This window comes from Citrus sinensis, chromosome 3 (genome assembly GCF_022201045.2).
Source record: "Citrus sinensis cultivar Valencia sweet orange chromosome 3, DVS_A1.0, whole genome shotgun sequence".
Classification (NCBI taxonomy): Eukaryota; Viridiplantae; Streptophyta; class Magnoliopsida; order Sapindales; family Rutaceae; genus Citrus; species Citrus sinensis.
In genome coordinates this window covers 7,014,564-7,155,268 of record NC_068558.1, presented here as the reverse complement: position 1 = coordinate 7,155,268, position 140,705 = coordinate 7,014,564, and the positions used below count along the sequence as shown (strand labels likewise).

General features: G+C 33.9%; 15 protein-coding genes across 38 annotated transcripts in view; 7 read left to right on the top strand and 8 right to left on the bottom strand.

Annotated features, from left to right (window-relative positions):
- LOC102622567 (uncharacterized) overlaps positions 1–3,150 on the bottom strand; it is a 3,684-nt gene extending 534 nt beyond the window's left edge. The window contains exons 1-6 of one of the 4 annotated variants that reach the window (XM_006477375.3): positions 2,801–2,815; positions 2,556–2,694; positions 2,075–2,335; positions 1,242–1,373; positions 991–1,107; positions 1–280 (exon numbers count right to left, since the gene is read on the bottom strand). The exon at positions 1–280 is cut by the window's left edge and continues 534 nt beyond it. In XM_006477375.3, coding sequence (XP_006477438.1) covers positions 1–280; positions 991–1,107; positions 1,242–1,373; positions 2,075–2,335 — 790 coding nt within the window. In that variant the 5' untranslated portion in view covers positions 2,556–2,694; positions 2,801–2,815. Of the gene's footprint in view, positions 281–990; positions 1,108–1,241; positions 1,374–2,074; positions 2,336–2,555; positions 2,695–2,800; positions 2,824–2,903; positions 2,927–2,958 lie in introns of those variants that run through there. The other 3 variants (XM_006477374.3, XM_006477376.4, XM_006477377.3) reach the window with 3 other exon arrangements.
- Positions 3,151–5,566: 2,416 nt separating this feature from the next.
- LOC102622266 (uncharacterized) lies at positions 5,567–14,034 on the top strand. 3 transcript variants are annotated; one of them, XM_052437097.1, is made up of 11 exons: positions 5,567–5,834; positions 7,169–7,312; positions 7,402–7,470; positions 7,703–7,771; positions 7,855–7,956; positions 8,381–8,560; positions 8,773–8,868; positions 8,972–9,118; positions 11,110–11,173; positions 11,257–13,046; positions 13,110–14,034. In XM_052437097.1, exons 1-11 carry the CDS (start codon positions 5,754–5,756, stop codon positions 13,653–13,655), a joined length of 3,288 nt encoding a protein of 1,095 aa, XP_052293057.1. In that variant the 5' UTR covers positions 5,567–5,753; the 3' UTR covers positions 13,656–14,034. The 3 variants fall into 3 exon arrangements, with proteins under 3 accessions (XP_052293057.1, XP_052293058.1, XP_052293056.1); XM_052437098.1 differs by adding an exon at positions 6,206–6,287 and having other exon boundaries at positions 11,257–14,034; XM_052437096.1 differs by having other exon boundaries at positions 11,257–14,034.
- Positions 14,035–14,307: 273 nt separating this feature from the next.
- Positions 14,308–15,628, bottom strand: LOC102624406 (16 kDa phloem protein 2-like). Its single transcript, XM_006477531.2, has 5 exons — positions 15,521–15,628; positions 15,147–15,212; positions 14,909–15,035; positions 14,625–14,739; positions 14,308–14,418 (listed from the first exon to the last, which is right to left on the bottom strand). Exons 1-5 carry the CDS (start codon positions 15,585–15,587, stop codon positions 14,308–14,310), a joined length of 486 nt encoding a protein of 161 aa, XP_006477594.2. The 5' UTR covers positions 15,588–15,628.
- An 11,078-nt stretch (positions 15,629–26,706) lies between these two features.
- On the bottom strand, positions 26,707–41,830 carry LOC102624118 (uncharacterized). Its single transcript, XM_015529681.3, has 2 exons — positions 41,032–41,830; positions 26,707–27,538 (listed from the first exon to the last, which is right to left on the bottom strand). Exons 1-2 carry the CDS (start codon positions 41,825–41,827, stop codon positions 26,937–26,939), a joined length of 1,398 nt encoding a protein of 465 aa, XP_015385167.2. The 5' UTR covers positions 41,828–41,830; the 3' UTR covers positions 26,707–26,936.
- A 24,546-nt stretch (positions 41,831–66,376) lies between these two features.
- On the bottom strand, positions 66,377–67,242 carry LOC102621968 (protein P21-like). Its single transcript, XM_006477372.4, has one exon. The coding sequence runs from the start codon at positions 67,115–67,117 to the stop codon at positions 66,416–66,418; it is 702 nt and encodes a 233-aa protein (XP_006477435.3). The 5' UTR covers positions 67,118–67,242; the 3' UTR covers positions 66,377–66,415.
- A 2,296-nt stretch (positions 67,243–69,538) lies between these two features.
- On the bottom strand, positions 69,539–77,511 carry LOC102578041 (thaumatin-like protein). Its single transcript, XM_052437660.1, has 2 exons — positions 76,822–77,511; positions 69,539–70,347 (listed from the first exon to the last, which is right to left on the bottom strand). The coding sequence occupies exons 1-2, from the start codon at positions 77,489–77,491 to the stop codon at positions 69,740–69,742; spliced, it is 1,278 nt and encodes a 425-aa protein (XP_052293620.1). The 5' UTR covers positions 77,492–77,511; the 3' UTR covers positions 69,539–69,739.
- An 11,981-nt stretch (positions 77,512–89,492) lies between these two features.
- On the top strand, positions 89,493–92,298 carry LOC102621116 (bifunctional UDP-glucose 4-epimerase and UDP-xylose 4-epimerase 1-like). The gene is made up of 9 exons (XM_006477369.4): positions 89,493–89,844; positions 89,939–89,988; positions 90,201–90,336; positions 90,578–90,679; positions 90,774–91,001; positions 91,095–91,176; positions 91,377–91,459; positions 91,550–91,641; positions 91,967–92,298. Exons 1-9 carry the CDS (start codon positions 89,653–89,655, stop codon positions 92,052–92,054), a joined length of 1,053 nt encoding a protein of 350 aa, XP_006477432.2. The 5' UTR covers positions 89,493–89,652; the 3' UTR covers positions 92,055–92,298.
- A 146-nt stretch (positions 92,299–92,444) lies between these two features.
- Positions 92,445–93,996, top strand: LOC102620357 (CASP-like protein 4A4). Its single transcript, XM_006477366.4, has 3 exons — positions 92,445–93,340; positions 93,464–93,599; positions 93,708–93,996. Exons 1-3 carry the CDS (start codon positions 93,021–93,023, stop codon positions 93,891–93,893), a joined length of 642 nt encoding a protein of 213 aa, XP_006477429.1. The 5' UTR covers positions 92,445–93,020; the 3' UTR covers positions 93,894–93,996.
- Positions 93,997–94,259: 263 nt separating this feature from the next.
- LOC102620822 (DEAD-box ATP-dependent RNA helicase 47A) lies at positions 94,260–97,330 on the bottom strand. Of its 3 annotated transcripts, XM_052437074.1 has the most exons (3): positions 96,904–97,146; positions 96,197–96,284; positions 94,260–96,081 (listed from the first exon to the last, which is right to left on the bottom strand). In XM_052437074.1, the coding sequence occupies exon 3, from the start codon at positions 96,078–96,080 to the stop codon at positions 94,476–94,478; it is 1,605 nt and encodes a 534-aa protein (XP_052293034.1). In that variant the 5' UTR covers position 96,081; positions 96,197–96,284; positions 96,904–97,146; the 3' UTR covers positions 94,260–94,475. The 3 variants fall into 3 exon arrangements, with proteins under 3 accessions (XP_052293034.1, XP_052293033.1, XP_006477431.2); XM_052437073.1 differs by lacking the exon at positions 96,904–97,146 and adding an exon at positions 97,308–97,330 and having other exon boundaries at positions 94,260–96,284; XM_006477368.4 differs by having other exon boundaries at positions 94,260–96,284; positions 96,904–97,144.
- On the top strand, positions 97,327–99,613 carry LOC102619887 (protein phosphatase inhibitor 2-like). Of its 3 annotated transcripts, none has more exons than XM_025098543.2 (6): positions 97,327–97,463; positions 97,558–97,575; positions 97,664–97,773; positions 98,685–98,797; positions 98,900–99,061; positions 99,141–99,613. In XM_025098543.2, the coding sequence occupies exons 3-6, from the start codon at positions 97,766–97,768 to the stop codon at positions 99,380–99,382; spliced, it is 525 nt and encodes a 174-aa protein (XP_024954311.2). In that variant the 5' UTR covers positions 97,327–97,463; positions 97,558–97,575; positions 97,664–97,765; the 3' UTR covers positions 99,383–99,613. The 3 variants fall into 3 exon arrangements, with proteins under 3 accessions (XP_024954311.2, XP_024954312.2, XP_024954313.2); XM_025098545.2 differs by having other exon boundaries at positions 97,364–97,463; positions 97,653–97,773; XM_025098544.2 differs by having other exon boundaries at positions 97,342–97,575; positions 97,653–97,773.
- A 1,450-nt stretch (positions 99,614–101,063) lies between these two features.
- Positions 101,064–103,160, top strand: LOC102619398 (heat stress transcription factor B-2b). Of its 2 annotated transcripts, none has more exons than XM_006477362.4 (3): positions 101,064–101,374; positions 101,592–101,916; positions 102,016–103,160. In XM_006477362.4, exons 2-3 carry the CDS (start codon positions 101,668–101,670, stop codon positions 102,694–102,696), a joined length of 930 nt encoding a protein of 309 aa, XP_006477425.2. In that variant the 5' UTR covers positions 101,064–101,374; positions 101,592–101,667; the 3' UTR covers positions 102,697–103,160. The 2 variants fall into 2 exon arrangements, with proteins under 2 accessions (XP_006477425.2, XP_006477426.2); XM_006477363.4 differs by having other exon boundaries at positions 101,069–101,368.
- A 7,231-nt stretch (positions 103,161–110,391) lies between these two features.
- Positions 110,392–125,169, bottom strand: LOC102618709 (protein unc-13 homolog). 7 transcript variants are annotated; one of them, XM_006477360.4, is made up of 26 exons: positions 124,686–125,163; positions 124,324–124,388; positions 123,584–123,854; positions 123,325–123,391; positions 122,989–123,139; positions 122,005–122,172; positions 121,819–121,917; positions 121,526–121,735; positions 121,318–121,419; positions 120,770–121,000; positions 120,095–120,175; positions 119,483–119,569; positions 119,112–119,297; positions 118,837–118,992; positions 118,006–118,098; positions 117,438–117,509; positions 116,949–117,066; positions 115,773–115,945; positions 114,162–114,246; positions 113,201–113,338; positions 112,616–112,722; positions 112,428–112,505; positions 112,253–112,348; positions 111,765–111,860; positions 111,501–111,684; positions 110,392–110,787 (listed from the first exon to the last, which is right to left on the bottom strand). In XM_006477360.4, the coding sequence occupies exons 1-26, from the start codon at positions 124,867–124,869 to the stop codon at positions 110,618–110,620; spliced, it is 3,468 nt and encodes a 1,155-aa protein (XP_006477423.2). In that variant the 5' UTR covers positions 124,870–125,163; the 3' UTR covers positions 110,392–110,617. The 7 variants fall into 7 exon arrangements, 1 of the variants encoding a protein (XP_006477423.2); XR_008052831.1 differs by lacking the exon at positions 110,392–110,787 and having other exon boundaries at positions 111,668–111,684; positions 112,168–112,348; positions 124,686–125,168; XR_003065172.2 differs by lacking the exons at positions 110,392–110,787; positions 111,501–111,684; positions 111,765–111,860 and having other exon boundaries at positions 112,428–112,514; positions 112,616–112,661; positions 124,686–125,169.
- Positions 125,170–125,785: 616 nt separating this feature from the next.
- Positions 125,786–130,088, bottom strand: LOC102617680 (E3 ubiquitin-protein ligase At1g12760-like). 8 transcript variants are annotated; one of them, XM_015529886.3, is made up of 6 exons: positions 129,326–130,081; positions 129,124–129,138; positions 128,507–128,626; positions 128,286–128,418; positions 126,630–126,797; positions 125,786–126,377 (listed from the first exon to the last, which is right to left on the bottom strand). In XM_015529886.3, the coding sequence occupies exons 1-6, from the start codon at positions 129,871–129,873 to the stop codon at positions 126,201–126,203; spliced, it is 1,161 nt and encodes a 386-aa protein (XP_015385372.2). In that variant the 5' UTR covers positions 129,874–130,081; the 3' UTR covers positions 125,786–126,200. The 8 variants fall into 8 exon arrangements, with proteins under 8 accessions (XP_015385372.2, XP_006477418.2, XP_006477419.2 ...); XM_006477355.4 differs by having other exon boundaries at positions 128,507–128,629; positions 129,326–130,080; XM_006477356.4 differs by having other exon boundaries at positions 126,630–126,794; positions 128,507–128,629; positions 129,326–130,075.
- Positions 130,089–130,571: 483 nt separating this feature from the next.
- LOC102617383 (replication factor C subunit 2) lies at positions 130,572–133,657 on the top strand. Its single transcript, XM_006477354.4, has 7 exons — positions 130,572–130,864; positions 131,410–131,516; positions 131,616–131,717; positions 131,998–132,193; positions 132,750–132,878; positions 132,960–133,154; positions 133,251–133,657. Exons 1-7 carry the CDS (start codon positions 130,709–130,711, stop codon positions 133,359–133,361), a joined length of 996 nt encoding a protein of 331 aa, XP_006477417.2. The 5' UTR covers positions 130,572–130,708; the 3' UTR covers positions 133,362–133,657.
- A 2,803-nt stretch (positions 133,658–136,460) lies between these two features.
- LOC102617082 (60S ribosomal protein L24) lies at positions 136,461–138,255 on the top strand. The gene is made up of 5 exons (XM_006477353.4): positions 136,461–136,612; positions 137,018–137,093; positions 137,252–137,353; positions 137,548–137,696; positions 137,790–138,255. The coding sequence occupies exons 1-5, from the start codon at positions 136,602–136,604 to the stop codon at positions 137,941–137,943; spliced, it is 492 nt and encodes a 163-aa protein (XP_006477416.1). The 5' UTR covers positions 136,461–136,601; the 3' UTR covers positions 137,944–138,255.
- The last annotated feature ends 2,450 nt before the right edge of the window (positions 138,256–140,705 follow it).

The window sequence follows — 140,705 nt, the reverse complement described above, 5'->3', positions numbered from 1 at the left end:
TGCTGATCTCATGCTTCTTCTTCTTTGGCTTGTTCTTAGAGGAAATACCCTGAATCTGTGCCGCAGCCCTCCTCTTTTGAGTATTGGTAGCAGGCTTCATGCCGTTCTTCTGAAGATCCTTCTCAATGTCCAGCATGTCAGAAGGTAATGCAATGTCTCGGAAAAGAAGTTTAAGGTCATCATCCGCCTTAATAGGTACCCTGGGGTCATTAGGGTAGGCAATGTCTTCCTGTGAATCGAAGTTTGACAACAACCAAATCTGACCCGCAGCTTTTAAAGCCTATAATAAAGAATGATCTTGTAACAAACAGTTGCATATATGAACAACATAAACCAAGAACCAGGATTTAGGCTACCATTCCAGTATTACCATACAAAATAAGGGACCCGTTGCTTTATTGAAGGAAGGAATAAGCTAAAAGACAAGAATATATTAATCCACACATATTATATATTAATAGCACAATGGCAGGTAGCTGCTCTCTCTGTAAGGAAATCCAAGATTTTAAAATTGCTGACATCAAACAAAAATGAATCCAAAAAACTTCACTTTTGACATCTTTATGGCTCATGAAGATAAACTTTTACGCATTTTAACAATTACAAAACTATCAAATTTATCCAACAAGATGTATGGCTCACCAAAGCTAACCTTAATGCATTTAGTCAAAAACGAAAATTATGCATTTTATCAAACCAAAATTTCTTCTTTCATAATGACACACACACTTTAGCACCCACAATCTGTCAAGATGAGCTCACAATTCAAGCCTATTCACCTCGTAACCAGAAAAGGCTCATTACTGGAACTTCTAGAGATATCAACCACCACTGGACTTTGGTGGCAAAATACACTCAGGTTCACAAACTTGACGCAATTAAAGGTTCATCAATGTTCTCACCAGAAGAAATAATTCTTCTTAGAGGTTTCTATGCACATACTTAAGTGTTCATAAATGTTTACAATTTGAATTCTCCAATGTGGCATACCTGTAAGTCCTCCATCACAGTTGGATATGAATCTTTCAGGTCAATCACAGCAATTCCTTCTGGAAACTTACGCACTAAGACTAGTAGTTGACTCTTGTCCTTCAAATCATGCTTCGACTGCAATAAAACATTATATTAGATATTTTAGGGGAGAGAAAGAAAGCCAATAATTAGCCATTAATAACCATTTGACTAATGATTCTAAGATTCCTAAACCACAAAGTTCGGATGTAAACAGATTTGAATATTACCTTGTAAGAAAAACGCTTCCCATCATAGTGCACTTTTGGGTTATTTCTCAAGCTGTCAAAAACAGCTTTATTAGCATTCACATCAACGTAACAATCTCTATTTATTTCTTCCGGTGTAAAGGCTTGCCTTGTCTGCAAAAACACACACAATAACTCATAAGGTTGTTATTAATGACTGTTGCTTCTTTACTGCCATGATAAAGTCTGCACATTTTCCTTGAAAACAAAAATCCCATAAGAACAGGATGAAAAGACGAAATACTAAGAAAATAGAGGAGGGTGCATTGAATACCGTACTCAACCACAGTTTCAGCGGACTTTTGAACCTAAATTAAGTAATTGAAGATATAAAGCAATGCTCTATATCATCAAGAAGCAGAATTTCTCAAGTGAAAGATCAATAATCTGCAATCTTGATAAACGAGTGTTGCTATAGTCATACAACATCAGCCATCACCCTAAATTATTTTATGATTCCAAATGTCTATTGATTGCTTATGCTGCTCTTTAAAGGCCCAATCACATCAAATAAAGACATGCATCATCCAAATTTGCCTCAAATTCACCTGACAAAAGATATATGAATTGTATCAGCCCCTTCCTCCTCCTCTAGCCATGTGACCGTACTAAAATGTTTTCCCTCTAAATAGTGTTAAAATCTCCAGCAACAAATTGAAGCAAACATAATTAAGTATCAGACTGTGTAGACCAGCCAATTATTCAAATCATAATATATGAATTTTCAGTTTTATGCTATTGGAAACATTGCAAACATGCTATAAGTTTAAGTATTAATATCATGAAGAAACTACAAACAAAGATTAAGTTAAAACCTCCAGCAGCCGGTCTATGACACGCTTGATCTGAGCACCCACAGGAGATTTACGGATGCTATTGATATGCTGAAGTCTCTCGGTATCATTTGAAAATTTAACAGGAGGAGAAGATCTTGCAGCAGTTGATGCTGCAGCAGGTGTAGGCCTTGAAGTTGTTGTGGCCCTTGAAGCTCCTGATTTGGCTGCAATGTTGCTGAGGGTTTCCTGGCACTTCTCTTGCTGCTTCTTGAATCTATCCAACTTTTCTTGCAACGCCATCTGCACATAAATATGTTTAGTGACAACAGAATGACTTCAAAAGGTGAATCTACCATTCTATCCACCAATAAATACAGAAGAAAGTTCTGAACACTTGATCAAAATCTCAATCAGTCAACAGGAAGCAAAATACGGCACGCTGCCAATCAAACTCACCAATCATGCCAAAGTGGATAAACTTAACAATCAAAACCAACAAGATAGAAGATAACGCACATACAAGGTATAACAAAACGCAATGGTGGGTAAAGAAACACTACGAGTTCCGCCAAAGGGACAAACAAAAAATTGCCCATCATCATATTGTTCAAGTCACTAATGCACAATCACCACGAGGAATTCGTCGAACATATATACTGCTAAAAGAGACAAAAAAGATTTTTAGTAAAAACCCTAATTAAACTAATGCTCGCAACCAAGGGCAATACAGAAAACTAATCGAAAATTGCTCAAGAAGATTCATACATACAACCAATACACGTCCAGAAATGAAGCTTAATTGATCCTCAAAATCTAGCAGAAAGCAATTTTCCGGATTCAATTGATTTGATAAACAAACCGCCCGTACTTGAAAAAAAAAAAAACAATGAAATCTTGATGAATGTTTTGGCTGGCGGGGGCACCTGTAATTGTAATTCCTGCCGCCGCAGGTGGTGACTGCTGACGATGAGAAAGGAGGAAGATAAAGGAAGCAGTTACTTCACAATTTCTTTCTTTTAACAGAGATAACCAAACGAGTTTATTTGTCTGACATGATGAAAATATAATTAAGATGACAACGCATTCACTTGTTAATAAGGGGAAAATGTCTGATACACCCACCGTTTGAGGAAAAGAATAAAATAATTTACTGATGCTTCTATAAAAGATATTTAGACTTAGGGATGATAAAGTCCGGGTCAGTCTAAATTTATTTGGGCCCAATTCAGGCTCGCGGGCTTAGGCCCGACCCTCACCCATGAGAGCTTGGATAATGGCCTAAGAAAAAAAAGTCCGGATAAAGTCTAAGTCCATTATTTTAAAAAAAAAATAATTTTATAAATTAAAATAATATAATTAAAATTAAAAAGTAATTTTAAAAAAAACTTAAATTCTTAACTTATAAATCAATTATGATTCAAAAAAATTAAAATTATGATGCTAAATTCTTTTTTTTTGTTAATTAATTAAGAGAGTGGTTGAATTAGAAAATTCAGTATTAAAGAAAATTAAAATTATGAGTTTTTATTTGTTTTATTTATTATTTTAATTTAAAATATTCATTATTTTAATTTATTTATGATTATAATAACTTATTGATCATTAATTTATTTCAAATTTACAATAAATTAACAAATTTAAAATAAATAAATAAAGCTCAAGCCCGGCCCGACCCAAGCCCGGCCCGAGCCCGGCCCGAGCCCGGCCCGACCCAAGCCCGTACATTTAGATAACAAAGGACATGGACATGGGCTTGAAAAATAGTTGCTGGTTATCCAATATTATGAACATACCCTAATAAGAATTTTGGTTTAGAGATTCAATTTAATTTATTATTTATCCTAATTTACTCATTGATTGTTAATTAAATTATAAGAATATCCTTATTTATAATGGTTAAAATCACTAACTTTTATTTCCAACGCTGTTTAATATTTCGTTTGGCCTAATTTTATTCTAAAATCAAATAAATTTAGTTCATTATTCAATGATAAACCATAATCTTTATAATATTAAGGAGTGTTTCGTCCCTTTTTCATAAACGTTGGCTCGTATTAGTCATTTTTCCTTTAATAAATAATTAAGGAACGATAATATGGAATGCTAAATAATAGGGACAGCTACATGGAAGTACAAAAATGCCCTCTGATGTTGTAAGTAAATTTCCTTTGAGGATTAACGAATTAACGCTGACGAATTTTTGGTTTATTTATATTTTTCGTGTAAATTTGAAAAAAAAATGATAGTTGATTCTCTCCCATTACTCTGATTTAAAAAAGAAGTGTTAATTATGGGTGGGCTATTTGCACTCTAAAAAATACTTAGAACACTCATCTACTTTGGACACTCATTCATTATATTTAAAACAATTAACTTTTATTCTGTACACTCTTAAAATTCCAAGCATACCCTTAAAGCTTCCTCTTTGTTTCTTTTTCATACATTCATATCATCAAAACACCCAAGTCAAGAATTTCTTATATGCTTTCAGTATTAGTTTATCTACGATTTCATAAAAGCTCAACCCATTATACAATAATTTTGTTTGTACTGCAAATTATTTATATTATTATTTTCAGATCTTGAACAACAAATAAGCCATTTTTTTCTTTTCAGATTCAAAAGATTAAGCAATTCATGCCAGGCCTTTAGCAAACAATAACCAATAACCGGGTTTAATAATTGATTTAATATAAATATGCCAATCTAATAAGTAATTAAGTGGCAAAATTTTATTGAGTTTGAGAGAAAATTTGATTAGTATAATTTATACCACATCATAAAAGTGGAGAACTTGCGAGTCATGATTTTCTTGACAAGAGTGGTGAATGATTTGATTGAGTTTTAAGGATTAACACTAGTTAAAAATTAATAAATTTATGCGATGGAATGCGTTTGTTGCGAATAAAAAATAGGATTTAAAATATTATAGTTACATTACATATTGTATGGGTGCACATGTGCATTATATGTTTGTCTCGATTAATTTTTTATTTATTTATACTAAATTGTCTTTATTAGTAAATACCATTATGGGTATATTTATAATATAAAATTTGTATAAAATTATGAGTGTCCAAAGTATTTTTTAGAGTGCATATAGTCCCATACTTTATTAAAACTATTATGTGTCATTTTTTTATTAGATAAGAAATAATTTTTTATTAGTTGTGAATTGTCACTCATTTAATCAAGTAGAACTCTATTTCTTTTCGTTCTATTTATCTAATAATAATAGTTTTCATATGCTTTCAATTTTTTTTTCCAAAGTTAAGATAATATAAATTGCTATGTTATCACTGTTATTCCATCAACTTCATAGATAATTTTTTTTAAATTAACTATATTAAAATCTAACAAATCTAGCACATCAAAATGAGTTTTTATATATTTTCCAACCAAAAAAATGAATTGATATGAAAAGACAAAATGGGACAGAACACGTGGCTGTAATTTAGCGTCCGTACACTTTTTTGTCCTTGTTCTTGTTTTGTTTTTGTTTTTTTTTTAATAAATATTAGCACACACGTGACACGGCTGAGGTGGTGTGGCTGAGTGTTCTTTTCTTTGGATCACCGTTTCGTTCTAGCAAACGGACCAAACTCCGTTCAGCTCAAACCCTACATAGAGAGAGAAAGTGGAGACTTAAGACTTTGACCGCCGGCGATCACGGCCGATTCCGGCAATCTAGCTGCTGAAGCTTTGGATCCTTGCGAAAATGGCGGTGAAAAGCGAGGAACGGCTTCCTACTGACTGGACTGCGAAATTCAAAGTGGAAAAGAACGGTCGAAAAACTAAGGTAAAATTCAGCTTTTTATTGAAGCTATTAGTTCTCATAATTTCTCTATTATTTGGTTTATTTAATGAAAGGATGCGTGGTAGTTGTATGGACATTACTATATGAAATTTTAGTGTTTCGTTGGTTGCATGTGGAAATTGGAAAAATTTTCTCTTTTTATGTAAGTTGATCACTCGTTTAGTTGATGTGTAAAAGTTTATACCGATATAAAGGTATACTAATTTGACTAAGTTTTAAGATTAAGTTACAAATATCCCATTAGTGGAAAGTGACAATGCTTTTGAATTTGGCAATTATGTTGCAAATCTCTTTTGAACATTCAGTAGTTTTTTATCATTTAAATGATGATGAGCATTTTTGTTTGTTACAAGAATTGTGGAAGTGATGGAGTGAAGAAATGATGTTTTGCCGCAGTTCAAGGATTCATGTCTGGTGAAAGCTGTCAGAGAAGCTGTGTGTTTTATTTTTCTTTTAACTCCATGTGCCAGTATCTTTGGATAGTGGTTTATTTGTGTGTCGAAAATCATCTTTTGTTTACTTTGGGGAATCGAAAATCATCTTTCCCTTTTATGTGAACGAAAATGATGCGTGCTTGCAACTGTCTATAAACTGGAAGCTTTGCGAGCTGGATTAAGTGGTCCTGGTGTTGATGAATGGCAGAAAGTTGAATAAATAATATCGCAATGTTTTTTGTTTTTGTATATTGAGATGGATTGATCGTCGCAAATTGTAGACAAATTAGTAGTCTTAAATTATTTAGCGCGAAGGTGACATTATCTATGCGTATTATATGCTACATAATAAGTGATCTGTAATTTTCACATAGTGAAATTTGAAAAATACATTGGTTATTGTAGCTATCTAAATCAGTGACAGTTCTTATGGAAGTCTTAAAGCACTTGCAATAGTCATAGAACCTTTCTTGGACATCTTGTGTGGTTATCCGCCTGATTGATTTATGAGTTTTGCTTCCATTTTGGGTTAAGAGTTTGTTTCCTAGTACGGATACAAAGTTTGTGAATGCTAATGCATGTAATTGCCAGGCAACAGGAGTTTGGCTAGGTGCAAGCAGTATTTTATATGCCTTGATATTGTGACATCAATTGCTCTTTTACCTAATAGAAGATAATGAAAACTTAAGGTTAATTAACATATTAGTTTTTCCATTGTTGCTCTATGTAAGGAAGAAACATCATCTTATCTGTTTTCTTAAGTTTATTGTCGTCTTGATAAGTTGTACTCTTCTTTTGGGTTGCTGAGAGGATGTCCATTATGTAAATTATCATGCAATTAAAAAGCAGCCACCATGCTTATTATTTCTCTGGCTTTTGTAGTACTACATGAATGTTAGAACGGGTCAAAAATTCTTCTCCAAAGAGGATCTTCTTCGATATGTTAAGATGAAAAGAACCCAACTGGATGAGCCTTCTCCAACTAGTAGCCACGGAAAGAGGCACTTGGAAAATAGTAGCTCGAAAGTGAGAGTTTAGAACCTCCTACCTAATCTTTCGTTATTTGTTTAATTTTTTTCTTTTGTTATTTAATTTTCCACTTTATGATTTTACAGCTTGTAGCAAAAGAGAACAAACAGGAAAATAGTCGTAGCAAAAGGCACTCAGAAAATAGGAGCATGAAAGTGAGAGTTCAGAACCTCCTTCTTAATCTTTTGTCATTTGTTTGATAATTTTTTTAAAAATTTAATTCTCCATAATTTACTTTGTATAGCTTATAGCAAAAGAAAATAACCATGAAAGTAGCTGTGGCAGTAGGCACTCAGAAAATAGTATTATGAAAGTGAGAGTCCATAGTAACCTCAGACTCCTTTTTCTCATTTATTTTGTGTTTTTTTGTTCATATATTGTGTACAGCCTGTAGCAGAAGAAAACAGCCATGACAATGGCCATGGCAAAAGGCACTCAGAAAATAGTAGCACGAAAGTAGAGCCCAGAACCTCATCCTTGTTCCTTTGCTCGTCTGTTTTGTTTTGTCTGTTTAATTGTCCTGAATTTAATTTGTACAGCCTGTAGTAGATGAAAATAACCGTCCTGATTGGTTGCCTGATGGCTGGGTTGTGGAGTTGAAAACCCGCAAGAGTGGTTCAGCTGTGGGACGACAATACAAGGTATTGCATGCATTTGCTTAAAATTCTGTTTGGATCATATGAAGAAAAAGATGTACTACCACGGAATTTTCTGTGTATCGCTCTTTCTCTTTTACATTTCTATTGGCCAGACTTGTTTCTTCATTTATCTTCTTGTTCATTCCAGTCATGAAGTCTCATTCTGGTGCTGGTTATTGATTAGCTGCAACTTTAGAATGCCAATTGGCATGTCACAGAACATTACTATGCACATGAGATCTGTATGTATTGCACATTTTTCTCTGTGGTAATCATGTGATTGTGAGATCTGACCCTACATATTTTAATTGTGTTAAATAATTTGATTGTATGTGACACTGTTGGTAGTTATGTGTTGGGCAATTTCTCAGTATATTTCATAGCTGGAAACTCCTTAAATTCTTATGTAACTGCATCTTTCTTGCAGGTTTACATTGAGCCAATTACTGGATGTAAATTCTTCTCAATGCCAGAGGTTCTTCGTCATCTGGAATCTGTGAAGAACAGAAATTCTGAGTGTGAAAGGAAGACAACACCCACTGAAACATCAAAGTATGAGGGTACACGAAAGGTTTCAACCAAAAGAGAGAGAGAAACAACAGAAAGAGTATGTATGGCTTTAAATAAGAGTTGCAGCTGTATCTCGAAACTAAATGCACAATATTGCCATGATTCTATAAAGCCAAAATGCCACCTGTTAGGATACTAAAGATACCTGTTTTCTGAAAGATTTAAGTCACAGGATCATTACATTCTCATTTTGTGAGCTTTTTTTTTTTTAATTTTTTGTTTGGTGCTGCTTATACATGTAAAATCTAGGTGGTGGTTGAGAAATCTACTGTGGTTGATTTGCCGCCCAGCTGGACTAAGGAAACCAAAATTAAAAAGACTGCACGTGGAATTAGAAAAGACCGGGTATGGAGCTCTTCTCTCACTTTGGCAGCATGTTCAACTAAATGATGTTTGTTTTTTACTGGTAAACTGCCGTGTATAAATTTTGATCAATACTTTGCTGCAGTATTTCACCGATCCAGTTAGTGGATATGTATTCTGTTCAAAAAAGGATGTATTCCGCTACCTAGAAACTGGAGAGATCAGTAAATATGCATTTAAACCAAGAAAAAGGGGTGCTGATGCTTCAGAGCTGGTTACTGAGGAAGCTTTGGTACGTGTGCACCCATCTTGATACCTTTGTATAATGCATTGTTGTCAGAATCTTTGGTTGTTAATATTCGATTTATTACAGGGTACAGATACATGTTGATTATAGCACTGTTGTTCTGTATCATTTTAATCACTCAAACTTCTTGGTTGGTCAAATTGGGTTTATTCAAGATAAAAAATATTAACATAGTTTTTGGTTTGGTTAAGTTTGCGTCATATGTATATATTCATGTTTTCTAATGACAATTACTATGAAATATGTTGGTATCCCCTCTTGTGAAAGGGTTAATTGGAAACTATCCACAAGAGGGATTGAGGTTATAGAAAACTGTGAAAACTCTCAAATTACAAATTTTTGTAGATTTATAACAATTATAGTTATGCATAAGGAGTCAGAATGTCTAAAAAATAATTTTTATATGTCAAGTGCTACTGTGTAGGCTTAGTTGGTGCAAATGTGCTTAGCACGTTAAAATTCAATCAAACATTGATAACAATAATGCATTAGAATATCACGCTGGTATGGCTCAATGCCTATGGATATTCTGATTCAGTAAGAGTTTCATAGCAATTCTCTTAGGGTAAAGCTTTTCTTGCTACTGGTGACAGTGCATGGCTTGACAGTTACATTTCATAAAGTTGAACACATGCAAAGTCTTTATCCACTAGTCTTTACATCGAAGTCCTGAATATTCATATGTCTATCAAACTTTTTACATTCCCTTGATTGTTAAATCTTCCCAGTTTTTTGTCTCCTTGGGGATAGAATAAGCCTATAGGACTTGGCTTAAAATGATGCCCAACCTTTCTTTACCACTATGATATTCAGGAAAAGCATGTTAGAATGTCTCACCAGTCGAGGCAAGAACCTTTCTTCATTAACTCTTTTTTTTTTTTTCGTTTTTGATTTTTTGGGGGGCCGTGGCGGCCGGGGGGGGGGGGGGGGTGGACCGGGCACTTGGACGCAGTTTCTAATTCTCAACTGTTAATTTTTGAATACTGAATGGACTATTTAAATGTTAACATCAAAAATATCTTTACACAATTGATCTATTTAAATTACATATAAGCTTAAGAGACTTATCATCAAAATTTTAAAGAAAATCACATTTCTTATTCTCAAAGAAATTTATATTTTATTTATGTAAGATAATTTATATATATTATAGATAGATATATATAGATAGATAGATTAGATAGGTAGATGCACGGACACAGAGGATTTCGATCAGGTAGTGGTTATTCACAGAGGATTTCGATCACGTAGTGGTTATTTACCATTGGTGGAGCTGTGTTTTGGGGCCCACAGCTCCACCAGTGAGCACCCGCCACGTGTGCAGTAGGTGTGCATAGTCGTGCACTAGATTAGGTGTCTATATATACATATATTAATGTGTATGTGTGTGTGTATTAATGTATAATATTGTATTTGTTTTAAATAAATTTTATAGCTAATTATTATTTTTTAAATAGGAAATATATATTTTTATGTAACTCAATAAACTCTATTTATTTTGTCAAACTTTAACTTGAAAATATTATTTTGTCAAATTTTTATACTTTAAAATTATTTCTAGCATGTAAGTACTAGTTATCTAACGACAAGTTTAAAGGACTCAACTGTCAAATTGATAATCATACATTAAAAAATGAAAATAAACATCTTTTCGACATATGCATTAACATTAATTCTGACTTAATCCAAATTCTTACCTATTCAGTCTTCAACCGGAAAGAGAAATAAAGGGTTTCCTCAGTATGGTTCGTGTTCAAGTTTTAAATCTTCTCATATCCAACTCCCAAGTCTAGAACGTTGCTTCACACTGCAATTCTAGTTTTATGGATGTGGCTGTCTCTTTCAGCTGAAAGAAGTAGTAGTAGTTGTTTTTTTTAGCCCAAAGCATTTAATTTCCTATATATTGCTGTTGGGCAATTAACAAAAATTTTCTTGTATCTAACCAAATTTTTCTTGCTTTGCCTTCTGTCTATTAGCCATTTCCCTATGCTAAAAGGCTGAAATTGGATCACACTGCTACCAGGAGACAACTGTTTCCAGGTGAGATGTTAAAATGTAACTGTCTCAAAGCAATCAGAGAACAACTGCAGGAAAAGTGATGAGCTAAAACTTTGCTGATGCAGTTAAGGAGAGTTCTGATATATGCAGCCCTGAAGTTATGAAGGCTGAGGTCTTGAATAAAAGGCGGGGCAAGGAGGTATCTCGTCTTGCTGGAGCTCCCACAGCTGAGATTCCCCCAGAGCCAATGGCTAAAATGGTGATTGATAAGGGTGCTGAAACCAAGGTAATCTCTAATTTGAGCAGTTCAGCGCTGCCAAAATTAAGGCGTTCAAAGAGAAATCAAGGCAAAATGGTTTTTGCTGATAATGGGCCCGTATCAACTCCTGTTATTGATAGTCTTCAAGAACAAAGATTACTTGATAGTCACATTGAGTGCAGCAATGGAAAAACTCTGAATGATATGACCAAATCTGCAAAAAGGAAAAAGCTTAACTTCCCTCTTCGGTCTTCAAAACGTCTTGTTGGGCTTGAACCTGAGCTGGTGTCCAACTGCATGTCCATTGAACAAGCTCCCAAAAAGGTAACTACAGAATCATGTAAAAATATGGTCATTTCATCTGCAGTTTTGACTTCTACGGGCTTGGTGAATAAAGTATCTCATCTCAAGGCTGGCTCAGTACCAGAACTTGCAAATGTGTCGTCTGACGTAACCATTCTATCAAGTGGAGAGCCATTAAACAAGGTCAAATCTTCAAGGAGCCGGACCACTCCTGGAGAGCAATTGCAAAAGTTGAAATCTGCTGAAACCAGTGGTGACATGTCTGAACAACGTGTATCCTTATTCTTTGGGAATTCTTATTTAGATCCATGCCTGGGACCTGCATTCAAGGCTCTGATTGGTGAACTACCGGTGAATTCTAATCTTGCTAGTGGGCCTGTTTTAAATCCTGCAGCTGATATCCTGCAGGAGACGAGCATGCAGACGACCGATGGGGAAAAGAGAAGCAGCAGAAAAACTCATATAAACTCAATGCAATCAAAGAACAAGCAAGAGCTTAGTTTGCCTCGTCGGTCTTCGAAACGTCTTGCCGGGCTTGAACCTGAGATGATGGCCAATTGTGAGTCCCTTGAACGAGTACGAGCTCCTAAGAACATAATTACTGAATCTTGTAAAAGTAAAGGCATGACTGCATGTTTGACTTCGAGTAGTTTGGTGGATGAAGTTTCTCAGCAGCTCAAGGCTGGCCCAGTGCTGGGACTTCCAAATCGTGCATCTGTGGTACTGGGACTTACAAAATGTGTGTCATCAAGTAGAAAGCCCTTGAACAAAATTAAATCTTCTGGGAACCTGGCTATTATTGGGGGGCAATCTGCTGAAGCCAATGATGACAAGTCAGAACCACATTTGTCCTTAACCTTTGGGGGTACTAATTTAAATCCATGCAAGACTATGATGGGTGAAACTCTGGTGGATTCTTTACCTGATAGTGATCCTGTTTCAACTACAGCCGATATTCTGACAGAGAAGAAACTGCAGGAGACTAAGGTAGAAAAGAGCAACAATAAAAAAACACGGATAAACTTGAAGAAATCCAAGAACAAGCAGCAGCTTAACTTGTCTCGTCGGTCTTCAAAACGTCTTGCTGGGCTTGAACCTGAGCTGGTGTCCAACTCAATTTCTGGTGAACAAGCTTGGGGAAATGCAACTGTAGAGTCTTGCAAGAGTGAAGCCCCCACATGTGAAAAAACAGATCCACATGGGCTGCCAGATGGTGTATCTCAGCAGTCTGAGGCTGGACATGAAACAATGCTTGCACAGCACGATCTGCCAAACGGTGTATCTCAGCAGGTTGAGGCTGGACATGAAACAATGCTTGCACAACATGATCTGCCAAACGGTGTATCTCAGCAGGTTGAGGCTGGACATGAAACAATGCTTGCACAACATGATCTGCCAAACGGTGTATCTCAGCAGGTTGAGGCTGGACATGAAACAATGCTTGCACAGCATGATCCTACTGATATTGTCACTCCATTACTTGAGTCATCAGACAAGAGCGGCAAGCCTCTTGAAGCACAAACTGTTCCTGAAGAGCCATCTCAAAAGTTGGAAAATGAGAAGCCAGAAGAACAGCCTCAAAAGCTGGAAAGTGAGAGAATGGATATTGAAAATCCAGATTCACAGGTCCTCCTTCCATACGGGGATTCTTGGTCGGATCCATGCCTGGAATTCGCATTCAAGACTCTTACGGGTGCAATACCAGTAGATGAGAATTTGGCAATTCAGGATTACTTCCAGCATCAACTTGACCCTTCTGACACACAGAAGGACAATAGCTTGGCCATGCCAGAGTTTGGCCCTATCAAGTCTTTCCAAACTGATGTTCCACATCAGCTTGATACACCAGAAAAGCAACCTGCTTCTGCTCCCCAGCAGCAGTTGCCCGCAAACCCCTTGCCACACCCGGGAAATGCAAGCACACCAAGTTCAAGTAGCATTGATCTCAACAACCTAGCATAGTCGGGAAAAAGTAATTGCCATGAAAGGTGATGTCCTAATTAAGGTCACTAGCTTTATAACTTGAGCTAGTAAATAATTTACTCTTTGTAATGGACGTCTTTACATGGATTGGTAGAGATTTCTCTCATTGCCGTCTGCAACTAATTTTTAAAGTTGCAATCTGTAATTGGTAAGGTAGTCAAAACTTTAATCCTTTTGTATGGATTGTTCAGAAGATGCAGAGGGCAGAAACCTGAACTTCCAGTGTGGGCATCCTATTGTTTCCTCGCCATCGTTTTCGTCAATTGCTGGTGCAGTACTGCTGTGCAGTGTGTGATGCACATTATTTTTCTTGTCCTAATTGAAGGGTTACGTACAATGAAGTTGGTATTTCAATCGATCTAAACTAGCAACCGTTAGCTCGCCATCCAGTATGGATTTGTTAACGAAAATTAGATATACAAGGATCTAAATTTATACTAAAAATGTTTAGCAATCGGGGCCACGTTAACATGCCAGTTGAATATATTACATTCAAGCAATAATAAAATCTTTGTTATTGAAACATTTCGTTATAATCCCATCGACTGTAATGCCTCAGCGAAATTGCCCGGTTATTTTCGTTCCAGAACCAAACACCGAGTCTTGTACAATTGATCACTAGAACTTGGTTTCAGTATGAAGACTCTTTCCATCCTCCATAGCTTTCTCCACCATAACCACGATCACCCCCTGAATGGCTTTCCCCGGCAGCACGACCATGACTGTGGTGTCCGTGGCCTCCCTACAGCGAACCAGCGAAAGCTTTAATCAGTTGGAATGATATTTTAAGACCTTTTCGTAAATGTTGTATTTTGGCTTCACTTTCAAAAAATTTTATTATTTGGTTAGCAGACTCTTTCAGGAACCGTTAAACCCAAAATCTTATAGCCGTTGGTAAAACTCCAATTTTGGAATTGAAGTGACAAAGGACGAACCGTATATTATTACCTCAGGCTTAAAAGTGAGGCCGACTCGAACCTCTCCCTGAAATTTTTTGTCCTTAACAACGTTGTAGGCTTGTTGTGGGACGTTTCCCGCCTCAAACACCGAATGCAGCGGAATGCTGATAGGAATAAAAAATACAACAAAATCAAACACACAGTCAACTTTACTGTAAATAATCGATACGGTTTGCTCTCATCGCCTTCGTTCTTTTCAGATTCACTTCAGCTTGCATCATGTGACGTAAATTAATTAAATTCTAATATATATATATGTGTTAATTCACTAACATTGCTTCTCCGACAAAATCATCTTGAGAAACTGTATCGCTGTCCATTATTTTCAATTTGAGGGCTGTAGTGCCCTCAGAGATTGTGAATACAAAATTCTCGTTCCAGTTTGGTGTCGTTCCTTGTCCTGCATCATCGATCCATAACAAAGTTCCACAAACCCTAATTAATACTACAATTTTAATAGACATTTTAACTAAAGGAAACCTGTTAAAGAAATTTTTAATGTCAAGATTACCTGATGCAACGCTGCTTCTCTTCTCTTGGGTACGACAAGAGAGGACGACATACGGATCCATGTTACCTGTTCCTCCATGGCATTTTATGATCATTTTCAAGGAGTTATGCATTCATTAGAATTAAAGAAATAAATAGCATTAATTAATCCCATAGAATTAAATCCTTAGACAACTTCTGGTTCATTTTGCATGGATCGTGTTTGCATGCGTGCCATTGTAATAATTTATTTCAAAATCCTTAATTAGACATTAATATATCATTTATAAACACGTACATTTGCTTTACATGTAAGTATACATTTTGTGATCCAAAACAAGTCATTCAGAAACCGAAAAGAAAATAAATTAAAAAGGAATGAAGAGAAGTTACTACTGAGAAAATCGGTATCTTGAAGCCCTTTGGCACAAACAAGAAGAACTTCAAGGGTTCCCTTTGGCATTTTTGGAGCAAATTATGAAGAGCGACGGCCGATCCTCAATAGAAAAACGAGACCCTTCTGCTGCTGCCGCCTTTAATAGTATGGCATCTGTTTAATTTTAATTTATATATAATCTTTCAATTTCTTATCAAGAAATTATAGCAAATTGCACCTATCACCTTTTATTATATTTTCCTAGTATAGTAAAAACAAGATTGTTATTTTTTTATCAGTGCAATTTACTATAATTTCTTAACAAAAAAATAAAATTAGAAAGACAAAAGAAACTGTGATGGTGGTGTGCCCGCTCCCCCGCTTTTGAAGGAGAGGAAAACTAGCAAGCACGAGCCTATTATTTGAATGATTCAAACCCGTTCATGCGAACTTCTTAGTTTTTTGTTATCTTTGAAACCCTGGCATTACGAATAATAGCATCAAAATTTAGAAATATTCTAAATTCATTTTGGGCATTGGGGTATAGACTTGTAATATTAATGCTGAAAAAAGAATGCATTATTTCTTCATGATTGTTTGGATGAGATGTCGACCATTAATGGTGGTGTTTCTGCCTGACAGTATAAATGTCTGTAGAGTATCTCCAAAAGAATCTATTATTTTTACTCTTTAATTATCTATTTGTTTCCCTATGTGGTAAAAAAGAGAGTGAAAAAAATATATTATTTTTCAAAAAACACTTCAAATAGAAATAAGCTAATGTTATTTTAATCAAATAAATATTTTTTCAAAGGAAAAATAAATGGTAATTAAAGTATTTCTCCCTCTCTCTCTAATAAAAAAGTAATAAAATTTAAATTAAAGAGAAATAATTATTTTTTATTTGAAGAATCTTAATTGGAGTGCCTTTTGGAGTCTTAAATGCTGATGTGACTCTTCAAATAAAAAATAAAATCTTATTTAAAGAGACTTTTAGAGATGTTCTTAGTCCACATGAGATAAATATAATCTCCTAATTTTGTTTGGAGACCATTAATGGTGTGTCGGTCTAACACTATAAATATCTACGGTGTTAACCAAAAATGAAAAATAAAATAAAATAAAATAAAAACTCTTTTGTTTTAGGATTTGCATTTACTTTTTAATTTCACGTGAGACTCCAGTTAAATTGGAATAATTCCCAAAACTTTGGGCCCCGATTAGAATAGCTTTTCGGAGTATTAAAAATAAATTTAAAAAATGAAAGTTGATTTTGGTATTTAATCAAATTTTTTTTTTTATGTTAACAACAATATCAACTGATCATAATTATTTAGAGTTTTCATTATTGTACTGAATTTGTGGTGCCAATTTTTTGAATTAATAAAATCTTTTGTAATGGTATGAAAAATATGGGGTTGATTCACTTCAGTGGAAAGAGACTTATCATCACAAACATCTGAAAAAGGAAATTACTATTTTGCTTATTAAGAATTTTTATTTTAAAAAATATGTTTCTATATTATCATACGTCTTGATAGCACAGTTGTGATCATTACAACAAAATTGTGTTTCTATTTTTGGAAAACTAAAAAGAAAATAATTAGTTTACATTTTCTACAATAACCCCCAAAAGATAATCGATGCCAGCGTAATATATATAAGAAAATTCTGGCAATGTTAGCAAGTTGGCAGTGTTAGCAAAATTACCTAATTGTACAATAGATTTTGAAAAGAAGAAAATGAATAATTTTTTAAAATCTGATTGTAAGAACTAGATTTATACTTAATGCAATTCTTTATATATCCTCAATTATATTGTAAAAATTTTAAATTATCTTTATTCAATTAGGAAATAAAATCATTAAATTTAAAGAAATGATTATTATTACCCATTATATTGAGTTAATAAAATAAAAAAAATAAATTTAATAAAATAAAAATATTTATTTTAGTTGTCCGTCATTATAGATACACAATAGAAAATATTATTTATACATCTTTATAAATATATAAATAAATTTTATTGAATATTATATTTATTTTAGTCATTAGCATTCTAATAGCAAAATTTACCAAGTACTTAAGGTTGTTTTTAAAATTCATAACTAACAACAAAAATAAACTGATAACACTTTTAAAAATAAATTTTACCATATGTTTAATTTATGAGTAATGATACAGCCACAAACTCTTGTACAAATTTATTTTGTACAAACTGATGTGGCATTAATTCATTGGTTGAATGAAAATATAAATTAATAAAAACAAATCATGTGGGCCAAGTGATATTTAATTCAACCAATCTTATCATGCCACATCAGTTTGTACAAAATAAGTTTGTACAATAGTTTGTGGCTGTATCATTACTCTTAATTTATTATCTTACAATTAATTATTTTTACGGTATAACTAATAATTATTATTTTAAAAACTACAATATTACTAAAGTCACCTATATTTATGCTCGTCTTCACTGGCAACGCGTGCTAATTGGGATGTCACTTGATTGGAGGATTTCTCCTACACATCATCAAAGACTGAAAGTAAAACTTACCTAAACCGACCAACCGACGAGAGACAATGGGTCTAACCTGATTACATTTTTTAGATTGACAAATTTGATTGTCACTTGGCCATCAATAGAAAAGAACGAAGAGGCTTAATATGTTCAAATGAAAAAGAAGAAATTCTACTTCTCTTTTTTTTTTTCTTGGTGCATGTGTCATGTTTCTATTAGCTTTCTGGAGCAATGATAAAAAGTCGACGATACAACTGAAAGAAACAATAGCCAAACCAAAAAAAAAAAGGGGTAAAAAATGAAAGAATGAAAAATCGCATCAAAATTTAGAAACCCTAGCATCACAAATAATCGCATCAAGCAAATTTAGAAGTACATTTTGGGCAGTGGGGTATATACTTGTAATATTAATGCTAGAAAAGAATGTATCATTTCTTCATCATTGTTTGAATAGATGTAGACCATTAATGGTGTGTCGTTCTAACACTATAAATGTCTGTAAATTTATTCTTAGTAGATATGGAATAATTCCCTAAATAGTTAAGAAAATGAAAAAGAAAATACTCATTTATTTTAGTCCCTGCATTTATTTTTTAGCTTCACGTGCAGTTTTTCACCCACAATGTCTCCTTAAATTGGGTACTCTTCAAAGCTTACTTATACTCACTTTTGCTGGGAACCTGTGGGAATTGGGATGTATTAGAGGATTTATCTAGACACACCATCAAAGACGAAGATAGCATTTACCTAAACAGACCAACAGACAAGAGACAACAGGTCTAACATGACTGTCATTTTCAGATTGATAAATTTGATTCTCATTTGGCCGTCAAAATGACCAATTATTGAAGTTCTTTTTTCTCTTATATGTTCAGATTTAAACATTAAAGAAAAAAAGAACAAAGAGGCTCGATATGTTCAAATAAAAAAGACTTCTGTATTTTTGCGACAAAGGTACCATGTTTCTACTAGCTAATGGAGCACTGATAAATAGTTGACGATACAGTTGAAAGAAAGAATAGGACAACCCCACCACCTCCACCCCCCCAAAAAAAGGACGAAAGAAAGAGTAGAAAAGGGAAAAAGAAAAATACAGATGGTTCAAGGATCAAGGGCAAAACACAACCTTATAGTCGATGCCACTAGGGCAAGTGAATAAGCTCAGTTGCATCATCGAAAGGGTAAGAGTAAGCATCTGAGCACAGATCGTCGAAAATTTTGGAGTAGGATGTAAGGCGACAACTACTCGCAGTAGAATCAATACTACAACAAAGCTGGCCATTTTTTAAAACTGAACATGGAAGGTTACACCCACGGGCGTACCTCAACTCAGTCGGGCACATTACTGGATCACTTTATTGCATCCGCTAGACCCTCCCTTAAGTTCAGTAGGAACATTGAATCCAATAACCACGGGGATATCATAAAAGTCCATGTTGATTGATCCTTTAAATAAATTCACCAAACCACCATGCCGCCACCGCCTACACATCAGCCCATCCAAACAGCGGCCACATGCCCTAACCCGACAACTATTCCACACTCTAAACCGCCGCTACCATCCAATAAAAATCACCACCACGTAGCCACCACACTGTCACCACACCAACTGGCCCCATAAAACCGAACCGCCATCCCTCCCCATCAAGCCGATCTCGCCAATCCCACCCTTGATGGTGGCGCTGTGAACAAGAGGAAACATATAAAAACCCCCTCGAAATGGAGTTTAATTAAAAAAAATGGTAAATAGTGGGATTTACTCGAATAAACATTGTTATTTTTTATTTATGGAGGTGTTAAAATAATTTTATGTTATTTTAAATATTTTAATAATTTAACAATGAAAATAAATTTTAAGAGGTATTTGGAAAGGTGCCCCTATTCCCACTCGTTATAAATACTGTTCTAAAATTCAATACACACAACTAAGTCATCAAATATCTCTTAACAGCCCCCGATAATTAATTTTATTTTAGTTCCTATATTGTCCTTAAATAAAATTACTAAAATAGATATATCTCTTTTTTAATCTTTTGTCTCTATAAACTTCCAATCCCTCACTTAGTTGATCTTTAGCAATTGGTAGCGATAGTGCAATCACATTGGTAAAGGTTAACGGGTCAGCCATTATTCCAACCATTAAAAGAAGTGCCACATTGGTTGCTTGAAACTAAAACAGGCAAATTTGTGAAGGTCAACGGGTCAGCCATTATTCCAACTAGAGGTGGCTAACGGACCGGACAGCACGAGACATGACACGGGCAGGAGCCGAGCATATTTTGGTAGAGTACCCACCGTGCCGAGCTTAGATTTTAGGCACGTGGGCCTTAAAAGTACCGGCACGATTAGAGATGAGACAAAACACAGCACATGAAAAAGCACGCGAAAAAGCGCAATAAGCATGTTTCATTTTTTAATGAAAGTAAACTTAAAGTTTTATGGTTTTATAAATAACTTAAAATTGAATCTTTTAATATATTTTATTGGCTCAAGTTTTTTAAATTTATTTAATTCTTAGTTTCAAAAAATTATAATTGATTTATGTTTATAATTTATTAAATAAATAATTGATATCATGATTTTAATAAATAAAATTATAAATATCATGATTTTATACATATGTATTAATATTATTATAAACTATGATATATGACTTTACGTAATTCCAAGTTAACAATTAAGTTAACCCTTAAAAAAATTATTACTATTGTTCTTGTTAAGTACTAAAAAAGAATTCTAATACCATAGAGTCAAACTTAACAACTAATATTACATTCTCTTATTATTATTAATTTTTTATTATTGAATATGGACTTAAATTTTAAATTTTTTATTCAATTAAATTTAAATAAAGGCACATGGATAAAAAAAAAAGTACATAAACTTAAAAAAAATAAGACAACTTGGCATGCGCTCTTAAAAAAATAAAAAAAAGTTTAGTGGGTTATTTTTCCTAGGCATGACATGGCACGGCCCACGACATGGCACGTGTGGGCACGACATGAGTGGGCACGGCAAGTGTGCCGGACTGACATGGCACATGTGCCAAACTAGCATGGCACGACACGAGTGGGCACGGCAAGTGTGCCGGACTGACATGGCACATGTGCCAAACTAGCATGGCACGACACGAGTGGGCACGGCAAGTGTGCCGGACTGACATGGCACATGTGCCAAACTAGCATGGCACGACACGAAATGTATAGTGCACACGGCACGACACGACACGACACGAGCACGAGCACGCGTGGGCTTCCTTTGATTTGCCTGGGCCGGCACGGCACAGCCCTTTGACCATCTCTAATTCCAACCATTAAAAGAAGGGAAAAATATCCACCGTCCACCCGTTTTTTTCAACTTTTTTAAAAATACACAATTCTTTTTTTTTTTTTTTTGCTGAAATCCACCTAAAGTTACATTTTGTTTCACTTTTCCACTTCCGTTTGGAATCCGTTAAGAAAATTAACATAAATTTTAAAAAATGACCAGTTTACCCCCCAAAATGAAAATAACAATTTCACCCTAAAAATTACCAAAAATAATCAAATTAAATCTAAATATTTTCCCCATCGGTTAATAAAGAAAGTAAAATTATCATTAAATCTGATTCTTTTTAGCATTTTTTAAGGTGAAATTGTAATTTTCATTTTGGGGGTAAAATGATCATTTTTTTAAGTTTCCGTTAGTTTTCTTAACGGATTCCAAACGGAAGTGGAAAAGTGAAACAAAATGTAACTTTAGGTGGATTCCAGCAAAAAAAAAAAAAAGAATTGTGTATTTTTGAAAAAGTTGAAAAAAATGGGTGGACGGTGGATATTTCCCCTTAAAAGAAGTGCCACTTTGGTTGCTTGAAATTAAAATAGGCAAATCTTATACTAAGCTGACAATGTACATTTATTAATTAGTCTTGCCACTACCATGAATAATGCCGTCGCTCGACATGAGGAACTCCAAACTAATCAACTTTGAACCCTTTTTTGTTGATGGCGAACACCAAGCACTTAAAGAAATACTATGCTTGGATTAGATTCTAGTTAATGAACAGAGTTTTGGAGTTCAATCAGGTAGTGTTTATTTTTTGGATTGGAGTGAGAATCCTGAGGAGTGAGAATCCTAGGATTAAGAGTGTGGAGTATGAGTGGGAGTAGGTTATTTACTTACATTGAAATGGAAGCATGGAATGGAGATCAGAATTCAATTTATGTGTTTACTTTGTCTTGGATTTAGAGTAAATATTTTCAAATTATAATTTTATCCTTATTTAAAGAATTATAGTTTTTAATTACAAAGTTAATAAAAAATATATTTAATGAATAAACATTTATTTTATTATATTTGTAAATTTATAATAAATTATTAATATTCTTAATTATGAACATCACAATTTTTTTATTAATTTTAATTTTAATTATATAAATTAAAAATTATTGATAAGGGCAATATAAATGAAATATTTTTACTATTAACATAGTATGAAATTAATATTTTCTTAGAATAAACTATTTATTAGTATTAATTATTAATATTAAAAAAATATAATACTAATATTTTTAAATAAATATAATAATATTATATTTTCAAATAAAGATGGTATATAGTAATATTATTAATTCTCTATTAATATGATATTATTATTTTTAAGTAATTTAGACTTAGAATCAAACCAAATTATTATTTAGTTAAATATAATAATAATATTTAAATAAATATAATATTATTTAAATATTTATTAAATATAATTATAGTAAATTTAATAAAAAAAGGCTAAAAAAGAAGGGTACATATAAAATGAAACATTATTTTATTTTATTTAATATAATTATATTAAATTTATTATTATATAAAATAATAATATAATATTATTTAGTACAAAATTAATATTTTCTTAGAATAAACTATTTATTATTATTTATTATTAATATTAAATAAATATAGTACTATTATTTTTAAAATAAATATAATAATATTAATCAAATAAATATAATATTATTTATTTTATTAAATATTAAATATTAAATGAAATTAAATTAAAAAGTGTAGAAAATGGAGAGGTGGGAGTGGATTCCCACTCCCACTCCCACTCCCCACTCCAAAAATGGGTGGGGCCCACAGAGTGAGATTTTCCATCTGGAGGCAATTCGTTGAAGTAAACACTGGAATAGGAGGAATCCACACTTCTCACTCCTCACTCCCACTCCAGAAAGTAAACACAGTATCAGTGAAGTGTGTGAAAAATAATAGCAAGGGTAAATTAGGGATTATATGGGGTATATTGAGAGAAATTTTTTTTTTTTCAAAATTATGGATGGGGTCAATTGATAAATGGGGATTGGTGAGATTTTTTTAAGGGGATAAATATTACCACGCGAAAATGAAATTATATCAAGCGCAACTATGTTGCACATTCTTTAAAGATTTGGACTATTAGAACCCCTTTATTAATCTCATAAAACTCTTGTTGTATTATAATAACATTTAAGGACAAATACTAACAGAATTGACTCCATTTATATAAAACTCATTTTTGATTTTTTTAAACCCTTGTTGAATCTTTTTTTATTTAATTCATCTAGACGTTCTCAATTCTTTTGTACTCAAATGATTTTTTTTTTATTCTTTAAATCTACTAAATTTGATGGTGGAGGGTCATTGTAGAGTTTTAAGGTTGGCTAGCAGCCAACGACCTGGAGATAAAGAGTGTTGTTCAGTGCATAAATTTAATTTTTTTATTCCCTAAGCAACTCTTTTTTTTTTTTAAATTTATTTGTGATTGAAGAAGAAACGAGGAGGATAAAAGGTAGCAAGTTAGCCATAAGAAGTTGCAATAGCAGACACGAACTTGACTGTGGCATGACGTGTTAAGAAATTGAGTTTCCTCCCAAGATCACTCTAAACAATTTGCGAAGCAACAAATTAACAGAAAAATTAAATGGAGAATACATCAGTCATACAATACAGGATTTATGTGGAAAATTCTAAATCCGGAGAAAAAACACGGTCATTGTAAAAAAACAACTAGAGAAAAATATTCACTATGTAGAAAATTTTTACAACCACTTTCTCAAAAATAAATTTCTCTCACCCAACTTCAAATACATAATCCCGAGAAATATCCCTTAACAAAGCAAATCCGTAATACCCATATTGAGGAGCTAAATGCTCCTTCAATACATTTACACACTTAAGAACATTTTTCTTCTAAATTGGAAGCTCTTAATGCTTCTTTTACATTATTGCTTCTCAAATTTGGGATGATACAAACTTACGAAAGTCTCTCCTATTTATAACCAAACGGATAGTACTGTTCAAACCACGTTTCTATTCATATCGCGTTACTGTTTAAACCGTATGGTCAAACCGTGTTACTGTTCACCATGTGGTCAAATTGTTTTACTGTTCATCACCTTTTTTTCTTTTTTTAATCAATTTTCAACATGTCGATCACTTTTGCCAATCTAAAAGCACCAACATGAGCTTCAAACTTGTCATTGAGAAGTATATTATTGAAATTTATATCATAGTGAAACTAAAAAAAAAAACAATCTTTTTTTTCCCCCTTATTTATTGAGATTAATATATTTTTGAAAAGTTAGTGTTTTTGAGTTTTGTAGGGAGATTGAAAGATGTCAAATGAAAAGTGTGTTTATTTAGGAAAAAAATTGGTATTTTTAAAATTAGTTGAAGTATAATTAAAAGAGGGTTTTAAGAGGACTTTAGAAGGGTGCTAATAGTTCCACTTATCTTAAAAAGACCATGTTAACATAAATATTTCTTTAATATTGATTTTGATGATAACAAACTTAATTAAGATTGTTTTAAAGGCTCAAATTATTTTTCATATTATAAAGGTATTATATCCAATGAAAAGTGTTTTTATGATATAAGTTATTTTCATGTTAATGTTTTGAGAACTTTCAAATTAGCAAATATTGCTTAAAATTTTGAAAATGGGCTTATTGGATAAGTTTTACAAAGTTTTGGGTCATAATGTAATTTTATAAAGTTTTAGGACCAAACTGTAATTTTGCAAAATAATTTACTGTAGCGGTCACTGTAGCAACGGCTAACCGACATCTTGATAACAGCTAGCCGACATCGAACAGAATTGAAAACCAGTCAAAATGGCGATCCGACATCTAGTTAACGGCGATCCGATAGTTTGCAGAAAGTCAATAACGACTAATTTTCAGCTCCAACTATAAATAAGCTCAATCAAATTCAAACTTCAACGATTTCAACAATTACTATTGAGTAAATTATTGAGCATACAACATTCATTGAGCCTTAAAGTATTGTATTCATCTCTTTTACTCACACGTTGGATTTTCATTTGTAATCAAACTCATTGTGTGAGAGAAATTTATTTTGTAATATTTTTTAAAATCAAATTGAGAGATTGTAAGTGTTGGGATACACTTGTGTTAAGAGATTGGGGATAATCTCTTATTGTAAAGGTTTATTGACACCTTGAAAGTCAATTGTGAGAGCGGTTGAAGTCTTGGAGGCTTACTTAGTGGAATTCTCAAGTCTGGTGAGCTTGGAGGTGTGGACGTAAGTACGGTTAGCCGAACTACGTAAAAATCACGTGTTTGATTTCTCTTTCCTTACTCTTTTATTATCTTGCTTGATTAAATTTATAAGTTTTGTTCTTATTAAGGCATTAGATTTAAATTGTTGTGAGGTTTGTTTTGTATAAATTTTGATAACCCAATTCACCCCCCCCCTCTTGGGTTGCTTAGATAGTATTTTAGACCAGTCATATTTTTTATTATTGGCTTTGGATTTGAATTATTGGCACCCCTCTAAAATCCTCTTGAAATTCTCTTTTCAATTATATTCTATTTAATACCAAAAATACATTTTTTCCTTAAATAAACCTCTTTTTCAAATCTTCTCTCTCTACAAAACTCAAAAACACTAACTTGGAAAAAACAAAAATAATAAGTATGAAATAATAAAGAAAAAATACTAATGTTTTAAGTTTGTTCAAATCAATTATATAGATGAGAATTAAAAAAAAATGTAAAACACATAGAGAGAAACGAATGGGACTCAATTGGTTGTAGGTCACGAGGGAAATAGAATTGAGCTTTATTGATTTATATTTGAACTACAACAAATAATTCAACTTGGGTAAGATTTCGAGTTCGATAATTATAGGAGGGTTTAATTATTGTTGGAAGACGTTTCACGTATTACAAGATGTTATCATTATTCATTGAGTTTTGGTTATACATGCAAATTTCATTTGAAAACAAAAAAGATTAAAGAGAGAGAGAGAAAATAAATATAATTAATTTTGTTTGTATTTGTTCTTAAATGTAATTGTAAAAGAGTAGATTTTTTTTTTTTGGTTGTAAATCATCCGGTGTCCGGCGACCGCATTGGGTCTCGACAAATCTGGATTCGGGGTGTAGTCACAGTTAAGGCTCTTTACCCCTCCCAAATGGTGTGTTTAGTGGAGATCGAACCCAAGAGCTCTTCCCACAAACTCAACATGCGCTGCCAACTGAGGCACAACCATTTAGTAAAAGAGTAGAGATTTTAAAAGGACTGGAGAGTTGCCAATAATTCCATTCTTGGTCTTGCTATATATATAACTTATACATTTATGCAATCTAAGTTATAAACTTTTAATGAATGTGCAGCGATAGTATTGTTACTAAAAATGAAAAATAATTAATAATAAAATGAACCGTGAAGCTTATTGCCCATAACATTTGACGAGAGAATGACAATCACCCTAAAATATAAATTGTCCAAGATACAATTCAAAGAAAGAATAAATGCTAAAGAAAATTAGGTAGCTATACAATCCGCAAACAGTCTTGCACAAAAACTGCAACCAATAATCTAATGCCTTTTTTATTGGCGAGCAAATTAAAAAAAAAAAAAGTAATTAGTAAGCAGAGGCCTCACGGACAGAACACAACCTTATAGCCAGTGCCAGTTGGGCAAGCTAATGTGCTAGCTGGATCATCCATGGGATAAGTGTAAACATTCGGGCACAAATTCTTGAAAAATTTGGAGTAAGCTGTAGCACCACAACTCCGACGATCAACGTTGCAACAAAACTGGTCATTTTTAAAAAGTGTACACGGATTGTTACACCCACCAGGATGCCTCAACTCATTCGGGCACAACCCGTTTATGTCACCTGCACATTTGATCACTTGGGTGCACATACTACTAGTTCCTTTAAATTCCATAGGAATATTAAATCCGTTCATCAGAGAGAGGTTGAACAAATCAAAGTTCTTGGATACGTTTAACGAGTATTCTGCTAAGGTGACTGGGGGTGAGGAATCGGATGCGCAGTTGAGGACTCCATCACAGTCACCGCTCTCGCAGTTTCCGGTCCCGTCAGCGCTAAAGTTGCAGTTGGTTCGAGCCCATATGCTGCCTGCGTCGGTTAAGTTGATGTGCCATGATTGGTGCTGATGCAGCTCCTTGCCGCCTCCAGGATTGGCTGCTGCCCAAACCGTGTAGATGCAGTTGTTTTGTATCTCGAAAGCGGCTGCATGGATGCCGGTGACCGTTAGGACAATGAAGCAGAACAAAGAGACAGAGAGGAGTTTATTTGAAGAAGCTCATCTTGTTGTCTTTTATTAAACACTTAACAGAGCTGCACGTTGTTGCTTGGAAATTACTAATAAGATGATGGTATTATTGTACTTTTGCAAGGCTCTAGTAATCAAAGTCAAAGACAACCACGACTAGAGACTAGAGACTAGAGACTAGAGAGAGATTCGGGTCAAAATAATTGGATTAGTGGGGGAAAATTAAAGCATTTTCGTAGACTTCTGTTACTCTGGTTCATGGAGTAGCAAGAAATTCTAAAGAAAATTAAATGAGGAATAATGATATTTGTATAAAAAAATCTGAGTAATGATAGGTATCTCAAAATTTTTTCATCTTAAATTTCATTTTAAATAATGTGTTATATTTGGCGATTCTCACATCCCAACTCATCCCTATTCACTAACATGATTTAAATAATTTTTTTTTTCAAAAATTAGTGTAAGGAACAATCAATATTTGAATGGTCGATAAACTAAATAATATAAAAAAAATCTCCAGACTCTTCTACTACCAAAGTCAAATCAATTAAACTTAATTTGCAGTGAGAATTTCTTGGACATTATTGTCCATTTTATTATCCAAATACGAACAATCAGCATCCAAATTACAAAGCTCTTTCAAATTTTGAGAATGAGAAATCCATGGAAAGAGAAATGGATAATGGATGTTCATTACATCTCAATTCAAAGATTGTCATGCCTAGCTAGACTATCCCTTGGGGTTGATAGAGTGATGTACCTCTATTCACTTTTTATTTTTTATTTTTTCCTTTTTTTCCAAAACAATGTTTATTTTATTTTAAAATTAGGATTTTTTAGTATTAAAGTATTGTACCTTAAAAGTTATAGTTGTTATAAAAAATTATAATTATAAAGTAAAAATTAATATTGTACAATAAATATGACTTTTAAATAATATTTTTGACTAAAAATAAAAATAATAAATTTTTTATTATACAATTGTGGGATAAAATTTACATAATTTCTAAAATAATAACAGTAAATATTTACCAAATATCTCAATACTGTAAAGTTACAACAGCCACCAGCTAAAAACAAGATCAAGGGCCTTAAACTTAATAGGCAAATTTTAAAACTGGGCACTAATTAGAATATTAATTATGCTAGTGGAAATGTAACAGGCTAACAGTAGTTTAGTCAATACATTATTTGTTTGTGCATTTGTGATTCATTATTTTGTTGAGGACCAGAAGGTCCAAGACATCTTATTAGCTTTCTATTTTGGTATATTTCTTTTCCCTCTCTCTTTTTTTTTTTTTCCTCCACGCTAATGCTCACAAGTCTCACAACCTACTTTATTGACTAAAGAGAAACTATCTCTACAATAATTTTTTTTAACACATTTCTCTAACCGTCACAAAATTTTGACTCTAAACCACCTTTATTTATAAACTTGATCAATCAACCGCTTTTATACTAACAAAATTAGGGTCCGTTAAATAATTTTAATAAAATAACTATTTTACTCCTAAAAAAAATTAAAAGACCATTTTATCTTATAAAATTTTTTAAAATAAAAATTATAATTATAAGAATACCCTTGAATTTATAAGAGATAATAAATCTCAAAATTAAAAATGTTAATTTTTGTAATTATAATTTTTAAATGATAATTTTTGTAATTATAATTTTTAAATGATAATTTTTGTAATTATAATTTTTTAGAGAGTGTGCGTGCCGACCTTTGCTTAAGCAAATCTTAATTAGAGCCTCAAAAATAAGCAAAGAGTTTACACAATGCAAATTAAATTAACATTTAAAGTTTTCTTTCAATTTTGGAAAATAAAAAAATTATAATTACAGAATTAACATCTTGGATTTTAAGATTTATCTATTTAATTAAATTTAAGGGTATTCTTATAATTATAATTTTTTATGTTACAAAATTTTGTAAGATAAAATAGTATTTTAATTCATTTAGAGGTAAAATGATCATTTTATTAAAATTATTTAATGGATTCTAACTTTATTAGCCTCAAAGTGGTAGATTGATAAAAGTTTAGAAATAAAAATGGTATAGAGAACATGTCCAAATTTTGTGGCGGTTAGATGTATATTTGACAAAAGAGAGATGGTGCAAAGATAATTTTTCTTTTACTAAAAGTTTTAGTAACTAGTGGTGGTGAAAGTAAAGTCTTTTCAATTTGAAAATTTGAATTAGACAAAAGTAAGCTCATTACTCTTATGGTCTATTTACTAAAAGAAAATTATAATAGGATTAGAATATGAATTGAATTGGAATCAGAATGAGATAGAATCATAATAAGGAATTGGAATCAGAATAACTTGTTTTCTTAAACTGTAAGAATTAGAATCGGAATAAATTATATTTGCCTTCATGTGTTTACTTTATCTTGGAATTAGAGTGGATTGTTGCAAGTTACTAAAGTGGCCTTTATTAATTGTAGAGATGGCAATAGTCCGGGATGGTCTGGGATTTGACAATCCCAGTCCTATCCCGAATGGTAAAATGAGATTTTAATGTGGACCGAATCTCATTCCAAATAGTTAAATGGGAGAAAAAATTGGACCAATCCGGGACCGTTCAAAATCCCATCCTGGACCAAATGTCCCAAATATCCTGAAACAATCATCTTTCAGTAAAGCAAGCAATAAACGATCAACTTAATTTATGAATCAAATACAATCTATTTGAGAAAATAATAAAAAATCTAAAACAATTATATTCAAACATAAAAAAAGAGAAGTCAAATGCAAACTTACCGAAATGCTAAACGAGGTGGCCGAAGGCAAGCAAAAATTGGGGATGAGCAACAAGCGACTGTATTTTAGTTTTAGGTTCAAATACTTTTAGGTTTCTAGTTTAATATTTTCGCTTTAGATTTATTTAATTAAACTAAAAATAATGCAACAAAAGGGCTTGTATTTGTTACTTGGGCCTAGAGTATATTGCTATAATGTTATTTGAATCACTATTCGTTAACCATTAGTTTAATTTTACTTACTTTTAATTTTATTAATATAATATTTCTTCCAAAAATTAAACGGGACAAACGAGATCCCAACTTAGATCCTAATCCCATCCCACGCAATAAATTGGGATTTTTTTTAGTCCCAAATCCTATTCGCTTTTAAAATGCGATCCTAAAATACAGATCAATATTGTCCTAAATAGTTCGAGATCCCAAATCCCTAGTTAATCGTTGTCCCTATTATTATTTGTATATATTAAAATAATAGCACTAATAAGAATGAAAATAATAACAAAACTAAAAATAGTAATAATAATGACAATAATATTAAATATAATAATAATGAAGTTAATAATAATAATAATAATAATAATAATAAGAAAAGATGAATATTGATCATTATAATGATATTATTATTATTATTAACAAAGGACTTATTTGCAAATAATATAAAATTTTTAGGTATTTTCATAAATTTTGGAAGGACCAAACTATAAAATGACGGAACTTGATTTGAGGCATTTTGGGAATTATGAAAATTCAATGGGGGGAACTTATAGTTTTGGGAATCGGAGATTGATTCCCAATTCCCTTACGAGAATCAAATCTATGGGAATGATTATCAAATTTGTGGACTTCGCACGATTATAGTTTTAATTTTCACTCTTATTTTGTGAAGTAAATTATGTCAATGATTCCGATTCTAGATTGTGGTTCCCCAATTTAAGCGGTAAACACACCCTTAAGTCTTAACCTATCTCCTATTGATGCATTAACCACAACTGCCAGCTCTCTGACTTCAGCAGCTTGCGCTGCTGCTACTATTACGCATTGAGTAGGCAAGTGGTCTTCTCTCACAGCAACCATATTACTCTTAACTTCTGGCTAGTAGTAAGAATATCAAATCTCGGGGTGAAATTTTTTATCAATATAAAATACAAGCAAAGAATAAAATACACACACTTTAACTTAGGTCTAGTTAGGCTTCGCAAAAGTTTTTACAACCCATTAACCCAACATGAACCCATATGATAAAAATAATTATCGGATCGACTTTTATCAAGTCGAATTGTTAGTGAGTCAACCCATTAAAACTAATTTAATAAGTGGTAGAGTTAAATTTTAAGATCAAAAACTGATTTCACTCATTACCATTAACAATTAATATTAATAATTTAATAAATTTTATAACTTAAATTATAAATTTTTGAAAAACAAATTGACTACTTATGTAAAATTATGAAAAATCCTAAAATTCTTAAGTATTTATTGTAAAATTTGTATCTTGTACATTTACAGTCTTATGTAACGTAATTCTCTTTCTAAAATATTTTTTTTCCCTAAGATTTTAATCAATGATATTGGTGTCTAGAAACTCAATAGTTATTTTTTTTTTGTTACACAATCAAATTATGTTAAACATGAAAGATGTTATTTATTTTTGTTTGGTATTATATTCTTAAAGAGCTTTGCTTTTATAAATTATTGTTTTAATTTTAAACCAAAAGATATAATACCAAAAATAGCAAAAGCAACTGTAATTTCACCAATACTATTACCAAATCACCATCACAATCAATTAAAAATAAAAAGAGTTGTGACAGTTAACTTTTAACTTATTCAATTGTCACAGGTCATCTCTAGGAAAGACCAAAAGCAATATTGGACCAAGACCAAAAGCGATATCTAAATTGAATGAAAAGATTAAAAAAAATAACTCAACAAATAAATTAACAGGGAAAACCCTGTTTAAATTTGCATTGTTTCTTGTCAGAATTAGTTCGAAGACGAAATTTTGAACACAAATTTAAATGAACAATGCCGCCCACTAAGCAGTAAGAAAGCTAGATGGAAAAAGAAAATTTCCCTTTTTGTTATTTGAAGGCAACAAAAAAACATACATAACTATAAAGCTGTGGCTGATGGCGAAAAAATGTTGCCTTTACTCTTTTGTTATTTGAAGGCAACAAAAAAACGTAGGCGGATTTTTAAATATCTGAATCCGCATAATAAATTCAAATATAATTTAAAATTCAAAAAATCTATATAAAAAATCAAATAAAATACAATCATAATTCAACAATCAATCATTCAACGCCTAAAATAACGTACAACAACACTATAAATCCACAAATAAGAATACCACAACATAAATTAAACAAAAAAATAACATAAATTTAAGTCTAACAACACTACAAATTAAGAAAGCTAGTCAGCGGATGCTCTTTTTCTTACTTTTCACTGTAATGAGAAAAGGCGGAATGGTAGCTACACTCGGCCTTTATGGCCCTGAACATCACTTGTAAGGAGTGTTAGGGATTTTTCTTTCCTTTGATTTATTTCTTTAAGGGGTTGGTGAGGGTTTTCAAACACAAACTGAGAGTCTTTCTTCGTAGGAAAAAGTGAGAGGTTGGTGAGTGTCTTTAAAGCAGGGTCTCAAAATACTGCAATAAATGGTGGGTGCCTATGTTTTGGAAAAATAGAAACAGAAGAGTTAATACGAAAATGTCAAGCTATAACACTTGAAGGAGAGGAAGCAGACCAATTTATCTTTGAAGGCCTAATGAAGGAAAAAGGATATCGAGTTGTAGCTGGTTGTCTAGCGGGAAAGATTCTTCTAGCAAGAGAGGTTAATCGTGAAGGACTCAAAATAGCTTTGTATTAAACTTGGCATACTGTACATGATTTTAATGTTGAAAGTCTAGGGTGCAATATATTCGTGTTTAAGTTCCTCACAGAAGCTGATAAAAAAAGAGTTTGAAATGGAGGATCGTGGCATTTTGATAGAGCTCCAATTGTACTCCAAGAACCAAGGGGTGTTAGTAGTATAAAAAAATAATCTTTTTCTCATACGTCATTCTAGATCTAGATCCATAATATGCCACTGATGTGTATGGATACAATATAATCCGGGAGTTAGGGTCAAGAGTTGGAAAAGTGGAAGATATAGGAATTGATGCTCAAGGTGAATGCTTTGGGGAGTTTATGTGCATCCAAGTCTCGGTGAATATCATAAAACCTTTGAAGAAACTTATAATCTTGAAGCAAGAAGGCGAAGAGGATATTCCAATGCTGGTTGCATATGAACGACTACCAGACTTCTGTTTTTGTTATGGATGCATTGGGCACCAGTTTAGAGAATGCCGGACTTTTGTTTTTGTTATGGATGCATTGGGCACCGGTTTAGAGAATGTATGGATTATAAAGGTCAACAAAAAAAAGATTTACCATTTAGACCATGGCTAAAAGCAGTGTCATTAGCAGACAGAACAAAGTTGAATAGAGCTAAGGAGAAATGGAGTAAGGAGCAGGAGAAAGCCAGAGAGGAGGCATTAGAATTAGAAATTGCAGAGATTCCAAATCTGGGTTCACCCACACTAAACTTAGGTCATGAATTCAGATCTACACCAAACCATGAAAGTATGGAAGCTAAAATAGCGCTAATATAAGGGAGAAACATGGAAAGGGATGTTGAAAACGTTGACAAAATCGAAGGAAGCAAATCAAGGTTTCTGCAAACCAATGACCAAAAGTTGTATTGTACAGCTGAAAATTCTAATGCAACTGGAATTAGAGAAATAAAGGTGGGGAAAATTGTCAGAAAATAAAAAGTTGGAGGGAAATGGGAAAGGTAAGGACATTTTTGGTGGGTCAAGAATCAAAACAGGCCAACGCAACACCTACAGACCAGATGATCTCAGAGGAAGAAGTTGTAGATAACGAGCTAGAGTTAAAAAAATCGAAGCCCAAATGGAAAAGATAGAAAGTTAAGCCCGTGATATGAACAAAAAATCTAGTAATAAAACTAGGCTATTGGCTTCAAAACGTTTGATTAGCGAGGTGAAATGGGCTAGTCTAGAAAAGAAAAAAGCCAAAACAACAAGCCCAGTGAAAGAAGTTTCTACTATTAGCCCAACCAAGTCCCTCTCAGTAACTTTCAAGCTCAGCTGAGAAGTAATAGCCATAGAACTCATGAAGGTGTCTGAATTAGTAATGGAGGAATTATCGACGGAGGCTGGTGGCTAGCCCCGCCAAAAGCAATAAATAACATAAGTTGGAATATTCAGGGTTTAGGGAATACCCAAACATTTCATGAATTAAAAGACATTCTCTAAAAATACAAGCCTCAAATTCTTTTTCTTTGTGAAATAAAATTGATGCTTGGTCAAATAATGAGTATTGGGAAGAGCCTAGGGTTGGATAACTGTCTCGCATTGGGTAAAAGTGGCATGAGGGTGGCTTGGTAATGCTATGGAATGAAGATTTGGATTTAGAGATAGCCTAGTACAGTAACCACCATATTGATGTTATTGTCAGAGGAGTATATAGAAAACAATTGAGGTGTACGAGAATCTATGGGCACCCTGAGGTGGGGAAGAAAAGACATACGTGGACACTTTTAAAAAGACTTGTAGGTTTGTTCACTTACCGGTGGATTTGTTTTGGAGATGTTAATGAAATCTTAAACTTAAATGAAAAAATGGATGGGAATGATAGAAACCTAAGTATGGTGGCTTAGTACAGAGAAACAGTGAGAGAATATAATTTGACTGATCTTGAGTGTAGAGGGTACCCTTTCACATGGTCAAATAGACGGTTTTGACCACAATTTGTTGAAGAAAAACTAGATAGATTTTTGGGATAAAGGATTGGGAAGCTGGGTGGACAAAGCTGGTTGTATATAACTTAGACACATGGTGCTCTGATCACAACCCAATTATGCTAAAAATGCAAGTTAGAACCAGGGCAGTGAATTATCAACAAAAAATAAGATGTATGTTACATTACGAGGATATGTGGAGCCCTTGTGATGAGTGCAAACGTATTGTGCAAGAGATATGAGACAAGAAGAATTGTTGGGGTAAAATTGATCCGGTCCAATGTTTTAAAAAAAGCAACAAAAAATTCAATGGCGCGGCTATTAATCTAGAGTAAACAACAATTTGAGGATAAAAAGAAAAAATTGGAGTAGCTGAAGAAAATGCTTGTGGAGATTAAGTTCAACCAAGTGCAGTATGAAGAAGATAATGAAATTATAAGCATAGAGAAACACATTGAGAATCTGCGGATGGATGAGGAGATTTACTGGAGACAAAAATCAAGAGTCGAATGACTTAAGCAAGGGGATAAAAAAACTAAATTCTTTCAGACAAAAGCTTATTTAAGGAAGAAAAAAACAGAATTTGGGGAGTGATGAATAAGCAAAACAGTTGAATTGAAAATGAAAAAGAGGTGGATAAACAGTTTTGTGACTATTTTACAGAGCTGTTTACCACTTTCAGTCCTACCTCATACCACATCTCAGCTGCCCTTGGTGATTCAGCCTAAACAGTCACAAAAGAAATGAATCAACAGTTGGACAACCCCTTCTTAGCTAAGGAAATCTACACAACCTTGTCTCAAATGAGTCCTATAAAGGCATCGGGACCAGATCAACTACATGTGGCTTTCTATTAGAAGCACTAGCAATCGGTCAGGTATGAAGTCATAAATACATGTTTTCATATCCTAAATGATAGAGGCACTATAGCCCCTTTAAATCACGCACATATTGCATTGATACCTAAGGTGCCAAAACCTTTAAGAGTAATTAATTTCAGACCCATAAGCCTTTACAATGTTATTTACTGAATTGTTGCCAAAATAATTGTGAACATACTTAAACACATCACTCATCATGTTATATCCCCAACCCAAAGTGCATTCATCCCGAATAGATTAATCTTTGATAATACTATTATAGGCTATGAATGCTTGTATAAAATAAGACATAGGAAGGGAAAAAAATGGGCTGGTAGCTCTTAAATTAGATGTTAGCAAAGCCAATGGCCTTTTCTTGAACAAATTATACTGAGAATGAGGTTTTAGAGGAGATGGGTTAACCTGATTATGAACTACATCACTACAGTTTCTTTCTCTATTATTGTGAATGAGGTGGCAAAAGGGTTGTTCTATCCATAAAGAGGGCTTTGACAAGGCTGTCCACTGTCACCATACCTTTTTATTATGTGTGCTGAAGCTTTTTTTAATTTGATTAGACCGACTGAGCATCAAAAGCTTATCCATTGCCTCAAATTTGGCAAAGACTTGTCTATCTCCCACTTACTATTTGCTGATGATAGTCTAATTCCACTAAAGCAACTGTTGAAGACTGTAGAAATCTAAAAAGAATTTTTGAATGTTATGAAAAGGCCTCTTGATAGATCTTTAACATGGAAAAATCATTCATGTTTTTTGACAGTAACACAAAGGCGGAGTATGTAGCAGCAATCAAGCATATTTTTCAGCTCAATGTTGTCTCTAAGTATAAAAAATATCTCAGCCTTCCATCAATGATAGGGAAGAGGACAAAATGTTTTTTTAAATGAGATTAAGCTCAGGGTTTTAAGCAAGATTTCGGGCTAGCAGCAAAAATTTTTCTCATGCAGAGGTAAAGAGATCCTTTTTCAAAGCAGTAGCACAAGTTGTCCCTACTTATGCTATGAGTGTTTTCAAGCTTCCTCAGGGGGTGTGTGATGATATGCAAAGGGCGATAGTTAAGTTTTGGTGGGGTTTAGGTGTGAAAAATTGTGTCAAGCTAAAGCTAGATGAGGGTTGGGTTTCAAAGATCTCTCGTGTTTCAACCAAGCCCTCGTTGCCAAACAAGGTTAGAGGATCATTCAAGCTCCAGATTCCCTAGTGGCTAGAATTTTGAAAGCGAGGTATTTTAAGCATTCATCTTTCTTGGAGGGAAATTTGGGCTCTAAACCGTCTTACATCTGGAGAAGCATCCTATGAGGGAGAGTAGTACCAATAAAGAGCTGTAGGTGGAGAATTGGTAAAGGGTAGCAAATAAATGTTTTTAATGGCAGCTGGTTACCTAGGCCAATAACCTTTAAACCCAGCACACCTCCAAATTTGCCAAAGGAAACCTCTGTTGCTGAGCTTATAAATGAAAAATAACTACTGGAAGGAAAAGCTGGTCTATTAACATTTTAGTAAAGATGATACTGACATTATTATGCATATTCCGCTCTTAAGAAGGCAGAGTAAAGACATTTTGATTTGGGATTATGATAAGAGAGAGAATTAATTAGTCAAGAGTGGCTATCAATTAACATTAAAGCAAAAGCATTATAACATTCCTAGCTGTTCAAACCAAAATCCAAGCCAGTGGAATATCATTTGGAAGCTGATAGTCCTTGAAAAAAGTTAAGATTTTCCTTTGGAGAGCAGCAAAAGAACTCTTTCCTATAGCTGAAAACTTATAGAAGAAAATGGTGATGCAGGAGGCAACTTGTCTAGTATGTAGGAATGAGATGTAGAACGCAACTCAGGCTTTATTGTACTATAAATTTGCGAGAAACGTTTGGAGATACTCCTCCCTAGGAATTGATTTTCAAGAAGGAAATTTCCCAGATGTCATTACATTGCTTCATTACTCACATCAACAACACAGTAAACTAAATGGTGACTTAGTTGCATCTGTTTTTTGGGTCATTTGGAATGTTATGAATAATATGCTATTTAAAAGGAAACACGAAGATCCAATGAGATTGGTGGCCAAAGCAGTGTTAGTTGTTGATTCTGTCAAAAGAATTAAGCAATCGGAACATGATTTCTCAGTAGAATTGACTAACACACAACAAAACCAATGGAATCTAGAAGAAGAATGGTTCAAAGTCAATGTGGATGCCGCAATGGATAAGCATCATAATTTAGCTGGATTGGGGCTGTGATCATAAACCATAAAGGAGAAGTTGTTGTTGCAGTGGTTAACACTGTCAAGAGCTATGATGATGTGGAGATGAATAAAGCAAAAGTTGTTCTGTGGGGAATGCAAGCAACTATCAAGGCAGGGGCATCTTCAGTAATCTTAGAGTCTGACTCAAAGGGAGTGATAGAGCTAATCAACAACAAGCGGGGCTCCTTGACAGAAATTTTTTTATTGATCTTCGACATTCTAGAAATCAAGAAGAGTTTCCAGAATTTCAAAGCTCAGCATGGTATTAGGACTTGCAATACCTTAGCTCACAATATGACCAAATTAGCTCTTAGAAAATTAGAATCAAGTATAGGGTTGGATGAATTTCCAGTTGACATTTTGTATTTGTTCTCTTTATGAGACAATGAAAAATGTACTTTCTTTTCAAAAAAAAAAAACACCACTACAAATCCATAAACAAAAACATCATAAATCCACACAAATTTTATTTAAACAATCACAAATAAAGACATCACCACAAATTCACGCAGATTTGATTTTTTTCATTTAACTTATATACTTTTAATTTAATTTTAATTTAATAGATAATTTAATTAAAAATAATTCGGATCTAAATATCTAATTTTCGGATGCACTTGCATTTGGATTCGGATCTGCATGGATCATCAATTTTAGCATCTACTTCTGGATCTTTCAGATCTTTGCAGATTCGGGCCAGACTTATATTTTTTTGCTATCTTTATTTTACGTAACTGCTTTGATACCAATTGATGCGACAAGATAGTGGAAGCTAATTGATAAGGTAGATAAATGAACACTAAATATCATTCTAGTATTGAATTAAGTCATTGCGATTAGATTATACTCTAAGGGTGGGGCTATTTGAACTCTAAAGGTGTGTTTACTTACTAAGTAGGAGTGAGAAGTGTGGAGTCATCTTACTTCAGTATTTACATGTTTATTCAAGGGTGGGAGTAGGATTCTCACTCTATGGCTACCCACTTTTAGAGTGAGTAGTGAGATTCTCACTCCCATGATTTCCACTCCCACATTTTCCTTTTAAACTCTTCCCTTTAAATATAATTGTATTTATTAAAATAAAATAATATTACATTTAAAAATAATAAAATAACATTTATTTAAAAAAATATTATTATATTCACAAAGAATTAATAATATTACTATAGAATATCTTTATATTTATTTAATTTTAATAGTATTATATTTACTTAATTATTATTAATAATTAATAATATTAAATAGTTTCTAAGAAAATATTAATTTTGTACTATATTATTATTAATAGTGTTCCATTTGTGTTGCTCTTATCAATAATTTTAATTTACATAATTAAAATAAAAATTAATAAAAAGGTTATGATTTACATAATTAACAATATTAATAATTATTATTAACTTATGTGATTAAAATTAATAATAAAATAAATAGCTTATTTTAGAAATATATTTTTTTATTCACTTTGTAATTAAAAACAATCTTTAAATAAGGTTAAAACCGTAATTTGAAATAATTCACTCTTAATTTAAGACAAAATAAACCACGCTCTCATTCCAGTGTAAGTAAACAATCTACTCAAGTGCAAATATCAATCGGGTTTGTGTATTGCGCCTTTTAGGCTCATTGTCATAGTGAGCCCTTAAATTTTAGCAAACATGCTACTGGTATTAAGTTGATGTGAACAATATTTTAATACCTTATAATACTATGTTCCAAACACTCTTAAGGAATTATAAAAATTTTTTTTTAATAATTTATCAAAAGGTTCTCTTAAAAATAATGACAAAACATTCATGTTTAAATAGGATAAAACCTACTTCCCAAATTAACTCAAATAGAGAAACAAAATTAAAGTTAAACTAGAAATAAAAGACCTAAATAAATACCAAAATTGACTTAAATTAAAATAAAAATATAAAAAAATTCCAAAATAATTAAAATCCTAAAATTTCCAATAACGTCCTACATCATAGAAAGGCAGTAAAATGCTCTAATCATGAAAATTTAAAATATGATTTAAGATATTTATTTTATTTTGGTTTTTTAATATTGACTTTCAATGGATTCCATTCAATTGAACATTCACGCTTAATTTAAATTTTACAATAGGGCTAAAAATTATAAATAGATGAGACATTTTTTAAAAATTGAACTTAAATTAATAAAATAATTAATTCAACGAGAAAAAGTTTGCAATTCCAACTGAACAAAACAAATCTCAATCTTCTGAAATTTTTAACCATCCTATTTTGTACGCTGCGTTTAATTCAAAAATTTTCTTTCTAGTATAATGCATTGGCCTATCGCATGAGTGATCCCAGGAGTGGGATCTCCTGTATTATTTAACATTTTCAGAATTCGAACCAGAGCTTCATAATTAAGCCTATGATATATTGTTAGGAAGGTATTGAAAAGAGCATTCTAATGGCACCAATGTCACAGAAAACCTGTCGTAAAATTAATGAGTAAAAGAAGCATTTGGGTTCATGATTTTATCGAAACATAGACCATATTAGATAATACAAAATTTCAGATTTAATCAACACATATCAATGTGATCATTTTTCCAATATCATCCATGGCCTCAAAGCCAGTGATCAAGCATGTATATTAAATTGTGTTCTAGGTGCAAGAAATTAGACATGCCATATCTTCAAGCAAATACAACAAAACGGATCATAACCTAACTCAGGCGCTGATTCCAATTTTGATTTTCTTGTATTAATGAATATGAGGAGGTCAAAAATCGTACCTTTTGATCGTCGAGTGAGTGGAGGGCAGAAAACAACCTCGTAGTTGGTCCCACTCGGGCAAGTAAACGTGCTAGTAGGGTCATCCTTAGGGTAACTGTAAACATCCGGGCACCTATCCTTGAAAAACTTGGATAAATCTGTAGGTCCGCAGTTGCCTGAATTGCAACAGTACTCGTTGGTCTTGAACACGGGGCACGGCCCGTTACATCCTCCAGGAACCTTCAATTCAGTAGGGCACTCGCCAAGAATGTTAGCATTGCACTTGATCGTGCGGTTGCATGAGGGAGAGACAGAGCTAAATTCCATGGGAACATTGAATCCGTCAATGTTGGACATGTCAATGAAATCCAGGTCATCGAATTGCTTCAACGCGTACTCGGCCAAGGTGTGAGGTGCTGCACCGTCGCCTTGGCACTCGAGGAGTCCGTTACAGTCACCGGTCTCGCATTTGCCTTTGCCGGAAGCATCAAACTGGCAGTTGGTTCGAGCCCAAATGCGGGCTCTAGTTGTGCCTGGCTCGGCTGTGATGGTCCATGTTTGACCGTTGTCGAGTTTTATGCCGCCTCCGGGCACGGCGGCGGCCCAAACGGTGTAGGGGCAATTGTTTATGATATTGAATTTGGCTGCATGAGCCCAGGTGATAGAAAGGGTAACAAGAAAGAAAGAATAAATGGAGACCATTTTGGAGAAAAATGAATAATGGGTGTGCCTATAAAGAACAATAATAATTATAATAACGGGTGTGGCAAAGTTAATGATCCAAGAGAGTTTAACAACTAAAGAACACTTAAACATATATATCTATATCTATCTATATCTATATATATATATAAAGTTAGGACTTGAAGAGGTGATGTGTCATCACCATTTCTCATCTTTGTATATTCTCTATTATCTAATAAATAGAAAATTTTTCTTTTAGATTTGGCTTTTCATCTTCTCATAATTAATTTAATTGTTATTATACAATAACAATTATGTAAAGATTTTAATGAGGCATATTCTTTGTAATGAACATCCAAGGGGGAGTGTTATGAATTTATTAAAATAAATGTAAATGTTCATAACATATATCTCTTAGTCTCCCTACTATCTCTCATTAGCAACCTTTAGTTTTCCTATAACTCCCACTATTTCACAAGAAATTATGATCCATAATTTTTTATTAATTTCATGGAGTGATTATGTAACTATAAAAGGAGAGCTCATCTTTTTATTTTGTACACACACACTTGGAATGAATAAAATCACTCTATAATATATTCTCTCATTTTATTCTTTATCTTGCGTTGTTTCTTTATTTGTATTGCTGGCTAATAATTTTTTTTTTATTTTTTATAAGGCTGCTTCATCTTAAAAAAAATCAATTCATATTTTTTATAAGTTTCATCAAATATAAAGTAAAAAAAAATGATAATACTAATTTTTTTTTTAAAACCGCATGAAATGCGGTTCTATTTTCTAGTTTAGGTATAAGTCTAAGGTTGATGTAATGTTGGATAATGGTTCATAAATAATCTATATGTAATTATTTTAGTATGTGCTCATCATGAGGGTCTACATAGAAGTGGCCAAGGGTGGCTCTGACTGTGGAAATTTTGCATTACCTACGTCCCACGGCATTATTGGAAATTTCGATGATGTTTTGTTATACTTTCACTAAGTCAAGTCAAGAAAATTGACTATTATTCCTTATGGGACAGGCCAAGGTGGCCTATTTACTCTATTGGACTTTAGCTGCAGAGACTCAACTACGTAAGGCACAAGCTGATAGAAGTAACGATATGAACTTCTATTTACAAATTGATACGACTTGATATGAAATTACTCGTGGCGTCGGTCTACCATTACAAATACCAAAGAAAAGAATTATGGTTTTTATATATGCAAGCTGGATTCTAGTTGGAGTTGATCTATCCGGTTCTTTACCGAGCTCAATCCTGGTTGAATTGCCTGATGATGGCTCATTACTCCCAATTTTATCTATTTCTAGAGAAAATTTTACATTTTCAATTTCACTGAATTTTGATCAAACGGCTCATGATGTGGAGGTCCCGCCATTGATACACGTTTTGTTTCTTAATTCGACCGTATCGGGGAAAGACAGAGGAAATATCTTGAGAGGTCCCGCCGTTGATAAACACTTTGTTTCGTGGTTCGACCTTATTAGGAAAGATAGAGGAAATAACTTGAGAAACGTATACCAGAATTAAAGAGACAATATTCTTAGCATGAACTATCATCAATTTTACATATTAATTATAATCTTCATGTAATTAATTACGTTGGAAATTTTCTTAGACCCTACTCAGATATATGTAGCTCTGCAGTGGCGATATTTATATGTTCGGACTCTAGCTACTTCCAACTAACTGGACAAAAATCTTCCCTCATATATGCAAAATTGCACAAATATGGACTAGGGTCAATATAGAATTGATATATTCTTAGTAAGTTCTTGAGTCAGCAAATTTTATTTATGTATTTCCATTTAAATTCAGACAACCGTCTTTTAATATTATAAAAAATGCAACCAAAGACGTGATTGGTTGATTCAAGTGAACCATATCTATCGGGAAACAAATGCAGCAGCAGATTTCGTTGCTACTTATAGCTTATCTTTTCCTTTAGGTTTACATTGCTTTCAGTCTCTTTCTTTAAATATGCTTAGCATATTAAACAATGATACTCTGGAGTTGCACACTCTAGTTTAGTGTTGCCTTAGCTCTTTTCATAGCCCTTTATTAATAAAAAAAAATGCAATCAAAGTCCAACGTACAACCAAAGTCTATTAAACTTTAAACAGTCATACTCGAATCTTTCATTTTAAAATAAAGGGAAGAAAATGCCAACTAACTCAACTAAATGATTGTTCATATATTTAAACAACTTCGCATCGAGTAATTTTAAATTTCAAATGATTTTTATGTCTCAAAGTACTAGAAAAAACCTACTACGTTACTATTTCCAACTTATAATTGATCTTTTTTTTTTTTATGTTTTTAACAGGTAGTTACGTCAAGTAGGATTTTTTTTTTTAATTCACGCGCTAACTAAAACTCAAAATCAAAGAAATCATATTACAACATCAAGTAGATAAATTATGCATAGATAATGTGATATAACAATTAAAATGGGGAAATTATTAGGCTTCCACCCGATGTGCTTAATGCCAAAGTTCAAAAATACCCTAAACTTTTATAAATTATCCACAGTCCACTTAAGGATATGAGGGCAGGGTTGGGCATGAATTGGATTGGATTGGATTGAGTTTATGAAAATCCAACTCAACCTATTATTAATTGGGTTAAGAAAAAATTAGCCCACCCCAACCTAACCAAATAAACATATCCAACTCAAACTACTCCAACCTTTAAATCATTGTGTTGGATTGGGTTTGGTTGATTGGGTTGATTAACATTAAAAATAAAAAAAATCATAAATATAAAACAATAATTTAAAAACTATTTGGTACTTAAAATTGATTCAAATAGAAAAAAAAACACATTAATTCTCATTGTACCTAACATATATTAATAAACAAAGCAACAAAAATAAATATTGTATAAAAAACTATATGACATAATGTTTGAAAATCTGTCAACTAACTTTTAGTGAAATTCGAGTTTGATTACTGAATTTTGAATTTAGAGAATTAATCAATATCAACTTTAACTAAGAGAAATTAAAAAGAGTCTATTTTATAAAAGAATAAAAAGGGTTAGTTGACATTTGACATTAGTTATGCTGTAATTTTTATGGTTCTTGGGTTAAAACAAATTGACCCAATCAACCCCTTATAACCTAATCAACCCATTTAAATTTAATTAGGCTGGATACGATTGGATTGAGGTTGCCCATCCCAATATATGAGAGTATGAGATTCTCAAGCTTTGCGGCTTAAGCTTTAAAAATTAAGGCCAATTCCGAGCCACGCTGGGGAGCCAAAATATTATTGTAATAGATTAACCAACTATGCTTAGACCATTACGCCAATAACTAATAATTACTTAAAAATCTTTGATTTATAATTTTTGTATTGATGGAGCGGCATAATGGAAGCAGAATTAATTGGATAGAAAACACTAGATATCGTTTTAGTACTAGACCAAGCTAATGCGATTAGATTACGCTCTAATCGATGTATGATTAGATCTCATTCTAACTCAAACGACCTAATGAGATTTTTAAAAACGCATAAAGTGAGATTAAAAAAGGCTCTAATCTAAGAGACTTTATAAAAGAGATTTTGATAGATAATCCCATAGGAAATTATAAAGAGGATTGAATAATTAAATCTGAAGTTATGAAAACAATAACAATATCTCTCTATTTATAATAGAGTAAACCCAATTTTTTAAGTTAACTTAAAAAGGGAAAATAAATTACAATTATAATAGAAATAAAAAAATTAGACACATACTATAATAGACTCCAATTAAAATAAAAAGTCCTAGAATAATAAAAAATCTTAAATCTTAAATTAACATAAATTAACGTCCTACATCATATATTCATTACATTAATGACTAATTAGAAGTAACATAATTAAATCTTAAAAAGGAAAAAGGGTGGTGATATTTGAACCCCCTTGATTTCTCTTATCAACCTCTATTTCTTAATTAGGGCTCATTTGGGATCCTTGTAAGAGGCTTAAAGTGATTTTTGAAAACCAAAAGCTAATTTTGGTATTTGATAAATTTTTCTAAAAATTACTTTTCGCAAAATCACCTTATCCTAAAGCAGATTTTGAAAAAACAAGAATAAGAGTAACTTCTCAAAATTATCCTAAAGCAGATTTTGAAAAAACAAGAATAAGAGTAACTTTTCAAAATCTGATTTTGAGAATCACTTTTATATTTAATATGATTCCATATATACTCTCATACATATTATAAAAATCTAAAATTATATCCCTATTAATTATGAAATAAAATCATTAATTTTAAAGAGATTATTATAATTACTAATTATATTGAAAATAAAAATAAAATTAATAATCTAAAATATTTATTTTAGTTATTAATTATTATATGTACACAATAAAAAATAATTATATATATATGTGTGTGTGTGTGTGTGTGTGTGTGTGTGTGTGTGTGTGTGTGTGTGTGTGTTTATGAATGTTTAAATAAATTTTATTTAATATTATACTAAGCCAGTCATTTATATTTTTACAAAAGTTTAACAGTAAAATTTACCAACTACATACAGCTGCTTTTAAAACTCTCAAAATTCTTTAAAATGAAATTTACCAAGCACTAGTTGATTCTCTTCACAGCAGCACAATTAACATCAATAATTTTAAAAGGTACAATATTACCAAACTGGCCATTAATCTCATCCTAAACTTATAAATAAATTCTCTCTCCCAATATAATCAATATAATCCTTAATTTATCCTTCTTATCAGTTTTATTTTAACTTATTTATCCTTCTTATCAATTTTGTTTTAACTTATGTTTAAAAATTAAAAACATCTTCCATTTATAGGGAATTTAAAAATGGCTTGTTTGGTAGGCTTGGGCTTTGTTAAAATAAAATATATGGTGCAATCTTCTTTTATAAATGGATGACTAAACCTTAACCATTTTAAAATTACTTTATGAATTTCGTTTATTATATTGTAAAGATAAAAATGACAGCATCTTTTTATTTATTTACCTTTTTTAAGGTGTATTAAGAATTTATTATAAGTTTATGATAGGGTTAAATAAGAAATGCGGGGCTCCTGAGGGTCAAATATTTTAGTTCTTATTTAAACTATATTAAAATCCTTTAGGTTTTTCAAATTTCATCCAATATTTATGATTTATTAAATGGGTGGAACTATTAAGCTCCAATTTTATATCTCATCCAGCCTCAGCAAAAAATAAATACTATTAACAAATTTTAACAAATTTTTGTTTATATATATTTTTTAATATCAATTAATTTCAGTCCATTCACTCTCATTGAGGCTCAAACTCAAGATATTGGCTCTAAGAAAGCAATGCTCTTAGCACTTGAGCTAAGCCTTCACCTCACATTATCTAAACAAATAATTTTTATCTCTAATTCCTCTATGTTAATCATTATTTAGATCCATTTATGTTAACGTCTCTCATTTCCTTAAAAGTTTAATATTATTATATTTATAGAAACTAAACAAATATGGTCAACTAGCCACTAGGTTTTAGCCTAGTGCTCAGAACACAAACTTTGCAATTGTGAGGTCATGGGTTTAAGCCCCCACAATGTATTATGAGAGTTTAATTTCCTTCCTCAATTTGAATGAAGACAATCTTCTCCCTTTCGAAATATGAGTGGAGTAGACGCCCCTCGAATATTAGAGAGGGTAAAAATCTAGGCTATACTTCACAAAAATTGATGTAAACTAGTCACAGTAACAATAGTGGCTCAACCTATAGGCAATTTAGGCAGTTGCTTAAGGCTCCACTTTACACGAAAGCCCCACGAGATGATTATTTTGTATATAAAAGGAGAAAGTAAATTTAAAAGTCATTATTATTCATTTAATTTATTATTATTTTGTAATTATATTTTCCTAAATAAACTATTAAATTCCTATAAAGTTTATTTAATGTAGTACTTAGTAGTTTTAATTTCTACAAAACCGATAAATTAATAGTTCAAATCCTACAAATTCTCTATTTCATTGTTAGAATTAATATATTATATTTCAAAAGTTTTAAATTTTTCCTCCAATAATCAAGACATGATATGTTCTTGGTGTTTGAGAGAAAGAAAGAGGGAGAAGGAAAAAAATCATGCTTCCTCTACTTTCCACTAAAGAAGAAAAAGAAAAAATCTAATAGTTTTCTATATTCTCTATAGCTATTGGTCATTACTTAAACCCTCAAACAATTAATATAAACATAAGTTAATGTATGATTTCATCTCAAATTGCAGATTTTATCTTTTCATTACTCTCTTAATTAGTTTTGTTATTTATTTGTTCTTATTTCTTTTTAATATATTCTTTTATTCATTTACTTTTTGTGTGTGCTTGTTTTATCTATTTTGAAATAAAACTATATCAAAAAACTTTAGAGAATAGAAGAATATAAAAGTTAGTTTAGTCTAGAAAAAGGGGTAGTAAAAAAGATATAATTTAAGTTTAAAAAAATAAGTGGAACTAATTAAAATCATTTGCCTAAGGCTCCAAATATGGTTGAGCCGGCCCCGTCCAGTAATAGTCTAATTTGTAAATATCAGTTGTAATCTCATATGGGTGTTCAGAATCCGATCTGATCCGTTCAATCCGTAAAAATTCGATCATTGGATTGGTGGATTGGATTGGATTGAAATTTTAAAAATTTGCAGTCGGTGGATTGGATATGGATTTACTTCTGTGAATCCGCAAAAATCTGTGAATCCGCAAAAAAAATATTTATTTATTTATTTTAAAAAATATTATAAATGTGACATTACATAGTTACATAAGCACCATAACATAACTTAGCCATTATCTAATAAAAATATAAAATAAAAAATGATTAAATAATCAAAAATACAAATATAACTTATAAAAATTATAAAAACAAAATCACACGCACTAGCAAAAAGTAAAGTAATCAAGTCACCAACAATTTGCAAAGTCACCCAAAAGTAAAGTAACATAACGCTTTTGTCAAAAAAAATAAAAAAAAGAAGTAACATAACCCAAAAGTAAAGTAGCATAACGCCAAAAGTAAAGTAGCATAACGCAAGTCAGTGGCCACTAACAATTTGTAAACAAAAAACCCTAAGCTTTCTGCTTCCCTGCCGTCACACGCACTAGCAACATCTAGTTCGATACACTCTGGACACCAATTTGAAGGACGTCGGCCACGTGATTCCGGTGAGATCAAGCCATCTTCTTCCCCGAGTCCATCAAGCCACTTCACAATCACTGGTTCCAGTCGAAAAATTTCACCATCACAGCCTTCTCATTCCTCGAACACTCGCGGCTCTTTTGGGTTTTTGTGTGTTTGTGCAAAGACCTCACCAATTGAGGTAATTAAAGTTAAATTCTTACTTTCTTTTCAAGCTTAATGATATGACTAAATAAAATAACAAAAGGATGCGTTGTTGGGATAAAATTCGTTAGAGACAGGGGCAAGATAAGTATGGGTTGTTAAGTTAAGTTTGTTAGGGAAATAGTTTAGATTTTATTTTGTGTAGGAGTGTGTAATAAGGCTGGCTGTACAACAACTTTTTATTATTTATATGTATTGGCTTGAAGTAGACGGGTGTGGAAGAATTCTCTTAACATTTTGATTTTAATAAAGAGGAATTCCCCCTGGAAGTGGATGCTAGTTTAACTTTCTTGTGTTTTTTTCTTCCAATACTTATCACTTAATTTGTTCCTATTATTTTTCATAATTAATTTTAATGATTTTTGCTATTATTAAACAAGAATGTTGTGTTTATGCAAAGACCTCACTGATTGAATTAATTAAACTTAAATTATTACTTTCTTTTTAAGCTTAATTTGTTCCTGTCATTTTTCGTAATTAATTTTAATGATTTTTCATATTGGTGGTGTAGATGACTTCTAAACTTGATAAAGGAAAACGCGTAGCTGTAGATTCAGTTCCCTTAAGTTCTAAATCATCCAGTAATGCTAAAGGTACGCACAATAAATCCACTACTTCAGAAGTTTGGGAGCATTTTATCCAATTAAGTCCTTATCCATTACATCCTATATCCAAATGTTGATATTGTGGAAAAGAATATAAATATGGTTTTAACAAAGGAACATCTAATCTATTAAGTCATATAAGAGAGAGATGTCCAAAATATCCCGGTCGAGCTCGAGTGGACAAAAAACAAAAAAAATGGTCTTACCAACCAGTGAAAAATGGAGAGCCATGTAGCCTTGTATCAACAACCTATAGTGTTAAGGCTTGTAGGAAAGCAATTGCTAAGTTTATTATAAAAGATGAGTTGTCATTTAGAGTTGTAGAGGAAAATGTTGGGAGTTTTTGAAAATAGATTTAAAGTACCATCTCGCACTACTATTGCTCGTGATATTTTCCAACTTTACAAAAAAACAAAGAAATGTTTGACTGATTTTTTTGTGAGTAGTCATCAAAGAGTTTGCCTCACTATAAACACAAGGACTTCAGCTCAAAATCTTTGTTATATGTGTCTTACAGCTCACTTTATTGATGATAATTGGACATTGCACAAAAAAATATTGAATTTTTGTCAAGCTACTGACCATAAAGGTGAAACAATTGGTAGGCAAATTGAAACATGCCTATTAGATTTGGGCATTGAGAGAGTTTTTACAGTAACGGTTGATAATGCTTCTTCTAACGATAGAGCTGTTTTTTATTTGTCAAAAGTTGTGAACAATTGAAATGGTGCAATCTTAGGGGGTCAAAAGTTGCTACTGACCATAAAGGTGAAACAATTGGTAGGCAAATTGAAACATGCCTATTAGATTTGGGCATTGAGAGAGTTTTTACAGTAACAGTTGATAATGCTTCTTCTAATGATAGTGCTGTTTTTTATTTGTCAAAAGTTGTGAACAATTGAAATGGTGCAATCTTAGGGGGTCAAAATATGCATTTGAGGTGTAGTGCACATATATTAAATCTCATTGTTGCAGAGGGGTTAAAAGAGTATCATCAGTCGATTTCGAGAATTCGCAATGTTGTAAGATTTGTTAGATCTTCACCTTTTAGGACACAAAAGTTTAAAACATATGCAGAGCGAGAGAAAATTTCTTCAAATAAGTTGTTGTGTCTAGATGAAATTCCATTTTTTTCATGTTAGAGGCTGCTGAAAAGTATGAAAAAGTATTTGATCGGTTAGGGCTTCATGATGCACAAAACATTCGTGAGTTTTGTTTAAGCGAGCAAAAAACGTGTCCTTCTTCAATTGATTGGGAATATGCTCGTTGTTTTATTAAATTCTTGAAGATTTTTCATGATGCCACTTTGACATTTTCGGGTTCTTTATATGTGGCATCCAATACTTTTTTGCACCAATTATGTTTGATTCATACACAACTGCAAGCTTGGAGGGATGGTAAGGATTTATTTTTTAAGATAATGGCTGAAAATATGAAAACGAAGTATGATAAGTATTGGGGAAATTATGAAACAATCAACCCTTATTTGTTTGTTTCTATTTTGCTTGATCCTCGACATAAAGAACGGTTTTTGAGATATTGTTTTGTAGTGTTGTTTGGTGAATTTAAAGCTAGTGAGTTGGTTGTTAAAGTGCGGAATAATTTACATAGTTTATATGAGGAATACAAATTGCTTTATGGTGATGATGTGGAAGTAATGAATGATGTAAATAATGAAAAAGAATTAGAGGTTGATACTGAAGTTGATGGTAGGCAAGTTAAATTTATGTATTGGATTTGTGGAAGATTAATTCTTCCAAATATCGAATTTTGTCTTATGTTGCTTGAGATATTTTGGTCATGCATGTTTCCATTGTGGCATATGAGTCAGCATTTAGCACTTGTGGGCGTGTTCTTGATCTACATCGGTGCTCACTATCTACAAGGATGGTGGAGGCACTAATTTGCACACAAAATTGGCTACGTTTAACTCCGATAAATCTTGATGAAGCAATAGATGAGATTGAGCATATTGAGACAGGTAAAATGTAACAATTTAACTTTAATTTTATTTATTGATTATTATTATTTGACTTTATATTGTTATTCTATTTTAAAAATTGACATTTTTCTTGTCTTATACGTGCAGAGATTTTGGGAGCTGACAAGAACATATTTGATGAAGCTTGATGGCATTTGATGGGATATGAGGGTAAATATTTATTAAGTTGTTCATTAAATAATTTTTTTTACTTGTTATTTATATCAATTATGTTTATTTTATTTAGGTTAAAGTACGAAACACAAATTGGAGATGGATGTTTTTCCTTTTGGTGTGTTTTATTTTGAGACTTTCAATGTATTATTGTGACTTTATTTGAACAATTAATTTTGGTTTTATATTAATGTATTTTTATAACTTTATTTGAACAATTAATTTTGGTATGTTATATTTTAAAACTTTGAACGTATTATTGTAGTTTTATTTGAACAATTAATCTCGATGTGTTATATTTTAAAATTTTAAATGTATTATTAAAACAAACAATTAATTTGTTTAAATTTTATTTAATTTTAAATTTAATTGGTAGTAAAACTATTTTTATATTAGATTTTTTTTTAATTTCATTAGTTTATGGATTGGAGAGAACTAAAATTTTTAATTCTTAAATCAATTCGCAAAATAATGGATTTGGATATGGATTGAGTTAAATCTGCATCCGATCCGCAGACGTATGGATTGGATATGGATTGAGTCACATCCGTATCCGATCCGCAGATGTATGAATTGGATTTGGATTGAATTTAATCAATCCGTGGATTGGATTGGATTGGATTGAAAAATTATAATCCGCAAAATCATGGATCGGATATGGATTGATGTCCAATCCATAAAATCCGATCCATGAACACTGCTATAATCCCATATCATATGAGTTGTACTCTTGAGCAATAGTCTCATGCAATCAATATATATATATATATATATGTGTGGCCAACTTGCAGACAAACAAACAAAGACAAAATCCAACTTGCTCAGAATTCACAACTAAGAAGACAGATGGCAACAAGAAGCGTAGACCATGGAATCCTCAATCAAATAAAACATAATGTTATATGCGGAAGCAATTCAACATTTCAAATCTAAGGAGCAAGTGCAACCTACTTGTTATGATTCGGAGCATTAAATCCAGCAACCGGCATTGTTTCAAAAGATATAAGAGTAAACGAAACTTGTGAAATCGAATATACTGGTCATATTCTCACGTTACCTTCTAACATGTCAGATCGTTGAGAGACTGTTTGTAAACAACAGAACCAGTTGATCAATTAAAAGAATGGAATACAGTAGCACGTTGCTACAACCTTAGTACCCGAGAAATTAAAAAAAAAAAATTCTGTAGCGAGTTACATTAGTAAACTAGTCTCAATCTGAAGAGGAAATAAGCTTGACAATAATATGAGCCAGATTTAATTAGATTTGCAGATGAAAAACGAGCTTGACATAAAGCATATGCATTGATATGGAAAATTATGCCTCTACCTTTTTTCCTCATTATCTTTTATCACTAAGAAAGAAAATTTTTCGCTAATTCTATAGTTTGATCATGAATAAAAAAACTTTGGGTTTCCATGTAAAATAACCCTAAGCTCCTGATCCCTAATAGACCTCGATGCCACTGCTATCGACGTGCCGCCATAGTTCTTGGCTTTTTCCATCATTACTTAAAAAAAATTTAATTGCATTCATATTAAGCCCCCTCTAGATTAAATTAATGGGACCACTACCAGGTTTTATTGATAACATATGCTATGTTGTATTAAGCACATGCTATGTTGGATCTATTTCTAAATAAGATTAGTCTTTTTTTTTATTGATAACAAAATTTATGTTGTATGTGCAATTTATAAATTTTACAATATGAGTTATAAAATTTTAGCAATGTGTAATGACAATGTTGTTTCCAGTAATAAAAAATTATTAGCAACAAAATAAGCTGTAAAAAATTGCATTATAGTAGGGAATTATGATCCTCTTCTATAGTAGGACCCCAAGCAATAGTATTGAAATATTCTAAATTTTCAGGGCAAATAACTTCATCCTTCAAACGATTAACTTGCGGTGCTGATGACGGTATCAAAATAGTGATAGAAATTAGCAATATGTTGGGACCCCTTATTTATCTTATCGAAATGGTGATGTCATCAAGTACCATTTCAACAAATTAATCCCCTAGAATTTGGAACAAAATTATAATTTCATTGTGCATCATTGCATTATATTTTTTTGGTTGTAAACCAACCGGTGTCCCGCGACCGCATTGGGCCTCGACTAATCCGAATTCAGGGTGTAGTCACAATTAAGGCTCTTTACCCCTCTCAAATAGTGTGTTTAGTGGGAATCGAATTCGATAACTCTTCCCACAAACTCAGCATGCGATGCCAACTAAGCCACAACCATTTGGTTGCATTATATTAATTATGAGCAAAATAATTCAAATTTATTACACTTTAAATAACCGGGGCTTAAAATTCTGGCTCAACCCGGCCCGAATGAGCAAATCAGGACCTAAAAAATATAACCCCGGCCCAACAGTAATGGCATCTCAAAGATCATCAAACCAATTGTTTGGCATGATTTGGATAATATCGATGCCAAAAATATTTGATAGGAAAGACAAATGAAGGTACTATTGTTTGTCAACAGCAGTTATGGCCCAACCCGACCCGAGTGACCAAATGAGGACCTCTAAAATATAAGCCCGCCCCAGAAGTTATGGCATCTCATTGGCTTAATTCTGGCCCAACCTTGTCCGAGTGAGCAAATCAGGACCTCAAAAGCATAAGCCCGGGCCAGAAGTTATGGCATCTCAAAAATCATCAGATCAATTGTTTGGCATGATTTAGATAATATCGTTGCCAAAAATACTTGATAGGAAAGACAAATGAAGGAAATGTTGTTTGTCAACAGCACTATCGAAATTAATGATCATTTTTTTTTATAGTACAATCAATTAATTTGTTGACCTGATCTTTATATTAATCAAGTCCATGAGGTTTATTTAAAAGTATTATTACCACTTTACCTGTTAGCTAGCTTTCTATAACAGTACTATACATAAAATATTTTGATCCAGACTAGATCATGCATTCGTTTAGAGCTCTATTTGGTTTTGTTGTCTGGCATCTGTGACCGTTTCAACTATAGCTTTAAAATAATTCATAAACACTTGCAACTACAATTAGTATAAAAGTTAATTAAGGTGATTGTTGCAAGAGTTGGACTATTGGCACCCCTCCAAAATTCTTCTAAAACTCTTTTTTCAATAATACTAAGCTTAATGCCAAAAATACCCTTATTTCTAAATAAACACATTTAATTTGTGAATCTTTTAATTTTCTATTATTTTCTTACTCCTCACAAACAAACGTTTATGTGTGATAAACTTCTTGATAAAAATCAATGAATTAAATAAAATAGTTGTAAGATTATGATGTAAAAAGTTTTATTATGAACCTTAAAAAGAGGTAGATAATTTTATCAGAATGTGTTTTGTTTATTATCAATAGATTGTCTTAGTAATTGAAGAAAAATTTATAGAGAATTTGAGAAAAAAATTACATGTGTGAGTTTGATAGCAAAGAAAATACAAGAGTTTTTTTTTTTTTAAGAAAGAAAATACAAAAATTTGAAGTGAGATAAAATAAATGTGAGATATATTAGAGTACTTGTCTTTAAATGTAATTATAATATAAGAGGGGTTTTAAAAGATTTTAGAGGGGTGTCAATAGTCCAACTCTTGTTGCAATTAGAACCCTTGATGGGCTGGATCGACCCAATATAAAAAATAACTCAAAAACTTCTTTTTGATAAAGTTCCATAAGGCTATTATAAGTTTAATTAGACCATAAGAGTTATGAAGTCTTTTGATTGACTTCTATCATTCTCATGAGTTTCTATATAAATATACCTATTGTATCTAAAATATAGATGTGAAAAGCATGAAAACATGTAGAACATATTAGAAAATACAGAGAGTAAAAAAGAAAGAAAAAGACAATAAATTCTTGAAAGGTGATCTATCAAATTAATAGTGATATAACTTTGTTTTGATCTGTTTTCACATTCGAGGATCAAAAGGTACGCATTTCGATCTCTAATTGATTGTATAATGAATATGGGTGAATATCAACATTGATAAGCCAGTTATGTCCTGTTTTGAATTTATATTCATGAGACATGGCACATTCTTTAATGTTTTATGTGTGTTCACATCTAGATCACATTTTAATGGTATGTGATGAATTAGTCACTGTTAGGCCTTGATTTTTGGTGTAAAATCAATGCACCAAAGGCAAAAATAAATCTATAGATTGTTGTGGCCGGGGGGGGGGGGGGGGGGGGGGGGGGGGGGGGGGACAATAGAAGAAACGAAACTTTGCAAAGAAAATCTCCCTTGCACACAAGTACAACCAGGCAATAATAATAAAACATGTTCTTTTTTTTTATTTTGACCCAATGCATATTTTTATTTGGTATAATTAACTATCAATCTTTATGGCAGTTGTTCAATATAAATATATACGTGCATAGGTTTTTTTTGAGTTATATCATATGTATATACGTGCATAAGTTATCTATGATTCCTATTTCTTTCACCTACTATTATCTTTTGGTATTGGGTAAGTTACATCAAATTCAAAGGTAGTTATCCATGATCTCTCATTTCTTTCACGTACTATTACTTTTGTGTTGTTGCTGTATGTTACATTAAGCACCTTAAGTCTATGTATTTTGACTTAATTATTTGTTTAGTCCCTATATTTTTAAAAACATCTCAAAACACCCATGTAATTAAATATTTACTTTTGCTTTTCTTTTTTAATAATATCATTCCAACAATAGTCTTGATATTAATTAATTTATCTATAAAAAATTGATTAACAAATTAACCAATAATTATTTATTAGTAAACTAACCAATAAATGCCAGCGTCAAAGATCTAGTATTTTTTGTGCGTGTGCAACAATCTTACTAATAATTATTTTATAAAAAATTAATCTTAAAAGTAAAATCACAATGTAAAAGTTTTTATAAATTTGTATCTTATTTTTAAGGTTAATTTGATAAATTATTTTTTTTCTTTTATTAATATCCACAAGAAATCTTTTACATCGGTATTATTGTAAAAGGAAAGAGAACGTGAGAGTAGGAGTATAACATATTTTAATAGGTGTCTTGAAATATTTTTTTTTAAATATAGGTGTCTTACAATCATTAATTTTATATTGGATTGTTGTATGCTAATGCGTACCTCTCACGCATGGAAAACTAATAAAAACTCAGCATACAAAGAAGCTTATAATTTTCATTTATTCCCCTTTTAAATATTTAACTCAAAAAGAGAAATTTGGAGAAGCTCATCCTGTACTTACAGATCTTTAACAAGTCTAGTGTTTTTGTCTTTGATTTAATTGAGCTTTGTTTTGTTGTTGCAGGCTTGCAGCTAGCTGGTGCCTGGTGGAAAAAATTTCAGGAACCTTTGTTGGAAATTTCCAAGTCAAGATGATGATGAGATATTTATTATTATTAATTACCATTATCGTCATAGGGCTCCAACTCCATACGCCAGTTAAGTCAAAAGTCAACAGAGACCAAACAGGGGCTAGAGCGAGTCGGGTCAAACCAATTCATTGAGCTAATGCCATTATATAATAGTCAAACCAAACACATCATTTTTTTATTAACATGTCATTTAAATCTTTATATTGTTCCTTTTTTTTCCTTTTTCCTTTTTTTTCTTACTTCTCAATTGTTTGTTCTCCTCTATTTCTTGTTCATCGAAACAAGATTTGATAATTAATCGGGCATCTCTCTCTGTCTGTTTTAATTTTTATTATCAACTGTCAATTTAAGGACCAAAATCAAATTGCAAATGAGAAAAGAGGATTAATATTTATGTAGTAAAATAAATTGCAGACAAGCAGTATAAGGAGTTAAATGTAGACTAGCGATAATAATAATAGATCCAATAGCAGGCAAATTATCTTCAAGTGTCTCCAATTGTTATTGCTAGTCTGCAATAACAGCGATAACAACAACGCATTCAGTTCCCGTCTAATTCCATGACATTAAAAATTGTTAACGAATTTGTGCCAATATTTCTTATCTGCTCAAGTTTATACACAGATGTTTGAAGTTTGTGAGAAAAGAAAGTAAAGAAAGAAAACGCAATTTGATTAAAAAGGGGCTCACGCTTTAGGCTAAATAACAAAACCATGTGTTTTGCTGTTTTATAGAGCAAGTATAATATTGAATTAGATCCTAGCCGTAGAAAGACTTACATGACGCCTGCTGTTATCGTGAGAGCATTATGATTCCAATGTTTCTCTAATAATAAAATTGACTATTGGGAGAGGTGGAGATGAAAAATTGTTTTGATCTTTATGCATTTCTCTACCTTAAAAAAAGATTAAAAATAAAAAAAAATAAAAGTGACGAGGTTAATGCACCGTTAGCTAGCTTTCTATTAAAGCACTTTTTACACGCAAGTACAAATAGGCAATGATAATATAATTAACATATACACTTTATATTTTTATTTTGACATAATAATACATTTTTATTTAGTATAACTATCAGTTTGTTCGGTAGTTGATCAACGTAAATATATACATACAGTGAATCGTTATTGTTGGGTTGTTGTTTGCTAATTAATTAATGCGTAACCTCTCCCGTATAGAAATCTATTAAAACTCAGCATGTAAAGAAACCCTATAAAATTTCATTTATTCTCCTTTTAATTCCAGTACCCATACACGCACATAACTACATGTGCCTGCGCAATGACTGTGAAGACCACACGGTCCTTATTCCAATGTTCTAACAGATACAGAAGACTATGGATGCGTTTGGGATTGAGGTGCTGTAGCTTTTAAGCTACAGCTGCTGTGAAAAAAAAGCTGTAATTATGAAACAAAAGTTAATAATATATAGTAAATATAAATTTTAAATAATAATTTTGATAAAATTATTAAAGATATAATAAATTTTGTATTATACAAGTGAAAAATCATATCAATATAGCTTAAAAGCTACAGCGGTTAGTGTTTACCAAACACTTTAGTGCTGTAGCTTTTAAGCTACAGCTGCCCAACCTCAATCCCAAACGCACCCTATGTCGTATAGTTTTCTATTCCCATGGGGCAGAATACAACCTTATAGTCAATAATACCACTAACAACTATTATTTTAAAAGCTGTAACATTACTAAACTTGCCTTATTTATACTTATTTTTATTGATAACATGTGGGAATTGGGATGCGATTTGATTAAAGGATTTTTCTCAGCACACCATCATAAGACTGAAAATAACACTTATCCAAACTGACCAACAGACAAGAGACAACAGGTCTAATGTGATTGTCATTAGGCAATAAAAAAATGACCAATTATTGTTGTTCTTTTTTCTCTTATATGTTCAAAAAAAAAATTAAAGAAAAAAGAACAAGAGGCTCAATACGTTCAAATAGAAAACATCTACTTCGTATTTTATTTTGGGAAATTTACGAAAATAACCATAAATATTTTGTTATTTTCACAACTAACCCTCTCAATTTTTTTCTATCAACATTAGCCAAACACAAGTCTTTCTCCCCAAATTACCCTTCTTTACAGACCAAAAGCAACAATCTTTCTCCCATATCGTCAAACCAAACGCAGCTTAATCATCAACCAACGTCGACGGCAAAAGACAACAGTAAAGGTGAAATCCGATCATAATCTATCCGAATCCAACACTAATCGGCATCACTTAGTGGTATGAGTTATTTTCTGAACTTGCTGAACTGAGTCGTGGGTGAATCTGGCGACAGGGTGCCTGTCGCACCAAGCCTTGGAGATTCATTAAAACTGTATTAATTTGATCCGGATCCAATTAATTTTTTTTTTATAATTTCAGGCTTAATGGATTCAGTTGTACTTGAATTGTGTTACGATGGTTGGTGGGAGACATTAGAGGATGGTCGTATGGAGTATGTGAATGGTAAAAATCGAGCTTTTTTTGTTGGGAAAAATTGTCTGTTTGATCAGTTATTGACAAGAGTATACGAGGTGTTACAAATAAACCCTAATGAATATAGTATTACAATGAAGACAACTTTGAGGTCTAGTAACACATTATATCGTATATGTGCACTGCCCATAGATATATTTGATGATGAAATGGTGAGGGTTGTGTTGCATATGGCATCCGACATAGCCAATTTTGGATGCATTCCTATATTCGTGACCACATCACCTCGAGTTCCGAGCGAAGGTATTGAGCCACATGTCGATACAGAAACTTCGTTTAGAGCAAATATGTCTGGCCCCGATAATGATGAAGAGGTGTTGCCAAGGACAATATCGCTGCAGCAATATTACTCTCCAATCCACGACAATTATGACAACATTGATGATAACGGTATTTCCAATAACGACGTCGTTGGAGCAACAGTATTCTCCGTATCACAACAATGATTTTCGGGACAATGATGATTTTCATCATGAGACAGAGGGGGATAATGTTTGTGCAGAACCTTCTAATAATACCAGGGGCACTCATTTCAATAATGATGGTGATGATGGAGGAGCCGGTCCTTCGAATGTTTCGTCGTTTCAGCACGACGATGAGTGTGAAGACAATACTCCTGTGAATAACAAAGGCAATAGACATAGTCCTTCTATGGTGCGATTGAGAAGGCGAATTGACCCCCTTACAAGTCTTGCTCCAACTTTGCCTTCGAACATGGTTGCTCCAAGCTTTGTTAGCAGTTGTGATTCAGATGATATCAGTGTGGGTAAGCTATTTGCTGAGAAGAATGAGTTTATATTACAACTACGCAAGGTTGCCTTTAGAGATAAGTTTGATTTCAAGATTGCACGGTCTACTACGACACGTTTCGAGGCTCACTGTTGTTCAGAATCATGTAAATGGCGTATTCGAGCAACTAGATGTTCGAACGAGCAAAATGTTCCTTGGGTGGTGAAGAGAATTGACAATGTACACACTTGTCATAATGAGGTATTGGTTTATGGACGTCATCAAGTAAGGAGCCGGGTTGTCGGTCATATTATCGCAGAAAAATATATTCAAGACAAGAGGATTTATACTCCGAATGATATAAGAGCAGATATGCAATAGGAATACGGTGTTCAGTTAACATACCAGTAGGCATATCGGGTGAGAGAAGTTGGTCTTGAAATAGTTCGAGACAACCCTACAGAGTCATACAACTTGCTCCCTAAATACTCTCACGTACTAACTACAGCTAATGAGGGTACAATCACTCACCTCGAGCAGGATGGAGATTGTAATTTCTTGTACTATTTTGTAGCACTCGGATCTTCCATCAAGAGTTTTATGCAGTACATTCGGCCTGTCATTGCTGTAGATGGTACTCATCTGAAGGGACTATATCATGGAAGCATGTTCGTGGCAACATGTCTTGATGGTAACAATCAATTGTATCCGTTAGCCATTGGGATCATGGATTCAGAAAACAATGATGCTTGGGAATGGTTTATGATGAAGTTACACGGAGTGATTGGCGATAGACCTGAGTTGGTAATTATCTCTGATCGATGCACTGCCATAAGGAAAGCCGTTCTTAAAGTATTTCACAATGCAACTCATGGCGTTTGTTTTTACCACGTCAAAGGTAACATTAAGTCTCAATTTAGAATGTCCAAAGCTCTTTGGGATCAATTTGAGCCTGTCTTTATTAATGCAGCAAAAGCATATGGCCACGAGGAATTTAAGAGACAACTTGAAGGGTTGTGGATAATCCACTCTGGTGCGGCTGATTACCTAGAAAATAATGTCGGTACGTGTAATTGGGCAAGGTCTCAGTTTGAAGGTAGGAGGTACAGCATACTTACCACCAACATCGCGGAGAGTGTTAATTCTTTCATGCGGGAACCTCGAAAATTTCCTGTTACTAATCTTGTTGATCATTTTAGGAAAACAATGCAGCAATGGTTCTATGATAGAAAAATTGTGGCTGAATCAATGACTACTCGGCTAACAACATGGGCGGATGAAATAGTCACCGAGAGGAGAACTATAGCTCAAAGAATGATAGCTCGGCCGGTGTCTCCGCATCGATTTCAAGTGGTAGGCGGTGGGCTTAAGGAAGGTTTGGTTGACTTGCAACAGAGAACTTGCACATGCAGAGTGTTTTAGCTTGATCAGCTTGTATGTGCTCATGCAATTGCGGCGTGTCTAACACACCGGGTGGATTTTATTAACCTATGCTCGGACTTTTACACTACAGAATCATTGGCGATGGCTTATGCACGACCAGTAGAGCCAGTTGGTGATGTGGCTGATTGGGAAATTCCAGATGAAATTCAGGAAATGCAAGTATACCCACTAGTTGAGGCACCACCACCTGGCCGTCGTAAAGAGCTCAGAATACCCTCGGCTGGCGAGGACGTTAACAGGCGAACTGTAAGATGCGGGCGGTGTCATGAACTGAGCCATAATCGTAAGCGATGTAAGAATCTAATTGCGTCGACTCGAAGTTAGTTGTTATTGTGTTTTGTGTATTGTACACTTATATGTCATAAAACTTTCTTTTATTTTAAAATATTAAAATGTGAGCATTAAAATTATATAAACTTAAGTGCGCAAATTAAAAAAAAATTCAAGTTTAAAAATTTAAATTACTACAACGGTTTACAATACAATATCGTCATTAAATATGTCAACCACAATCTTCTTTCTAAAGTATTCGACATGACTAGCGTTAAACTCCAATCCAAGCCCGAACATTAAATACATCGTAACCATCAATACAAAAACACCGCAATCGCCAGTTCCGGGCTCCTGTTGTGGCGCGCTCCTAACTGCGATAACTTTCCAGGGGTCGGCACTCCGCAACTTAGGTCGGATGTTGTAGAACCCAACATATTCCAACCATCGAGGGAAGATAACTTCAAGTGGCTTGAATTTCAACCTGTATCTTTTGTCGTCGCGGCATGTGAGTAATGAGTCATAAATCCAGACTTTGTTTTTCCAAAAGTCTACTCGTGCCAGTACCCAATGCTCGCCGTCCAAGTTAACAGGGATGAGTAACTGTATATAAAAATACAAAAACATGTTCGTTATATATGAAATTGATAAACAACTAAGAAAAATCGACAACTTGTATATAAAATGCAATAAAATACATACCATATCAACATCCGTCATTGATTTGGACATTGTGTGCTGTCGCCCACAAAGATAACTATTCACGCGGTCGTCGAATACTAATGAATCGACCGCACAATCCATGTTGTTCCATAACTGATTCAAGAACACTTAGTACATAGATAACCAAGAAATGCATAAATAAACAAAACTTAAAGGCAATAATTAAAAAAAATTAAATAGTATTTATAAGTTTTGTCGGCACGTTACCCAAAAAAATGTGTCAGTATGTGTGACACGTTGGAGTAAGGCATTTGGGTACTGCCGTTGTTTCTCGCTAATCAAGCGGAGATACTCGTGATTATGCTGTTGAGAAATAGAAATATAACGATTAAAAAGAAAAATTTTGGTGAAACAAAGCCACAACAGTATACATAACTTTGAAAATAAAAATACCTCATCGCCTAGCCATCCCATCGAAGCTGTACCCAAAATTATTTCAAAGAATGACCGCGGGTGCTGGACTCTCCGGCGGCCTCTGCTATCACCAGTGAACCATCGATCAAACTCAGCAAACAGACTAGAGTCCTCTAATTCTCTAAGTGGATTTACATTCACACTCGTACTCATGTCAATCGCATGCTCCATGATTTGGGGTCGAGGTAAAGGCCGGACGTGCTGTCCTCGCCTGACCGGAGGAATCATGTAAGGACTGTTATAAACATACGACGGTATGTACGCGCAGCCAAACTTACTAACGCCCGGAGGCACCTCAGTGAACACCTGCACGCTCTCCCCACTAACATCCCCGTAGAAACTATACAATGACGTGGGCGTAGACAAATTTTCATTGCCCACGTCAGTATACACTCCATAGTCATCCGGGGCTTGTCCATTCGCCAAGAAGAACATATTAAACAACTATTAAATTAAAAGTTAAACGAACATAATTATTAAATTTAAATTTGCTCACCGTATACGAGCGTGCAGCGGGAGAATCCTTATTTAGACGTTTAGAAAATGTTTCGATGAAGCCAACAACGGTTTCTTTAAAATCTTTTAATTCTGACTTTATTTCATACACGTTACAATCAATCTTATCCAGCCGTCGTTGTATGTAATCATTAAACTGCTTTGTCCTCGACTATTACAAAAGAAAAAAATAAAACTTTAGAATAACAATAAAAAATTAATAATTTATAAAGGAAAAATATCGTATATTATTTATAACCTCATAATCTCGTGCGTCATCAGAGTTGTCTGTTTGATGCTGGTGGTCATCAACAGCCACCTCATCCTCAGAAGTGTCATGACGCTGCTCTGGTATTGGGTTTGGTATGTTGTCATGATCGTCATGCTCGTCTGATTGCCTTGTAACCGACGGCATCGCGTTGATTGAGGATTGGTGCTGTATAAAGTATCATTTAAAATTAGTAAATGAAAAGTCAAATATTTCGATTAAAAAATTGTTAGTACTTAGAGTATACCGACCTTATGAACCCAGTCTGGAATGCTTGGCACGTAATCCTTCACAGAGAGCCAATATTTTCTGCTACTCTCCTTTGAATTTGGCTCAAGAGTTTGTAAAACGTCCCCCTGCCATAAATTCAATTGAGTAAGTATACATAACTTAAATTTAGTAAAGTTAAAAAAATAAGTAATACATATTACTTACAAGACGAGATTCGTCGTTGAAGAACGAATAAACCTCCGCAAAGTTGATTCTCGAAGACGCCATGTGGTTCCATTGCAGAATGCGGGGAATCTTATTCTTCGTTTTGACGACCCATGTTGATGGGAACCCTCCGATTGCTTCGTAAATCCAAGCCTACAACAACCAAAGTGAAAAATCAAATAAAACAACTATCAAATATTTAATACTATAAAACTTATTAATATCGCAGAAAAAAAACGCACCTGAACCCCAGACGTAAAGCCGTAAAGATTGTATTTTTCAATATTATGATCTGGATTTTTCAACCGAGTCTTCTTAAATTTCTCGTCTTTCTCGAACAGTGCATTGTCAAGACTCTCTTAAATCATTTCCCACGACAATAGACCCCATGGACGCTTTCGAAAGTACTGTATATCATCAACTTGGTCAAGCCACTCGAAATTGACTTGACAGTGATTTTTTCTTGCATTTAGTACTCTGTCCGCAAAATAAAACAGCGCAATCTTTAATGCGTCCATTTCCTCGAATTTCAACTCCTTAAATACTGCATCGAATTGCTTCACATTAATCTTACGATGCACACCACCAAAATACGTATTCCGTAGCCTCTGCTCCATTTCATCATTTTTTTTATTGGTATCAACACCAAATGAAAGTCCAGTAACCAAGCACCATTCGACAATTGACAAGCGAATCAAATGCTTACCAATTTGAAACCATAACTGATCTTCACGACTATCTTCTTCATGGGCCACTTGCCGCAGTAAAAGATTGTGCAAAATCACCCCACTAAATGGAAAACTTCGACACTCCAAGAAATGCCCAAATATATCCTTTTTGAACATGAATAACTGCCGCTTCGTTAATTTTTCCTCGATGGCTTTTACGACCGAAGATAACATACACATGCTCGAAATTCGACCAGGAAAGTGATCGGCATAACGAAAATACATCTTGCCTACTTCGATATCCGGTGATTCTAATTTCGCCATGTATCTGTAATATTTATAAAATTATTACATTACATTTACAGAAAAAAAAAATTGACTCGTAAAAAAAAAAGAGTAATGATACAGCTACAAACTCTTATACAAATTTATTTTGTACAAACTGATGTGGCATGATAAGATTGGTTGAATTAAATATCACTTGGCCCACATGATTTGTTTTTATTAATTTATATTTTCATTCAACCAATGAATTAATGCCACGTCAGTTTGTACAAAATAAGTTTGTACAAGAGTTTGTGGTTGTATCATTACTCAAAAAAAAATACTAATTTTTTGTGCGACAGCAGGCCGCGCATGGCCGCGCGCTGCTGCCTAGCGATGGGCGCGCGCGCGCGCCCTGCCCCCCTCCCTCCCCACCCCCAAAATTAAGCGCAATCACTCCAAAATCGAAAACAATACTCCCAAACACCACCAACCACCACAAACATCATCACCACCACTATTATTCTCAAGCTATAACTATTATTATTCTAAAATCTCATTTTAAATTAATGAAAATTAGAAAAATGACTAACCTAGGTTTTGTTGAAGGTTGTAGATCGTAGATCGGATGCCGGTGAGAGATGGAGCCGCTGCCGACGAGGGTTGATGTCAACGCCGATGATGGGAGTTGGATCGGTTTGGGAGAGATGAGTGAAACAGAGTGTTGGGGGAGAGATGAGGGAGGGGTATTTTGGTCTCAAAGGTTGTTTAATGGCTAATGTTGATAGAAATATTTGTGGGGGGTTAAAATGAAAAAAAGCAAATTTTTTTTTATTATTACTGTAAATTTCCCTTTTATTTTCGGTATGTGTGTCATGTTTCTATTAGCTCATAGAGCAATGATAAATAGTCGGCGATCCAATTGAAAGAAAGAATAGTTAAACATTAAAGAAATAAAAAATTAAAAAAAAAAGAAAGCAAGAAAGCACGGGCAGTAAGGGGAAAAAGAAAAAGCAGAGATGGTTCAAGGATCAAGGACAAAACACGACCTTATAGTCGGTGCCAGTCGGGCAAGTGAATGTGCTAGTGGCATCATCCAAGGCGTAAGAGTAAGCATCTGGGCACAGATCCTTGAAAATTTTGAAGTAGGCCGTGGTAGGGCCACAATTAGTCGCAGTAGAATTAGAACAAGTGCAACAAAACTGGTCATTTTTTAAGACTGAACATGGATGGTTGCATCCACCGGGGTGCCTCAACTCAGTGGGGCACAATCCATTAATGTCACCTCTACATTTGATCACTTTATTGCATCCGCTAGACGTTCCTTTAAATTCAATAGGAACATTGAATCCATCAACCACGGAGACATCAAAGAAACCCATGTTGTTGACTCCTTGAAATGAATATTCTGCTAAGATGACTGGGGGTGCACCGTCTGATACGCAGTAAAGAACCCCGTTACAGTCACCACTCTCACATTTTCCGGTGCCATTGCTCACATTAAAGCGGCAATTGATTCGAGCCCAGATGCGGCCTATGTCGTTAAAATTGGGGTCGGTGTTGACTATCCATGATTGGCCTTGGTATAGTTCCCTGCCGCCGCTAGGATTTGCTGCTGCCCAGACCGTGTAGCTGCAGTTGTTCTGGACTTCGAAAACGGTTGCATCGATGCTAGTCGACCACAGGATAAAACTGGATAAAGCAGACAAAAAGAGGAAATTGGAGAAGCTCATCTTGTACTTGTAGATATTTAACAACTCTAATGTACTCGTCTTTGATTTAATTGAGCTCTGTTTTGTTGTTGCAGGCTTGCAGCTAGCTGGGTAGAAAATTTTACAGGAACCCTCGTTGGAAATTTCCATATTAAGATGATGATGAGATATTTATTATTATTAATTACTACTATAACTATCGTCGTGGGGCTCCAAACTCCACATCCAGTTAAGTCAAAAGTCAACAGAGACTAAACACGGGGTGGAGAGTCGGGTCAAACCAAGTTATCGAGTTAATACAAGGAGGCATTTGGAATGCCTTACGGCGAAAACGAGCAAAGGTGAGTACCTAGGGGTGGGAAAAAAAACTGTGGTCTTAAAAATACTGAATCGAACCTACAGTTTTTTTTAATTCGGATCGGTTTTTATTTAAAAAAATCGAAATATATTATTTATAAAAAAAATCGAAATGTCGGTTTGGTATTCAGTTCACTCAACTGAACCGAAAAATCGAACCGAAAAACTAAATTAATTTTAAATTTTATTCAAATCAACATGTGTTAAATTTTTTTTTTATAAATCTAAATATTGAGTTGGAAAATGCCTAAAGTTAATGTTGATATTGATGAAAATGGGAGAATGTTGTTGCCGTTTATTTGTAATTTTTTTTTTTTGGTGAAGATGAGAGAATATTGTTGGCGTTTGTTTTTAAATTTTCTTTTTATTTTGTGTTGTAAGTTGTAATTGTTGTTATTTTTATTTGTCTTTACAACATTATGATTATGTTTATGTAGATGGAGTATTGAAGTTTGGTTATGTATTTTAAAATTTTAATATTTCATATTTTGTGAATACCTTATTAGTAGTTAGTAAGATATTAGTGTTTTGAATACTTTGTATTTATTGTTAATATTTGTAATGAAATTAGAATGAACTAATTGTTGAAAAAAATTATTACATTCATGAGGCCCAATGGGCTAAAAATTTCAAATTTCAAAATAGGCCCAATAGGTTCAGAATCGAAAAAACCGAACCGATCTATTTGAGTTCGGTTCTTTTTATAAAATAACCGATTTAAATCGGTTCTACTTAATTTCGAAGTGAAGCGAACCGTACCCACCCCTATGAGTACTTGGTCTTTCTTTGTAGGTTATAGCACAAATTCTGGTCCAAAAAATTCGTTATCAAGTCAGGCCCAATATCCTTTTAAATTGGGCCTTCGGAAAGGATGGACTGTGTTGGATCAATCTGAATAAGATGATGTCATATTTTTAAATTGGTGACACTGTTTTTGTTGTATGTATAAATTACAAATTTGCGCGAATTTGTATAATGTGTAACTCTCTATGTAGATCTTCTCTTAATTTAATATTTTTTAAGTTTTTCTTGAGATAATGATACATATTATTTAAGTCTTTCTACAGTTAAGATTTAATTTATTTTAAATTTTTTTCTCAATAAATACAAAAACACATTATTTTGTTGATTAACTGAAAACTCTGAAATCAACAAACGTCTAGTAAACGTTAACTGCACTTCTTTACAAGGGTCTTTTCCTTTTTTTTTTAATCTTTTTTTTTTCTTCTCAGTCGTTTGTTCTTCTCTATTTCATGTGCATCGAAACAAGATTTGATAATTAATGGGCATGTTTTTCTCTCTTCCCTCCCCCCTTCCTCCCTTTTTAATTTTTATTATCAACCATCAATTTAAGGACCAAAATCAACTTGCAAATGAGAGAAGAGGATCAATATATGTAGTAAAATAGGAATAGCGATCACAATAGGAGGATCCAATATCAGACAAAATCAATAACTTCAAGTGTCTCCAGTTATTATTGCGGACTAGCAGTAACAGCGATAACAACGATGCAATTCAATTCTCGTCTAATTCCATTACATTCAAAATTGTTAACGAATTCACGCCAATATTTCTGCTTTGCTCCAGTTTACAGGCAAAAATTTGAAGTTTGTGAGAAAAGAAAGTAAAGAAAGAGAACGCAATTTGATTAAAACAGGGCTCGCGGTTTTAGCTAAATAACAAAACCACGTGTTTTGCTGTTTTATAAAGCAAGCGTAAGATAGATCAAATCCTGTAGAAAGACTTAAATGACACGTGTTGTTATTTTAAGAAAAGTTTAGGAAATATTAGACTAGGAGAGCACCCGGACTCTAATATTTTTCTAATAATAAAATTGACTTTTGGGAGGGGTAAAGATGAAAAATTGATTTGATCTCTATAATAACACCTTTTTACACGCAAGTACAATTAGGCAATGATAATATAATTAAACAGATACATTTTTATTTAGTTTTAACTATCAATTTGGCCGGTAGTTGTTCAACGCAAATATATACATACAGTGAATCGTTATTATTGGGTTGTTGTTGTTTGCTAATTAATGTGTAACCTCTCACGTATAGAAATGTGTTAAAACTCAGCATGTAAAGAAGCCCCATAAAATTTCAGTTATTCTCCTTTTAATTCACGAACAAATTATAGTTCATACACGCACATAACTACATGTGCCTGCTCCAGCTCTATGGCAGTGAAGACCACACGGTCCTTATTCCAATATTATAACAGATATAGAAGGCTATGTCGTATAGTTTTCTATTTCCATTTCTACCCCTGAAAAAAAATGCTTCAGGGGCAGAATACAACCTTGTAGTCTGTCCCAGTCGGGCAAGTAAATGTGCTGGTAGCGTCATCCTTAGGGTAACTGTAAACATCCGGGCACCTATCCTTGAAAAACTTGGAGAAACCTGTAGGTCCGCAGTTGCCTGAATTGCAACAGTACTCGTCGGTCTTGAACACGGGGCACGGCCCGTTACATCCTCCAGGAACCTTCAATTCATTCGGGCACTCGCCAAGAATGTTAGCAGTGCACTTGATCACGCGGTTGCATGAGGGAGAGACAGAGCTAAATTCCATGGGAACATTGAATCCGTCAATGTTGGACATGTCAATGAAATCCATGTCATTGAATTGCTTCAACGCGTACTCGGCCAAGGTGTTAGGTGCTGCACCGTAGCCTTGGCACTCGAGGAGTCCGTTACAGTCACCGGTCTCGCATTTGCCTTTGCCGGAAGCATCAAACTGGCATTTGGTTCGAGCCCAAATGCGGGCTGCTTTTGTGCCTGGCTCGGCGGTGATGGTCCATGTTTGACCCTTGTCGAGTTGCCTGCCGCCTCCGGGCACAGCGGCGGCCCAGACGGTGTCGGGGCAATTGTTTGTGATATCGAATTTGGCAGCATGAGTCAGGGTGATGGAAATGATAATAAGAAGAGCAGAAGAAATGGGAAGAGCTTTAACGAACTTCATTTTGGAGAGGATAATGAATATGAAAATAGATAAGTTTGGTTTATGTGTGATGCTTCTGAGGCTTTATATAGAAGCGGGCAGTGGCCGGGGGTGGCTCTGGTATTACGTATTATATTATTAAAAATTTTGTATGATTGATGACGTTTTGGTTTAATTACATGAATCATAGTCAAGGAAATCGACTATTCCTCGTAGGACAGGCCAACGTGGCCTAATTATAGTCGAGGAAATCGACTATTAATATTCCTCGTGGGAAAGGCCAAGGTGGCCTAATTACTCTATTTTTGTTTTGCTGCAATGACTCGACTACATCGGGGGCCGGCTAGTCTTGATCTTCGATGCTTTTTTAGATATGGAGAAGTAATAATTAAATTTCAATTATCTACTTTTACAGTACTAATGCTACGACAATCCCACCTTCAGTCCTGAGAATAAATTTTGAACTAAGTATATAAACTTCAAACAATCATCAATTATTGATCTTACTTTTTGAGTATAAGTTAGTTTGTGAGCAAAATGACATGATAAGGTTAATTACATGAACCATAAACTAATAATAAGGTAAATAAACCAAACTTAACTAATTTCATAAGCCAATGAAAGTCTTTTGAGTATAAGTTAGTTCGTGAGCAAATGAACTAAAAATGAACTAATAAAACTACATGAACCATAAGCAGGTTACATTAAGAAATGAAAAGTTTATCAATAGTGACAAAGTTAAACTCATGAGTCATGATATGAGTGTTAAGGTGAATCCCACACATTGGCTGAAAAATAAAAATCCTATTTCTAGTTGCAAGTAATTTTGGACTAAGTAAATAAATTAAGTTCTAGATGAGATAGCTTATAAATTAAGTTCTAGATGAGATAGCTTTTAGTATAAGTTTCATCTCATTGACTTCTATAATGCTAGACACGTAGTACAAAATCCTTAAAAATTGATGGGAACTAAAATCAAAAGGCAATTCAAATTCAAGAAGTAAATGCCTCCAATTTAATGTCTTTTTTGTTGAGGCCTAACTAAGGATGATACATGCACGGAAGTCTCGTTCCACAGGCTGGGTCAAGCAATAGTTATCAAGAAGCGCAGCTTGAGGCGGATTATGCGCTGTATATGACTATGAGAACTCGGAAAATATAAATTGCACATACATTTAGAGAAATTTGTACGGTTCTGATGTCACTGAACTTTGATCACACATGGCACATGATGTTGAGGCCCGACAGCATTGATAGACTTTTCATTTGTTAGTGCAACCATTCATTAAAGACAGTGAAGAAAAGTCTTGATGAGAAATAATTACCAATTACCAGAAATGATAAGACTGCTTGAACTATTATTATTATTATTTTTTAACTACCTATTATAACCTACTGATAATTAATTACATAACGAATTTGCAGCCACTTTTGATATAAGAAAAAATTAAAATATTTTCCCACGCATACAGGTGGAGGGACTATCTCAATTTAGAATGATAAATATTCTACCACGTATAAAATTTAAGTCAGCACATTTTTAATTAATAATATATTCTATAGTCTTAGAAGGACCGCTATCGAAGAGTTTAGGTTGTTATAAAATCTTGATTAAGCTTTGATCTTAATACTCCCGTAATCTAGAAGAATAGACTAGAAGCAGACGAAAAGTCCTCGGTAATAAATATCTCAAATAAATAATTCTTAGCATCACCAGAAATCGCCTTCTGTTCGTGGCATCTTCAGGATTCGTTATTTATTTTTTTGCTTTCACTTCTGAATTTGAACTTGGCTTTAACTTCTTCACAATATGCTATGACAAAGCCCCCACGTTTCAATTGGGTTCCAAGTTTTGATTTGAACAATAATAATAATCATAAGATAATCAAGTCCCAAAAAAATTATAAATTAATATGAGATCATCTTCCTTTCCAACACTACTAGAAAAATGAGTTTTACTGACACTAATTTAGCGTCAGTAATTACTTTTATTGACACTTGTTAATTGTGTCAGTGTTGCTCAAGCCAGAACACATTGACACTAATTTTTGGTGTCAGTAATTTTTGTGTCAGTAATTTATTTCACTATAGTATCACTAAAATAATGACATGATGATGTTGGTATTTAATGATACTATTTACACGTCAGTGATTTATGTGACTATAGTATCAATAATAAGCTAGCTCGATAATATAAAAAATTATTAATGTCAATTTAAATATTTAGTGTCAGTATTTAATAATGTTATGCAAGATTGGTTAATAAATTTTTTTTATTCTAATTATATTTTTCCTGAATGTTTTACAACCAAAAGAAAGCTCAAAATATATTAAATATATAAAATGTCACAATATAATTCACATAATAAACATCCCAAATACATCACTCAAATTCACATGATTCAACTACAACACTATCTGGAAAAGAAAAATATAAGTACTAAATTAAGTTTTCAACAACCACAAAGTACGAATTTAGTTTCCACCAAAAAGAAGCACAAGAACATCACTCAACATCCATCTACAGCTTCATTTTTTTCCCACCTACAACAACATAAAATCAATTAGTATGGAAATAGATTATCGAAAACAAATTGATTGTGAGTAGTTAAACAGAGCAATTGAAGGACGTTTCAACAACTAATAAAACAATAAGAAATAAGATTACAATAATACTGAAAGTTATAGAAATAAAGAACCTTAGCTTAAGTTGTCTGAAGAAACCATGTTGGATAACCTGCTACAAGTCACAGAAAACAAAACATCTAAGTCAATCTAATTAAAAACTTCTTATTTTTTATAATCAAACAACAGAAATCTGCAATCAAAACATCCATTTGCCCACTCAAACTTTCAGCCTTAGCATAAACTTCTTTCACTTTAATCTCATAAAACTTGTCAAATTTATGAAACTCTCATCAAGCCTTCTAAAAAACTACCGCTCTCATTCCCCTCCTTCCTCAACAATCCTCAAAAGTATTTCCATTGCAAAATAGCCCAAAAAAATTATAGGAGTTGTTTTGACTTTAGAATAGCAACAAAACAGCCCCGGGAAATCTGTAGGGGCTGTTGTGCAGTGAAAACAGCCACTAGAAATTTACAGGGACCGTCTTGTTGCTGTTCTATAGTAGAAACAGCCCCTGCAAATTAACACTTTCAAATGAATTAGAAAAGAAAATAATGTTACCTATGATAGTCATCATTGTTGAAGTCATAACAGATAGCCTGCAAATTAACAATAATAACAGCATTTACATCAGTTTATGAAACTGCTTTTATTGGTTTTTTTTTTGCAAGGATATGTATATAAATAATAGTGCATTTAAACTTACATATATAATGCATCTTAGACCAGCCATTAATGTGGTATAGTTTTTGTAAAGTACCCTATTTACCTCAGAAACTTCACTTTCCTCTATGCCAAGATTTTGAATTATCTATTATACACAAAGTAAATTTGTAGAAACTAGTTATACATTTGTTAAACAAATAAACAACTTAAATGACAAAAGTTTACTAACTGAATAGAAATGCACCAAGGTCATTATAAATTGGCACTACTTACTGAAATGATCAACAACATTGACACTAACACCTCATACATAAATTCAGATTTTAAGCGTATAAAGAGAGTTCAAATGAATGATTGCTTATACATTTTATAACAAATTTTACAACAATAAAGTAGATAAATGGCAACTCTACTAGAGGTATGTTTCTAGTATAAGGAATCAAGCATAAGTAAAGGAGCAAGGTAGTATCTTATCATCCGCATAATCAACACACCATGATAGAAATCGAATCAAATAAATACTACGAGTGCCGAATGGAAGAAAGAAATTAAAACATTTTCTGTAAAATATTATTATTAATGAATAACATGTCTTAATATAAAGCGAAAAGTTTCCGATGATAATATAAATATCCAAAAATATATAGTCAAATACTCAAAAGCTGAAACCAAAATATCAGAAAAAAATTTATAAAAGCAATAACATAAACCTAAGCAGTAAACACAACAGACCCACCAGCTTTTTTAATTTTCTTCTTGGCTGTTTTGGAAACGCTTCACCACAACGAGTTGATTCTCAAGCAAAAGGCCCTTACCCAAAACCTTAAAGTAGCCAAACTGAGTCACATCGATCGTGGGAACAATGTCTTTGGAAGCCTTGGCTTTGACCTCCTGAGGTACCATTGGCCAAAGCCTTTTTTTTTTTTTTTGATCCATGACAATGAAAACTGATCTTTTATATATTCAAGCAAATGAAGTGAAACCCCTGCTCAAAGATACCATAAAAACTAGATGACAATTTTGAACACTAGTGTCTAAAGCCCAGAGGCCTATGTATTTGATAAAACAACTGACAGAACACTAAACACATAATGTTGAAATTCAAAAGTTAAAAGGGTCAAACAGAGAATTGAAACATAATATGATTCGCCCTTAAGATAAATTCTTGGCCCTCAAATCACATGCAGAAGCAAGCTACAGTGAAGAGAGATTCGGAAGAAGCACTGAAAATGCCAAAAGATCGAAGTTGCCCTTCTTGAGAAAACCGACCTTATGATTACTAAGGCGATTCAGGCAAGACAACTACTACACGAACCCTAAAAATGGAGTTGCTTACCTTCTTTAGGGGATGCGGGGCAAATTAAATTATTACAGTATTACTCACAACTCAATTAATTTGAGTATTTGACTAATCTAATTTAGACAAAAAATTAATGAAAAAATTAAAAAGTGGAATCTCAACTCACTGTCTCAGGCGGCCGGCGCAATGGCGACGGCTGAACGCGGCTGCAAAAGCAATAATTTAGACTGGAGGGTGAGATGGTGACCAGAGACGGAGAAAGTGAGAGCGACTAAACGAGCGTGAAAGAGAGGGGTTGTTGCTGCTGTGTGTGCCTTCAGAGAGAGAGTGAAAGCGAGCGAGCTACTGCAGTGTGTGGTACGACCTGCTGGGCTGCCGCCGCCGCCGCCGCCGCATGGGCTGCGTGTGCCGTTGTCATCGTGCGTGCTACTAAGGCCTTAGAGAGGGGCTGCCGTTGGTTAGCGCTTAGGGAGAGTTAGGGATTTAGGCACTTGGAATTTTAGGGATTTGGATTTTAGTTTGTTTGAGAGGGAACAAATTTTGGTGGAGGGAGATTGAAAATTTTGTGTTAAATTATAGCAAAGGGTTGTAGTTAATTATATACGGTTTAACCAAACAAAGAAAATATGCACACAAGTGGTTTGTAGTTTGAAATTAAAATTTTAACTTCGGAGATATTGAGTTCGAGTCCAAGTAAAAACATAATTAGAATTATATTTGTTTTTATAACTGATACTAAAGTATTAGTAATTACTGAGTTTTATGCTACTGACACCTTAGTACCAGTGATTTATGATACATATTTGTTAAATGGAAAAAATGATCCAAATGTATAACATTACTGACACTTTTTACGAAGTGTCAGAAACGAAGTGTTAAAGGTCATTTTTGTAGTAGTGCAAGTAGATACGTAATCAATACAAGTACTAATGATATAATAGAGACAACACAGTCAATGAGATCTAAGGTTAATTTCAAGTTCATTGTGGCTTAACATTATGACAAATTCATTACACAAAGCAAAAAAAAAAAAAAAAGGAGTAAATTTTAGGCAGTTGGTATGATTTCTTCAACGTCCAATTTTGACAAGTAATTAAGAACCATAATTTTCGTAAATTAGTTCCAAAACCATTGATGACTTATGAGTAAAGTAAAAGGTCCAATATCTATATATTGATTGTGATCATCAGGTTTTTAATTTCAGAGATTGAGTGGAGAGCATTAGGAAATAAAAATTCCTTGGAGATAAGTTTTCTTAAGAGCTAATTCTTGATTCCTGGTAGATCCACAAATGAAATGTAATAACTATCCCAACATATTTTTCTTTTTTTTTTTCATTTTTCCACTTACTTTGATAGTTTCTCTGTTATTATTATTTTATTAATTCAAATACTTTATTATATCTCTCTTTCTCGTCTCTTATTTGATTATTTTTAATTTGTAAGAGAATGACAGATCTCTGGTGTTTGTCATTTGTACCACGTAAATATCTCTTTTTTTTAAATAACCATTACATTTATGAAGTCTAATTTTTAACATTAAAATGTTACTATTGAAGAATAAATTTGATTTTTTTTTTTTAACATGCTGGACCATTTTCACCTTAATTTTATTTACTCATGTAAATTTTATGTTCCGACTCATAAAAGAAAAATCTCTGACAATCGTATATATATAAACTCTAGTTTAGAAGATTTATTAATGTGACGCGGCTTGAAGCCACAAAGGCAAATTAAAGCCTTATTCCTTACACATAGATTGCAGCGACCATACAACGTATAGCAGATAATTCCAACCAACAAATGATAGGCAGCTGACTCAGTCTTCACGGGCAGAACACAACCTTATAATTAGTCCCACCAGGACAAGTGAAAACGCTTGTTGCATCATCTTTAGGGTAACTATAAGCATCCGGGCACCTTTCCTTGAAAAACCTGGAGAATTTTGTAGGTCCACATTTGCCTGAATTGCAACAGTGCTCTTCGGTCTTGAACACGGGACATGGCCCATTACATCCTCCTGGAACCCTCAATTCATTCGGGCACTGCCTGACAATATCAGCCGTACATCTAATCACACGGTTGCATCCTCCGGACACCGAACTGAATTCCATAGGAACATTAAACCCATCAATGTTCGAAATATCAATAAAATCCAAGTTTTGGAACTGGTTTAGTGCAAATTCAGCTAAGGTGTTGGGGGGTGAGCCATAGGCTTGACATTGGAGTAGTCCCCCACAGTCACCAGTCTGGCACCGCCCGCGCCCGGCTCCATCGAATTGGCAGTTGGTCCTAGCCCAGATGCGGGCTGCCTTGGTGCCGGGGTTGACATTAAGGGGCCAGTTTTGGCCACGGTCGAGTCTCCTGCCTCCACCTGGCACTGCTGCAGCCCAGACCGTGTAGGGGCAATTGTTTCTGATATCGAAAGTGGCTGCGTTGACCAAAGTTAAGTATAGGGTGAGAAAAAGGAAGGATGCATTGAATAAAGATATAAAGTAGTTCATTTTGGCTATGTTTGGAGGGGAAATGGATGAGGGTTTATATAAATTTTAGAATGTGTACTGTTAGATTGGATTAGTATTGTAGACATTTTTGAGAGATGATGTGGTGGTGTTTGGCACCATATGAAGATTGGTCAAGAAATGTAGGTAGCAAATATATGAGACCGATTCTATATGTGAAATTTATTTATTTAGTATTAATAATTAGCATTGCCGTCGGTGGTTGTCCGTCGTCACTAATTAATAGTCCTCGTGGTGTTGACTTAAATTACCCTCGTTGGAAGCTTCTGTGGGTTATTTTAACTTAGCAATTAAGATTAAGATATAGAAAATTTCACTAGAATGAATGCATGCTAATAGAAAACTAAGTATTTGTGTTTGGCAAGCAAGAAAGTTGAAAGAAAAAGAAAGAAAATCTTATAAAGGAAACTTGTAGAAACTTCTCATTAACAGAATGAATACATCTTACACATATATATAGCGAGGATCAATCAATAGTTAATAAGCTGTTACACACACACGTGAGATTTCTTAAACCAATATAACTAATTGAGCCACGTCAGCTGAGTGAGCTATTCTGTTACAGCCATACACACAATAACAGCATATGCTCGTTTCCTCTGTTTCATCACATTTTATCAACTTCAATAACACATGCTTTTTCTCTTTTTAGAACGAACGTGTACTTGATGGAGATATATACATAACTCATAAAATTCTTCCCTATTTACAAATATTTTACGCATAACTCTCACGCTTTGGCTCATGAATTTACTTCAAATTTATAAACATACGAAGCCTTTCAAATTAATGTAAAGTTTTGTGCAGCTAAAGTTCGCTCAAATGGCCTCCATTGTTGACATTGAAATCTCCATTTGACGATGTAATATAGTGAAAAATTTATGTGAACATGTAGAAATTTTGAAATACATAAAAAATATTATATTCAATTTTTACACATATGATATGCATAGTTCAATTAAAAAAAATCTATTAATTACATAATTATTTTTAAAAAAATAAAATATACACATAATATTTATATTTATGCATTAATTGAGTGTAATAGCTGTCACGTACTATAAAATCTCTCCTGCAGCAAAACTATTTCCTGTCTTTATTGCCTATTGAAAAGTCAATCAAATATGAAAATTTGAAGTGCGTTTCTTTATTGCCATTAATACCATTAAAAAGTCAAGTAAATGTGAATTGCATAAATTTCAAGTAGGTTGCATATGGCTCTTTGTTAGAATACCTTAAATTTGGTGCCCTACATGTACTGATGGCAATGGGGCGGGTTCGGGGTGGGGATCATCATCCCCGAACCCAAACCCAATTTGAAAGTAATCCCCAAATCCGCCCCTTACCCGAAATAATTTTAGTTGAGGATAATTTGGGTATGTCCCCTAAAATCCTCAAATTATATGGGGATTAAATTGGGACCCAATCTCCATTTTTTAAAAATTAATAATTTTAAAAAAAAAGTATAAAAATGAAATTACAAATGATCCAATTTTCAAAACCTTTACAGTCCACATAACCAAAATAAAAAATTGAAAACAAAATAAAAAGAAAAAAATTCATTAGTCTCAATCTCTCGTCAGTTATCAAAGAAATCTTCTTCATGTATCTCTGCAACTCTTTCTTTGCCTTAAAGAAAAAACAATTTCGCCATTGCTAAATCTTTAAAGTGCTAATTATTAAAGAAATTTAAAAAATTGAATAAAAAAATCTTGAACAATGCTCTTTGCTTTTGTGTATCAAGCCATGTGAGGTCATTGACAATTCTGTTCTCCTGCTCCTCCTGCTATTCTTTTCTTCACTCACTTGTTCGCTTCTTCTAGGTTCCGAGTTGCCGAGTCAACTCAACTCAACATGATGGCATCCTCGTTGCGAGCTCATAGCAGTTCACTATTCTTATATCAAAAGCCGAGAAGCAGAAGCTCGACTTGGAGGTGGCAATGGGTAGAGTCTAGCGTTTTAAGAGAGGCCGTGAGTTTAGATATGGGGTTTTGTTTTATTTTTTCATTATTTGAATTTTTTTAATTATTTGATTAAATTAAAATATATTTTATTTTCAAAAACAAAAATATATTTTGGGTTTAAATTCGGGTTCGGTGACCCAATAAAATTCTCAAACCCATACCCAAAATATACTTGAGGTTTGGGTTTGTCCCCAAAATAAATCCGTTTTTAATTTTGAAGTTCTTTGGGGGCTCATACCCAACCCGAATTAATTGGAGACTCGTGGGTATGGGCCCCCTTGAGAAATGTTGCTATCTCTGCCTACATGCCCTATTCATGCCACATTTTTTTTCAGCATGTTTTTAAAGCAATCAAGGATTCCCTATCTTACATGCATGTAAGATACATCTTCCTCACATGAATAGTGCATAGGTCTCACACATGCACTATTCATGTGAGGGAGATGTATCTTACATGCATGTAAGATAGGGATTACCAGTACGTCGCTTTATGTGAAAATTTGAAAATTTGAAGTACGTCGCTTTATTACCATTAATACCATTGAAAAAGTCAAGTAAATGTAAATATGCTGAAAATTTTATGTGAACATGTAGAAATTTTGAATTACATTAGAGATATTATATTCAATTATTACACATATGATATGCATAGTTTAATTCAAAAAAATTACTAATCAAATGTGAAAATTTGAAGTACGTCGCTTTATTACCATTAATACCATTGAAAAGTCAAAGTAAATGTGAATATGCTGAAAATTTTATGTGAACATGTAGAAATTTTGAATTACATTAGAGATATTATATTCAATTATTACACATATGATATGCATAGTTTAATTCAAAAAAATTACTAATTACATAATAATTTTTTTTTAAAAAAATACACACATAATATTTATGTTTATGTATTAATTGGGTGTAATATATGTCACGTACTATGAAATCTCTCCTGCAGCAAAACTATTCCCTCTCTTTATTGCCTGTTGAAAAGTCAATCAAATGTGAAAATTTGAAGCACGTCTCTTTATTGCCAGTAATACCATTAAAAAGTCAAGTAAATGTGAATTGCATAAATTTCAAGTAGGTTGTATATGGCTGATTAATACTAAAAAATGTACGTGTAATAAAGATAAAATTATTAGTAATGAGCTCATTATTTCTAAATTATCTTAATACTCCCCAAATAAATTTTTGTGTTAAATTAATTCGCAATATGTATATATATATTATAATAAAATAAATAAAGATAATGCATTCCTTGCCTATAAAAGGCAAGGAAATGCAGAAGCCGAGGGCTAGAAGCTGGAGAGAGCTATTTTGTGAAAATTTGAAGTACGTCTCTTTATTGCCATTAATACCATTGAAAAGTCAAGTAAATGTGAATTGCATAAGTTTGAAGTAGGTTGCATAAATGGCTCTTTGCCATAATACCTTAATCTTGTATTTACTAACTAGTAATAAGAATGAATGCAAATCGGAATGGGTTGAAATTGAAATGAAGAATGAAAATTAAAATAAATTATTTACTTTAACTGCGGGAATTGGAATTGGAATGAATTGTATTGCTATTAATGTGTTTACCTTATCTCAAAATTGAAATAGATAGTTACAAGTTATTAAACCGACCTTAGTTTATTATTGTTATAATAATAATAATAATAATAATAATAATAATAATAATAATAATAATAATAATAATAATAATAATAATAATAATAATAATAATAATAATAGGAGTAAAGATAAATTAAAATTTTCAAGATTTAAGTGGGGGTAATATATTCACATTAGGGAAATCTCCCCCATGATAATGAGAACTCTAATAATCTTTTTCAATTATAAGTTTGAGTATGCTTTTACATCTTGTGGTAATAATCCAATTGAATGGAAGGGTGATGATATGTTACCCATTATGTTTGTAAACCCAATTCATTTAAAAAAATTAATTATAAAAAATTCATATAAATTTTTAATAATTTAAAATAAAGAAGTTTGGACAATTAATTAATTAAATTGTCACCAATTATTTAAATTTATGGAACAAAAGCATATGATTTGGACAATTTGAATATTTGATGTTGTAAAGGTAAAAGAATCAAATTAAATTATGTTGTAACAATTTTGGTGAGGATATTTGAACCTAATAAAATACTTATAAAACCTATATACTCATTAAACCCATCATTAAAATTAAAAATTAAAATTTTACTCAACATACCCACCTGAATAGGAATGTCAAATAAATTTGGATCCGGATATCGAAAAAGCCAAGGCTTAATCCTGGAAACCACGTGAAGAATAAAAGAAAAGAGGGAAAAAGATGCTTAAAGAAGAATAATTGACTTTTTAAGTGTACAACTCATGTGAATAGTTGGAAAGCATTGACCATTGATTCAAGTGGGCTTCAGGTGCATGGGCTTAAAGTGGGTTACGCTTGGCTTGTTTTAAATCCTTTTGATTTAAGGATTTTGTGGTGGCATTACAATTTAAAAAGAAGCATTAGAAGAAAACAGCTGACACATAAAAATTTAAGAGAAGCAGCCACTACAAATCCAGGACCAATAATGTGGAGAAGTCAATTGCAGGGATTTGGGAGAGACAGCCTCTTGAGTTTTCCTCTTTCCTTTCTCTATTATTTTACTTCAATGTTCCCTATAATATTTATGAATCCTCTTAATATTTAAATGAAATAATTTATTTTATTAGGAATATGACATAACCTAACTATGAAGACTTAATTTCATGTTATTTATAATTTATTTTTTCATGATTAAGTGTTCATTATTGTGCTTAATTTAAATATCTAGCCAATATTTGAATGATTTGAGGATACATAATGAGACCAAGAGGAGATTTATGTATTTTTGCTCAGTGTAATGGATGCCATGAATTGAACGAAAAACATAGATGTGTCAACGTGATTCATGCAGTTTTTCTAAGAATTTCCATAGAGCTTAATGAATTTTTGCATATTTAAATTCACATAGAGATATATTGGGCTAATATGTGAAGGTATTTTTGACATTACTCGAAGAGAATATTGAATAGATTAAGGAAATTCACTGTCAACATGAGTAATAAACTTCAATAACATAGATGGAGGATTAAGTTAGATTAGTTATGGTGAAATCGAATGTTCTAGTATCTTAATCTCTTGGTGATTTTTATTACTGCCTGCATATTTATTTATATAATTTTTAGTTATTTTATTTTATTTTTATTTTTAATCTAAATTTGCCTATTCAATTGTTCAAATAAATTAGGGTTAGAATAATTTTGGTAGCTAATAGGATATACAATCTTTATGAGACGATACTCTACTCTTTATTATATTATTTATGCTTACTAGTATACTTGCTAATTTACGCAACATATGCACTTAAAAGAATTTGCTTAGAAATCAAATAAATGGTTAAAACAAATTAGAAAACTCGTTCTAAGAATTCACTTTATTTGTAGACATTCAAAAAAATATTAGAGAAGAGAATTATTTATTTATGATGTCAACAATTCTAGGGTTTTAAGATAATGAATAATCATGGATTGATGATGATGAGGAAAAAAAAAAGAGTTTTGGGATGGTTATATTGAGTAAATTGTTTCTTTTAATTGTATAATTTTATCCCATATTAATGGACATCATGATAATAAGTATTTTTATAAAAATACAAGTTTATAGAGTATTTTGGTGGATTCAAATACAGTAGAACCTCTATAATTAATAGGTTTGGATCATACAATATCTATTAATTAAAAGAGAAATTAAATACTCGATAAATTAATAATTTATTAATTTACAAAGTTATTTGCAATTCAATTAACATACATCAATAACACTTCAAAATTTCTTATTACAATTCGAGAAGTCAACTTCAGAACATCTAAATGCAAGAAAGAAAAAAAAAAAGATGAGATCTAGTTAGATTTAAATTTTTTTTAAAAAGTAACAATAGAATCATATTTTATATACTTAAAATATCCTAGTCAAATACATTTGTAGGGTCCGGCTACGGTGCAACTGTGGTACCGTGCCACAGTTGCATCCAGCCGTTGGATGCACTGAATGGGTGGGGTCCACTGGCATCCAACGGCTGGATGCAACTGTGGCACGGTACTACAGTTGCACCACATGTTTTCTCACATTTGTAAGTAGGGGTGGGCAAAACCGAACTGGAACCCAAAAAAAAATAAGTTCGGTTTGGATTTTTTATGATTTCAATAAATTATTAATTTATTATTTGAATGCGACCCACAAAGTTATATAAGATTATTTTAGAAAAGTATTATCTTATTATTTTATTAAAATTATTAATTTAGTCCATTGACCCAAGTTAGATCGTGAAAACTTATTATATAATAAAGATTATTAATTTATCGAGTATTAATTTATATAGGTTATACTGTAGCCTCACTTAAACAATGTTGATGATTGATAATGGTCAGGAGACTCTAGGTAAAGAAAATGATATAATTGATTACACTTTTTTTTTACTTTAAAATTTAAAAATAACATGAATTTTTTAAAATGAGGTGGATGTACACAAATCATGAAATCATGGGGGAAATATCCCCACCATCAATGAAAATATAAATTTTCTTGTGTGGTGCTTAAATTGTTGTCATAATTTAATTGTTTAGAGATTTCTTGTTTCCTAGCGAGTTTCAGAGAAGTTTATTTGATGGCCCTACCCTACCCAGTACCCACCACGGCAAGTGAGAAACAAAAAATCATTGTGTCTCAAAACAAAATCGAAATGATAGCTCTTACCTCATCAAAGGAAAAGTTTTATTTAAAATTTTTAAGGTTACTACTAAGTATTGCGAAATAACAAGCCATTACAAAAATTATTGAAAGGCAACACTTTATTATAGTAACTTCTTAAAAATAACAATTTACTATATTTCCATTACTTTCGTTAGTTGACCTGTTGATTGATTGATAAAATACTAATTTTACCCTCAATGAATAACTCTTAAAATAAGAAAAAAATTATACAAATCAATGCCATGTGAATTTGCAATTTTGTCCTGCTCTTAGTGCGAAACAGCACATCATTGTTGCTTAAATTTACAATGATAATTAAATGATAACATTGCCCCTACAATTAATCTGCTGCATGATCAATTGTAGATTGATGGAAATATCTTAAACTTTTATTTTAAAAAAATTAATGTAGTAAAAGTGTTACCTTTTAATAATTTGTGTAGTGATATGTTATTTTGGAATATTTACCATAGTTAAAGGATAATAACTCTAAGATTTATTTTTTTTGAATAATAATAATCCTAAGATTTAATTACACATTTAGGTGTCATTTGATAAAAATATGATTTTGCGATATAATGTCAGTGTGATATCACTAATAAACCCACATTAGTGAGGGAAATATAATAAATTATTATTATTTAATAAGCTAATATAGTGAACTATTTAATAATTGATGTAGTGGCTGATGATTTCAGGTGTAGTAAAATGATAATAAGTCAAAAAATTTATAAGTAGCTCACCCAACACTCAGCACGAGTGCAGTGCACACACGCGACTACAGACCAATAACTTAAAAAGTAATTATATTACATTGATAGTACGAATAGAACTCTACTACGATGCCACACAAAAGTTAACTATATATGTAAATGCTACTAAATTTTATTTGCCTTAAGGACAGAACACAACCTTGCAGGCGCTGCCGAATGTGCACTTGGTTCGAGCCCATATGCGAGCTGGCTTATTGCTTCCGGGATTCACATCAGTAGTCCAGGATGATTTCGGTTCCAGCTGCTTGCCCCCGCCGGGTGAGGCTGCGGCCCAGACAGTGTAGGCGCAGTTGTTTTGGATGTTAAAGGTGAATGCATTGATGAAGGTGAAGGAGTAGAGAGCAATCTGGAGAATTATGAAGGGTAATTAAAGGAATGGCTTTAAAGTTGATGAAGCTCATGCTGCTTCAGTTGCTTCTAGGTCTGCGAGAAAATGGGCAGAGGCATTTATAGAGGCAAAGTGCTAGGTTACGTGACCATATTTGCTTGAAGTATAATCATAGTTTTTTTAATATTGACATTTTTGTTTAATATTATATAATTAATATGTGAATAAAGATCTTCTCCTGATATGAGCTTGAGTTTTTAAAAATCTTGTGACATGTGTCTTTAAGTGATAATATATAAATATAATTTTATTTTTTTATTTTTTTATTTATTAACTATCAATCACCCACATGTATTTTTGCATAAGAAGAAATCGGATCATGAGAGAATTCTAATTCTTAATATAAAGTTATGAGACTCTAATTTTTTTTACAATTATAACGTATTTTCTTTTAGAAATAAGTCATAACTTAAAAATATACATCCAGTAAAGGCAAGATGTGCTCCTCAACTAACAGATATAGGGAAAGAGATTTTTATTAATTGAGTCCCGCCGTGAAGGGACTCTAATTGGAGTTAATCAGGCTTTTGTTCAAGTGGCGAAATACGATAGCCATAGCTTTTGTTTTTGTTTTTTTGTTTTTTTCACTTAATTTGAAAATCAATACGATAGCTAGCTTGATATTGACAACGTGTCGTTTAACGGGAGCCACACTTAGTAAGGAAGTTCACTTTCACTATAGCTAATTCTTTTGAACTCTGAATGTCTAGAAAGCTCAATCCCAGCCAGAAGTTCCATTTGTTTTTGCTTTGAAATAAAGGTTCCCAAAAAGAATGAAAAAAAATGTTAATTTGATGTGATTTTTCTATTTCGGCTTCATGCCGTGGCGTCTCGAGTTTCATTCCTTGGTTCCTTGTTTTGATTTGTTTATCTAAAGATCAAACTTCCCGTGTCAAATCGAAAAACGAGATTGTGTTTATCTAATGATGTCCGATGTCTCATCAATCACACCAATCAACGGGCAAAGTTACAAATACAAAAATATATTTACTTTTAATTTCTTACGGAAATTAGAAACTAATGAATTTTTTGAGAACATTTAAAACGTAACTGAGAATTTTATTAATGTTTGCAATGTTACAGCCACCGTGGCGTAAACTGTTCTCATTATCAATAATATACAAAAGGTAAAAGGCCTCTCTCAAATCTGTTTTCCCCATTTTTTCAGGTAACAAAACGAATATGAAATCTTGGGCCCACACTAGTTCAGATATATGGGTACTGGTGGCCCAACCTAAAATTCTTAACTCACTAACCATTCCATTCCATCCAATAGCCCAATTTTTTGGGCTGAAAAAGGCCCAAGTTATTTTAACCTTTTTCACAAGTGGGATTAACAAAAACATCCGGGCAAGCCGGCCTTTTACATAACGACTTAGATAAGGGTTTAAAAAGAAAAAAGAAAAAAGAAAAAATCAAGACCTCTATGTTTTTAAAATATAAATTTAAAAAATAATAAATTTTTTTTTAAAAAACTTAAAATTATAACAACTAAACTCTCTCTTAAACTATAATTAATTAAAAACATCTTCTTGAACTAGAGAATTAGTAAAAAATTAAATTTATAAATTTTTATTTACGTTATTTTATATATTTTTATTTTATTTTAAAGTAATCATTTTTCTAATTCGTTGTCGTCAATGATTAACTCTTTAAAAGTTTACAATAATTTCAAAAAAATAATTAAAAACCTAAACCCAACCCGACAACATAACTCTTTATATTCTTCCTCATATGAACTTTTACGCTTAGAATCGAAAAAGTCCAACCAGACGACCCATCGATTCACTATCGCTGCTGTAACTGTAATCCATCGGAAGGTTTGACGGATAAGAAGAGCCAGCCACTGTTGCTGTAGTTGGGTCCCGCACATTCTTGCGGATGACAGATTAAGGACCATACTCGTTGATAGTTGACGCCGCCGTGGTCCCAAATCCAACTGACGCATGCATATGATTGATGATCAGTTCTGAAACTAAGATCAATTCATTTTGTGCTCACTGCTGCTTCAACGCTTCAGGAACCATCAATCAAATTGTCCGAATTTTTCTTTTTTCATTTTCTTGCCGAGCTATATGCTAATTTAATTAGGCTGCATGTGTTTTAATTATTTTAATAATAAAGTAATACATGTTATATTATCCAGTCCAATTTAATAATACTACTACATCAAATATTCTTCACTCACTCCAAAAATTTATCTTATCTTCAGTCGGAAAAACAAAATAATAAACTAATTAATCTTATCTAATTGAGTATTAATTATCCTGTTATATATTAAGACGGCTTCTATCAGCAATTCAATTATCATTTGTTTGGATGGATTATCGGTAGTTAATAAATATTACATACATTTCCTTAATTCATAAAACAAAAACAAACAAAAAAAAATTGCACCGAATATTACAAATGCAGCCAAAATGTTTTCGAAAGCGGCAAACACTAATTATTGTATATAGCACATGTATGTTCCCCACACGTAACGTAAGCACGAAGAGCCCTTGCCAATTAATAATGAAGGCAAACAAAACAAAATAATAATGAATCATACCTACTACTACTGCCTACTGGTCTACTGCTCTTGAGTCGTGAGAGTGAGGCAACAATTTTTTCCCTTCGACATATATAGATATATAAAAGCCCTTTTTTCATTGGACAAATCTGTGGTACCACTGTTGTATGGTACCACAGATGGATCCAATCATTAGATCTAACCCACAGTTGTCACCAGAGCTAGATCCAATGGTTGGATCCAGCTGTGGTACCATACAACTGTGACACCATAGCTGGATCCTTTTTCATTTCCTACCACTTCTTAAGGAGTGACCGAACAAGAAATTTAATTGTAAATTAAAGTTCGCCATCGATTCCAATTTCATAACAACAGCATCGCATACATATATATATATATATATATATATATATATATATATATGATCATAATGTCAATAGGATTATATAAATTGGAAATTTTACATATATCAATATCATTAAAACGTGCTTTTTGGATAACCTTATCTGGAAAATTTTAATATAATAATTGTTTAAAAAGTTTTTTGAGGAAGGAGATAGGAAAATATCTTGATCTTCCCATTGGTTTCCCACTCGATCTTCTCTTGATCCTAAGCTGTCACGTCACAACTTGGTCAAAAAGTTCACCGACTTGTGTCGTAGAATTATGGATGGGAAGAAAATGAAAAATAATCATGAGCGAGAATGACGTAGTTTTTTCGTATCTTCAAATTTAAGTACATCGTTTTCCTTTTTGTGTCACATGGAACCCTAATTTATTTTGAAATTATCAAATCGTCGAATTTGAACCGAATACAATTTTTATCTTTTAAAGTAAAGATAGTAGTTCACTGTTCACAATATTTTTATCCCAAGTACTAAGGTGCCATTAATTTTTTTTTTTTTTTTTTTGGGGTCATTGGTAGCAGGATTGCAATTAAATCTCTTCTCTATCACGGCACTTGGGTGGAATTCAAACCCCAAATTGCTATAGCATATATATATATATATATTTAAAAAGATATATATATATATATGCTATAATCAACTAGCACCCCACAGGTGGTGTTCGTCCATGAAACAATTTAGTTTGTAAAAAAATAATATTATTTATTGGTACAATACTCTAATGTAGATTACTACTTATTCACTTTAGATGTTGAAAATCGAGATATTATCTGAGACATATAGTATTAATATATAAAACTGATGATTCAATAATTGAACGTCACCTTAATATTTTGAGAAATGTAGCAACCCATTTGATAAAAGCTGCAGTATCCTTATTTTCTGAGATGGTATAAAATTGGGGATCCAAATGTTATTATATTTCAGCCGAATAACTAAATTAAATTAGTAGGCCTACTGGGGCACGGCTAGATTCGCTTTCCCAGCACCAAAACCAAAAAAAACAAAAAACCTTACTGAGAAAATTAACAAGTAACAGAAAAAGCGCGCGAACAAAACGGGAAAGTACAAAACTACCGAAACAGAACAAATTGAATAATTCTTCCCAAGACTCTGTTTTCTCTTTCTTACACTACACAATCCATAGTCAGTGTTATGTGCTTATCCACTTGATAACCCAACTGTCTCCTTGATTTTCTCAAACACGTCACTCCATTTTTCCCATTTTATAAACCCTTTCTGTATTTGTTGCTTCACTTTATTCATTTTCTTCTTTTTAATATAATCGTCGCTCTCACCTTCTTTCCCCTTCTCCTCCAATCCTTTGCCTTGCAATGGCGTCAGAGAAAAATATCCTGGTGACCGGTGGAGCTGGCTTTATTGGAACGCACTGTGCGCTTCAGCTTCTACATGGAGGGTTTAAGGTGGTGCTTATCGATAATTTACATAACTCTGTCCCTGAAGCTGTTGATAGAGTCAAGGACTTGGCGGGTCCTGAGCTCGCTAAGAAGCTCGAGTTCCATGTGGTATGTGTCTGAGATCCCGTCCTTTTTTGTAATTACTGTTTGGTTCTCGAGAAATTAGCAAATGAATGTTGTTGATGGGTTGTTTTGGTTGCAGGGTGATCTTAGGAACAAGGATGACTTGGATAAGCTTTTTTCTAGTCAAAAGTATGTTCGGGTTCATTTGATGATTTTTTTTTTTCATGATTTATATTGATCTGCATTTTGCCTTTAAAGTATATATTTACTTTGACTAGGTTTGTTTGTATTTAATTGTAAAATCAAATGCGAGAGATCAAGCATCAAAGCAAATCTTTGTACCGAGAAGTTGATATCACATTTCATTTGTAATTTTGATTTTGTATTTCGTAATGCGACAGATTTGATGCTGTGATCCATTTTGGTGCCCTTAAGGCTGTGGCAGAGAGTGTTCAACATCCTTTCCGTTATTTTGATAATAATTTGATTGGTACCATCAATCTGTATCAGGCCATGGCAAAATATAACTGTAAGAAGGTCAGCGCCAATTTTTAATATTTTATTTCTGTTTTGTAGTCCGACATTCTACTGCAATATTTTTCACTTAATTTTTTTTTTTTTTTAAAAAAAAGGCTTAAATCCATTTGAATGATTTTTTCCTGTAAGTAGATAGGAATTGACTCTTCATGATCATTTTGTTTGTAAATCCTTAACGGAGAATTCTCAGGTTTGCCGACTACTGACCCAAGGATTTTTCGCTTATTTTTTCTCCCAATAGTTGGTATTTTCATCATCCGCAACTATCTATGGACAGCCTGAAAAAATACCTTGTGTTGAGGACTTCCCGTATGGTGCTATGAATCCTTATGGACGAACTAAGGTACTGCAACTTTACTTGGGATACGCCTTCTGTTATTGAAATTGAGAGTGGTGAAATGTGTTTGCACTTTCGCTTATTCTTTCCATCTTAATAGCAATGGTGCGAAGAAATTGCTTTTGATGTTCAAAAGGCAGACCCAGAATGGAGAATAATATTACTGAGGTACTTCAATCCTGTTGGTGCTCATGAGAGTGGTAAACTCGGTGAAGATCCAAAGGGCATACCAAACAATCTCATGCCTTACATACAGCAAGTCGCCGTCGGCAGACATCCAGAGCTTAATGTTTATGGTCAGGATTATCCAACAAAGGATGGTAGTGCGGTATGTGAAATTATATGTATAATCACTTTCAGTAGTTATGTAATAGTAATTAATCATTAAAAGTTGTTAATTACAATCTGTTTGCACGAACAGGTCCGAGACTACATTCATGTAATGGACTTGGCAGATGGTCACATATGTGCTCTTAAGAAGCTCTTTACATCTGAAAATATAGGTAATCATAATTTAGCATGTCAAAATACTTGGTGCCACCTGTTAATTTTCTTGAATCTCATGTGTGCCTTTAATTTCTAAGAGCTGATTAAACAAATCTTGGGATTTAGTATAACCTTTTTCTGATAATTGGAATCAATCTGTGATTTTGGTAACAATTTGTATTGCATCTCTGTGTTTCAATCACCTATCTTCTAATAGGTTGTATAGCGTACAACCTGGGGAATGGAAAGGGCATATCCGTGCTTGAAATGGTTGCAGCATTTGAAAAGGCTTCTGGAAAGGTGATTTTCTTATCCACGCTTTTTTTAAGTTCTCCCACTCCAGTACATTCATTTGCTCAAATTTCAAGTTTTATTATAAAATAACTGCAGAAAATCCCAATCAAATTCTGTCCAAGACGGGTAGGTGATGCAACAGCTGTTTACGCTGCCACAGACAAAGCCCATAAAGAACTTGGTTGGAAGTAAGTCATTGAACCATTCTGTGTCATCATACAATCAGTAGCATTACATTTTTTTTTTTCTTTTTGTTCCAAATTTGATGATGATACTTCTTTGATATTGATGTTACATTACATTTATGATTGTGTTATCTAAAAGTACATTACGACAGCTCAAAAGCTGATAATTCTCAGTTGATAGTAACAGTGAATTACCTCAAAAATGAATTAGCAGTGGGGTTTCATTTCAGAACCATTAGTCTCTTTTGGCATATTTTTACATGGCTAATATTTGGCATGTCATTAAAATCTAACTCTGGTATTTCTTGCTGGATGACTTATTTTCCAGGCCCAAGTATGGCATTGAGGACATGTGCGCTCACCAATGGAACTGGGCGAAGAACAACCCAATGGGATACCAGACAAAAAGGACTTGAATGATCTGCTTATGAGCAGGAAATAGAAGTTAAAATAACTTCTCAGTTCACACAGAGGTTCAGGACATCTTCAGTGCAGACTCTTTTATTGTTTATGAATTGACTTAAATGACTAGTCATTTTCTTTTATTCTTTTTTTGTCCCACTATTTTTTTTCTTCTATAGGGGTAAGGGCCTATTGGACGATGTACGTATTATCGTTCCCTTTAAATATAAATAAATTAAGCTTCCCATTTCTCACCAAGTAACATGAGTACAAAAATGTTCAAAGAATGCGGTTGGTCAAACACGTAATGTTTGGATGAATTTGAAACTCTAGCTTTCTGTTCTGTTCTGCACTTCAAATGCCTTTTAAACATTAAAGCAGAACACTTTCAGCAGCCTCAGCCATTTGAAGCGTGAGCAAGTGGCATAATATATTTGTATGCGTTTATGTCAGGTCGAAGAAGATGACCTACCTCTAGACATTGTTATCGGACCAAATAAGCCTGAGTATCTTATTGCTGTTGGTTAAATTATTGCTTGCAGCAGACAAATTATATAAAGATTACAAACATTGACTAAAAGAGAGTTGAAATGTCAATTTCTCTTGCCATCACCTTCCTCGTTATTTTAATTAAACAATCAACAAGATGCACAATCTCATCTCTATTTGCTTATGAGAGCTTAACCACCACCAGGCAGAAGAGAAATTGCATGGAAAAGCATCCCTTGGTTTCCATGCTATCGTGGCTTCACATGATTGGACTTTCCGAAGCTTATTTCAGAAATTTTATTAATTTTATAGAGTCAAACTAATTATATTAATAAGAACAGGGCTTGGTTGTAGCTCCACAAGTAATACCAACTATGTTCTGAAGAGGCTCATTGTAGTAAACAAGCAAGTTTTTCTCAAGAGAGGGCCCCAGTTTCATCCGGAGCAGGTTTAGGAGACGTTCATCTGAAGAAGGCAGCAGTTGAGGGAAAATGAAACAAGAAAGAGATGTTTTGGTGATTGCTTGTGCACCAATGGCCAGTGCCTCGCCTGCAGCAGCAGCCGTGTCCACTGTTTCGCCAGTGATAGCTAGTTCTTTGACTCCACAACAAACGTTTCCAACTCCATCACCTTTCTCTTTTTCAGTTGCCTCTACAAGGTGGAGCTCCAGACCTTCCATTCATTTTTCCAATCTTTTTCTTAGGTTCTTGGCACTTGTGTTCTGCTTTGTCTCTGCTCTCTCACTGGCTGCTCCATCGCCCAAGAAAAAAGGCCAGCAACCTTCTAGCTTCACTGGGTATCCAGAATTAGTGTAAGCCTAAGGCTAATTGAGAAGATGTTACAAGTGTTGCATAAAGTTGTTAATTACATGTAAGATTATCACACTAGTTCTTGTAGCTTTTGATTTTTTGATGTCCTGCTTGTCTTCGTGTAGTTACTCCTTCACTGTAGACATCTTGGCTTTTGCATACTCATCTTTCCAGCTCTTTAAAGGTATCTGTGACATTGCTCACAGAGGCATTATTATACCAGACAAGATTTCTGACTACATTAGCTTCATCCTGGATCAGGTGGGCGTGGCTCACCTCCATTTTATCTTATTCTGTGTTCTTTTTACGTTTTGCTTATTTCAGAAAATTCATCTTTGGGAAGGCTAATTGGCTGCTACAATGTGACAGTTGATGGGCTACCTTCTCATTTCGTCTTCTTCAGTGGCAATACCAGTCATTCAGGATATTGACCAAATGCATTCACTCTGGAAGGCAGCTATCGTCTCTACCTGCATGTCCTTTGTAACTTTTGTCGTCATTGTATCTTGTACTCTTCTATCAGGCTACAAGCTCTGCAAGAGAATCATCTGGTGATGCATCACGTTGCTTGTGTGCAAATAGGCGTGTTTGCATACTTTCTGAAACAGCTCTGCTTCAAAAGGCTAATAATAAGAAATGAAGAATATTGGATATCAAATCTTCTTCTTTCCTTTTTAATTCTCCTTGTACAGAGATCTCGTGTAATCTGTATCTAGAATAATTAGGTGTTGGACTCAAACAACTTTGACTGGTATCTTTTGTTCATTGTCACTCCATGCAAGATCAATTTACTTCAGATCAAATATTAAGGTAAATGGCCAAAGGAAAGCGACAGTAGCAGATTTTGGTTCTTTGTAACGTGGTTAAAATTATAAACTCCCATGATAGAACAGCCACATTTACTGTAATCACATTTCAGGCTGCATATGATTGCTACTACTTAGCTTCATAGAGTTTCAAATTTATCGCAGAAAGATGTATCAAATTTTCCTAACAAATGCTTCATCATTACAATCACTAATCGAAGTAGATAATAGGCCCTAATACATTATTTTAACATAAGTTGTGGGAGACATAATCAGGGAACCTGTCTCAGTCAGCTCTTCAACAATAAGATGTAAAAGAAGAGACAAATTATCACCTGACAGCTTCTAATGTTTTTTCTTCTTCTTTGCCTATAACAAGCCTGCCCTCGGTGAACTCACAAGCCTGAATTGGAACCGCAAGCTGCTTTTGCATCTTCTTTACAACAAATACTTCTGGTTCCTCACATATGGATACCACAGTGCCCCTCCTGCCTAGACGACCTGTTCGACCAGCTCGATGAGCATAGTGAATTGAGTCTGTAGGTAAGTCTAAATTTACCACAAGATCACACTCAGCCACATCCAATCCCCTTGCTGAAAGTTCATTTGTCACCAGAACTCTCACCTCCCCATTCTTAAATTTCTTCAAAGTTGTTGATCTAGCTAGCTTACCAAGATCCCCATGCAGCTCAGCTGCTTTCATCCCACGTGCTTCCAGCTTGAACACAGCATCTTTCAGCTGCCTAGTATTGTTCATGAACGCTATCACGGTCTGGGCATCAAGTGCATGAACGCATCTTCTCAATGTATCAACCTTATGTTGCAACTTTGTGACACAATAGTAGTGTTTCAATGCGGGAGGCAGGCTCTGGTCTGCTTGCTTAGCCTGCAAATTTGAGTTTGAGCTTGAACCAGACATAGGCCCCGACAAATTTCCCGGTCCAGTGGCAGGCATCGATTCAAGTGGGATAACATTTTTTGCTTGAACAAGAAGAGGGTCGTGTCCCCAGCTCCTAGCTGCTCTTATCACTGAAAATGGCACTGTGGCAGATACCATAATAGTCTGCCTCTCAGCCCGCGTGGCAAGCGCACTTTTTGGTTCTCGTGGGTTTGCTCCTGATCTCCTCCCTACATGTTCCACTATCCGGTGCATGGCCTCACGGAAATTAAATGAAAGAAGCTCATCAATTTCATCCAAGACCAAGAAACGACAACCATGGGTGTGAAGTTTCCCAGCTGCACTAATCTCAGCAATACGGCCAGGTGTCCCAACAACAATTGCTGGCTTGTTTTTCCTAAGTGCTTCTTCCTGCCTTGATCGATTTGCACCCCCTACTAGTTGCTGAACCGCTTTCTTGTCTGAAGGTCCTAGCAGCTTCTTGATCTCCCTCACAATTTGCATTCCTAGCTCTCTGGAAGGAGCCACAATTACTGCTTCAATATCTGTTTTCTTTCCAGATTCACCATTGCCATTAGAAGATTTATCCTTAAGTGGACCTACTTTGGACAGTATGGGAAGGAGATACGCCAATGTCTTCCCCGAACCTGTGTACGACTGAATCACAACATCATGGTTCTTGAGAATTGAAGGAATAGCTGCAGACTGAACTTCAGTTGGGACATTAAAGCCTTCTCTCTCTAACCTTTCTAACAATAAAGGTGGGAGTCCAAGCTCCAAAAATGAGTTTGCAGCAAAAGGAGCTGACTCAATCTCAAGGGATTTCTTTACCCCAGCGGCTTTGATCCCATCACTTCTAACAGCCTTCACCTTAGCTTTGGGGATTTCAATAGGAGGACTATGTTTCTTAGGTTTGTTTGATTTATTCTTGTTTGTGGACTCAAACTCACTCTTGTATCCAAGGCTTGCAAGAGTAAGGGGTCCATGATGTTGACCAACTTGACTAAGGAAACGTACGCCATTGTGGCACCAAGGCATCCTAGAAACACATGAAAACTTATGCAATGGTAGTGACTCTCCCACAAGTAGGAGCAGCCGTGTTGAAACCAGCGCTGGCATCTTCAGTAGATTTCTTTTGAAATTGATAAGTTTACCTTTTTACAATAGCACACTCTGGTAGAATGGGAAAATCATTGGCAAGTGAAGAGCTATTGAAATATAAAGTGCTATGTTTTTCTCAAGCTGCAATAACGAATGCATTAAAACAATTAGAATTACAGTAATGGAAACTTTGTAGGTATCCTATAGCTTCTATGCTTGTGAAACTAAACAATTGCTAGCAAGTTACAGATTGATAACGGTACAAAGTGACTTTTATTATCAACTTTTAGTAACACTGACCATTTATGGAACAAAAAAGCTCAACCATATTGATAATGTTCATCTGTAATAGAAAATTTCAGCAGCTTTCTTGACATTTTTCAAAAAATTTCAGCACGATGATATAGCGAATCAATACTAATATTTGCAAAACACAACCATATATATGGAAATAGAAACAGAAAGTCATTTCTACACTACTTTGAAATTCCAAAATAAAAATTCATTAGTCTTTATACAATCATATCCTCGCGAAAGACCTTTACTTTCAAATGTTTTATATCATCACATATATCTAAGATATAAACATTGTCAAATTGTCTGAGGCATTTTCGCAAACAGTAGGAGGGCTTCCGCATCGACAAATAAAAACGCCGAATTTGCCTGTTCCTAACTAACACATACAAATTGGAGCGAAAAGAACTCGCAGTTAGAAATGATAAAACTGTTCCACGTTCATAAGAGAAAGAAACAAACGAACCCAATTTATGTCGTTGCTCGTGGTGCCTTATGAACAGGAAACTGAAGTGGGATGAATAGTTTGCTTTTCCTAATTTAAACCCGACGCCAACGGTAGGGATTGATAGAAAACGACATCGTAAATGCTTACTGAATCAACAAAAAACGCAGCGTTTCTTACGAAATATGAAGAGAACAATATGTGGACCCCACTCCCCCCGGGCCCCCTCTCTCTCTTATTCTGTTATCTAATCTCTAGTTCTAAAATCAAAAGGGAAATAAAAAGATACTTAAAATTTTCAGTTTCCTTCAATTATACAAATTACACAAATTGCTTTTTCTAATAAAAACGATCAATAAAAGAGGTTTCAGATATCACTTAATTAATAAAAATATCCAACTAATTTTATGTTCCAGAATTTTGACCTGCCAGCAGATGAGGCCAACTTGCATTGGCATCTATGTACTTGTATTTTGTCAGACGGCACAGTCTCTCGGTTTCTTACAAGAACAAGAAAAGTATATGGTTTGTCTGGATCATATAAAGGAATAAAAACAATGTGCTAATAGCAGTTTGTTACGGTACCCAGTTTTTCTTTTTTATCTCAATTACGTGCTCTGTCCATTTACCGATCGATTACGGGCCACTGAATTTCATTTTCTGCCTATTTTGCAGCTCCCTCTGTTTCCCAAGGTATAATTTCTTTCCAACTGCTATATTCTAATTGAACGTAAAGATTATTAATTAATTTTTCTGTTTCAATTGTTGAGAATTTAACTAGGAGTTCATTCATTCATTTTCTGCCAAATCGGATCAACTTTGGTAAGGTCTCAGCAGCATCTCCTAGTCGTTCAAGGCCAACAACCATCATCACTTGAACAAAATGATCAAGTAATTTTCACATACGTACTACCCTTTTCTTTATTTTTCGATTTATCACTTCTCTTGGCTTCTGCTTGAAGCCGTTGATCAATTATTATCTCTGAGCCCGTTAATTTGTTTCTTCGGCCGCCAAATATATGTGGGAACTGGGTATCTGGGATATCAGAGTAGGGTGATGGGGTGCTGTTATGAACAAATTGTGGTATCAAACAAGCATCGATTTACATTGTTCTTTGACGGTTCATCATGTCCAAAGAGAATTGAGGACACCGATGAAGCAATTTTGATATTCTTTTAAGAAACAAGTGATCGGCGTATGAGCCCGGGGGAATATATGCTTTTGGTATCATTGGTTATTAGACTTTAGTTTTTAGCGATATAATGAAACTGTGAAGTGACCCTCCGTTTAAATTGCTGGTGACGAGAGTCTGACAGTTGCTTTGCTTTTGGTTTGATGTACTATTCCCTTGCATTCAAGATTCCCTTCAAAAAGAAAGAACAATGGTTTAATAATGAATAAAAAAACTAGAACAAATCATGACGAACTGGAATCACTATTCTTTAATCTTTTCATTTTTTTTACTTTAAATGACAAATTTGTACTGAATGAAAATCATAAGGTATCCCATGTGGAAGGTGAGCCGTTAAACCGTTGAAATGTAATGGGGTTAGCAGTGAAGCAAAGATTTCTTCATTCATATTCATAGCTGAGTTTACTAAAAGACACAGTATGAATTTTTCAAAATATTTTTATCTACATTAATGAATGATGAGGTGAGAAGATGGTTAATAAAGTAGCATTTGGTATCATTTTTTTCTTGTTGATTTGATGTTTGATTGCTTGGGAGGCCTAATCGGTAATTAAACACAAGTTAACCAGATTTTAATGTTATCCATTGATACCATTTCTTTGGGTGCAGGGGACGAGTACGTTGGGATGAAGCTAATCTTAATGAGATTGAGGCCGATAAACCTGTTAGGGAAAAAATACTTGAACCCAAGACGCCGTATCACCCTATGGTGGATGATGATGGTAATTAATTAGGAGAAGAACGCATCAGCCACCAGCTGTTTTTTATTCTGAAGTTTGACAAAACAAATTGACTATTATGTCTGTTATTGATGATTGTCTTAGGTTTCCCTTCCCCTGCACTGGATTCATCTGATAGCAGTAGCTACGCCTACGCTGCACATGCCGAAGCCATAAGAAGTGCATTAAACAAAGTGGCTATAAGTGAAAAGCACTCTAGGCCATTTGCGGGATCATCATCATCATCTGAGGATGAGGCCGATGAAGGTTCTAAAACTTCATTATGGTATGCAATGTTCAATCATTTGCGAAGCTAACCATTATCTGTTTTCATTTTAATTTTCAGGGGATGTCAGAGAAAGGCGTGCTGTGAACTTCGAAGACCACAGGAGAGCACATTACGACGAGTTCAGGAGAGTAAAAGAACTGCAGAAAAAGGCTAATAATTCCTTGCTGGGTGACGAAGACGATTACTCCGACAATGAGGCGGGATGTAACTCATCACCTTCTCTTAGCATTGGCATTAGAGATATAGATATCCATAGCGACGATGAAATTTTGAAAACAATATACATCCAGGGAAATTAGTGAAGAGACTCCCCCTCAAAAGCCCATAATAAAATAAGACGAATGTAAAGACAGGGTCACGGCTCTGTGTTGCTGTATATATATAATGACAACGTACGTAATTAAATTAACAGTAACCAACAAAGAATGTGTTGCCAAGGTAGAAAACTTGTTACGCAACATAGAAACTTATGCTTGTCCGGGCTTGTTTGTATATTATTGATACTGTAAAAGCATTTTCTTTATTTCTGAGATATGAATGATTAGATTAGAAACCTTGTGTTTGGTTGCCAACAGTGGGCCCCGGGCAACATGCGCGATTAGTTATTAACTCAAGCCTAAGGCCAAACGAAAAGAAGCAATTTTGGCATATGCTTCAGCCAAATTCAATGCGGTGAGGTGATGTGGTTTATGCAAAAGTCCACCGATTCAATTTTTATTTCAGGATGCTTTCATCATACGTCGGACGGTAGAATATAGGGAGCTGATCAAATCAAAGTCGACATAATTGGATAAATGAATGGATTATGTATGCGGGCAATAAATTCAATTTTTTTTAAAAAAATTTGATTCGTCGTCAACGTGCCGTGTCATTAGTCTTTAGACTGGTCTACAGCAGCAGCCATCGAAAAAAGTTGTAAAATTTTCTAAAATAGGTAGGACTTGGCATGGCTCACACAGTTCATGCGTACATATGGTGGGCTAAAAAAGGGGTAGTGGGCATGATATGAGTGAACTCATTAGATGGACGGAAAAGTTTGAAGGTGAATCATCATGTTTGTTGTGTGTGTGTGTGTGTGGGTGGGTGCGTGTGTTATTATTAGTATTATTATTTGCACTTGCGTGACAAACTATACCGATATAAAAACTTAGATTCATCCTTCTATTTCATTAATTTGTCCATAAATGCAGTCTCTTCATCTGTTTTTAACTCACATAAACTGATAACGTTTTCAATCGAACAAAAATGGATAATTTTATTAGAATCGAATTGTTTCAGTTCAATTAAACAATGAGTGGCACACAATTATTTACATCTTTATATAATATTAATCGTCTCTTTAGATATATTCGATATTCAACATTTGATTTTCATTTATGTAGTTTTGATACGATTCTTATAATTACATTAATCAAATTAAATCCAATCATAAATTGAATTAATAATAAAATATAATTAACAAGAATTTTAACCCATATATATATATATATATTTAATTCATAAAATCTTCTTGCGCCTTCTCGAACTGACTTGCCTCTTTAATCACTCCCACAATCATCCTATCATTTATTTATCCACCATGAATAATATCATAAATTGGTAAAATGAAAAGTCTTAACAACCAAAATTACCACGAGGCAGGAAAAGAGGCCCGAGGAATTACGGCGACGATATCTCCCATGCGGGTGATACAATCACAACCTTAAATCAGTATCGCTGAGAACAATCCCTTATCCTTACTATGGAGCGTGGTCTTCCACATCCGAACCGACACGTGTCGACGGACCCGGATAGACAGAGGTAAATAAAAACTAAAGAAGGGGAGAGGGAGAGAGAGAGAGAGAGAGAAGCTTCTGGAAAAGACCTCGCATTTCTGGCGCCTTCCTATCCTGTTCCAATGTGCAGGGCCCCACCGCTTTTGCCCTTTTTCTCTTTCCCATCCTCTTTTAAATTTCCCTTTCCTTCTCGAACACACGATTTTCTGTTTCTCTTTTTCCCTCGCCTTATCATTTACTCCACACAGAACCTTCTAGAAACAACAAAACCTAACCCAACCCAACCCAACACAACACATGCGAACTCATCTCTCTCTAGCTCCCTCCCTCCCTCCCTCCCTCGCATGCTCACCGTTTGAGGTCATCCATCATTTCTGAACCTCCTGGTTTTCAACTTTCAACGGCGTCTGATCGAGTTCCAACTTTCAACGCTGCACGTTGAACAGTGGTTTATTCTTCGCTTGTTAGGTTTGGTGAGAAAATAATCAAAATTCCTCTTCATTACCCAACGTACAGGTACAATGATTCAGTCCTCGTTTATTTATATCTCATACTGTGCTAACAGATTATAACAGAAAATAACGTTTTCCAAATAATAAATAATAACAATAATTAATAAAAGAACTGTTATTTCATACTAATTTCCATTCGGAATTTAACTTGATTGAAATGGAAGAGGATTATATTGTGTGAAGTTTACGTTATAATTTTATTGTTTTTTTAACTGATTCAGATTGAGCGTTAGCAATTAGCAGAAGCGAAGAGAGAGTTGCAGGATTGATAGGGTTGGGATCTGAGGTATTGACCCGATGGCTCCGGTTGAGCAGACGAGCGAATCTCCTGCAACAGGAGGAGACTCGCAGAGATCTCTTCCGACGCCGTTTTTGACCAAAACTTACCAACTGGTTGACGATCCTTCGGTCGATGATTTAATCGCGTGGAACAGCGACGGATCGACCTTCATAGTCTGGAGACCAGCGGAATTCGCCAGAGATTTGTTGCCGAAATATTTTAAACACAACAATTTCTCTAGCTTCGTCCGCCAGCTCAACACTTACGTAAGCAATTTTTCTTTTCCTTTTACTTTTTATCTCTTACAATTAGTTGTAAAGAAGAAAAAAAAGAAAAATTCTAATTAGTTTCCATTAATTCAATAGGGATTTAGGAAAGTAGTTCCGGATCGTTGGGAATTTGCAAACGATTGTTTCCGAAGAGGTGAGAAAGGTCTTTTACGAGACATTCAGCGTCGTAAAATATCACCATCTCCTGCAGCTGGCACGGCGGGGACTGTGACGGTCGCTGCGGTTGCACGGTCGATTTCGCCGGCGAACTCCGGCGAGGAACAGGTGATATCAGCTAATTCGTCGCCGGTGGCGGTGCCGACTACGACCGTGATTAGAACTACGAGTTGTACGACGATGCCCGAGCTTCTAGAAGAGAACGAAAAGTTGAGAAAAGAAAACGCTCAACTGAATAACGAGTTGAGTCAGTTGAAAGGATTGTGTAATAACATACTCGCTTTAATGACGAATTACGCGTCCGGTCAGCTGGACAACGTAAGTCTGCCGGAGGGGAAGTCGGTGGAGGTACTGCCGGCGAGGAAGGCCGATGAAGGCGGCGCGAAGGTGGAGGAGGCGGAAGAGTTGGATCTGACTCCGAGGTTGTTTGGTGTGTCGATTGGGGCGAAGCGTGCGAGGAGAGAAGAGGAAGAAGAGCAGAATCAACTGCAGCAACAGCAAGGTGAGAATGAGCCGGGGTCAGATGTTAAATCAGAGCCGTTGGATGCCAATAATGATCATCATCAGGAACCTCCTTGGCTGGAACTGGGTAAATCGTGAGAACTGACGACGATATGGATTAATATGGTTGGCGCACGTGGTGACGGGGCCACGTGATGATATGTGCGGATCCGGTCAAATTGTTTGCTTATTAAAAGGCAAGCGCTTTTTGATCCGAGGAAGGTGGGGAATGTGAAAGGAGTGCGGAGAGCAGCAAAGCGGCTGAAAAATGAGAGAAGGCAAACTCGTGAGACGACGACCAAAAGGTAGAAGCAACTGATTCAAGTTATAGGTTGCTCCAGCACAATGTGGATTGGTAACACTAACTCGGACGAAAAAATCAAGGTTTAAGCTTTGTAAATGAAAGCTCGAACGAGCATCTAGTGTTGTTAGATTTCATAAAATAAATATGTAGTCCTTACTAATTATGATTTGTAGTTTTGTAGATCGGTGGGTTTATGGGGAGTAGTATGGTCATGAATTCAGGCGAAGTATCCGCAAAATTATTTTGTACCATTTGGATTTGATCAGCGTACTGTCTAATTAGTCCGTGAAATAATTTTCATCCATGCAAATATGGAGCTGCTGTTGCAATCTAGGAAATAATTCCGACATCAGAGTCAAATGGTGATGAATATCGATATTTCTTAGCCTTTTTTTTTGGCCTTTTTTGGGGGTTTACACGGCTCCAATTTGCATGTGTAGGGGAATTTTTCCAATTTATCACTTGGGACCCTCAAAAAGGATGGTTCGTTGATGTATTATTGGATGGAGAAGGAAACACTAACTTCATCATCATTTCATAATAGTAACTGCTGATGTGTGTCCGTCTTGCTTGTCGACATTGGTCCTTAACCTCTGTTTGGTAATTGCTTTGTAGAATTCTATGGAGAGACCGTATTACGTGTAATTCGCTGTCGGTCTCTCCGTCACAACGTTGGGCTTGCACTATTTTTGACAGTGTCACTTTGCTGCGATTCGTGCAGCCAAATATGACATAAGGTACAAAAATAAGTAGTTGTAAGCATAGATGAAGTCACTCAAGTCTAAAATTGTTGGTGAGTCATGAGCGGTGAATGAATCTTGATCCGCTGTATATTGATTTCATCCACACTGACCACACCACATGCGCTTAATTTTGGCCCAAACATTATAAGATGGGCCAGACGGATAGTATTTGCATTCGGCTTAGTTTTCCAGTGGCGGTGCCGGCCCTACGTAATTGGTTCAACACATTCTATGCTGCTTCTACAAAATCCCCCCGAAAAAAAATGTTTTAGATATCTTGCGCAACCTCGACGAATTGACTGATTTTCGTTTTTTCCATTTCTGTAGAGTAATTCATTACACTATACTAACTAATAAATTTTCAAACATCATCAAGAATGAAGAATCTGAAATAATCATTTGGGAATTGTAAATAGTTTGAAATACAGAGTGTTTTTTTGACGTATTCGAATAGCGACAGGAAAAACGCAGAACTTGGACAAAGAGGAGAGAAAGGAAACAGCTAATCAATCCATTCCATGCATTGGAATTTGCATGAGTGGGGTGGAGGTGTCGTTCAAATAATTAAGTTAGGCCTGTGAAAATGTCAATGAAAGAGGTTCATTTCGTAAATCACGCTGAGGAAAAATAATCCTGAATCACACATTCAGCTCAGCTGGACACAAGTCCAAATGAAGCCTTTGGGCGCAACTTTCAATTACGAGCCGATTTTTTGGACCTTGTCTTGGACATATCTAATTCATATCATTTAACACAGCTTGGCTGCTGTCTCCTGCCCGCAGTATTTTAATGCCACTCATTATAATGAGCTCACCAAGACTTTCCGGGAAATTTTATACAACCCAGAAGGACAGTTTCCAGGAAGGTTAATTAATTAATTAATTAATTAATTAATTATTAAAGCAAATACAAAATATAATCTCCCCTACCCAGATATATCAGTGGTTAAAGAGTCAAATATGAATATTAAAGATAAAGACACATGAGAGAATTTGCATCTTTATGGATCTCCAATTTGTCAAGTGTATCTCCTTTGTTGGGAGAAACAAGCTTTCCTTCCTTTCCTAGTTCTCACTTTTCAGTATGATATAGTGCAATAATTTTACCAACTATCTCTTGCAGTAGATGGATCACATGCTAATCAATCTTGACGAGTATGTAATGTTGGATCTTCAATTGTACAGTAATTTGGATTTGATTGTTATCATCTGATTTGCATACAGACACTCAGTGATGATTCTAAATTTATATATATGCATCTTCCCTGACACTTTTTCAAGAAGAGAAAGCATTTCCTGCACGTAATGTGGCTACCTACCTGTTCAATTAAATATACTTTCCTTGCATAATTTATTCGGGTAATTTTTAAAAACCTCTCCTGAGATTTGGATTTGTTGCAAGTAGATGGCGAGAATTGATTTATTTGTAAAAAACCTCCTACCGTCAGTTAAGTTTAACATTGACCGTTAGTTGACCGTGCAAAGACAATATTACCCTTAACAATAGTTTATAAACGAAAATAACTAAAAAAAAAATTAAAATTATTAGCTATTTTACACTTTTTAAATTATTGATATTTTTTTAAAGTTCTTATAAAAAATTAAAATTAAAAAAATTAAAAAATCCTCTTTAAATTATTGATATTTCCTTAAAATTCCTACAAAAAAGATAAAATTAAAAATTTAAAAATGAAATAGTTATAATCTTTACCTATGATATTGTAAATTTTTAGAATTGACAAGGATAAAATTGTCAAAAAATAGGGTTTGTGCTTTTTGCACCAATAATTTTGGTTTTTTTATAGTTATTTTCGTTTACAAACTATTGTTGAGGGTAATATTGTCTTTGCACGGTCAACTAACGGTCAATGTTAAACTTAACTGACGGTAGGGGGTTTTTTACAAATAAATCAATTCTCGCCATCTACTTGCAACAAGCCCAAACCTCAGGGGAGGTTTTTAAAAATTACCCTAATTTATTCTAACAGGACGAGGACTAAGGACAATGGAAAACTAAAAAATGAAAAAGTAGTTGTTATGATTCGGCCATTGAAGGCGTGTGGCTGCGGTAACGAAGATGCTTTCTGGAAACTTAATAATAATTTTCCTCCACTTTTATTGTTTCCTCGCAATCCACTCTCGCTTACAAGATCATTAGAGAAGCTGAGAAAGATACCTCGCGACTTCCTTTTGCCTTGCTTTGCTTTTTAATTTGACTCGGTAAAAAAGCCTAATTTTCAGCCAATTGCGGTGATAACAAATCTTGAAAACTTTTGGAAAGCAATTGCATAAAGCGATCAGTGGGGGATGATTAAATAAATAAATAATCATTGAAGAGGAAGGTGACAAAGCAACCGGACAATGACTTCCAATCGCACCGTTTATTGACCAGACTCTGGCTGGCCGCTGGCTATCAGTTGCAAAATCCAAGAAATGTCCCAAAAATATTAATCACGCCCGGCTGGCAAGTGGCGACACGCCATCAATTTTTTTTTTGTTACATTACACAAATATTTACAACAATTATCAAATATTACATTGATATTAGATATATATGATTAAGACTTATATATAATTATATTCAATTTTATAGAATACATGTCTAAATAAATTGATTTTATAGACGAAAAATACCCATATTTCACTTGCATTTCGCAAAGAAGAAGAAAATATAAATGTTTAGCCCCCACAAAAATATTGTGGGGGCTTGAACCGCTGCCCTCCTGCTTGTAAGGGCAGCAGCCCACCACTTCGACCAAGGCTGAAATGGCGACACGCCATCAATTTTCTAATGTGTTGCATTGCATTCTTTTTTTTTTTATCCAATTAATTATTTTCAAATTGATTTAACAATTAGCCACGGTTCAAAACATTAGTACGTATGTTGCTGTATTTGATTGAAATAAACAAAAAGTATTTTTCTAAAATTCTAAATTTAATTTGTAGAGTGTTCTTGAGATTAGAAACCTGGATGGATTAGAGAGCCAATCTTTATCACGTTCCATTCACTGACAAATTATTAATTACTTACACCACACTTCTTACGCAAAATTATAATGTTAATTGTATCCAGATTTATATATAACCATGAGAACGTATTAGAATTTAGAAATGATATGATCTCATTAATTTGATTTATTCAAGTAATACGATACCCTCCCAAATTTGTCTTGATGCAAGTCTTTTTCAGGGCCGCCTGACTTCTCTGCAGGATCCTGCTGTCGTTAAGTCTACCTAATTAGCTAGGTGCATCCTGACATCTAGAAACATTTTACAAAAAACACTTTTATTACATAAATAATATGGGATATAATTCTAATTCTTTATTTAGAAAGATAAATTTACTCCGATCATGAGTGAATATAATCAAAATTATTATATTCTTGATAAATTTTGCTTGTGTAATATATGAATAAAAATACTTTATTTGGCCCATCGATATTTTCATGTATTTACTTTTTTTAAGTCCTATCTTGATAAGATTTAAATTTAAATGACCATTCAATCATTATTATTTAAAAATCACTCGATAAAATACTTAAAATCAGTCGTCTACGTTATTTAGGCTTAGTCAAGCAGTATTAATTAATATAAATTGAGATTCTCTCCTGATTTAATTTTCATATGAGTAAATTATGTTGATATGATTGAAAGTTAATAAATTTAAAAAATAAATAAATTTTAATTATTTATTAATATTAAAATATAGATAACACAAGATCGATAAAAGATGCGGACTACTCCCGATCCAATTAATATGGTTAATCACGGTGCCGTCGCGTCACTCACTGGTAGAAATGTAAAATAATAAATGAATGAGGGTGTGATATTCTGATTAGTTGACTTATATTTTTCTATATGGCAGTCGATTTCGTCCCCAGAAGGAAACTGCAGCGAGTGGCCCATGAAACTCCCAAGAAGCCAATAACAACTCTCTTACACTCTTCCTCGCCACCTTCATTCTTTTTACTGACGCTCCTCTCGATACATATATAAAAGCTAACCAAATCTCTCCTCTTATCCCGCTCGATATACTAGCTGCAAAAACATTTCTTTTATAATCCACTGGACAGGCTATATCTACACAAATATCTCCTTTATAATTTTTGAAATATTCCCAAGCTCCATGGAGATCACAATATTATCAGCTCAAGGCCTCAAGAACACTTCTTTCACTCTCTTTTCAAGTCGTATCAGGCCCTTCGTCACCATCACCACATACCCACCGGCCACCACCAGCGGTGATAAACACTGCCATGTGTACAGAACAAGAGTTGATGATCATGGAGGTGTAAACCCTACGTGGGGTGACAAGTTTTATGTTCCCACAGATTGTAATGCGTTCTTTGCTAATAGATACGCTTGCATCTATTTACAATTATACACCAAAACGCTCATATCGGGTCAGACTCTACTGGGTTGGTGTCAGATTCCAGTCAACGACATTGGGTTCCCTCCGGGCGGGTCTGTCAGGAATCTCAGTTACAGGCTACGGGCTAGAGACGGTTCAAGGGGCCATGGAGTTGTTAACTTGGCCATAAAATTAGAACCTGTAGTCCCGGATACTTCTTTGGACGCGTGTCATGTTATTGGCATACCGTTAATCTGCCAAAATCGGTTAGGTGTTAATTGTGAAGAGGAGTCGAGATTGAGAAATGAAAGAGAAGTAAGCCCAACATATGGCCTAAATCTAACTAACAGATGATTTACTTCTTGCTATCGAGTGTGCTCATGGTATTTTGAGGGGAAATTTTTAAATGTATTTAACAGACAAACGGTTGTGGATAAATTACCAAAGAGTACTTCCACTTCTAAAGTTTGCAATATAATGTACAACCAATCCCCAGTTATTCAGGAATGGATAATAGAGAGACCCTTTTTAGTTTGGCAGTCACAGTCAACATCGTTTTATCCCTCGCTCTTTCTGCGAAAAACATTATAAATAAATGAAAAACCCAAAACACTAGGAAATTTATAAAAATAACCTTAAAATTTTTATAATTTTTAAATTTAACCCACCTAATTTTTTTTAATCATAACTAACCAAACACCCTTTTTTGGACTAAATTACCCTCACTACTTTCATCAAATTTACAAAGGTATGCCTCTTGAGAAATTCCAACACAACTAAATGCTCTCGACCTCAACAACTTAACAAACCTTCATCACTTTCAATATACAACAAATTCTATCAAACAAGCATTGCATAATTGAAGATATAATTATTAATTGGAGAGTTTCTTAAAGTTAGTTTATTCTCTTACACAATATAAACCTTTAATCTATTGATTTTATCAACTAAGTTCGAAATTAAAGTGGATTTTATTGTAAATATTGTTATTTTTCATTCATAAAATAATGTGATTTGTTAAAGTACTTAGTTTGAGTTGAGAAATAAAAATAAATCATTGAAAACACTAAAAAATCGAGCAAAAAACAAAGCTTAAAACAAGTGAGACAGACAGTGAGACATGTGTCTGCCTCACATAAACCCACTGCGTTTGTGTGCGACATGCACATGTCCCACTTGTTCAACATGCCTGTCTCACCAAAATATGTGTGACGGGCAATGGGACAGGTGCATGTTGCATATAAACCTACTATGGATGAGATAGAGTATACGATTTTGGATTTGATTTGTCTCATCGTAAGTTTTGAAACGGTATATTATGCGCCTAAAACTGACACATGTAGCCCAAGTTGCGACTTTTGAAAAATATCTAAAATTTAGTGAGACATATTAATTTAGTGAGATAAACAGTGGGACTGGTGCCTATCTCACGTAAAACCAGTGGGTTTATATACGACATGCAAATGTCCTACTGCCTATCTCACTTGTTCTGGACTTCATTTTTTGCTCAATTTTTTAATGTTTTCAATGATTTATCTTCATTTCTCAACTCAAACTAAGTACTTTAACAAATCACATTATTTTATGAATGAAAAATAACAACATTTGCAATAAAACTCACTTTAATCTCGAACTTAGTTGATAAAATCAATAGATTAAAGGTTTATATTGTGTAAGAGCATAAATTAAGTACTTTAACAAGCTCTTCAATTGATGATTATGTCTTCAATTATGCAATGCTTGTTTGATAGAATTTGTTGATTTATTGAGAGTGATGAAGGTTTGTTAAGTTGTTGAGGGTTGAGAGCATTTAGTTGTGTTGGAATCTCTCAAGTGGCATACCTTTGTAAATTTGATGAAAATGGTGAGGATAATTTAGTCCAAAAATAGGGTATTTGGCTAGTTATGATAGAAAAAAAATAGGTGGGTTAAATTTAAAAATTATAAAAATTTAAAGCTATTTTTATAAATTTCCCAAAACAGCTAACAAAAAGGAGTATATATGTCCATTTATAGAAACGCAATTAGTTTACCCATAGTTGAAGACAAGCCATTCGGATAATGCTCGATTGTCCTCGGAATGGCTCGTGGTGCAGATTTGTGTCACAAAGTTGATTAAGATAGTTTTTGTTTGCTTGTGTACGCAACAAATTGACAACCAGCACACCTCATCAAAGTTGATGTTATCTTAAGCTTGGCGAATCATCACTGAACGAAATTGACCGCAAAGCACTTCCCCCCAGCGTGTCAAATGTAACATGCTCCTCTTGTTAACATAACAAATGTAATGTAATTAATCACATTCAGGATAAGTACACAGTATCGTTGCTGCTGACTACGGAGTCTCAGCGGATTTAAGGGGAACAACATGAAATTTTCGTGGCTAGAACATAATGATTCACTGTTGGAGCTACAAATTTCTATTCATTCGTGTAAACATGAATCTGTACAAATTCAAGGTACAGCTGTTGATCCACTTGCTGTGGCGTTAGTTATGACCTTAATGCGAACTAGAGAAAAAAAAAAAATCTGAAAGCCGAGTCCCAAAGACCATTAGATCATGAGGGATACAGGGGAAGAAAAAAAAGAATTGTCTTCACAAAACACCATCTTGATGTACCATTTACCAGGCTGCACTTTTTAGTTCCGATGTTACCCTTTGAAGTCTCTTCTTCATTATTTTTAAACCACTCTGCCCACTCTTGGTCCAATGAATTGAGTTGCTTCTCTTAAGAAGATCAAATGCAAGGGGAGATCTCAAAGTTGAATTGCTTGATGGAGTGTCATCATACTCTGCACAAAGAAGCGGAAAAAGAGATCAAAATAATATCCTGATGGACCACTTATAAGAAACATGAATCAAAAACCTGATCCACAACTAAAATGGCTTACAGTTTATATGGTCAACTCCCACCCAGAGAGGAAACAAACATGGCCAGGATTGACTATCTTGGCCAAATAGCCATCCTAGCAAAAAAGCAGTTCAACTATTTTTTTGTCCCATGTCACCATGGTTGAAAGACTGATAAAAATTATCTGCCCAAATGCAGGTGAGGAAAGGAACAGATTGCTTACAAGATTTCTTTCATTTAATTCTTTTCTTCTGATAAATCTAATAGCATACCTACCGCTATAAAAATTATCTGCCCAAACGCAGGTGAGGAAAGGAACAGATTGCTTACAAGATTTCTTTCATTTAATTCTTTTCTTCTGATAAATCTAATAGCAAACCTACCGCTATAAAAATTATCTGCCCAAACGCAGGTGAGGAAAGAAACAGATTGCTTACAAGATTTCTTTCATTTAATTATTTTCTTCTGATAAATCTATTAGCAAACCTAGCCCTGGTAAAATAACTTTGACAAGTAAATATGAGAATGCATTAGTTATTCTCAGGAATCATACCATTGGCCACAGTACATTCTCACTATGCCCAAAAAAAAAAAACCCGAAAATTTTGTATTTCATATTTTAGCTAAAGTAGTAATATTGGATCAAAATGTCACCTGAAGATATGGGAAGATGATATTGTTGTTTCAAAAACTTGGAGGACTGTCTATCTTTCTTGTGGCATAAGACTCGAACCAAAGTGTTGGCATCTTCCACATGCATGGGACCGTGGTTTTGTGGATCTAAGTCCAGTGAAATATTTTCACTTGCACTCATCAGCATCCTAATTAGAGTTTCACTCTGCCAAAAGAGATATCATCAAACTACTGTTTTAGCCCTTCATTTACAGCAATACAATGTTTCATTATCAGTTACCAAACCTGCAGAGTAAACAAGCCAAGTATTTCTTCAGCATATTTTGCTTCTCGCTCGACTAATGAACGGGGTAGACCTTCTCCACCAGCTATAAAGAATTCCTAAAAAGCAGGCAGCATAGAGCTATCAGTGAGAAAAACACTGTATGATCTAATGACAACAAAAAGCGAAGTACATAAATTTCAAGAAAGATGTTTCCATGCTTTATCACTGTTTCAAACAATATGATGAAAAACTCCACTTACAAGTTTAGGAATGGCATCTAATCATTGCCACCTTATAAATACAGTAATTTGCCAAAATCAAAATTAACTTAAATAATGTATGAGACTTCATGCATGGAAAACCAATAAATGATGTTCATGCAAGCAAGTATATGATACAAAAAGAAATAAGTACAACATCTACCCTTCAGAAGGGGGAAGTTTGATACTCATAAGAAAACACCATGCTGAGATTCCGTAGTTCCTTTTATGTTTGTCTTTCAATATACCTTCAATGTATTAAGGTCATCTTCCATCATGGTGATGTCTGAATTAGAAAAAGCACGAGAAGGACCACCATCCAACAATACCCAAACATAGCCTTCCTGCATAATGGAAGTATATACAATGTAAGCCACTGAAGAAAGGGTTTCAGCAGATTACATAATGGGAAAGAGAACCCACCAATGATGCTCTACAAATACTCAGAACCACAAAATCCCTTAAAGAGTCATCAATCAAACTACAGATATGGTCAAGGACCTGCAATCACTTCCTCGAAATTAGAGAATATATCCTGACAGAGAAAAGCAAACTGAATTGTCTTTTTAAGTTCCTTTCAAAAAAAGAAAAGTGTCTTTTTAAGTACTTACAGTATCAATATGCGTAAGAAAACTCTCCAAACGAGCACTTTCCACGCTACCACGATATAAACAACAGAGAAATGAGTCCCTCAGATCCCAAAACACAACTCTTGCTCCTAGGAATTATAATTGAATGAAATTCAGGTTATTACTGTCTGTGCTAAATGCAAAGTTGAAGGAATGGTGTAAACTTAGAGAAACATAATATGATGCTACAAGACTATTACGTTCTTAATTGGGTAACTGATCCAGTCCTGAAAAGATAAAATAGTAAAAAAGTGAACATTGATATCTAAAAGTTTATTTTCTTGAAAAATAACAATGTTGATTTGTATTCATGATACTTGACAAGTGGGTGACCTATACCAGCTGCTTTTCCACCCCATGAAGAGAGCATAAAAAATTAATAAGAAGCCATGAAACTACATGTGGAAGACTAGTAGCAAGATGATTACGGACACGAAGAACCTTGAATACTAATGTTATCACAAAACTATAAACTAAACATGGTGTTGTTAAGGCAAGCCTAATGGTGGTGACAAAGAATAATTCATAGGTAGAGATTGTGAATGCAGACAAAGTTTATTTGCTCACCTATGAAATCGCATATTTTTCTGATAGCACCAGTTGCAGTATCCCTAATGATGTTTAAGGTGGTGATGAACAGTTCATCCACTGCTTCACTGCTTGTCAGAAAATTCCTCTCCAAAGATTCTTCAGTCTCCCCTTCAGCTGATTGAAAAATAAAATGACTACCAAGACTATAACAGAATCAGGTACTTTGGTGGTTAATAGATTCCATCAAGCAAAGTAGGTGGAAAAAAGGTTATTGATCTCATAAGAGAGGATAAAGCAAAGGAAAAACACAATGCACGTCAATAGTTTCAACTAACCTTCCTCAAAATCTACAGAAGCAGTAGCATAAATATTAATTCAAAAATAAGCAAGGTGATTATCGTCTCCAAACCAGTACAAATTCAAAGTTTATAGCTCTTTATTCCACTCAAAAGAAAAGCTTTTTGTTTTTCTAGCACTTCTCACAACACTCTTATTAATCCTATATTTAAAAATCTTGAGTCTCCTTCACATGCTGATCTAATACATACATATACAGAGTTGTGATGGGGGACCACTGCAACCATGCACAAGCAATTGCACAAACCAATCCTGACCAGTCCGATTATTGGTTGGTACATCTAGCACTTATGGTCTGATTAAGATATTGCTAACAGAAATTACCATGCATAAACTACCCAATGATACTTCAGAGTGTATAACAAGCAGAGGAAAAGTGAAGGAGATTTCCACTGGGACATCATAGTACCAGTTTTAGCCAATCCTTCTCCTCTGTCCTCAGGAGATTCAAATATCATATACCATTGCACCATTTTAGCTCATCCCGTAAAGGAAAGCTCATCCTCCAAACCATAGTTTGTGTCAACTCCCTCAATCCAACAACATTATCTAGACAAATTTCTAGCAACTTAACTAGAAAAAGCCATTAGGAAATTTGAAATGGAGGTTTCTTTTCAAGAATTACATCAAAGAGTCTTACCCCATGCTTGATCAACAGCTGGTCCGACAAGTGCCCAAGATTTTCTAATGCCTTCTTCTAGAACACTAACTTGTTTCTGAATGTACTGCAGAGTGAAAAAAAAGTTACCCCAAAAAAAAAAAAAAATTCTAGTCATGGAGTTAAAAAAAAATTCCAGCCATGGAATTTAAAATCAATTTTGTAAATTTGAGATCAAAAGGTTAGATGAGAGAAACCATAAATTTTTCATATCTTGCAACCACCAATTTCAAGGTTTTTCTTAAAAACAAAAAAAAAAAATTCAGAAATACAAACTTGCTGTACAATGAATGGATTATGGTTCCAGGAACAAATGAACAAGCACAAAGATATCTCTGCAGATATGGCAACAACTTTGGCTGTTTAGCACTGAACTATCGGCATTTGTGGCCCTGGATTTTGAATCTTGGATGGAAATGGGATAAGGTTTCTTTACCAACTCACATTCACTTTAGCTGGGCGAGGTTGTGACATCTACGACTGGAAGAAGAAAGGCTCAACCAATAATTTTTAAATAACGTTCCATAGTAAAACCTGTTCATGACATTCATAAAGATATGTACTTGCTTGGAGTATCAAATTACATTAGGGTATAACATTTATGTTAGAAAAGCTTTCTGGACTACATGGACTATGCTAGATGAAAAATTGCAGTTTAATTAACCAACAGTTATAGGATTATTATTCAGTCAATTCAGAGTAACCTTACACAACTGAACCAAAAATTATCTTAACTAGCCAACCCAAGCCTAAACCAAGTCAGGAGAAAAACAAAAATTAAAAAAAGAAGTGAAAAGCAAAAGCAAAATAGAGAAAGGGGCCATAAGGGCTGGACTAAGTAGCCTAGCATTTAATCTCCTGTAGAGTTGGCTTAGGTACAAACGTCAAGGGTTTAAACCTCTCATTGAGCCTAAGTTGGCCTCTACCTTAACCTAGCCTGCTACAGTCATGTAATCCTGATATTTGAGCAGAAAAGTTGAACTCAGCACAGTTCCAGGGTTTAAAACCTTACACCAAGTTTGACCTCTACCCTTACTTAGACTAGCCTGCCCATGTCAGAATTCTGCAATTCAATTGATAATATACTTCAACAAGAGACTAAATCACACCCCAAAGCATGGATAAGGTAATCACTAATCGTATGTCAAGGATTTGAATATTTTTGTTTGAAAGGGGACTAAATCAAAAAAATACAAATAAAAATAAAAAATTGGTCAAAAATATAAAAGAATTCAGATGAGCTTATTGGAGAGCAAGAATTGTTGCCTCCAAAGAGTGGATTTTTGATCCTTTAGAATCACTTTTAGCTTGTAGAGTTTATCATTTGATCTGTGGGTTATTAGGCTCACTGCCACGAACCAACAATAGTTGGTCTGGCAATATCATCAACTAAACTTTAACTAACAACCACATCCAATCATATGAAACCATCTGTAGGAAGAGAAAATTTGAGCCCATGTCTGAACATTCTTTTTACTCTTTTCCAGTCAAGTCCTTATTGGCGTTACTCATATCGTACTCATACGCATTCCCTATATAATCAACAACAATTATATGATTGAATAACATCAATAACTAGACAGACATACTTACTTGAAGAGTGTTCGACCTGATACAGAGTTTTGGAATAGTCAATTCATTCAACTTCTCACTCACACTTTTGTCTAAAACTGTAAACTCAAGCAGCTTTTTCTTAAGCATTGGAAGAACTGTCTCCTCATACCGAGTCAAAGGAGGTGCTGATGGATAGAGATGCTTTTGCTCAACTGCAATCATAGAATGCATTATGATCAATTAGACAAATTATAAAAGTTATTGAACTGTCCCCTAATACCGAGTTAAAGGAGGTGCTAATGGATAGAGATGATTTTGCTCAACGGCAATCATAGGATGCATTATCATCAATTAGACAAATTATAATATTGAAAGACTTACCATTAAGTCTCTTAATCAACTGCACTGCAAAGCAAAATTAAGATGAAAACAAACAAACAATTATTAAAATGACAGAGACACCCAGATTTCACCTACGGTGAGGAATATTGCGTGAAAATCTGCTTTCCATACTATATCCATATCTGATAAGAGAGCAAATTCCTAGGTAAAGAATGCTAAGAAAGCCTTTTCTGTGTTGCCATTATTCTATTGCTTGTTTAATCTCTTAAATTTGGTAAACTAATATTACAATCCATCATTCTCAGTTTGTCCTGATCTTACAATCTGTCAATTCTTGACTTCTCTTTGTTTGGAGTCAGTGCTCATGTGCTCCCCTCTAGTAAAGTTGGTGCTACATAACTAACCTCATACATGCCACCCAAGCTCAATACTTCAATGGTAAGCAGAAAATCAGCAGAGTCTATTCCAATGCATTTCATGATCATATAAACCTGGAAACTTCTCTCCCATGATTCTTCTACCAGCCAAAAGAATGTTATATTTGGCAAGTTACAGCTGCATGAACTCCATACTTAATCATGTGAAAATATGGACATTCAGCTTTTAAACGGCACACAACTCTCGAATAGTCATCGTAAATGATATTCAGTTTGTTACGGGAAGGCTTGGGGTAGCTACCGGAAACAATTTCTGGAAACCATATGAGCCTTTCATCAGCTACCAATCCCAAGAGACCAAGTCCAATGGCAGCAAAACCTCTTCTGAGTTCTATTCAACCGTACACTAATTTTGTTTCAAGCAAAACTTTAAACTGAAATCACAATTAGCAATGTTTCTAGCCATAAATATGCTAGTAGATAATGAGTACAATACCTAACTGGTTGAGCAACCTCTGCAAATAGGCATCCAAGCTATGGAAAATAATTGATAGAAGCGCTTGTAAATGTATTATATCCAAAGGGAGATTCATGCCAAAGAATTGATCCACAGTCTGCAGGACAAATTGAATACAAAGAAACACAATGAGATAAGAATACAGCTACAGTAAATAATTAGAAAATTCAATGAGTAATTTTAGTAACATTGTAGAAGCAAGAAGTGCATCAATAAACTACAATTGTGATGCAAATACTATTCCTATATTATCATATTGTTTACAGTTACAATAATTAGAAAAAACACAGAGATTGTGATCCTGAAGAGAGAAATTCCCAGTGCAGAAGGAAAGACAATTGTAGCGAGCAACTTCTTTGCAAGCCTCTATTTGAATCATCTTGTGTTCTGAAGTGATGGAAGTCATCTTGCAGATATTTTGAAAATAATTGTTGCCAAGTAACTGTATTAGAATTAAGGAATACGTACCTCCTCTATTATCCTAAAAACTTCAATTATTGATGCTCCCTGTCTTTGCTGAAATGATAAAGGCTCCCAATCCTACACATCCATAAGCATTCAACTTTAATATTCAAAATTTCAATAATAGATAATACTGATAATATTATGATATCCAACCCATTCCTAAAGTTTTCAGTCTTCAGCCATTATAGCACATTTGGTGAAAGATGAAAAGGATTTTTCTCAATCCTTCTCTTGTAACTTGTTCTATTTAGAGCTGGTATTATGTTTTCTCAGCCACTTCAATGTGAATTCAAATGACAAGTTTTTGCTTAAGTGACACATATCTTCCGATATGTTTATCTCATGTATATGCTGTTGAAACCATAAAACAATAGAATACTGCTAGTTAGAGTAATCTTTAGTTTAGTTGATAGTTCTAGACAAGGAAGTTGCACAAATAACGAAGAAAAATCCAGTTTATTTAATATCAACAAAACATTAAGGAAGACAGATGGTTGAAGCCTAAATAGAAAGAAATGGGAAAAGTAGCGCTTGCAATCTGTATTTCTAGCCAATGTAGAATGAAACCAACCTCAAGATCAAAGGCACGTCCGGTCCACTCCAAAATATGAGCATGCTGAGCAATTAACCAATCAAGAATGATTGGTCTGCAAACTTCTCCAATCTGCCCAAAAAGGAACATTCTTACCCACCAAGTTTTGTTAAAACAAACGAAGCATCATATGCAATAGTCAACATTTAACACAATCATTTCCCCCAAGAAATAAAAAAATAAAAATTTACACCCAAAAACAAGTGCATGTGGGAACATTTGACAACCAACATACAGTAACCATGCTATATGTGACAAAGGACTTGGGCCATAAAAAATACAGGACAAATATTATGTCCGATGATATCAGATACAGATTAGACACTTAGCTTTCCAGACAGGAGAATGCTTGACACAACAGTGCACCAAGAATAAATAAGATCCATAAGAATGACAGATGTGCTCTGAGAAGCAGCACCCATTTCAATGATCAATGCCATTTTTTAAGAAAGATCAACAATGCAAAATGCACCATGACTTGCGTCCAACGTTAGTAAATCCTGGGCTTTGGCCTAATTCCCATGAAACAATGATCAGTTCTCATCAACTTATCATGATCTTATTGACAACGCATACAAAGCAAACCGCAGCAAAACAAATATTAAATACCATTTGACTAACAATAAGCAATAGCAATTGGAATTAATCACCAAAGGATTAAAGTATGGGAAACAGCCAAGAGTCACATGAAATGAATAATAAGATATAAAAACCAAGCAAGTCCTATAGACTTATATAGTACATCATCACAAAATGCAACACAAGTAACACTAGTCCCTTATGACATTAAAAAGTCAAAATAGATGTAACCTGATAGTGTTCTAATTGATTCATATGGTGGTGGGACCCTTTTTTTTCACAAGCAGAAGTATATATCTGAGTCAGGTACTGATCCAACTTATTGGCAGCTGAAAGCACCAATCTAGCATCTTCAGACAGAGATGTCACTCCCTGGAGGAATGGCTTCTATATATTTGAGAAAAAACATACAGTTACAGATATTAATACAAGATAGAGGAGTAAATAAATATACCAACAGTGGATAGACTTGAAATAAATCGAATTAAGGAGTTTAAGAAACGAACCAGTATTTCCCTATAAAAATGGTGCAACATTATGGCTGAGATCGTCAATGCTTCAGAGCACCAATGACAAATTACCGGCCAAAACACAGTGAGCTCCCTCTCAGCAATCGATCTTAGTTCATTTGCAAGCAGAGCCAATGGATGACTCCTTTGTACTTTTGATTCAAGATCTATGGTACTTGCGACCTAAGAATAAACCAATTAACCTCATATAAAGTATGAAAAGGGCTACAAAAAATGTGAAATTGGGTCCAAATACTGCATAAATCAATAGTATTTCTACTTAAACAATAAATGATATCTAATTCACTAAAATTATCAACGAAACAAGCAAATATTATATACAAGGTCAAAAAACAAAAGTGGCTCACCTGCCTACATGCAGTTTCAATGGACTTCTCGACATAACCTTTAACTTTTCTTGCAGCATTATCATTTGACGTATGCAATTTGGTTAACTGCATGCACAAAAACATTATACAATAAGATGACAATTAATAGTGGAAGCACTGTCATCTCCACATACTAAACTAGTATGTAAAATAAGGCGCACCATCAAAACAAGAAACTAACAACTTGAACACCAAAAATAAATAATGTCCCTCATGAACCATTGGAATCAAATTTCAGCGCAACTTTCATTCGCCAACAATTCGTACAATTTTGTTTCCCAAAATCAATAAATTTTTTTTTTCAAACACACAAAGAGATTTATTCATGACTGCTGAAAAGAAGCAAGTAATAGCAAGAACGGGGGGAAAAGGAAAAACAATCCTTGAATCAAGGTAAGATTTCTATTATTCTAGAAACAGCAATTAGAATGAACAAACTATCTTGGTCAAGATAATATTGAAACTTTTGCCAAGGATTCCACATTATAACCACATGCAGCAAAGGAACTTAAGACATATCAGCCATGGACCAGATTAACTCATTTAAATTACAATATGTTCATAGAGATAATATACTGCAGCAGACCTAACCTTAATTTCAGCACAATCACCAGGAGTGAATACTCCAACTGTTGATGCCAAGGCCATCACCCTTTTGAAGTTAGAAGGTTCCTGGAAGAATATAATCATTATCAAAAAGAAAACCACCAGGAATTGATGCATAAATATTGTTGAAGCTAACATAGGCAATACTAGATTTCATGAGCTGTAGCCTAGCAACTATAGTTTGACTATGAGTCGTGATTCCTTTCTTATTTTTGTTCTAGTCCTATATATCCTCTACTTTTCTATGTACTAGAAAGACAATTTCAGTCACTCACTTTGTCTCTTGTTTCTTCTTTTCTAGTGCAAGCCAACAAAAATAAATCATATGTTCAAAGGGGATAAGACGATCACACAAAAAAAATACAAACTATCAAAGAGCCCAAATGGGAAAACGGGGAATAAAATACAAGGTATTAAGAATTTCCTACAACAGGAAAAACTTTAAGTTAAAACATTAAATACAATAACTAATCTAAAACTTTATGCCTTTATCGAATTAAAATGAAATTAAGCAGTGGTGATGAAATGACAAAAATGGATTGGCAAAATTTAGCAAATAGGATATTGCTTATATTGATGTAATTAAAAAAAAAAAGGATATTGCTTATATTGGAAAAATAAAAGAGAATACAATAGAACAACTGATTGGCAGCAATTAACCTGACTAAAATGTCGGTGGTAGTCTTGCAGTTTACTGTCGCACCAAATACTTATTGAGACAAAAATAGCCTGCAACAGGCTTAAATTGTCTTTTCTGTCATTTAATTTTCTTGAACAAATAATATTATTAATATATTGCACTTCCTTCCCGTCATCTTCCTCTGTTGGTGAAACTTTTTGCAACTCAAGAACTGCATATTCCAGTAGCATCCCCTCCCCTGTCCCAACAAACTTCAACAAGCACAACTTTCTTAATCCAATGACTAAAAACCACATTAAGTCGTACCTGTTCTAAGCAAGTAATACATCCATCAAAGTAACTTTAACATAATGCATTATTCAATTTCAACATTTCCTAAAATTTTGTGGGCATTTCACTGATCTTATCTGAACACACCACCACTCAATTAACACTGTATATAAACTATCTTGACTACATGAATAGAATAAAGATAAGTGATTAGTTCCATATGTTCAAAGTTGGACAAATATAGTTACATAATACAAACTGTCATATGAATTTAACAATTATGGTAAATAAAATATACCTGCTGGAAAAGGACCCATGCAAATATTCCATAATGCATTTTCTGAGTGATGCCTAAAGTTGGCCAGGTCAATTTGATAAGTGACATGATAGCATCGGCTTCCTAATACAAGTCCGAAGCAAAAAATTTGAGCATCATTCAAAATAAAACTACATGCAAAATATCACAGCAACTGCTAAATTCAAGAACAAGATATGAAAGCTTCAACCTCTATGAGCTGACATTCATCAAGAACATCGAACATGCCAAAAAGTAATTTCTCATAAAGTCTAATGTTCAAATGATAGGCAGCAGTCCAATAGTACGTTTCACTTTGGATACCAAATTGTCCAGGTAGAGATGACAACTTTAATGCCACTTGTCTAATTGATGATAGAACCTCAACACGTCCTGAGGCAGACATTTTAAAGTCCCATTCCTACAAAATTGATATGCAAGTAGTAAAAATCAGAATAAAATATTAGGTTGCCAATTAAATAAAATAACCACAAAGAGGCCTACCGTTGTATCTCTTATCTTTTCAAGACAACTTCTAACATTTAGATGTTCTGTTGTTGTGAAATTAGTAGAACAAGACAGAAGTTCTTCTAATATATTTGCCTACAATTGCAACAGCAATCTGTAAGGTTGGTACTTTAACAAATAACTAATCTATTTGAAATTGACAAAACCTAAAGGAAAGCTCACCTGTCTATTTTTCCATTGAATATAAGCCTTTTCATTAAGAAAATCAGACTTGAAAATGCCAATCAGAAGCCCCAATGAAATTTGAGGAAGATCAACTTGTCCACGTGTTTTGGTTGCAGCCAATTGAATCAAATTTCTCCTAATGCATGCATCCAATGCTTCTGAAATCTAGTAAGAGGGCAATTTGTACAACTGATATCAAGATGAGGTAAAGCAGAGCTCAACCAATTGTGTTGTACATAGCAAATTACAAATGCTAATAATTTCCAAACAAGAAAATTTCTAAAGAAGAAATAAAACAATCACACCCCCCCCCCCCCAAAAAAAAGGAAGGGTGTGGTGTGGAAGAAATAAAAAAACCCTTCATCTCTTCTCAAACAAAATGATTATTATTGTCTTATAGAATGACCAAAGCCAGCTCAACATCAAAATTAGCTGAAAAGTGATATTCAGAACTCAACAGAAATACTAATTTTATCGACCTAACAACAGAGTAGAGCAAATCCCTCGAGTCAGCTAGGTGATTCCCATCCTCTCATGTAACAAATCATACTTACGAAAGTATTCTTTCACCCTTATTGTTTTATTTTTCAAAGGCAAGTGTTCTCGCTGTCATTTACAAATTTAACCATCAATAACTAGGGTATATATTCTTCTTCAGTAGATGATGCCTAGGGTTCACACCCAAAAATAAATAAAAATAAAAAATAAAATAAAATCATCATGTCAAATTCTCCGCCTCAAGTGGAGAAATTTGTTTGTCATTAAATAAACACTCATTATAAATGAGGCCTGTATGATATCCATACCAAATGTCTTTCAGACTTGAAAACCCATAGAGTGATGTACTTAGAAAAGGTTTTATTGCATTTTATTGGAATTATGATGCTATAATAATAATAATGATGCTCAATAACAAAAGTTCAACATGGAGCATATCAGAGTAACAGCTCAGACTAAGAAATGAAAGGATCTATAGCTTGCCTGCATCTGGCCACGGACAATGTCAATGAGCTTGGAATGGTTTCCTGAAGAATGGGTCTGTAAGTGTATCTTTTCCTTTTTACTCTTCAATCCAGTCAAAAATTTAGGACTCTTTTCTCTTTTTTTGTCCTCAGCTGAATAATCTCCAATCCTGATAATGGGAAGAGTGGAAGTAAACAAAATTAGAAGCAAGAAAGAGAAATTGATCCAAGAGATGCACATCAATCAGAAGTATAAAACAAGCAAACCCAGGCTGGCTTCAAGCATGCACACAAATATATAATACAAAAGCACTCATGCACAGATAGATAAATATGTGAGAAAGATAAAAATTACCCAGAAAATAACAGCGATGCAAGAAATAATTCGTAAGCTGTTTCCCGTAAATCATCATCCGACAATCCTTCAGAAATCCTGAAATTATGTATCAGTTTACTTAAAAGATGAAAAATGAACTAAAGATTTAGGCATCCATATAATATATAGGGGCTAACAAAAAATAAAACATAGGCATAAACTTTTCCCCAAATCTTGTCACACCTTATTGCTTCATACTTTTAACGTCCTAAAGAAATGTACGTAAACCAATCAATACCTGTCTTTAGGCTAGGTAATCCTAATGGAGGAATTCCAGAATCTCCTGCAGGCCTCATAGGTGAGGTTGGAGATGCTTTGTATTTAAGGCCATAGTCATTCCTGGATGTTGATAAATTTTCAGCATTTGCAGGATCCCGAAAGCTAGATGAGCATGGTGCATGGTTTGCAGTTTGTTTCACATAAATTGGAGGAGGCACACGTCGAGGAGGAGAGCCAGACAAATCTGGATCAGAAGAAAGAAAATAGGAATCCCCAATTTGAGAATGAACCTGCATTTAATGTAAACAAAAATAAGCACAAATATATATATATATATTAAAAAACATAACAACCCAGACATAAACAAAATCTTAAGAAAACTTTCTTCAATGATTCACAAAATGACTCATTTCAGTAGTTCTATTTTTACTCGATTCTACCAAACTTTATCAGGATTGCATTTTGAAACCATATTATTGATCAGTACTTACATTCCGAACCCAACAGTACACTTCAAACCTTGATAACAATAATTTTACATTATGAAATTGATTTGAAATGGAGGAAAAAATAATAATAAATCTTATATCATAACTTCCAGTTTAGTTCATCTATCTTCCATGGCCGAACGAGAAGTAAACCTATCTATCTTCTGCTGCGTAAAAACAATAAATGCAAAACTACAGCCTTATTCACACACAAAACAAGATGGAAGATAGCACACTCAAGACCTTGCATGTGACAAAAGATTTCACTTACCATTGTCGGATAAGTAGATTCGTCTAAGTACTTCTTACTCGCTTCAGAAACATCAACCACTCCACCTGCTAACAAGAATACATTTGTTCAGCGGAAAAAGAAAATTGTAGATAGACAGTAGAAAAAATCTGAACTCTGTTTGGCTTCTAGAAAACCTTGACAAAATAAAGATTGAAAAAAAGAATAAGAAGAAAAGAAAAGGCTTTCATTTCCCTCTCCAAGTTGTAAGTAATGTCGTTTTTAATTTCTTCCTATATCTTATTGGCAGCCAAGCCAAAGAAAGCACAAATATCTTTAACTTCATATTTTCTCCACTTCTGTTTGTTTCTGACGTTTGCTTAAAAAATTTCATACAGCGTTACCTGATTTCACGCAGTGGATGATATAATCGGCGCTGAGAGAGTCGAAATCAGCGTTGGGGAGAGAAGTAGTGGGACCAGACGGAGTACGAAGCTCTTTGATCAAGCCTGACGATAGTAGAAACTCTATAAGCTGCCGACGATCTCTACGGTACCGTTCTAACAGAGAAACATGCTGCTGATCCATCGTCTATGTCTATGTGAGCTGCTTCCCCACGCACTCAACGTATGAACGGGAAACAGCGAGTCGTCATGCTCCTACGGTAGAATAAATTTAAAACTGTCCGTTTCGAGGAGCGCGAAAAGCCGGACCCAAAGCGACAAGTTGATAGCTCTCACGCTTTGAGAGATGCTTTTTCGTCACTTTTGCCTCCTCTTTTCTTTCTTTTGATTTTTATTTTGTCCCCATCGTCGCCATGAATATGATGATGGCTTCTTTTTTGCCTTTTCATCTCCCGAGTGACAACTTCGACAATGTTTTACTACACTACAGTATTGATTTAAAAATAAAATATTTTATTATATAATTTTTAAAATTTTAAATTTCTTTATTTTTCAAGTTTTATATTATTGCATCTTTTAAGTTGTAGTTTCTGTCGAAAAAATAAATAAATAAAACACCTCGCCGTTGCTAAATAGCAATAATGGACTTACCCTCAGTTTCATGATATATATATATATAAGTTGAATATATTCAAAAGGCTTATGATTATTTGGAAGAAAAACATTTGAGGTATTTTAAACATGGCTACCGAATGGTACCAAATGATCCCTTTTAAGAAACCTTAGTATTGTTTTATTCAGCAGCTGTATTAGACAAAAATATGCTACGTTTCATTGCTTAATTAACCATATAGAATATCCATTAGTCAAATCAAGACTTAGTTAACAACGAAGAATATCCATTACTCAAATCAAGACGACTTGACAAAGAGTATAAGACAATGAAATGCAATTTCTTGAACATACAACATCCAAGAATAGAAAATCATTGAAGCCTACATTATTACACCACCAACTGCATCGATTTTCGATGAGCAAGAAAGATTTATTAACATTATATACTTTGCTAGCCTGAATTATTACACCACCAACTGTATCGATTTTCAATGAGCAAGAAAGATTTATTAACATTATATACTTTGCTTGTAATCACGCTTACAATAGTTTGTTTAATGAGGGGTCATGAAGGAAAGACACTTTACACCGCGAAACTATAGGGACACACAGAAGCCTCTACAACAGGGAAATTACAAGTCTATAGCATTTACCCTAAAATCCGTACAACATAAATAAAAGGTCAAAGCAATGCCTTGGCTGAGTGCTGCTGCGGACACTGTGCAAGGTAAATATACACAAACAACTCTTCTGAAAAGCCAGTGCAAAAGCAAACACAGCACAACTGCCACCACAAGCATCAGAAACTACAACCACTAGGTCCACTACCGCAAAAACAACAGTAAAAAACTTCTCAAGCAATGATGGGATGAATGGCAGGCACAAATATTTGAGATTCTTCTACACCTCCTCCCTATCTTGGTTGCTACTACTCTTCAAAATGTTGTATTTGCAGAGAGGACAGGTAGCGTTTATGTATAACCACTTATCCACACAGGCACAGTGAAAATGATGACCACAAGGAAGCTCCCTTAGCTCAACTCCATCATCATAAGCAGAGAGGCAGATGCAACACTCCTACATGTTACCACAGCACAATATTAGTTTAATACAAGTTATTGACCCAGCACGAGCTTTTGTTAATCCACAAAATTATAATTATTGCAAATAAAAAAACACAAATAAAATCTGTGCCTGTGACATTCATGTATCTAGCTAGTATTATATATGTATTTTTTCTTTCTTCAAGAAATTAATCATAACAAGCAGATATAGAAGAATAAAGGCACCAATCTATTGAAAGAGAAAGGCCAAAGGGTTGAAACTTACTGCATCCTCATTTGAAAGCACGTGCTCATTCGGTGTTTCTGTGCCACATTCAGTCATTATTCCTCCTTGAGAACCTTGTCCATCATCAGAGAGTTTCTCAGTATCCACCATTCTTCGAAATTTGAACTTTGACAGCCGCTCAATATCTTCTTTGGAAGCTCCTTCCTGCTTTAAACAGATCAAATAGGTTGCATCAAGGCGAGGAAAAATAAAAAGACAAACAAAGATTAATTATATGTACACAAATGTACAAGGCAATTACACTACATAAAATAAAATATACAAACCAAGTGAAGACTGTACAAAATATCAAACAATGATCGGCATGAGGTAATAGATCAAACGAACAGGTAGAATGGTAAAAAACCAATCAAGAAACAAAAGTAATTGAAAAGCTTGGAAGCTCCCAGTCACTATTGATGCACAAAGAAAGTGGTTAAAAAAAAAAAGAAAAAAACTCGTCAAAAAGAATATTTTGTTAATAGTAATAAAAAATCGACAATACTAGGGTTTTAACTCTCTTTTATACCTAAACTGTAAATAATGTGAATTTAGCAGTATAGGTAAACCCAAGTTATCTTGCATCACAAATTCTATTTGCTAAAATAAAAATAACCAAAAAAAAAGCACTTAAACCAAACCCCCCCCCCCCCCCCCCCAAAAAAAAAGAAGATAAAGTTCCAACAAGTTTCCCAATTTTTTGTTTTAAAAAAAAAAAGAGGGGGACATCAAACAGCCTTTTGAAGCACTAATATTTGGCCAAAAACTGACAAGCCCCGTCAAACAAGTTGGCTATGGCTCTTGTTCCTCTCGATTAGAACTTCAACACAACATATTATATGCCCAATCCAACATCATTTGCCTCATCTAGCTCTTGTCAAAACACGTCATACATCAACTATGAAACAAAGAGTTAAGCATGAAAAATCAAGAAAGGCACATCAGAAACAAATTAGAGGCCCTATGAAGTAAGTTAGTTTGAAATTATAAGAAAGCTTGGATTTCCACTATTGTGAGGTGGACTAAACTCACAGGAAAAGCCTCAAAGATGAACCATTAGCCCGTGCCTAAAAAATGGGAGGATGCCAGCATGCACAACCTAAATAGTAAACATATACCTCATACAGTAATAGCTAAAAAAGATTTGGCAGGTAAAACTAAATTTACAAGGAGTCCTAGTCTATTTTGCATTTATTATAATATTTGATTTAATTCAAGCTGCTCAGCTAGTGGATTGGCATTCGTGAGAGTGACCAGTTAGTGGGCGTGTGCCCAATTAATCATCAGGTCTGCATTCTGGTCGGTATGCTGCACATTCGAGCCATAATTCCATGCATAAACACAAATTATATATGGAGAGAGAGTGTGAGTGAGTGAGAGAGAGAGAGACATTGAAGATTATAATATTTGGACAGTATATTTGAGCCTACAATCCAATGAACATGCATATGGAAAGAGCGAAAGAGAGAGTCATTGAAGACTATAATGTCCGGACAGTATTTTTGAGCCTACAATCCGATGAAAATATTTGAGCCTACAATCCAATGAACATGCATAATCACACACATAAAAATAGAGGGATACAAAGTTGTTAATATTATAAGTTAACAGTATAAATACCACAGGAATAACATGATGGGAGTAAAAGAAAGCTACCTGGTCTGCCACAGCATATAAGATTGCAATAATACATGGAAGGCAGCAGCAAACAGCAATGCCAATTATACAGGCAAGAGCGACACAAAAAACGACGAAGAATACATCAAACCCAAGGAAAATTATACAAAGCCTGCAACAAGTCACATTGCAGAAGTTAGGATTCCATAAAGAAACGCTCATTAGAAACTGCACTAAGAAGGAGAAAGATAAGGACTAACCAGTAAAGCAGAGGAGAATCACGTGCCAAAGCTTGACCACCTGCAGATACCCAGTAGAACCCAATGATCCACCAGATGAATGAAAACATTGTGTTTGCAGACTCCAGATGTTTTGCAACACTGCTGAGAGAATAAAAGCAAAATCAGTGAGCATTGTTACTGATGCTCTGACATATCCATACAGTCTTTCCTATTAAAGGAACAGGTTAAATTTTCCCCTCAGTCATGACCTTCCATGAAGGTTGAGCCACTTTATAGTTTCATGACCAAGGCAAACAGGATATTTAAAGTACAAGTTCAATTCTGCCAAACAATGAAGTTAATAATCTCCACTTCATGAAAAACAACTTAAAAACGAAGGAAAGAGTAATTTGAAATTCATATTGTACAGCACTCATTACTTAAGGAGACAGAGAAAAAAAAGGCCAGATGCCAAATCCAATTAAGCAATAATTTCAAATTGTACCCAGGACACCTGAAAACAAGAAGTGAGCATATGCGTCATGCTCATATATTTCCACATCAAAACCTCTCAAAACCAAGACAATAAGTTGATCACTTCACAGCACAGTCTCAAAGCAAAACACCCTAACAAACTATTTTCATTCGTGACTTACCTCCAGAAGTTTTTCCTGTAAAAATGAAAAGTAAAACTTCAGATCAAATTAAGAAAACACACCAAAACAGAACCAAAAGTACAATCCATTTGATCAACATAAGTACAAGATCCTGAATCCAATCTACTAATTAACTGATAACCAACAAAATTCCATAAACTTGATCAAAGGTGCTCCCATACAATTTGAAAAGTTAAAATACCTCGTTCCCTCTTCCTCCAATTGATTTGCTAAAGAAACATACTCCCCCGAATCGCCTCTGGTTGTCCCCGAATTCAAATTCCCTTCCTCGGCCCCACCAAACGCCGAAACTCTCCGTCTCCTCCTCCGTTTATACTCAACGCACACACAAACCATATGCAAAACGCATTGTATAGCGTACCCAACAATCCACAGCCCGAGCGGCATATTAGGCCGCTCATTTCGGCTCAATACCATAACCGAGAAGGCCACCGCCACGAAAGCCAGATTCCAGATAATGTCGAGAACCACCACGGGCTTCGAATACGCCCAGTCGCTCTGGCGCTCCTCTAACTGCTCCGCCGCCGTTTCCCGCACCATCATCGACGGCTCCCGCATCGTGCGACGGCTGCTGGCGTGCCGAAGGAATCGGGCAGCCTCGCGGAGGCCCTGTCTCCTGATGGATCGGCGGCTCTGACTGTGAGTGCTGTCGTCGTGGGAGCTGTTAGAGGATAGAAACGGCGTCGTGTCGACGATGTCGTCCGTGGATTGGTTTGTCGATGTAGACATTGCGGTAGCAATTTCAGGAATTTTGGAATTTTGGAATTTTTGGTAAATTTAAATTTAAAATTGGGAGCAATTGGTATGGTATGGAATTAGGCTGAAATTTTTTACTGATTGATTTGATTGTATTAGGGCTTGGGGTCCTGCTCTCTCTCTCTCTCTCTCTTTTTAAATTAAAATTATTTCTTTCGGTTCGTGTGTGGAAGGCTTGGGATAAAACGATGAGTCGATGAGGATGAAAAATTCGTTTATTGATTTGTTTTGTTTTTTCTCAGGTAAAGTTTGTACGCTAATTACGGTTAGTAAAATGTAAAAATCGATATGGCACGCCATGATAATGCTACTGTGGGAGTGTGTTTAGTTTATCTTATAATATTATATTATAATTAATTTTAAAGAGAATTAATTAAATATTTTATAAATTTTATTTTTTATTATATATATATTAATTTATAATTAAAATAAATATTTTATATCATTAATTTTATAATAAAATGATCACTCAGCAAACAAACACTAGACTACGTAATTTTATTTTTTTTTATACAGCGTAATAAATACAATGTTCTCAAAGTATAAATAAGCAAAATCGGCTCATTGGTAAATCTGAATTTTAATCAAATAAGTAGAGAAGGGGTATTTAAACAAATATACAAGCAAGAATGTGACTCTTTGCTATTTCTTCATATTGCAGACCCTCAAAGAGAAAGAGAAGTAAAAAAAAAAACACAAAATTGAGGAGAGCAAAGAGGGGGGTAGCCTTTGAGGATTGAAACAGTCCCAATTTCCCTCCATTTTGCAAGAGGGTGCGAGGGTTTCAAAACTTTTATTGGAGAAAACAATGGCTTCGTCTTCATCGAGCAGCAGCGCCTACGATATCCCGTGGGTTGAGAAGTACCGGCCGACCAAGGTATGCGACATCGTCGGCAACTTAGATGCCGTCGCTAGGCTGGGTATCATCGCTCGCGACGGAAACATGCCAAATCTAATCCTGGCTGTACGTTTCCTTTTACTTTTCTTTGTTACCTTTCCTTCTTGCCTTGTTAAATCACTTTGTTTCTTGAGCCATGAGTTTTCTTTCTTTCTTTTTTTATTTAATATTGATTCTATTTGGAATGGGTTTTTGGTGAAATTGTATTTCTGTGATTTTTTAAAATTAATATATCAAACCCTAATATGAGTTTAGAGCGGATAAAATTGAGTACTTTATCAAGAATTGAAGTGTAATACGAATAGTATTTAACTATTTATGCTGTATGTGGTAATGTGAGATTTTGGAAATTGAGTTTTGTATCATTGGAAGACAGTTTCTAGTTTCATTTATTTACAGTGGTTGAAATGCAAGGAAAGAAGTAACTGATGCTTTTGATTTTCATGGTACTATATTTATTAACAAGTTGTATTGTACTTGAGCTTAACTGAGGTTAATAGTCTGGTAAGAATTTTTCAGTTTTGTTGAGTCTATAGTTTTTCTTGATTTCCAAATACAGAAAACATTTTTTTTTTAGTTTATCTGCTTAATTTGCCTCAAAACTTTTTCAGGGTCCACCTGGAACCGGTAAAACAACAAGTATTTTGGCTCTTGCACATGAGCTGCTGGGACCAAATTATAGGGAGGCTGTAATGGAGCTTAATGCATCGGATGACAGGTTGGTAAATATTGGAGAATTATCTTTACGGAATTAAGATGTTTCTGTATTACTTACTGCATTCCTCATGTTTGTAATTGCTCTCATTTTCTTGTACAGGGGTATAGATGTTGTCAGAAACAAAATTAAGATGTTTGCCCAGAAAAAAGTAACGCTGCCTCCAGGAAAACACAAAGTAGTAGTTCTTGATGAGGCTGATAGGTAAGCGCTGATAGCTATGGCTTTCGATGTTGATGGCCTAACTTTTATTTTAAAGATTTTGTTCGCTCTAGCACACAGGCAAGATTTCATTAATTAGTATATTTTAAACCTTTTGGTACAAAGTTGAAAATTAAATATCAGCAAAAGTTAAATTCTACTGTTTTTGCCTCAGGAACATGATTGGATTTTGAGAATTTTTATTTTTTAACATTATTTTTGTTTACAGCTTATTCATTTAATATTCTGTCCCTATTTTGGCTGCATATTCGACTGAATTTAGCATGACAGCTGGTGCACAACAAGCACTGAGGCGTACAATGGAAATTTATTCAAACTCCACTCGGTTTGCTCTTGCCTGCAATATATCTTCTAAAATTATCGAGCCTATTCAGAGTAGATGTGCCATTGTTCGATTTTCGAGATTATCTGACGAAGAGATACTTAGCCGCCTCATGGTGGTGGTTCAAGAAGAAAAGGTACTGATTTCTTCCATTTGTGATGACATTTCCTAATCCACATATATTAGCGCAAGTGTTAATCTTTTTAAAAGCTCAGAACAGCTAGTATTCTGATATAGTGATATAGGTTCATTCTTGTTGACATAGTGTTATGCTTTTAACTCGATTGTTGGGATTAGGAACATAAATCCCTTGCAGCTATTAGTGTCTGTGACAAATTCAGTATTCATTTTAATCAAGAAACTGCATCTGTTTGCCTTTTCAACTTAGAAAGACATGTTTTGTTACTACTAGTAATGGGTAAAAAGGCCAAAAAACCTTTGGGCTGGAGACCACATTTCTTGACAATGGACAAAGCATTGAAACTTCTGTAAATTTTGAGCTCCTCATGTGACATGTTATTAACTGAGACTGGATGATGTTCAAATGGGAGAATGTGCATTGCAGGGTTTCTTCTTGTTCAATTTATATTTCAAAGAAGTAACTTTGTTAGAAATTAGAAATTTTACCTTAGTCCATGGAACATTTAAGTGTTGATATTTGATAACAATGGACCGGTCTTTGTAAATTGAAGGTTCCTTATGTACCTGAAGGTCTTGAAGCAATTATTTTCACCGCTGACGGTGATATGAGGCAGGCATTGAACAACTTGCAAGCTACATACAGTGGTTTTCGGTTTGTTAACCAAGAAAATGTTTTCAAGGTTAGAATTTTGAAAACCCCATGATTTTATAATAAATATGTTATCAAAGGAACTTAATAATATGGTAAATTCGTTTTGTAGGTCTGTGACCAGCCTCATCCATTGCATGTGAAGAATATGGTCCGCAATGTGCTTGAGGGGAAATTTGATGATGCTTGTTCTGGTCTAAAGCAGCTCTATGATTTGGGTTACTCCCCTACCGATATTATCACAACCCTTTTCCGAATCATTAAGAATTACGAAATGGCTGAGCACCTGAAATTGGAATTTATGAAGGTACAAATATCTTACAACACAATTAGAATAATCTACCATTCTCTAAAGCATCCTTTTTTGCCACATTCTTAATTGTTCTTTCATGTGAGCTTGCAGGAAGCTGGGTTTGCCCATATGAGAATCTGTGATGGAGTTGGCTCATATCTACAGCTATGTGGTCTCCTAGCTAAGCTTTCTATAGTTCGTGAAACAGCTAAAGCAGTATAAGTAGTTGCAACTGCAAGTAGAACCCACTATTATCAGGCTTTTGTAATGTTGAGAATCAATGGGTTTTCTATGTAAACATCCCTATGGGCTTGATCTCCAGATGTATTTTCTGCTTTGAAAAAATCTGAGCTGGTTTTAGGGAATTTATTTGGCATGTAACTATACTGCTTTTGTAAGTTATATCCAGAGCATTTTAAGTGATCTCTGAGGTCGAGGGGGCTTTTTTGTTATAATTCACATTGCACTGTTACTCAGATTAATGAAATTTAAACTGTCTGCCGGACTGAATTGCCACAGTTGTGAAGTTTTAGTAATTTGAATTCGGTTTCCAAAGATGTGCAATTGACTTAGGTTTCGTTCGGGGTAGTTGGAACTTATAGTATGTTTACTTTTTATATTAGAGAATTAGAATTATTGACAGCATTTGATTTGCAAAATGGAGGCGGAAATCAGAATCGAAATTATGGGATCCATCACAATTTGAGAGTGGGGAGTGGGAGATTGATTCCTATGGGAGGGTTGGAAATAACTGAATGAGTCTCTCATTTCCTAAGCTTCTAATTTTGTCCTCATTTACATTTTAATATTTTCAAAATACCCCCTTAAATAGTAATATATTATTATTATTACACTAATAATAATGATGATGATGATGGTGTTAGTATCATTATTTTAATATTATTTCATTCAAAATTATTTATTTTAGTATTTTATTAATATTAATGTTGTTAAAATTTATTAATTTAATTATTTTTTATTATTGTCATTAATATTATTAAAATATATTAAGTTTATTAATTTAAGTATTATTAACTATTGTTATTATTATTTTTATTAATATTATCATTATTAAATTTTATTATTATTGTTTTAATTAAAATTATTGTCGTTATTATTAAGGACTTTTTAGTAATTTGTAACAATCTAATTCATTAATATTAATATTAATATTTTTATTAATATTATCATTATTAAAATTTATTTTTATTATTATTGTTGTTGTTGTTGTTGTTTTAATTAAAATTATTGTTGTTATTATTAAGAACTTTTTAGTAATTTGTAACAATCTAATTCATTCCTAATGCAATTCTTATAATTTAAGTAAACAAATTATTTTGATTCTTATTTCATCTCATTCTCATTCTTGTTCATTTTGATTTCATTTTAATAAACACACCATTAGTGTCGCTATAATGTGTTTCTAGCAAAGAAATCGGATGCATGCAAGTCTCTGTATCTTCTTTTCTTTGAGGGCTTCTCAACATATTTGAGGCATTGATGGAGAGTAAAGGGCAAATGGAGGAAAATCTCTCTTGGTGGCTCAATCCTCATTGTAATAATTATGCCAATTTTGCCTTTAAATATCTTCAGTGATCAAGAGGAAGGGAGTAACAATAACAAGTGATTGAGTTCAATAGTTTCTCATTTAAATTTATTTACTTTAGAGATATAACAATAAGAATAAATTTAAGTTATTTCAAACACGGACATAACTAGAAACGCCTTTTATTTTAAATAAAGGACATGAGTTATTCGAAATAGAATGAATTGAGACTGTATTTTGCAAATATGTAATTATTTTGAATATGTTAACTTTTTTTTTTCAATTACTTGGAAGGGACAAAGAAACATCCTCTTTTTTCTTCAACAATTTATGAACTCTAATAGGTCTCTCATTGGAGCATTGATTTTTGCAACCTTAATGCTTTTTGTTGGTTGGTTCCATTATCACAAAGCTGCTTTAGTAATAGGGGAACATGAAATTCATTTTAATTCCCCTACCCCCTAATTAATTCTAAAGAATAGTGCTTTTTTATCTTATTTTATTGAGAGAGAGATGGTACGATTTAAGATTTGTACATGTTATTAATATAGAGATATCCTATAACAATTAGAATTCATATTTAGACCCAGCCAACCTTGACCAGGACTCGAAGGCCGAGCTTTATTTAAGAGAGAATGGGGAGTGAATCAAAAGGTTTTTGTTTTCGTTCTTCAGTTTGGGGGCTGCCTAGTACTGTTTTGGCTAAACTGCCTTTGCCACTAGTGCTAGTCAACTACGAAATGATTATGATATGTCATCTTGATAGAGTGGTTCGATACTTTGACTGGCATTACACACCAAAATGCTATCTCCAATTCCCTGGATATTTAGACTAAACATACCAATAGTCATTATATTCATATGAGCTACTAAAGAGTAAGTGATAATCTTCTTAAGGTTCATCTGTCTTAAAATGGTCAAAGAAGTATATATTATAGTAGTCGTGCTTAAAGTATGAATCAAAGGAGTGAAAAAAGTGTTATTTCAGGAAATATGAATATTGCTCACAGAATATAAGTCCGAAGCAGCTATGCCACCCTTAATTATGAAATTAACATCTAAAATAATTATAAAACATATATTATAACGAGAAAGCCATGTCTTCTGCTGAGATATGTATACCATCTTCCTTTAGATTTTAATAATTTATATGCTCAATTGAATATAATTTAGAAGTATCACATTATGTGTACACCATATAGAGAGCATCTAAGATATTTTTAAAAAATTATAATATAATAATGATATTCTTATAAAATTGGGATATTCAAATGATATGGTATTTGTATTAATATTTAACACATTAATGATATGATAATCAAGTTAGTTATTACTGAACACATGAGAATAAATTATTGACGATGCATCACCAAATTTGTAAGCTTATTATCACTTGTAAAAATATTCTATTGATGATGTGGGTAAATTTCTAGTTACATGATAGACTACAATATTTTTTGTCATGAAAGATTATTTTTTATTTTTTATGTCTCAACTATTTTTAGAATAAATATCGACCGACCATTGAAGTTTAACATTTAATTAAAAATATATAACACTTTTTTTTCTTTTGTAGCGGTCACCTGAAGTTTACTAAATTGATCAGATATCTACTCTTCATTAACCGCCATGAAAATTGATGATGTCATAGGGGTATTATAGTCATTTAGTTTGATAAGGGTGAAACTTAATGATTGATGGATATTTGCTTTCTAATAAAGCCGGCAGATTATTAATCAGGCCAGATGTCTTCGGCCCACAAACTCTCCAGGCCCCTTTGGAGTCGGCATTCCAGCCCACTTATCAAAGCTCTGAAAAATTTTAACCTACATGCTGCAGCCATAGACTTTATATTGTGGATGCTTGGGTTTTAGGGTTTCTGAGGTAGCTGTGCCGCGCAATCGACATCAGAAACCATGGTTCTCAAGTGCGTCTCTCTCTCTCTCTCTCTGCGTGTCTGTTTCGTTTGAATAATTCCGTGCTTTACTGTCTGTTCATATCTTGTATTTGTCTTATCAAGCCTTTAAACCCCTGTTTTTTGGTCTGTATATATATTTAATGTTTTAGTTATTTTATGCACTTGATCTCAAAAGCATGACTTAACATCTGTAACTATATGTAACAAAAAGCTCTAGTTCAGGCAAAAGAAACTTTGATGTCGACAATGTGTAATGGTAGACTTGTTTTGTTATAATGTTACATGTTTGACCGAGGTTTTGTAGGAGTTGAACCAGTACATTAATATTTTGATTTGTGGCTAAGTTTCATTTATTTACACTTTATCTTCATTATAACAGAGAGAAGTAATCCATTTATTGTTTTGTTGTAATAGGACTGAACTGTGCCGCTTTAGCGGTGCCAAGATTTATCCTGGCAAGGGTATCAGATTCATTCGCTCTGATTCCCAGGTGGTTGTTTTTCATTTTTGTTTTTAAATCTTTGTAGTGAAGGAATCTCATTCTCATTTCTATTAATTGCCTTTAAGTGAATAACTCCTAATTTATGTGAAGTAGCGGTTTACTGTTTTGATAATTTGTTACTTATGCTCCCTTGGTTGTGGGTGAAGGTTTTCCTCTTTGCCAATTCAAAATGCAAGAGGTACTTCCACAACCGCTTGAAGCCATCAAAGCTTACATGGACTTCCATGTACAGGAAACAACACAAGAAGGTATTTTCTTGGGCTGAATTTCCCTTTCTGTGTATTTTCTTGCATTGAATGTCCCTTCACATACATGATTGATTTTTTCTTGTTGTCATTACAAAGAACAAAATTTTCCTTCAGAACCAGGATCTTTAGATTCCGTCCCATGCATATTTTAGATTAGATGCTATCTGTTTATATAATTTGTTTTCTATCTATAGGATATTGCTGCTGAGGCTGTAAAGAAGAAGCGCCGCTCCACAAAGAAGCCATATTCAAGGTCTATTGTCGGTGCAACCTTGGAAGTCATACAGAAGAGGAGGACTGAAAAGCCTGAAGTTCGAGATGCTGCTCGTGAGGCTGCACTTCGGTAGGGTTATTTTCCATCTGTTATGTTATATCAATTGGGTTTCAAATGAATTTCCACCTTGTTGTCTGTTGACTGATATTTTGTGGTGGTCAGTGAAATTAAGGAGAGGATCAAGAAGACCAAAGATGAAAAGAGGGCCAAGAAAGCTGAGGTGACATCCAAGTCAAAGACTCAAAGCAAGGGTAGCATGCCCAAGGGTGCCGCTCCGAAGGGCCCCAAGCTTGGTGGTGGTGGTGGAAAACGGTGAAGTGCTTCGTCTCTTCATTTCTTCCTGACTACTATCTTAAACAATTAATATATTTATTCCATATTTTGTGAATGGATTGGTCAATACTTGAGGGCAGATCTGTTCGCATGTTTCTTCAAAATTTTGTTTTGCGGGTCCAAATAAACTTCTGTTCACTTAAATCTTAGTTTTCCAAATCATATTCTGTTGGCTGTTTGAGTAGTAGCCTAATGGTAGTTTTTTGTTTTTGTGTTTTCTTGTTTTATGCCAGTCTGCTTATTCATTGCTTTCAGTTTTGTGCATTGATCAATTACAGAAGGAATATTTTTTTCATCTGGTTGATATTATACTTCTTTCAGTAACTGAAAAACCCGTTGCTTCTGGTTTTTAACTATGTGTACCAAGAGATTACAAATTGCCCCGTTCTATGAACTTTTACCCGAGCTTTCAATCGCAGAAATAGAAATATGGTCTCGCACATTGCCCATATTATCACAAAATTTATGTTGAATCGGTTCATTTTTTTCAAAGATTGAATCAGTTAACTTTGCTCTAAATTTGATTGTATACAAATTGCTGAAATGGAAAGCAAATGAGAGCGAGGTACCTGCCAATTCACAATGGCTTATTAAACATAATTACTCTCTCAAGGCTTACTAATCACGCCTTGGCATCTGTCTACCCTCTGTGGAAACTACCCACTTGATGATCAACAACGTAAAAATGATTAAATAAATCCCCATCTTCTTTGGTGCCATCAACATGGCACATGTCACCAATCATTACTTTCCAAAATCCCTTATCCATTTAGACGGCTATTGTGCCATCTCCGTCTATCTTGTACCCATCACGAACAAATAAAAAGTTCCACTTCACATATGGCACCGCTGCTTTCTTCAACAGCGCATCACCTACTTTTGAAAGTTCGAACTGAATATCTGCTGGAGTAACCATGTCAAGCAATATCGTTAAAACCACTGAATATCTGCCGAGTAACCATGTCAAGCAAATATCGTTAAAAAACAAAACAAAGGCACAATTCTTTTGGTAGATGGCATGGCCTCTGGTGATGGTATTGTAGGCACATTTATTTGGGTTATTATTGCCGTTGCCAATTATAATTACCCAGTTCAATTTACCCTTAATGGCATTGCTTAGTTTGAAGAAATGAAAGGAAAGGAGAAGAGAGAGAAAAGAAATAAGTAGGAGAACAAATGAATTTTATGTTGCATTTACTTGTCAATAATTGGAATGAGCTAGAATCAGAATGAGCTAAAATGGGAATGAGTTAGAATGAGAATCAAAATAAATTGTTTACTTGAGATAAGAATCAAAATAGTCTGAATTGTTTCAAGTTATTAAAATACTCTTCGTTAATTATAATAATAACTATTATTATTATTATTAAAATTATTGTTAATATATTAATTAATTATATTCATATATTGTTGGTTTATTAATTAATTATAATTTATCATTAATGATAATAATAATAAAATTAATAACAATAATCAAAATAAAAAATATCATCATCAGCAAAATAATAATCCATTTCAAAAAATAATAATAATCATAATCGGATTCATCATCATCAACAAAATAATCCATTTCCAAAATAATAATAATAATAACAATCATCATCATCAAATTAATCCATTTCCCAAATAATCATCATCAACAAAAATAATCCATTTCCCAAAAAAAAAAATAGCAACAATCAAAATCTCAATTGTCATCGTCATCAACAACAATGGCAACAACAATCATCGTCGTTAACAGTAGCAGCAGCATCATATCAGAACCATCGCCATTAAAGACGAAATCGGAGACGAAATGAGATGGGGGCGAAATCGAGACGGTGACAAAATCGACACGGCCCAACGGAGACGAAACCGGCGACGAGCAGGTGTCCACAGCCGACGAACCAGGACGTCAAAGACGGTGATGGCTGCGATGGTGATGGAAGCAGCTCTGATGGCATTTGATTGGGAGGCACGGGTGAGAGAGTTTAGGTTTTAGGGATTTTTTTTATTTTTCGCTTTTTATATTTTTTTTATCTAAAATGAGGGTATTTTTGGAATAATACAAAATTAACATGGGTAGAATAAAAAATGCAGGGAATGGGAGTCTGATTTCCAAGTAAACGTAGCATTATGTTAAACTAAACAATGGGTTGGGAACTTGGGATTGATTTTCTTTTTCACCCATCCTTTATTATCCTCTATCCTTTCCATTTCTCTCCACCCCTCACGTTCCTATCAACCCATATGGGCTTAACGTAGAGCAATAGTCTATTGGAAATTTTATAGAATAGAAGTGGCGTATTGGCATTTTCATAAGGCCGTTGGACAGAGGAGGTGGGCGTTGACAGTTTAGATGGTAAGGTAGCTTGTCTATTCATGACCACAATCTAGTAACCTACATACAACACAGTAATAGTCTTAGGTTGTAGTTAGGTTGGTGGGTGATGTATCAACTTGATTTGAGAGAGGAATAAACTACATAGAAAATTAATTAGAAACGAAGTGAACCATAAATATAATATCAGACCATGCTGGTCTTAATCTCAGGTGAATTTTCAATAGTTAAAAACCCCACTCGGTAGATCCATAGATGATGACGACATAATTCTTTCAAAATTTAGAGAAATGCAAATCATATAAAAGTTGGAAAAATGAGTATGAGAGTTATCTTTCCTTTATCTCGTTGGGAAGATGAGCGGGAAAAGGATGAGAGGCCAGATGGCAGTCGCACAGGGAGTAACTTGTAAGTAAGCAAAGCAA

What these genes read in the sequence shown, in the direction of transcription:
- LOC102617680 (XM_006477355.4), bottom strand. Translation starts at nt 129,873, where the DNA reads ATGTCTACATCGACAAACCAATCCACGGACGACATCGTCGACACGACG. An exon ending in GATTCTCCTCTGCTTTACTG is followed by an intron (nt 128,419 to 128,506) that starts GTTAGTCCTTAT and finishes GACTTGTTGCAG; the next exon opens with GCTTTGTATAATTTTCCTTG. An exon ending in TGCTTTCAAATGAGGATGCA is followed by an intron (nt 126,378 to 126,629) that starts GTAAGTTTCAAC and finishes GGTAACATGTAG; the next exon opens with GAGTGTTGCATCTGCCTCTC.
- LOC102624118 (XM_015529681.3), bottom strand. Translation starts at nt 41,827, where the DNA reads ATGTTTAAGTGTTCTTTAGTTGTTAAACTCTCTTGGATCATTAACTTT. An exon ending in ACTCACTCGACGATCAAAAG is followed by an intron (nt 27,539 to 41,031) that starts GTACGATTTTTG and finishes GCATCCATGCAG; the next exon opens with CCGCTTTCGAGATACAAAAC.
- LOC102622266 (XM_052437096.1), top strand. Translation starts at nt 5,754, where the DNA reads ATGGCGGTGAAAAGCGAGGAACGGCTTCCTACTGACTGGACTGCGAAA. An exon ending in GTGGAATTAGAAAAGACCGG is followed by an intron (nt 8,869 to 8,971) that starts GTATGGAGCTCT and finishes ACTTTGCTGCAG; the next exon opens with TATTTCACCGATCCAGTTAG. An exon ending in CAGGAGACAACTGTTTCCAG is followed by an intron (nt 11,174 to 11,256) that starts GTGAGATGTTAA and finishes TTGCTGATGCAG; the next exon opens with TTAAGGAGAGTTCTGATATA.
- LOC102617082 (XM_006477353.4), top strand. An exon ending in ACAGGAAACAACACAAGAAG is followed by an intron (nt 137,354 to 137,547) that starts GTATTTTCTTGG and finishes TTCTATCTATAG; the next exon opens with GATATTGCTGCTGAGGCTGT. An exon ending in GCTCGTGAGGCTGCACTTCG is followed by an intron (nt 137,697 to 137,789) that starts GTAGGGTTATTT and finishes TGTGGTGGTCAG; the next exon opens with TGAAATTAAGGAGAGGATCA.
- LOC102620822 (XM_052437073.1), bottom strand. Translation starts at nt 96,161, where the DNA reads ATGCCAGCGCTGGTTTCAACACGGCTGCTCCTACTTGTGGGAGAGTCA.
- LOC102619887 (XM_025098543.2), top strand. An exon ending in CCCTATGGTGGATGATGATG is followed by an intron (nt 98,798 to 98,899) that starts GTAATTAATTAG and finishes TGATTGTCTTAG; the next exon opens with GTTTCCCTTCCCCTGCACTG. An exon ending in TGAGGATGAGGCCGATGAAG is followed by an intron (nt 99,062 to 99,140) that starts GTTCTAAAACTT and finishes TTTAATTTTCAG; the next exon opens with GGGATGTCAGAGAAAGGCGT.
- LOC102620357 (XM_006477366.4), top strand. Translation starts at nt 93,021, where the DNA reads ATGAAACAAGAAAGAGATGTTTTGGTGATTGCTTGTGCACCAATGGCC. An exon ending in ACTGGGTATCCAGAATTAGT is followed by an intron (nt 93,341 to 93,463) that starts GTAAGCCTAAGG and finishes GTCTTCGTGTAG; the next exon opens with TTACTCCTTCACTGTAGACA. An exon ending in TTAGCTTCATCCTGGATCAG is followed by an intron (nt 93,600 to 93,707) that starts GTGGGCGTGGCT and finishes ACAATGTGACAG; the next exon opens with TTGATGGGCTACCTTCTCAT.
- LOC102621968 (XM_006477372.4), bottom strand. Translation starts at nt 67,117, where the DNA reads ATGAGCTTCTCCAATTTCCTCTTTTTGTCTGCTTTATCCAGTTTTATC.
- LOC102619398 (XM_006477362.4), top strand. Translation starts at nt 101,668, where the DNA reads ATGGCTCCGGTTGAGCAGACGAGCGAATCTCCTGCAACAGGAGGAGAC. An exon ending in TCCGCCAGCTCAACACTTAC is followed by an intron (nt 101,917 to 102,015) that starts GTAAGCAATTTT and finishes TTAATTCAATAG; the next exon opens with GGATTTAGGAAAGTAGTTCC.
- LOC102617383 (XM_006477354.4), top strand. Translation starts at nt 130,709, where the DNA reads ATGGCTTCGTCTTCATCGAGCAGCAGCGCCTACGATATCCCGTGGGTT. An exon ending in TGCCAAATCTAATCCTGGCT is followed by an intron (nt 130,865 to 131,409) that starts GTACGTTTCCTT and finishes AAACTTTTTCAG; the next exon opens with GGTCCACCTGGAACCGGTAA. An exon ending in GTTCTTGATGAGGCTGATAG is followed by an intron (nt 131,718 to 131,997) that starts GTAAGCGCTGAT and finishes GACTGAATTTAG; the next exon opens with CATGACAGCTGGTGCACAAC.
- LOC102624406 (XM_006477531.2), bottom strand. Translation starts at nt 15,587, where the DNA reads ATGCCAAAGGGAACCCTTGAAGTTCTTCTTGTTTGTGCCAAAGGGCTT. An exon ending in TCAAGATACCGATTTTCTCA is followed by an intron (nt 15,213 to 15,520) that starts GTAGTAACTTCT and finishes ATGGAGGAACAG; the next exon opens with GTAACATGGATCCGTATGTC. An exon ending in GATTTTGTCGGAGAAGCAAT is followed by an intron (nt 14,740 to 14,908) that starts GTTAGTGAATTA and finishes TATTCCTATCAG; the next exon opens with CATTCCGCTGCATTCGGTGT.
- LOC102621116 (XM_006477369.4), top strand. Translation starts at nt 89,653, where the DNA reads ATGGCGTCAGAGAAAAATATCCTGGTGACCGGTGGAGCTGGCTTTATT. An exon ending in AGAAGCTCGAGTTCCATGTG is followed by an intron (nt 89,845 to 89,938) that starts GTATGTGTCTGA and finishes TTTTGGTTGCAG; the next exon opens with GGTGATCTTAGGAACAAGGA. An exon ending in CATAAAGAACTTGGTTGGAA is followed by an intron (nt 91,642 to 91,966) that starts GTAAGTCATTGA and finishes CTTATTTTCCAG; the next exon opens with GCCCAAGTATGGCATTGAGG.
- LOC102578041 (XM_052437660.1), bottom strand. Translation starts at nt 77,491, where the DNA reads ATGAACTACTTTATATCTTTATTCAATGCATCCTTCCTTTTTCTCACC. An exon ending in TAATTATAAGGTTGTGTTCT is followed by an intron (nt 70,348 to 76,821) that starts GCCCGTGAAGAC and finishes CCCTGACTCATG; the next exon opens with CTGCCAAATTCGATATCACA.
- LOC102618709 (XM_006477360.4), bottom strand. Translation starts at nt 124,869, where the DNA reads ATGGATCAGCAGCATGTTTCTCTGTTAGAACGGTACCGTAGAGATCGT. An exon ending in GCATCGCTGTTATTTTCTGG is followed by an intron (nt 123,140 to 123,324) that starts GTAATTTTTATC and finishes TCCCATTATCAG; the next exon opens with GATTGGAGATTATTCAGCTG. An exon ending in TTGAAACTGCATGTAGGCAG is followed by an intron (nt 119,298 to 119,482) that starts GTGAGCCACTTT and finishes GTTTATTCTTAG; the next exon opens with GTCGCAAGTACCATAGATCT.